The sequence below is a fragment of the Chelonia mydas genome, chromosome 27 (assembly GCF_015237465.2).
Source record: "Chelonia mydas isolate rCheMyd1 chromosome 27, rCheMyd1.pri.v2, whole genome shotgun sequence".
In the NCBI taxonomy this organism is placed as follows: Eukaryota; Metazoa; Chordata; order Testudines; family Cheloniidae; genus Chelonia; species Chelonia mydas.
In genome coordinates, this window is record NC_057860.1 from 33851 (window position 1) to 155746 (window position 121896).

The window sequence follows — 121896 nt, forward strand, 5'->3', positions numbered from 1 at the left end:
TAAAAATGCCTGGCTTCCACTTCCAGACATTGGCTTATGTTAAAGCTTTCTCTGCTAGATCAAAGAACCCATTATCAAGTATTTGTTCCCCATGTAGGTACTTACAAACTCTGATCAAGTCACCCCTTAACCGTCTCTTTGTTAAGCTACATAGATTATGCTCCTTGAGTCTATTGCTACAAGGCAGGTTTTCTAAACCTTTAGTCGTTCTTGTGCTTTTTCCTTTGAACCCTCTCCAATTTTCAACATCCTTCTGGAATTGTTGACACAGGATTTCAGCAGTGGTCGCAGCAGTGCCAAATCCAGAGGCAAAATAACTCTTCAACACTTAATCAGGATTCTCTTGTTTATACATCCAAAAATTGCCTTAGCCCTCTTGGCCACAGCATCGCTCTCGAAACGCATGTTAAGGTGATGATCTACCATGACTCCCAAATGTTTTTCTGAGTCCCTGCTTCCCAGGATAGAGGCCCCCATGCTGTAAGTATGGCTGATGTTCTTTGTCTCCAGAGGAACACATTAACATTTAGCTATATTAAAACACATATTGTTTGCTTGTGCCCAGTTTACCAAGTGATCCAGATCGCTCTATGTCAGTGACCTCTCCTCTTCATAATTTACCCCTCCCCCACATTTTGTGTGGTCTGCAAACTTCATATCAGTGATGATTTGCTGTTTTCTTCCTGGTCATTGACAAAGATGTTGAATAGCGTAGGGCCAAGAACTAATCCCTGCAGGACCCCCCTAGAACCTCACTCAATCAATGATGATTCCCCATTTTCAATAACATTTTGAGATCTATTAGTTTGCTAGTTTTTAATCAATTTAATGTGTGCCATGTTCATGTTATACCATTCTAGCTCTGGAATCAAAATGTCTTGCCGATAAGGGGCTGGCTGCCCGGGTCCCACAGCTACAGGCACACAGCATGTTCTGGTGTCAGATGTGTTGGGATCCTTTGGGCTCCAGCAATTCCTGATGGGTTGGCACCTGGAGATTCATGCCCACCATGGCAGTACCCAGCAATGGCAGCATTGTGCTTGGCTATGTGGATGTTCCAGCCTGGGTGCCAAAGGTGGGGATTATTGTCGTCTAAGGGCTAATCATAGAAGATTTGGGCTGGAAGAGACCTCAGGAGGTCATCTAGTCCAACCCCCTGCTCAAAGCAGGACCAACCCCAACTAAATCAGTGCAGCCAGGGCTTTATCAAGCTGGGCCTTAAAAACCTCTAAGGATGGAGATTCCACTACCTCCCTAGGTAACCCATTCCAGTGCTTCACCACCCACACAGGGAAAGAGGTTTTTTCCTGTGTTTGTCTGTGTGATGCTTTTGCCAGGGACAGAACAGGAAAGGAGTTTTAGAACTTAGTAAGTAATCTAGCTAGATATGCATTAGATTATGATTTCTTTAAATGGCCGAGAAATTAAGTTGTGCTGACTAGAATGGATATTCCTCCAATCACCATGAGTTTTCAAATCCAAGCGCATCAGCCCTTTTTCCCAACCTGCCCCCTCCCCCAGCTCTCTGGGGAGACGCCTCCAGTTGTTTCTTCCCCAACAGATCTCCGCTCTGCTCCCTTTGACACTCAGCATCCCCAGTCCCTTTAACTGCTCCACAGCTGGGGGCTCCCAACCATCCTGCCAGCCATCCCTTTGCTCCCCACCCCCTGCGTCACTTCTGGGAGCTCCCACCCATCCCGCCAGCTGGGGTGGGGTTTGTCTGTGGCTGGAGGGGAGAGATGGCCACCTCTGCAGGAGCTGTGCCAAGGGCAGGCTTGGGCGGGGAAGGGCGTCCTTATCCGCGGCCGGCAGGACATCAGCTCCCACTGTCTCCATGGTGCTGGGTGGTGGGGGAGGAGGGACCACTTTGCTGTGGAAACAAAGCGAGGGCAGGGAGTTAGCAGCGATGCGGGTGGGAGGGCTCTCCCCATCCCCCAAAACAAGCCAAACCACCGCGGCCTGCAGGGGCTAGTGGAGGGAACAGATTCGGGAGTCCTGGTGGCAGAGAGCCCAGGCAGAGAAGACCCTCAGGCTCACACAGTAGGAAGGCCCTGTCTGGCACTCCCACCTGCTCCTAAATCTCTCCCCCCACCCACGGCATAGCCCATCTCCCAGTGATGCTTCACCTGTCGCCCAGGGTGCTAGTTAGTGCAGTAGCACCCACAGGCCCCAGCTAGGCGAGGAGCCCTGTTGTGCCCGGAGCTGCACATGTGCAGACAAACACACTGTTGTGGCAGGTTCTGCACACGCACACAAACACACATGCACACACACTCTTGTACCAGGTGCTGCGCACACACACACACACACACACACACACAGTTGTGCCAGGTGCTGCACACACATGTGCACACACATGTGCACACACACAGAGTGATAGCCACTCCCCATCCCAAAGAGCTCACAGTGTGAACAGAGAAGGCAAAGGGCAGGAGAGAGGTATGTTCCATCCCTATGTTACAGCTGGGGAACTGAGGCACAGAGATGGCATGACTACCCCAGCGTTATCCAGGGAGTCTGTCAGGATCAGGGATTGAACCTGGATCTCCTGTGTCCCAGCCCAGTGCCTAGCCACAAGGACATAAATGTTGAAGGAGCAAGTCTGATAAGTTACATCTTATAAAATTAGCTGCCCCCTGAAGTCCCAGGTACCACTTGTGACAGGTTCGGTCACAGAGACCCCCCTTGGGACTGTCACCTGACGTGCTGAAGTTATTCTGAGCCCATTTTCCCTGCCAGCTTGGGACTTCCAGAACCCTGCCTTGTTGAGCCAGACACACTAGCCTGCTGCAACACAGACCGAGGTCTGGTCTACGCCCCCATAGCTGCAGACTTTAACCAAAAACTGCTCAGCAGGTCACCTATCTCAAACACCCAGACACCCAGTTCCCAATGGGATCCAAATCCTAAATAAATTCATTTTACTCTGTATAAAGCTTATACAGGGTAAACTCATAAGTTGTCTGCCCTCTCTAACACTGATAGAGAGATATCTACAGTTGTTTGCTCCCTCAGGTATTAATCATTTACTCTGGGTTAATTAACAAACAAAAGTGGTTTTATTAAGTATAAAAAGTAGGATTTAAGTGGTTTCAAGTAGTAACAGACAGAACAAAGTAGTTACCAAGCAAAATAAAGCAAAAACATGCAAGACTAAGCCTAATACATTGTCCTAGTCAATGGGAACCATCAGGACTCTAAACCACCATTAATGCCCCACACTTTGCATAATTACAATAGGACCTCAGAGTAATACTTCATAGTTCTGGCTTCAGATACAAGAGTGATACATGCATACAACCAGGATGAACACACTCAGTAGATTACAAGCTTTGTAATGATACCTTACAAGACACCTTCTGTATAAAGACAGGTTTCAGAGTAGCAGCCGTGTTAGTCTGTATTCGCAAAAAGAAAAGGAGGACTTGTGGCACCTTAGAGACTAACCAATTTATTTGAGCATGAGCTTTCGTGAGCTACAGCTCACTTAATCAGAAGTGAGCTGTAGCTCATGAAAGTTTATGCTCAAATAAATTGGTTAGTCTCTAAGGTGCCACAAATACTCCTTTTCTTCTGTATAAAGCATATTCCAGTTATACTATATCCACATTCAAAGCATATTTTTATAAAGCATATGGAGTGCAACGTCACACCACTATTTGGATTCCGCGGCTGCTCTTCGTCAACCCTGGTGACGACGGCTGGGTGAAAACTGTATGTGTAAACAGGATGCCAGAAAACTGGGTTTCTTCCCCAATGACTGTGTTCACAGCGCTCCCTGGAAAACTTCACATTTTTGTTAAAAAAACCAAAAGTCCCCAAACCAAACATTTCTCTTTGTCTGTCCTGCTGCAATGCCTCATGGGAGCTGCAGTTCAGTTTCCACATGCCCCCATTCCCTTCTATGGGCCTGGCTACATCTCCCATGATGCAAGGGGGCCCTCGTGCACCCCTCTCTACAGACAGACCCCTTGCTAGCACCCATGCAAGGAACTGGCCCGGGGTTTGAGTGGGAGAAGGCAGGGCCCAGGAGCCGGAGGAGCTGGTGAGTGCAGTACATCGGATTCTAACCAGGTAGGAGGGGATGTGCCTCCTCCCATTCTGATCTCCCACTCTGATGCGGCTGGGACCAGGGCGTTTCCCACCTTCCCTTATCCTTTGATAAACCCATCATCCCCCTTCTCTGCCCATGACATCAGTATCTCCTCCCTCTGCTGGCCTGGGCCCACCTCCCCAGCACTCAGCATCTGGCTCCCTAAGCCTCCTGTGGCTGGCTCCCCAGCGACGGTGCATTCTCATTACTCACTCATCCCGAGTCCTGCCTGCTGAGGCTGGGTGCGGGTCCAGACCAACGTAGGGGGCTCCTGTGCCCATGTTGGTCTGTGCCAGGGGCTGCCATGGGGGCTGGGAGTAGCAGTGGAGTATGGTGTGTAGTGGTGGTGGAATACCAGATCTGCTTCTTCATCTTCAGTGTGCAGAGGGACCAGGTTCACCTGCCAGGAAAGAATAAAAGGCACCTTGCCCTTGGCCATGACAGCTATCCCTGGAGCTTTACCTGACTCTCGGTAACTGGCTCTGCAGGTCACAGCTGGGTTTGCCGGCCACTCAGGGTCTCTTATGGTGGGTGACCCTGATCTCATGCCGTAGCATAAGACTGTCGTGGGGTCAGTGTAATGCTGACAGATGCCGGTCATCAGCAGGCAGGATCGAACCTGGGACCTCTGGAGCTTAGTGCATGAGCCTCTACCGCATGAGCTAAAAGACACTTGGCCCTTAGCTAAGCTGTAGAGCAGACCCAATCTCTCTCTAAGTGGTCTTGGTGCCACTAGATGGGACAGAATGCCATACCCAGGAGGTGTGTGGGTTACACCAGCAGTACCTTCCAGGAGGCCAGGCCAAGTCTTAGGGACACCCTGTGCGGTGACACTGGGAGCCAGAGGGAACTGTAGGGTCTGTCTGAATCCAGCAGCCTCAGTAAAAAAATCCCCTTTGTGTTTCAGAGAATGTAAGGCCAGCAGGTACCCCGTGATCACCCAGCCTGACCTGTACACCACGGGCCCTAGGGACGAATTCATCCCTGCTTGAACTAGAGCAGTGCTTTCAGAAAAACATCCCATCTTGATTTTTAAAATGGTCAGGGATGGAGAATCCACCCCAGTTGTTGGTAAATCGTTCCGATGGCGTTCAGCACAGCTGAGTCCATCCCTGCTCTGCCATGAGGGTCCCACCTCAGGAGCTGCGCTGAGAGCCCGCTAGGCCCTGGGAGTCCCCTTGGCTCCCCGGGAGAGGGGCTGAGCTCCGCAGGCCTTTGGAGATGGAGGGTCTGAGCCGGCCGGGGAGCTCTGCCATACAGCAGGGGCCCACGACTGGCTGGCAGGGGCGGCTGTATCCCATACAAAGCGCTACGGTGTGTGAACGCTCACGCTGCAGAGGGAAGCCCTTAAACGTTGTGAAATGCCACATGCTGGTGGCCCACCTTGTGTGTTACGTGGTTCCGGAGGCAGGGTGTGTGTGGAGGGGATGAGACTGGGCTTCACTCACCGCACAGCTCGGGCAGCGGAAGAGGCAGCTGCCTTGACTTGGGCATTTCCTGACTTTTGAGAGCTCTGCTCTGCAGCCAGGCCGTTGGTTTCACAGCGTTCGGGGTGTGCCAGGGGAGCAGGTGCCTTCAGCCAAGCAGTGGGCCTGGGGGGATAGCTCCTGTGTGGAGAGCAGCTTTTCTTACAGCCCCCTGGGCTAGGACCTGGGGCTGGGGTTTGCCTCTTCCCAGCCGTGCAGGGATGGGAGGGAGTGGAGAATCTGTCATACTTTCCCAGCTGAGTTCTGTGTTGCTGGGGGGAGGGGAGGAGATTGAGATTTGATTGATTGATTTTAAATTGAGCAATTCAGTGTTTATAAACTGGGCATCCTGCCAGCTGGCACATCCTGAGTGTCACAGGGCAGGCCTGCCTTCTAGCACCGTCTGCTGGCCAAGCATGGCACTGCAAGTGCTCCCTGCCTCAATTTCCCTCACCAGGGCTTTGTCTCTCCTGGGCATTCCCATAGGTTAGCCAGCTGGCTGAGTCACCCCATTGGTCAATCCCCTTCTGGGGTAACAGAAGTTCAAACAAAAGGTCCTCCCTGCCCCACCTGGGCTCTTCTTCAGCCCACCCTTGGGACTCCCTTTCCATCTTCCCTGCTCTGGGATACAGCCCTGGCCCCCTGGCTGCTTCCCTGGAGTCCTTCCCAACCCTTCTTCAGGGCCTCACCCAGGAGCCTGGCTTGCTCCTCACAAGCCCCCCTCCAAACAGAGCTCTGTCTCGCAGTCCTGTTGTGAGGCCCAGATGTGTCCAGCTGTCACCTGACCTCAAGTAATCCTGCCCTCTGAGGCTGGGAAGCAACTAGTTATGGCACAGGTAGGGGCTAACCAAATAGGGTTAGCCACAGGGAGTCCACCTTAGACTAGGGCTATGCCTGGCATCACTAAGTCCAGGGGTCCCTGGGCTAGGGTTAAGGTTCGTAAGGGGAGGCTTTGCTGGGTTAGATTTAGGCCTGGGTCCACTAGGACTTTCTGGCCTAGAGTTATAGTTCCTATGGTTCTCCAAGTCAGGGCTACACCAGTGGTAGGCAGGGTTCCTGGGGCCGGGCTCAGGGTTACCAAGACCACCCTGTTACAGTGAGCCTCCTGTTGTGGGTCTGCCCATGCTCCAGTCATGCCACGCAGTATCTTAGCCTGTGGTTCCCCTTACCAGGCCCAGGCAGGTCCATTTCAGAGGTAGCATTGTGGTGGGGGCCTGTGGAACTACTTCTCTCCTCACATCCCTCAGCGTAACTGAGTCTTGCCCCAAAATGAAATGCCGGTGAAATCTGCAGATGACATCAGCCTTGGTGGGGAGGTAAACAGCCATCAGGACAGGGCGATTTTCCAGAGCAGGCTGCATCGCCTGGTGAGCTGGGCTCACTTGAACAATGTGTGTTTTAATGCAGCCAAGTGCCAGGTCAAACATCTAGGGACAAGGAATGTGGGTCCCACTTACTGGGTAGGGGGGTATATTGGACAGCAGTGACTCTGAACTGGACTTCAGGACCAGGGTGGAACACAGCTGAATCTGAGCTCTCGGTGTGATGCTACAGCTTAAATCTAATGCAGTCCTGGGCTGTGTAAGCAGGAGAATGCAGAGTGGAAGCAGGGAGGTGGCATTATTTCTGTAAAAAGGATTGCGGAGACCATTTATGAAATATGAACTGGGGGTGGGAAGTAGCTCCCTTTGATGGACACCGAGCCAGCCAGTTAGCTGTAAAATCCCTCTTGGTCTGTTTTCTGCTTGCTTTACCTGTAAAGAGTTAACAAGCCCACAGGTAAAGGAAAAGGTATGAAAATTCATCTTTCATACCTAGAATAAATTATTTGGATAGGGAATGTTTAGTTAGACACAATCAGGTTTATTTTTTATTTTGGCTTGTGGATCTCCTCTGTGCTAACCCCTGATGCATTTGTTTGCTTGTAACGTTTAAGCTGAACCCCCCAAGAAAGCTAGTTTGGGTGCTTAATTTTTGTAATTGTTTCTTTTAAGATCTAGCAAAAAGCCTCAGTTCCAGATGTAATTTTTTCCTTTTTTTTTTTAAAATACAGTTTACCTTTTTAAAGAACAGGATTGGATTTTTGGTGTCCTAAGAGGTTTGTGAATGTTGTTGATTAGCTGGTAGCCACACCTAATTTCCTTTGTTTTCTTTCTCAGCTCTTCCCCGGAGGGGACATGAAAGGGCTTGAGGATACCCCACAGGGAGGAATTCCCAGGTGCTCCTTCCTGGGTTCAAAAGGGGTTGGGTTTTTTTGCATTTGGGTGGTGGCAGCGTTTACCAAGCCAAGGTGAGAGAAAAGCTGTAACCTTGGGAGTGTAATACAAGCCTGAAGTGTCCAGTATTAATTTTTTAAATCCTTGCAGGCCCCCACTTCTCCACTCGGAGTGACAGAGTGGGGATTCAGCCTTGACACCATTAGTGGCTCCTGGGCCAAGTTCTGGCATCCACATTTTAAAAAGCATGTTGACAAATTGGGAAAGAGGCACAAGAAGGATTCGGGCTCTGGCAAACCTGTCTCATGCTGAGAGCTACAGAAGCTTAGTCTAGGGTATCCAAGCGAAGGTTAACAGACCACTTGAACAGTCTATAAATACCGTCCTGGAGACCAGACAGCTGTATTATGTTCTTCTGGTTTTAGGCATGTCCGCGGAACCTCATTGTTTTTTTTCTACCAATGCCGTTGGATGTACCCAGTCAGACCCCTGGCTTTTCTATACTGTAACTTTTAAATTCAGCTCAGTCTGGTTTCTCAGGTCACCTGGAATTTTCCTGGGTGGAGCAATCAGTGGGGTTACCTCAAGTTTTAATCAAGAGCAAGTCTTTAATGCAGGTGCGTTCACCAAAGACATCCTGGCATTCTTCGCAAGTATGGGCCTTTCGAACTCAGCTGCTCCTGTAGTGCAGAGTCAGATCTGCCTGCTACAGGGACAAAATCCAGGTCTTCACTCCCATCTGCCCACAGAGGCTAAGGGAGAGGGAGCTGGAGCCTGCTTCTTCTGGTGCATCATTCACAGAAATGGTAGCTAAGTTCCAGCCTCTTCCACCAGAGCAAGATCCACTGAAGACAACAGGTGCCCTGGAGGGCCTGATTTGGCGTTAAAACTGGTGATGGAAAGCAAGGAAAGGACCCAGCTTGATTCTGGGAGCCCAGGGGAGTTTGCAGGCTGGAATCCTGCATCTTGCAGTCCCTCCTAGCCCTATGGGTCTAGGAGTCTATAAGCTAGTGAAACATCTGTTTGTTTGATCATGTTTGATCTACTCGCTTACATCTGATCTGGAATCATAGAAACTACCCTCTTGGAGCCATTTAGTCACTTTTCAGAACACAGCAGCCCTCTAATCCAGCCCCCTGGCACGTACGCCTCCCGAGTCAGCCTTCAACTCAGGGATCACGCACTCACACTGGACCCCTGTTTTGTCCAGGCCACAGAGGGATGGGAAGGAATCAGGGATATGACAGTTATTTAGTAACAAACACTGGCCGCAGCTGCTGCGTCTGCCAAAAGGGAAACAACATTTGTTGTCCCTGTGGGAATGAAATATTTAATCAATGTGTTTTGAATCAACTATTAAATTAAATCCTTTGCCGGGCTGTTATGTTTAATAAATTGCTTCCATCCTCGTTGTTCAGTGAACACACAGCCCTACTACATTCACCCTGCATAGCCAGCCTACACCCACGTCGACTGGCATTATGGAGCTGGTTCAGTCCAAAGCTCCAGTCTGCAGGGAGTCTGCTTGTGTGTCTTGGCCGCTGCCTTGGCTGACACAGCAGGTGTTGAATCCAAGACCTTCAGAGCTAAAACATGAGTTGACAGGGGCTAAGGAGCAAGGCTGGGTCAGTGGGTCCGTAGCAGACTCACGCACTCTGTGAATCAGGGGCAGATGGAGACACAGCCCCTGCTGATCAATGGGTGTACAGAGCCCTACTCACGTGACTGCAGCTCTGCGTGGGCCAGTCACAGGAACGGGGATTACACTGTTATAACCAGGACCAGAATGCGGCCCAGAATGACACAGAGATGGAAACTCAGGAGCCCTGCCTCATCCCCTGCATGCCCATCCAGCCAGGGGGCCTGCCGGAGGGACGGGGCCTGGGATCATAGACTGCTCCACAGTGCAGTGAGACAGACACACTGAGGGAGGGGTTCAGGTGACCCCCACCCCTGCAGCACATGCTCTGGGCCCCCTCAGTCTGAGGGCAGACAGCCTGTTTCCGAAAGGCCAAGGGGCCCCAATCCAAACATACGGACAGAGTCCTTGTGCTGTCCTGATCCCAATGCAACGGAAACCACCTGCTAGCAGCACGGCTCCAGCAGAGCTGGGTCTGATGCTGCATGCACCACGGTCTCGGCACGGGGCGGCCGGAGCACACAGTGCCCCCAGCTGGGCACCACACTCACCACCCGCCAGGGCTGGGGCAGAGAACCAGGAGCCGTGACTTGTTGTTGGGGTTCAGCTTCTTCCCCTTTCCCCTCTCCTGGTCTGCTCTGCAGGGCTGTGTGGGGAGGGAGCCGCCCTATGCTAGGCACCCCCCCAAGCAGTCAAAGTCTCGGCCAGAGGCAGAGCTGCTCCCTACCATGCATGGATGGGCAGCGGGGAAGCTGCTCAGCAGAAGGTCGCAGCACTCCTGGCTCAACCCGCGCTGTCCCTGGGGCTTTAGGGGAGGCCGTGGGGAAGGCTCAGGGAGACACATTTTCAAACACACCATCGCCCTCAAGGGCCACAATCTAGAACTATGAGGATCCCAAGCCAAGGTGGGCTCCCCTGGTTGATGGCGTCCCACTGCCTGCAGATCGGAGGGGATAAGCCCTGGAGAGCGCCCTCCGGCCTTGTTCATGACAACTAGCGCTGGCCCATAGCCACAGCTTCTTGGCTTGACAAGGAGGATGTTCAGCAGGCCTCTGGAAAGGAAGCTGCTGCTGCCTGCCCTGGACTACCTGGCAACATCACTGGCAACATAATGACCAAGGCCTGGAGAGAGCAGGGATTGCCCAATCCACTCGGATTTGTGGGAACAATCATCTCCCCAGTGCAGAGACCGTAAGACATCATTTCCTACCCAGTGTCCCACAGTCCAAGCGGGAGGCTGCAGTCACTTTTGCGTTCCCCTGGACTTGGTCAGGCTGGAATGAGGGCACAGAAGGCACTGGGGGAGCTGCTGCCGCAGTGCACAGCAGTGGAAGTTGCCAGGCAGTGGAAGGCTGTCATGGAGCAGAGTGGGAACACGGTGCACTGAGCAATGTGGTCCTGGCCTGTCAATGGAACACGAAACAGCTGCCACACAACAGTCAGAGAAAGGACCTGAGGGTTAAAGGGACAGCTCCACACTAAAGATTGTGGGCCACATCCTGTCTGAGGGTATGACTGCACTTCACATAGACACACCCAGCTATCTTTGATCTAGCTAGCTCAGGTACGATGGCAGCATGGGCGTCAGTGCAGCCTGTAAAAACCCACCAGGGATCCTGGATAATTACCTGCGCAGCTGCCCTGGTTTCGCTGCTCCAGTTCCTGGAGTGAGCTCCATTAGAGCAAGCTCAGGAATGTCTACACAAGCTGCCATCAGACCCCGTGACTGCAGTGTAGACATAACCCTTCGGGCTTGTCTGCTTGTGTGCTTGCCACACCAGAGGGATGTCAATTCTAGTCTGCACTAGTGTGTTGCGCACTGTCTGGCCTGTGCAGAGCCTGCTAGCGTGCACTAAAAGGTCCCTAGTGTGTGCTAATGGCCTGTTTCAAATGGTATTGCACTAGGGAACTTTCAGTGTGCACCAGCAGCATTCACAAGGGCCAATTAGTGTGTAACACACTAGTGTGCACTAGACTTCACCCTCTCTAGTGTGGCCTAACCCACCATGGAGACAAGCCCTTCATGACACAGCACACAGCTCCACTGGCTTCAGGGCTGTTGCAGGGGGTGTAACATGAGATTAGAATTTGACTCCACAGGGCCTGATTCTCCATATCCCTGCGCCATGCACCACCATTAATACCAGGGCAAAGAGGGTATGAAATGCTCCTGTCTCAGAATGGCAGCATCTGGTACCCACTTTGCACTCAATAAATGACCACACAGAGTGCAGAAAAACAGAGAACCAGGCCTTGTCTACACTAGAACTCCTTTAACTAAACTGGCAGAGTTGAAGGGACACAATCCCTTTTCTAAGTGCAGATGCAGTTATACCTGTATACAGGGGATTATCTGGGACCAGGTCTGCAAGACAAATGTGCATTGGTATAACTGCATTGCTCAGAGTGTGAAACATCCACACCTGTGAGCAACGTAGTGACACTGACCAAACCCTGGTGTACACAGTGCTGTGTTGGCGGGAGAGCTTCTCCTGTCGACGTAGCTACCGCCTCTCAAGCAGGTCAATTAACTGCGCTGATGGGAGAGGGTCACAGTAGCGTCTTCACTAAAGCACTACAGCTGCACCACTGCAGCTTTTTAAGTGTAGCCTGGCCCTCAGGATAGCTGTAGCTGGATCCGTGCTATGGTGGGAGGGGATTGCATAGCTTTAACTCCACTGGTACAACTAGAACAGTACAACCTCTGCGTGTAGACAAGGCTTAGATTATTCCAGGGAAAGAATTTTAAAATCTTACTTATTTTCCCCTGCTAGGACAGGGGTTTACTTACTTTCTGCACCTAGCTCAGTGGCTCAAGCAGTGAACTCAGGCTTCTCTTTTACTTAGGGCTTGGCTACACTTACATTTTATAGCGCTCTAACTTGCTGACTCAGGGGTGTGAAAAATCACCCCCCCTGAGTGCAGCAAGTCAGAGTGCTTTAAAGTGCTAGTGTAAACAGGCTCCGAGCTCTGGGAGCCGCGCTCCCAGCACTCGGAGCTAATCCCCTCGTGGAGGTGGATAACCAGGAGCACTGGGAGAGCTCTCTCCCAGCGCTCGTGGGCAACCACACTCACACTTCAAAGCGCTGCCACGGGAGTGCTCCCACGACAGCGCTTTGAAGTTTCCTGTGTAGCCATGCCCTTAGTTAAGTTCTAGTCAATGTTTTTGTGATGCTGACAGAGTAGGGGTCAGCTCTTGCCAAAGACCCAGGCCTCACTGAATGCTTACAAATGCATGGCCGGAAGCCAGGCCAATTCACTTGTATATTAGTATAGATCAAAGTCATTGTTAAATGTATGAGTGTTTAAACTTCATGACAAGTAATGGGAAGTTACATCCATGGTTTTTACTTCTCTGTAGCCCGTTACATACCCCTGTAACTAAATAATCCACTAGATGAGAAAGAAGCCTTGTGGCATGCAAATGACGAACTTTAACAGTAAAGTGTTAATTTCAAAGCAAGTGGTCATTGTGTGTGTGATGATTGGAGGTCAAAGACTCTAAATGCATTCCTCACTCTCTGTCCTCAAAGGAAGAGCCCACATGGGTAGTGACCCTGGCAGCTTGTTTTCTGTGAGAAGACGCTATAAGTGTGGATTCAGGGGGAAGCCTTCATCTCTGGAATGTTTGGATCTTAACAGGGTGGAATAACTGAATGAGAAGACAGAGATCCCCAGAGTTATTCTGGGTAGCCCTGAGAGACTTTTGGAAAAGTGGCAGACTGCTACATCTCTGCTACCATTTGGAATTACAGACTGTGACTCACCTGTACATATATTGTACCTGCTTTAACCTCTCAGTAACTCTAATTTCTTTTTCTTAGCTAATAAACTGTTTATTACTTTACTATAGAATTGGCTACAGGTGTTGTCTTTGGCGTAAGATCTAGGGTACTAGTTGACCTGGGGTAAGTGACTGGGCTCTCAGGACTGGAAGCAACCTGAACGTGGTGTGATTTTTGGAGTGACCATTTATCTCAAAGTCCAGTTTGTCAGGGTGGCAAGATAGATTGGAGAGTCCAAGGGGACTGTCTGATTCCATGGTCAGACTGGGATAGTGATCCAGGAGTTCACATTTGTTACTGGCTTGGTGAAATCTAATTAGAAACCACATCACTGGCTTGGGGTGTCTGCCCTGGTTTCTGACAGTCTGCCCTGAGGCAGGTGCTCATGGTGGTGGACTATTCCAGACAGTGTGACAGTCTCGTCCCCAGGCAGACACACATACCTGGGCTCTGGCATCTGGGCTGAATCCAAAGGATGTCAGTGCAGCCATTGTCATGTTGTTCATGATCACCTGATGCATCTGGGCATTTTGTATCATCATGAACTCTATCAGATCTGCCAGGGGAAAAGAACAACCCCTCACTATAGAGCTGGGTGAGAATGAGCGAGAAAAGCCATTCGCTCAGAGCAACAGAAGGGGTTTGACTGACTAATGCCAAACTATTTGCTGACTGTTGTGCACGCCCGGAGCTCCTAGAAGATCGATAAGAGGCTGTTAATCATATCTTAGGAGACATGGCCATTCCTTTGCTGTGTCACGAATTCCTGTTGCTGGTTTCAGGAATTGCAGCAGTCAGCTGTGATCTCGTAAGAGCATGAAACAAAATGTTCGGAAACAGCGGCCAGTATGAAAATAGCCTAAGAGCAACTGGAATCTTTGGGAGCAGTTGAGTCAGCAACATTAAACCAGCTGTGTGATGCTTCCCGGGGATGACCAGGGTTGGGAGGCACATCGCTACCATCTGCTCCTAACATGAGGCTTGTCTGTGCCTGCCAGGGGTCAGCTCCCCACCTCCACCGGCAACGGGCAACACAAGCCCTTGTCTCTCAGCCTGTCCACTCTGCTGGTTAGCAACAGGGACATGCCCAGCCCCGAGCATCCCCCCCACGGCTCAATGGATAGTGATCAATGGTTCCATGTCTAGTTGGCAGCCGGTATCAAGTGGAGTGCCCAAGGGGTCCGTCCTGGGGCTGGTTTTGTTCAATATCTTCATTAATGATCTGGAGGATGGTGTGGATTGCACCCTCAGCAAGTTTGCAGATGACACTAAACTGGGAGGAGTGGTAGATACGCTGGAGGGTAGGGATAGGATACAGAGGGACCTAGACAAATTAGAGGATTGGGCCAAAAGAAATCTGATGAGGTTCAACAAGGACAAGTGCAGAGTCTTGCACTTAGGATGGAAGAATCCCATGCAGTGCTACAGACTAGGGACTGAGCATCTAGGCAGCAGTTCTGCAGAAAAGAACCGAGGGGTTACAGTGGACAAGAAGCTGAACATGACTCAACAGTGTGCCCTTGTTGCCAAGAAGGTTAATGGCATTTTGGGCTGTATAAGTAGAAGCACCTCCAGCAGATCGAGGGATGTGATCATCCCCCTCTATTTGACATTGGTGAGGCCTCACCTGGAGTACTGTGTCCAGTTTTGGGCCCCACACTACAAGAAGGATGTGGAAAAATTGGAAAGAGTCCAGCGGAGGACAAACAAAATGATTAGGGGGCTGGAGCACATGACTTATGAGGAGAGGCTGAGGGAACTGGGATTGTCTAGTCTGCAGAAGAGAAGAATGACGGGGGATTTGATAGCTTCTTTCAACTACCTGGAAGGGGGTTCCAAAGAGGATGGAGGTAGACTGTTCTCAGTGGTACCAGATGACAGAACACGGAGTTATGGTCTCAAGTTGTGGTCTCAAGTTGGGGGAGGTTTAGGTTGGATATTAGGAACAACTTTTTCACTAGGAGGGTGGTGAAGCACCTGAATGGGTTACCTAGGGAGGTGGTGGAATCTCCTTCCTTTGAGGTTTTTAAGGTCAGGCTTGACAAAGCCCTGGCTGGGATGATTTATTTGGGGATTGGTCCTGCTTTGAGCAGGGGGTTGGCCTACATGACCTCCTGAGGTCCCTTCCAACCCTTATATTCTATGATTCTATGAATGGGTAAATACCCTCCCTGTGAAAAATGTACACTTTATTTCTATTCTGAAATTGTCTAGCTTCATCTTCCAGCCACTGAATCTCATTCTGCTTTTCTTTCCTACTAGATTAAATGTTCTCTCCATGTTTCTAATTTCTCCAGGCCCTTCTGGATTATTTCTCTGCCCTCGCTGGCTTCTATTATAACTCCCAACTGAGTATTATTTGCGTATTTAATTACCATGCTGATCACCCCCTGTATCCGGCAGAGCCCAGCCTGCCTGCTATGAACTGAGCCTGCTATATAAATCTTGGTGGTTAATATGCTTTACTCTGTAGTAAAAATTTGCCTGCAAAAAGGTCTGCTTCAATTTGCCTGGTAATGAAACATTCTGGCAGAGGCATTGGAGGCAGTTGAGAGAGAACTAATAAGGGTCACCTATGATGACATGGTGGCCGCGACTCTTAGGAGAAAAGTACTTGCTGGAAGTTTTATGAGATGCCTACCAGGAATGGGCAGGGAACCGGCTGTGTGAATGAAAGCTAACCTCCTCAAAGCGGCTATGGGAATAAGCTGTGACACTGGGTATTGGCTCAAGAGCAAAGATCATAGAATCATAGAATCATAGAATATCAGGGTTGGAAGGGACCCAAGAAGGTCATCTAGTCCAACCCCCTGCTCGAAGCAGGACCAATTCCCAGTTAAATCATCCCAGCCAGGGCTTTGTCAAGCCTGACCTTAAAAACCTCTAAGGAAGGAGATTCTACCACCTCCCTAGGTAACTCATTCCAGTGTTTCACCACCCTCTTAGTGAAAAAGTTTTTCCTAATATCCAATCTAAACCTCCCTCATTGCAACTTGAGACCATTACTCCTCGTTCTGTCATCTTCTACCATTGAGAACAGTCTAGAGCCATCCTCTTTGGAACCCCCTTTCAGGTAGTTGAAAGCAGCTATCAAATCCCCCCTCATTCTTCTCTTCTGCAGACTAAACAATCCCAGCTCCCTCAGCCTCTCCTCATAAGTCATGTGCTCTAGACCCCTAATCATTTTTGTTGCCCTTCGCTGGACTCTCTCCAATTTATCCACATTCTTCTTGTAGTGTGGGGCCCAAAACTGGACACAGTACTCCAGATGAGGCCTCACCAGTGTCGAATAGAGGGGAACGATCACGTCCCTCGATCTGCTCGCTATGCCCCTACTTATACATCCCAAAATGCCATTGGCCTTCTTGGCAACAAGGGCACACTGCTGACTCATATCCAGCTTCTCGTCCACTGTCACCCCTAGGTCCTTTTCCGCAGAACTGCTGCCTAGCCATTCGGTCCCTAGTCTGTAGTGGTGCATTGGATTCTTCCATCCTAAGTGCAGGACCCTGCACTTATCCTTATTGAACCTCATCAGATTTCTTTTGGCCCAATCCTCCAATTTGTCTAGGTCCTTCTGTATCCTATCCCTCCCCTCCAGCGTATCTACCACTCCTCCCAGTTTAGTATCATCCGCAAATTTGCTGAGAGTGCAATCCACACCATCCTCCAGATCATTTATGAAGATATTGAACAAAACCGGCCCCAGGACCGACCCCTGGGGCACTCCACTTGACACCGGCTGCCAACTAGACATGGAGCCATTGATCACTACCCGTTGAGCCCGACAATCTAGCCAGCTTTCTACCCACCTTATAGTGCATTCATCCAGCCCATACTTCCTTAACTTGCTGACAAGAATACTGTGGGAGACCGTGTCAAAAGCTTTGCTAAAGTCAAGAAACAATACATCCACTGCTTTCCCTTCATCCACAGAACCAGTAATCTCATCATAAAAGGCGATTAGATTAGTCAGGCATGACCTTCCCTTGGTGAATCCATGCTGACTGTTCCTGATCACTTTCCTCTCATGTAAGTGCTTCAGGATTGATTCTTTGAGGACCTGCTCCATGATTTTTCCAGGGACTGAGGTGAGGCTGACTGGCCTGTAGTTCCCAGGATCCTCCTTCTTCCCTTTTTTAAAGATTGGCACTACATTAGCCTTTTTCCAGTCATCTGGGACTTCCCCCGTTCGCCACGAGTTTTCAAAGATAATGGCCAAGGGCTCTGCAATCACAGCCGCCAATTCCTTCAGCACTCTCGGATGCAACTCGTCCGGCCCCATGGACTTGTGCACGTCCAGCTTTTCTAAATAGTCCCTAACCACCTCTATCTCCACAGAGGGCTGGCCATCTCTTCCCCATTTTGTGATGCCCAGCGCAGCAGTCTGGGAGCTGACTTTGTTAGTGAAAACAGAGGCAAAAAAAGCATTGAGTACATTAGCTTTTTCCACATCCTCTGTCACTAGGTTGCCTCCCAAAGATGTTTGCAGTGATGTTGTAGCTAGGTTGTGTGATGGGCTGGATCACAGAAACTCCCTGGGAGCTGCCACCTGATGTGCCAAGACTACTTCTGCCTCTGCTTTCCTGCACAGTCAGCTTCATCGCCCTGCCTGGTTTGAGCCAGACCCGCTAGCCTGCTGCAAACCCCAACCCAGGTCTGAACCACATTCCCTAACAGCTGTAGACTTAACTGAAAGCAATTTAAGAAGTGTTCCTGCCTTTAACACTCAGATGCCCAACTTCCAATGGGGTCCAAACCCTAAATAAATCCGTTTTAAATAAATCCCTAAATAAACTCATAAATTGTTCGCCCTCTATAACACTGATAGAGAGATATGCACAGCTGTTTGCCTCCCCAAGTATTAATACATACTCTGGCTTAATTAATAAGTAAAAAGTGATTTTATTAAATACAGAAAGTAGGATTTAAGTGGTTCCAAGTAGTAACAGACAGAACAAAGTGAATTACCAAGCAAAATAAAATAAAATACGCAAGTCTATGTCTAATCAAACTGAATACAGACAAAAACCTCACCAATTCCAGTAAGCTCTCTTTTACAGACTAGCCTCCTTCTAGTCTGGGTCCAGCAAGCACTCACACCCCCTGTAGTTATTGTCCTTTGTTCCAGTTTCTTTCATTTATCCTTGGGGATGGAGAGGCTATCTCCTTAGCAGGGCCGGCTCTAGGATTTTTGCCACCCCAAGCTCCAAGAGCGCAACTGCTCAAGAAAAAAAAAAAGGATGGCTGGAATGCCACCCCTGGAATTGTGCCGCCCCAAGCATGTGCTTGCTTTGCTGGTGCCTAGAGCTGGTCCTGCTCCTTAGCCAGCTGAAGACAAAATGGAGGGGTCTCCCCAGGACTTAAATAGACTTTCTTTTGTGGGTGGTGACCCCCTCCTCTCTCCTCTGCAAAGTCCAGCTCCAAGATGGAGTTCTGGAGTCACCTGGGCAAGTCACATGTCCATGTATGACTCAGTTTTTACGGCGGAAGCCATTGCCCACATGGTATCTTGAATGTCTCCAGAAAGACTTCCTATGTGGATTGGAGCATTCCAAGATGCATTGTTCCTTAAGTGCTTCTTGATTGGGCACTTAACTTTGTGAATTCCTTTCTCCAGGAACAGACCAAATGCTCTACTCAGGTTATTTAGAAATCAAGCCAGTACACAGCCAATATTCATAATTCAAATACAAAAATTATACATGCACACAAATAGGATTAATAGATTCAGTAGATCGTAACCTTTACATAGATATGTTACATGGCATATGTAGCATTGAACATATTCCAGTTATGTCATATATATTCATAAGCATATTTCCATAAAGCCTTATGGGGGGCAACGTCACAGGTCGGTCCCAGGATATTAGAGACACAAGGTGGGGGAGGGAATGTCTTTTATTGGACCAACTTCTGTGGGTGGAAGGGACAAGTTGTCTAGATTCACAGAGCTCTTCCTCAGGTCTTCTCGTCAGCCCCTCATAAGTGCCTCAGCTCCCCCTTGATGTCCTGTTTTGTGACAGCTCCTGCCTCTTCCTCATGCACTGGAGGATGACTCCAGAGTGTGCTTTTTGCTCAGCCTGTGGCTACCTCCAGGAGTGGCAGAACTAAGGGCTCTAATGGGGGTGGGGCAACAGTGCCCGAACCGTGGCCCTGCCCCCCACACCCCCCATTTCCCCGAGGCCCTGCCCCCACCCCGCCCCTTCCTTCTGAGGCCCTGCCCCGATGCTCCCCCTTCTCCCTGAGCCTCTGCTGTCAGGCTGCCCATTCCCCCTGAGGCCCTGCTCCCGTGCCACCTCTTCCCCCCAAGACCCTGCCCCCGACTTGCTCCTCTCCACCCCTCCTCCGTGTCTCTTGCCCTTATAGCTGGTAAAATGGGGGGGGCATGGCCCCTGGACTCCCCTGTTCTTGTGCCCCTGGCTACGTCTCTTGCTGATCACTCAGGAAGGTGAAGGGGGCAGTGTAGGGGAATCGTTATTTTGAACATTCAAACACTTTGCACCCCTGGACGCCCTCTCTGAGATGGAACCTCTTGTCCCTCCCTGGGCAGGGGCTGGACATTGCAAGCCTGCAATGCTTCCCTGTTCTCTAACTGACTAAAGAACCCAGTGCACAGAGAGCAGTATTTGCAGAGACGGGATTTGCTGGGCTAAAGGTGGATGGGGCCAGATTCCACCACTGTCAGACACAGAGGAAGGGAGCAGGGGTGGGATGCAGGGATTCAGGGGAGGGCGCAGAGGGAAAGGCCTTGAGGAGGATTTAGTCAGCATTCCCTGGCTCACCCACCATTCCCACACTGGAGTAGGGTTTGGGTGGCCTTAAGGAAGGGGAAGGCAAAGTTCAAGGAAGACCAGCCCCTTTCCACCCATGACATCACAGCAGCTCCACCTGGCAGGCTCTGGACTAGGAACAAAGAGGACACCCCAAGTGATAAAGAACTGCGCAAAGTCTAAACCAAGAGAGCGAACTGTGTCCAGAAGGAAAATGACAGCAGCCAGTACATGAGATTCATGCTGCTGCTGAAGAGCCTCATTAACCTGGTGGAAGAGTTCAATTATCTTTAATGTTATCAGCAATTCAGTATGAGCCTGGGGATATTGATGTAATGCACCAAAGACTGGATCGCTGCCACATGCAATCTCTGTAACCCGAGGTGTCCTACCCTTATAAGGTGGGGTGTGGGGCCAAAGGAGACACCGAATCTGCCATTACAACATTGGGGGGGTTCTGGGGGCTAACATTAGCTACTACCGGTCCTGTTGGAGTCAAATTACAGCTCTGTAGAATGTCTGTTCTATCTCTTAAAGCCATAAACGCTTGTGCATACAGATGTTCATTCTATTTACCCGTTCGCTGACAAAACAAAACTAATTGGAGGATCATATTGTAATTGATTGACCCTCCCGGTGGCCACCGTTCCTGGTACTCTAGCCGATATTGAGGCCAGTCTACTGTACAAAACCTTTTCAATTTGCTTTTAGTCATTGGATCTGATCCAAATGCTTTCCAGTTTGCTAGAATGCATTCTAGGGGCGTGCACTGTGCCCTGCCTGTAGTACTTCTGTCCCTGTCCCATATTCCTGGACGACACTGGGCGTCCCCAGGTCTTAACAGAGAAAGTCCAGCCCACTGGACTGTTCCTACCTTTTCCACAGGACCGGTTCCTCACCGTCGCCTGCAGTTGCTTCTCCTCTATAGGGGCGCATTGCACCGTTGTGCCCTCCGGGATCGAGCAAATCGCGTCTCCTCCGAGGCCTCCCGATGAACTCACCGATGCACGCTGGGCGTCGGTTGTCGCCGCAATCTGTCGACCACCAGGAGGGGTCCGGGCAAGGCTAAATAGCAGCCTCTCGCCCACCCAGGGACGCCAAGAACTGTTGCAGGCACAGAGTGCCCGAGGCAAGCACCAGCTGGGTTCATTGCCCCGTGTGCATCGCGCCAATGACCACAATGGGGTGGAGAAGCAGAGAGATTTATTTGGAGCTCCAAACAGGGCGCAGGGAGACTAACCTGTCTCAAATCCTGCAGCAGCGCATGCAGATTCCAGTATACATTTTATACCTTTGCCTATTTCACTACACAAGCTTATGCAACCAATTACCTGTTGCCCCATACAATACCGTAGCCAATCAGCTAAAGCAGCCAGTTGTGTTTTTCCTCAGTAGCATTGCCCGAGCCTTGCCTTATTTGGTCCTATTTGTTACTGGTTTTTGCTAAACTTTTCTGCCTTATCTATCTGTTTCCCAGGCAGAAGCTGGCCTTGGCTGGCGAGCCGTGTGCAAACCTGTCTGTTTGTGTGCTAGCTTCCTCAGTGTTATGCAGGATCACAGAGGATTCAAGGAGCAAAGGGGCCTTGGTTTATCCGGGCCTAGAGCAGGAGGGCTTCCTTGACACTCGTGGTCTTCCACCCTCCCAAGTTACCTCGTGTAGAGCCCAGTGTCCCCAACACCCATATTCCCCCTGAGCCTCTGAATGATTGTGGTTTGATCTGAACAAATATCCATGGCAGATGGCAGGCGGTTCATAAACCATTCCTGTCTGATGCTAGCACTAGTGCAGACACACAGCCGTGCCCAAGGCAGGCTGCAGCTCTCCAGCCTAGGGAGCTGCGGAAGCACAAAAGTCTTCACGTCATCTACCGCCCCGCAGCTCCAGCCCGCCAGCAGAGCAAAGGGGGGGAAAAAAGGGTCCAGCCAAGCAGCAGAGCAAAAACAGCTAACTAAGCAGAGCAGAGCAAATGCCCCGTGGCACAGTGGTATGATGCCCCCTGGAAGTTGGCACTCAGGGCAACCACCTGGCTTGCCCACCCCTAGAACTCTCCCTGCCCCCCTTTTCCCAATAACCATCTCCACACAGACATTTCCTGATCTACTTACATATCTGGGGTTTCAAATGAGTAGTTTCTAGGTATGATACTGATAGTTTTTCATACCTGGCCCAAGCTTCTTACAGCATAGCTCTGCCCTGTCCTTCTCTCCCTGGGAAAACAACAACAGACAGACAAAAGGGGAGTCCTTTCAATTTTAAAAAGTTCTAGCCTTCCCATTGGCTCTTTTGGCCAGGTGCCCACTCACTTCCTTTTAACTATGCATAGCAGTGAGACTTTTTAACCCTTTACAGGTAGAGCAATTAGAGAACAGTTACTGTCATAAATATAAAGGGAAGGGTAACAACCTTTATGTATGCAGTAATATAAAATCTCTCTTTGCCAGAGGTACAGAATCTCCTTACCTTTAAGGGGTTAATCAGTTCAATTAACCTTGCTGGAACCTGACCAGAAGGACCAATGGGAAAAGAAGATACTTTCAAATCTGGGGGGAGGGGGAAAGGCTTTTTTTTTGTGCTCTGTGTGTGTTCTCTCGGGAGACAAAGAGAGAGACCAAGCAAGTAATCCAGCTCCTACTGAATGATACATCTAAAATTACAGGAATAGTAAGTAATAGCAAGGGAATGCATTAGAGTATCTTTTGTTTTAGCTTGTGAATTTTCCCTATGCTTAGATGGAAGGTTTATCCCTGTATTTTGTAACTTTAAAGTTTTGCTGAGGGGAGAATCCTCAGTGTTTTGAATCTGATTACCCTGTAAAATTACCTTCCATCCTGATTTACAGAGGTGCTTCTTTTACTTTTTTTCTTTATAATAAAGTTCTGTTTTTTTAAGAATCTGATTGGTTTTAGTGTCCTAAAAACCCAGGGATTTGGTCTGTGATCACCTGTACCAACTGGTGAGGATATTATTCTCAAACCTCCCCAGGAAAGGGGGCGAAGGGGCTTGGGGGAAATATTTTGGGGAACAGGAACTCCAAGTGGTTCTTTTCCTTGAATCTTTGTCTAACTCACTTGGTGGTGGCAGCGAATACCGTCCAAGGACAAGAAGGGATTTGTGCCTTGGGGATGTTTCAACCTAAGCTGGTAGAAATAAGCTTAGGGGGTCTTTCATGTGGGTCCCCACATCTGTACCCCAGAGTTCAGAGTGGGGAGGGAACCCTGACAGCTACTAAGGGGGATTTTATAGCTACTGACTGTCTGGGTGTCCATAAAAGGGAGCTACTCCCTCCCCCCTTCATTTATCACATGCCCCCCAAATCACAGACAGTGTTGACCAGCCTGGTTCAAGTCAGGTCCACACTGGCTGGGATTTCTTCCTGAAGGTTTAAGAAAACAGAGTTAATAAGATACATGCACCTCTAATTTTACTAATAATTACATGAAGAACTAAACAGTATTTTCCACATTTTAAGGACTACAATGACTTACAATACAGGGGCATTTTTACCCAGCTGATTCTGGGAAACCTTCCCCGGAGAGTGCATCAGCCACTTTGTTAGAGAATCCTGAAATGTGTTGTATTTCAAAATCGAAGTCTTGAAGAGCTAAACTCCACTGAAGAAGTTTTTTGTTGGTCTCTTTGACTGTGTGAATCCACTTCAGTGCAGCATGGTCAATCTGCAGGTGGAAACGCCGTCCCCAAATGTCTGGGCGTAGCTTCTCCAGAGCATACACAATGGCGTAACATTCTTTTTATGAGACTGACCAGTGGCTTTCCCTCTCAGAAAGTTTTTTGCTGAGGAATTTGACATGATGCAATTGTCAGTCTGGTCCTTCCTGCATTAAAACTGCTCCTACACCACGCTCGGACACATCTGTGGTTACAATGAAAGGTTGGTCGAAGTCCGGGGCCCTTAGTACAGGGTCAGATGTAAGGGCCGCCTTAAGTTAGTTAAAGGCTTTTTGACACTTCTGTGATGAAGTGGGGCATTCTCTTGTTTTTTCCTTGTTTTCCAATGGTTTGCATGCAGAGAGGGTGGGACTCAGTTTCCCTGGGTGTTACTGGTTTAACAAGGTGATGGGAGAGGGAGTCTGTTGTTACAGAGGACCAGCGACGGAACTTGGGACCCCAGCCCATGGTCTGGAGAATGGATATCCCAGAAACTGGAGACCTGGTGACCGGGGGGCCCAGCTTGGGAGTCACAGCCGGTTCTGGCCAGTGGGAGGACAATGGGCTGTGAAGAGAGGACCCTGGTGACCTAACCAGCCGGTTCCAGCCAGAGGGGGCCAGAGGACAGAAGAGGGGAGAGGAGGCCCAGGGGACCCTGTTTACCTGGAGAGAAGACAATGGACAAGACGGGACTTGGGGCCAGTGATATCAGATGCCCATCTGGGAAGCAGGGGGGCTCTGGGCTGGGGAGAGAGAGCAGGCAGAGCCCACCTGGATGCAGGGGAGACTTGGATGTGCTGTGCTGAGGGAGGCCAGGCCTGAGGGCCCTGAGAGTTTCCTATGCTGTGTTCAAACGCTCAATAAACCCTCCTGTTTTACACTGGCTGAGTGTCACTCCAGTCTAGAGAACAGGGTTGCATTATTCTCTTTGGGAGTGGAGGCCCCTGGGGTCCAGAGCGAGTGGACTCCCTGAGGGGGCTCACGGCGAGGAACAGGTGTGCTAAGGCTCGGAGAGGTGTGGCTCCAGGAGGTGGAGGGGCTTAATCCCCGAGAGTTGTCTCACTGAAGGGGGTTCCTCCCACGGGCCACACAGGGCCAAGAGTGGGCACGACCTGAGAGTCCGTATGAACTTCTCAAACCACTGAACTGCATTTGGCAGTTTTTTCCTGGTTAGGTCGGTCAAGGGGGTGGCAATTTGGCTGTAGTGTGGTACAAATCATCAGTAATACCTGGCCAAGCCCAGAAGGATTCGACCTGCTTCTTTGACTTAGGAACAGGTCAATTTTGGATAGCATTTACTTTAGCCTGTAGGGGGCTGATAGTTCCTTGACCCACCTGGTGTCCAAGGTACGTTACCCTGTTTAGGCCTATTGACATTTCTTGTCCTTAATGGTTAATCCTGCCTCCCTTAAGCGCTGGAAGACAGCTTGGATGTATTCCAGGTGTTCTGCCCCTGAATCTGAGAATATGGCCACATCATCAAGGTAGGCGACTGCAAATTCCCCAAATCCAGCCAGAAGGTTATCTACCAGTCTCTGGAAGGTGGCAGGTGCATTTCGTAGTCCGAAAGGGAGCACATTAAATTCATACAGCCCTACATGGGTGATGAAGGCTGACCTTTCCTTTGCTGCTGTCATAACCATATAGCTAAGGGTAGCCTAGAATTCCTCCTTACCTGTAAGGGGTTAAGAAGCTCAAATAAACTGGTTGGCACCTGACCAAAAGGACCAATGGGGAAAGAAGATACTTTCAAATCTGGGGGGTGGGGGTGGGAAGGCTCTGTTGGTGTGTTTCCTGGGCAAGCAGAGAAGCATCAGGTCAGAAAACTCCTTCTCCTAAAATCATCCTAAAATGAGTCTCAATATTGCAAAAAGAGTAAGTAAATAAGGCAAGGCGCGTTAGATTATCTTTCATTTTTAGCTTGTGAATTTTCCCTGTGCTAAGAGGGAGGTTTATCCCTGTTTTTTTGTAACTTTAAAGTTTTGCCTAGAGGGGAATCCTCTGTGTTTTAAATCGGATTACCCTGTAAAGTTACCTTCTATCCTGATTTTACAGAGGTGCTTCTTTTACTTTTTTTTTATAATAAAGTTCTGTTTTTTAAGAATCTGGTTTACCTATCTGGTTGGTAGATTATTCTCAAGCCTCCCCAGGAAAGGGGGTGAAGGGGCTTGGGGGGATATTTTAGGGAAACAGGAACTCCAAGTGGTTCTTTTCCTGAATCTTTGTCTAACTCACTTGGTGGTGGCAGCAGTACCCATCCAAGGACAAGGAAGGATTTGTGCCTTGGGGAAGTTTTTAACCTAAGCTGGTAGAAATAATCTTTGGGGGTCTTTCATGCAGGTCCCCACATCTGTACCCTCGAGTTCAGAGTCGGAAGGGAAACCTGAAAGCTGCGTGGTATTTCAGGCTCTGGTTGAGCTTCTTGCGCCGGTTTAGCTGCTACTGCAGGGGCAGGCTCTGTGGAGCCCTTTGGTGCTGGCTCCCCTGACTCTGGAGGGGTTGCAAGCATGGGCTTTGGTGCTGACGGCTCCACCAGTTCTGATCCTTGTGCTGGTTTTGGCTGGGTCCCAGGAACTGGATCTACAACCGCTGTCATAGCTGCCATGGTCTGGGGTCTGGTTCCACCTCCTCTGGCTGGGTCCCCAGGCCTGTGATATCAGGGGACACAAACGGTGTCCTTGTAGGAGGCTCAGGAATGGAGTGATGTGTGGAGGCCTGTATAGCCTGTCTGTGAGTGACCATCCCCACCCTTTTTGTTCCCCCTCACAGGGTTGGCTAAGTCTTCTCCCAGCAGCATGGGCATGGGATAATCGTCATAGACCGCAAAAGTCCATATTCCTGACCAGCCGTTGTACTGGACAGACAACTTGACTGTAGGCAAGTTAAAAGAGTTGGCCTTAAAGGGTTGCACTGTCACTTGGGCCTCCTGGTTGATGAATTTGGGATCCACCAGGGATTGGTGGATAGCTCACACCTGTACTCCAGTGTCTCTCCAAGCAGTAATCTTCCTCCCGCCCACACTCACAGTTTCCCTTCACTCTGGGGGTATTTGTGAGGCATCTGGGCCTGAAGGCTCTCGGTGGGATCCCAGGGTGATGAGTTGCAGTCAGCTGGTGCTCTTGAGGCAGTTGGCCTTCACATGCCCCAGCTCATTACATTTAAAGCATCACCCAGCTGACTGTGGGCTGGGGTGAGATGGGTGGTTAGAGAGTGGGGTGATGGGACGAGAGAGCATCTGGGATCTCCCTGGCTGTGTGGAGGGCTCCTCCTGGCGAGGTGGGGCCTTGGGCTGACTCCGATGGTGGGGTGTAGTCTCGGGTTGCCCCTTCTGGTATCCCCACCAACTGCTACTAGCTTTCTTCTTCTCCACCACCTCCACCCATTTGGCTCCAATCTCCCCCACCTCAATTACAGTTCTGGGCTTCCTATCTAGGATGTACCTTTCTATTTCCTCATGAACACCCTCTAGGATCTCCTCCATTTGCATTAGGGGAGACAGATCTTCCAGAGCCTTAACACTGTCTCCTGATATCTAGGCATCCCAATTTTTTACAATGTGCTAGTCGTGTCAGGAAAATGCCACATCTGGTTTCCACTTTAGGGCTCTGAACCACCGATGGGCCTGCTCGGGTGTTAGCCCCATCCTGATTCTGGCCTTTTGTTTAAAAAAAGTTCATACTCATTCATGTGCTCTTTTAGCATTTCACCTGCCACCTCTGCTAAGGGTCCACTGAGTTGTGGGCTCAGCTCCACCATATACTGCTCTGGAGGGATGTTGTATCCGAGGCAGACCCTTTCAAAATTTTCTAAGAAGACCTCTGTATCATCACCTATCTTGTATGTGGGGAATTTCTTGGAATGGGGAGCGGTACCTGGAGGAGGACTGTTAGGGCGACCCGGTTGACCCAGCTTAGTCCTTTCCAGCTGTAAAGATGCTAGCTCTGGAGGGACAAAACTGAGCGTATCAATTCAGGACAAATTGCTTAAAGCATGGCAGTTACAGCACAAGGCTGGGTTTCCTCTACTATTAAGGCACACCAAACCAGCCAAACAGAGAGGACTTTGGTCTCAACCCACTGGCTAAACATAAGTCATACAAGCAATTCCCTTAGACACTCCAGTTTCCAGGAACCACCACTAGTGCCACTCGTTATGGGGATGAATGGTTATGAAAACCATTACCCCAGTAAAAGAAAAAAGATTCTCCCGATCCCAAATGACCAAGGCCCAGACCTAGGTCAATACACAAGTTAAATCTTACCCACAAATCATGCTGTTGCCAATCCTTTAGAATCTAAAATCTAAAGGTTTATTCATAAAAAGAAAGACATATAGATGAGAGCTAAAATTGGTTAAATGGAATCAATTACATACTGTAATGACAAAGTTTTTGGTTCAGGCTTGTAGCAGTGATGGAATAAACTGCAGGCTTAAATTAAGTCTCTGGAGTACATCCACGGCTTGGATGAGTCATTCAGTCCTTTCTTCAGAGCTTCAGTGTAGCAAAGTTCCTCCAGAGGTAAGAAGTAGGATTGAAGACAAAATGGAGGGGTTTCCAGGGCCTTTCATATTCTTTCTCTTGTGGGCGGAAACCCCTTTGTTCTCCTGTGCAAAATCACAGCAACAAGATGGAGTTTGTAGCCACATGGGCAAGTCACATTTCCATGCATGACCCAGTTTGCAGACGGCAGCCATTGCTCACATGCAACCTTGAATGCCCCTGGAAAGCGCAGGTGTGGATTGGCATCTCCCAAAGTCCATTGTCAGTTAAGTGTTTCTTGACTGGGCACGTAATCTAAAAATTCCTTTCTTAAGAAGCTGACCAAATGCTTCACTAATGCTACTTAGAATCAAACACATTGAGATAGTACATAGCCAATATTCATAACTTCAAATACAAAAATGATACATGCATACAGATAGCATAATCATAACCAGCAAATCATAACCTTTTCTTAGATACATCACACAACAAACTTTGTACAATATTTGCTGCAAATGTATAACAGTGGTTGCAACAATGATCTATACAGTCACAGTTTATGTCAAAAATATCACACCAGATCTAAGTGCTTCAGCTCTGTCTCCGCTTCTAAGTGCTTCGCCTCCATTTCCACCTCCAAGCACTTTATCTCTCTCCTCTCCTCTGCCTCCAAGCGCTTCATCTCTAGGAAGAAATTCCTGTCTTCCGCAGTTAGAACTTGGTCTGGGTTAAGAGCATCCCTCCACCTTGGTATCTGGATCTCGGGTTGGGGAGGGGTGACCATTCTCTCCAGGAAAATCTCCAGTCCCCCATCCCCTCCCTGCATTTCTATCATGGTGCTGGATGTCTGGGCTTGATCTGGGTCTGTCTTCTCCTTGGCGTGCCGCTTTGGGAAGACTGGTTGGTCTAGGGTTTCAGTGCACAGGGCTGCCCTACTCTAGCCTAGCTATTTTGTTGCCACAAAGCTACAAAAAAAAATGAACTGCTTGTTGGACTCCCTGGCTTTGCAGGCTGAACCCTTTGCGTCCCAGTTCCCCCTCAGGCAGCAAAGAAAAGATAAGAAAAGAAAAGAAAAATCCCTGGCTTTGCAGGCTGCCAAAAGGAAAAATGTGTCCTTTTAAAATCCTGAGGCCTGTACCTCTGGTTCAAAATGATCCCACATCTCTGCCACCATGTCAAGGCTGATTCCTCACTCTGACACTTTGAGTGCAGAAGGTGGGGGCCCGCAAGGACTCTAAAAATTAATACTTGCCATTCCAGGCTTGTATTAAACTCCCAAGGTTACAGCTTTTCTCTGACCTTGGATTGGTAGATGCTGCCAGCACCCAAGTGCAAAAACCCCTTTGGGCTCACTTGGGAATTCCTTCCTGTGGGGTACCCTTAAGCCCTTTCACCCCCGCTCTGGGGAAGATCCGAGAAAGAAAAAAAAAGAAATCAGCTGTTGCCACCAGCTAGTTTAAAAAAAAAAGTGCACAGACCTCTTAAGACACAAAACTCCAATTCTGTTCTTAAAAAAGGTAAATTTTATTTTTTTTAAAAAAAGGAAGAAAATACATCTGGGAACTCAGGCTATTGCTAAATTTAAAAAGAGAAAATACATGGATTAAGAACCAAGAATAGCGTTCTTAAAGTCCAGCTTAAAGGTTACAAGCAAAACAAAAGCATCTGGGGTTAGCAGAGAGGAATCCACAAGCCATAAAGAAATAAAAGAGATAAACCTAATCACGTCGTCTTATACATTTCCTGATCTACTTACATATCTGGGGTTTCAAATGGGTAGTTTCTAGGTATGATACTGATGGTTTTTCATATTTGGCCCAAGATTCTTAAAGCATAGCTCTGCCCTGTCCACCTCTCCCCAGGAGAACAACAACAAACAGACAGAAGGGGAGTCCTTTCAATTTTAAAAAGTTCTAGCCTTCCCACTGGCTCTTTTGGCCAGGTGCCCACTCACTTCCTTTTACCTGTGCATAGCAGTGAGACTTTTTAACCCTTTACAGGTAGAGCAATTAGAGAATAGCTACTAAGAGGGATTTTATAGCTATTGGCTGGATGGGTATCCATAAAAGGGAACTACCCCTCCCTGCCTTCATTTATCACACCCATGTATCATCGTTTTCCGGGAGAGGGTGAAATGGTTGGATTTGATGGCTGGCTCTCTGTGGGGCAGGTCAGTGGGGAAGCAGGCAAAGTGACTTGCTGACATCATCTCCTGGGGAGTGTGGGGCACAGCCAGGAGCTGAAGCCAGATCTGCTGTGTCCCAGGACAAGGACTTGGCCGCAAGGCCAGCTCCTACTTCCTGTCCCTGCCTTACTGCCCTACCGGCCAGCCTTACACCATGCAGTACACACAGTCAGCGGGCTCCGGATGGAGGAAGATACCATTCAGAGGAAAGGTGTCAAAATCTGGCCCTAAACACCTATTCCCCATTTTATACCCCGCTGACTGTCCTGTCTGCTTGCTAGCACTGGCATATCTGCCCACCCCCCTCCTTTGTACCCACCCAGCTGTCACTAAATTCGCCACCCTAATCTGAACTTCTGATCTCTCCTCTCTACTGGTTGGCAGCTCTGTGAGTTTGGGCTCCTCTGTGCTATTAATCCATGTGGCATTTATACTGCTTTCCAGATCATTAATTGAGACATACAGGTCCCAGCGTGATCCCTGTGGGCCCCCATTTACTGCCTCCCCCACATTTCAGAGCTGCACCATTAATAATTACTCACAGTTTGCTGTGTGACAGCCCATTTCCTCCTCCCACTCCCCTCAGCACTCACTCGGGTATTTCTATTCAAACAGGTGACTCCTACCGCCTCAGAGCTTTGCATGAAGCCTGGCTTAGTGCCCTGGATCCATTGTGCTCTGCCTTTTGTTCACCAGGCCTGTAGGTCTGCCAGGGCATCCTGCACTGTGTGACACACTCACCATTGTAAGGGTCCCACATGTTACTCAGAACTCATGGTTCTTCCCTCTGGTGTTTGCCTCAATTCCTGTATTGTCCATTCTGAGATCTCATCTGGGCTTGGAGTCAGCCAGGCTGATTATCTGCTTAATAACATTCCCTTCAGAACCAGGAAAAGCACCTGAATGAGAAGTCGTGGCTAAAGGTATTTTAATAGAAATAAAAGGAGAGGACTTCATGTTTCTAAAATTAAACTGGCCACAGAGAGAACAGACAGAATTGCCCCTGCCTGCTCCCTGACCCTAGGATGCTGCATCCCACGAGCCTGTGGCTGCTCCTTGACCCCAGGACACCACATCCCACAGGTCTCTGGCCGCTCCCTGACCACCAGGACGCTGTGTCCCATCGGCCCCTGGCCGCTCCCTGACCTGGAACGCCACTTCCCACAGGCTGCTGGCCGCTGCCTGACCCTGGACGCTGTGTCCCATGGGCCCCAAATCTCTCCCCCGCACAGGGACTAGGCACAGAGTTGGGGGGGCCCTGCTAGGGAGCCCAGAAGTTTCCCTGTGAAGATCCTGCTCTTTCAGCTCAGCCCTGATGAGTCTCACTTGCTAAATTTCTGGCTCCCTCCCCCAGCTGTTAAAGACTGCTCCCAGCTGGGCACCATGTGTCTGCATGACGGGCCATTGCAAATGAGGGAGGGGTGTGGCAGGTGCCCTGAGCACAGAGCTCATCTACCAGGCAGCAGCCCCAGTGAGCCACTTACTTTAAACCTGGAATCTGGGGGCAGGGTGCAATGGAACAGCCAGGGCTGACAGTCCATGGGTAGATGGGTGGTAGGCAGGCAGTGGGGATGGGGAGGGCAGAGCCAGTGAATGATCAAAGGCTTTCTTACCTGGAAAGTGTTTCCATGGATCTGCCTCCCAGCCACCCTGGGCAGGCAAACAGCAGCTAAAAAGTCTCTGGAGTGACTAATATCTAGAGGGGAGAGGAAGGGGGGCAGGGGAGGCATTTGGGTGCTGTTGCAGCATTATGAGGGCTCATGATTTTATTGTGAGTCTCACCGTTTTGGGTATTTTTCTGAAAGCCTCAGCTCCCAGAGTCCTGTGATCATGTGAGACTCTGGGCTTCATTTCAATTAGTTTGTAGCCATTGTGCTCATGGAGAAAAGCTTGGAGAGGCAGCCCCTCAGGGATCCAAACCCCCATGACAAATCACAAGACCCTGACAAGAGGGGCAGAACAGTGTCTCTGGAGCCAGGAGAGGACAGGTGCTGGAGGCCCATGTGGGGAGTGACATAAGAATGTAAGAGCGACCATACTGGGTCAGACCAAAGGTCCATCAAGCCCAGTATCCTGTCCTCTGACAGTGTCCAGTGGCAGGTGCCCCAAAAGGAACGAACAGACAGGTTATCATCAAGTGATCCATGCCCTGTCACCCAGTCCCAGCTTCTGGCAAACAGAGGCTAGGGACACCATTCCTGCCCATCCTGGCTAAAAGCCATTGATGGACCTATCTTCCATGAACCTATCTAGCTCCCTTTTGAACCCCGTTATAATATCGGCCTTCACAACACTCTCTAGCAGGAATTCCAGAGGTTAACAGTGCGTTGCATGAAAAAATACTTTCTTGTGTTTGTTTTAAACCTGCTACCTATTAATCTCATTTTGTGGCCCCTTGTTCTTGTATTATGAGGAGTAAATAACACTTCCTTATTTACTTTCTCTATGCCACTCATGATTTTATAGGCTTCTATCATATTCCCCCTTAGTCGCCTCTTTTCCAAGCTGAAAAGTCCCAGTCTTATTAATCTCGCCTCATACGGAAGCCATTCTATACCCCTAATCATTTTTGTTGCCCTTCTCTGAACCTTTTCCAATTCTAGTCTATCTTTCTTGAGATGGGGCAACCACATCTGCACACAGTATTCAAGGTGTGGGCGTACCATGGATTTATAAAGAGGCAATATGATATTTTCTGTCTTATTATTTATCCCTTTCTTGATTATTCCCAACATTCTGTTCAATTTTTTGACTGCTGCTGCACATTGAGTGGATGATTTCAGAGAACTATCCACAATGACTCCAAGATCTCTTTCTTGAGTGGTAACATAGAATCATAGAATATCAGGGTTGGAAGGGACCTCAGGAGGTCATCATAACAGCTAATTTAGACCCCATCATTGTATATGTATAATTAGGATTATGTTTTCCAATGTGCATTACTTTGCATTTATCAACATTAAATTTCATCTGCCATTTTGTTGCCCAGTCACACAGTTTTGTGAGATACTTTTGTAGCTCTTCACAGTCTGCCTGGGACTTAACTATCTTGAGTAGTTTTGTATCATCTGCAAATTTTGCCACCTCACTGTTTATCCCTTTTTCCAAATTGTTTATGAATATGTTAAATAGGTCTGGGCCCGGTTCAGATCCCTGGGGGACACCATTATTTACCTGGTTTCAGAGTAACAGCCGTGTTAGTCTGTATTCGCAAAAAGAAAAGGAGTACTTGTGGCACCTTAGAGACTAACCAATTTATTTGAGCATAAGCTTTTGTGAGCTACAGCTCACTTCATCGGATGCATACTGTGGAAACTGCAGAAGACATTATATACACAGAGACCATGAAACAATACCTCCTCCCACCCCACTCTCCTGCTGGTAATAGCTTATCTAAAGTGATCACTCTCCTTACAATGTGTATGATAATCAAGCTGGGCCATTTCCAGCACAAATCCAGGTTTTCTCACCCTCCGCCGCCCCCCCCCCCCCCACAAACTCACTCTCCTGCTGGTAATAGCCCATCCAAAGTGACCACTCTCTTTACAATGTGCCCATACACATTGTAAAGAGAGTGGTCACTTTGGATGGGCTATTACCAGCAGGAGAGTGAGTTTGTGTGTGGGGGAGCGGAGGGTGAGAAAACCTGGATTTGTGCTGGAAATGGCCCAGCTTGATTATCATACACATTGTAAGGAGAGTGATCACTTTAGGTAAGCTATTACCAGCAGGAGAGTGGGGTGGGAGGAGGTATTGTTTCATGGTCTCTGTGTATATAATGTCTTCTGCAGTTTCCACAGTATGCATCCGATGAAGTGAGCTGTAGCTCACGAAAGCTCATGCTCAAATAAATTGGTTAGTCTCTAAGGTGCCACAAGTACTCCTTTTCTTTTTGCATTATTTACCTGTGAAGGCTTGAGGAAGAAGAAGGAAGCAGAAGCAAGTGCGGGGTGGGGGGGGGATCTTTCTGCTCCCAGCAGTACAGACACACCAGCTCTCATCCTGCATTACAGAACATTATCTCAATGCTATGGCAATTCGATGCACAGCTGCTCAGGTGGTGACAGAGCTCAGGCCTTCGCTGGTGAGAGCTGCTAATGAGCCATGTGAAGTCAGTGGAGAGCTGAGGGGAAGAAGGTACAAAATGAAGACAATGGATTGCCTCCATTGCAGTGCAAGGCCTGCACAGTCCTGGCAGACAGCTTCCCAGGGCAAAGCACAGACCATGGGGCGGAGGGGAGAGGCAGGCTTGGGAACAGTGCAAGTGACAAAGAAACACAGGGGCAATGCCACATAAGAACCCTGCACTGCAGTAATGACAGCTGGCTTTTCTAGTCTTGTAGAGTATGCCAGGGGTGCAGACCCTCCCCAAGCCATTACTGCATTATTAGTGATAATTCTCCCTTTTTCATCTAGTAATGGCCCAGTACCATTGTTAGTGTTCTTTTTGTTCCTAGTATACTTTAAAAGCTCCTTATTGTCCTTAACTCTGCTGTCTATAGATTTCTCTTTGTGCCCCTTTGCTTCACTTATCAATTTTCTACCAGTCCTAGCTTCAGATTTATATTCATTACTATTAACTTCCCCTTTCTTCCATTTGTTATTATATTATATTTTCATAGATTCATAGATATCAAGGTCAGAAGGGACCATTATGATCATCTAGTTTGACCTCCTGCACAATGCAGGCCACAGAATCTCACCCATCCACTCCTGCAATAAACCACTCACCTATGTCTGAGCTCTTGAAGTCCTCAAATCATGGTTTAAAGACGTCAAGGTGCAGAGAATCCTCCAGCAAGTGACCCGTGCCCCATGCTACAGAGGAAGGCAAAAAAACCCCAGGGCCTCTTCCAATCTGCCCTGGAGGAAAATTTCTTCCCGACCCCAAATATGGCGATCAGCTGAACCCTGAGCATGTGGGCAAGATTCACCAGCCAGATATCCAGGAAAGAATTCTCAGTAGTAACTCAGATCCCACTCCATCTAACATCCCATCACAGACCATTGGGACTATTTACCATGAATAGTTAAAGATCAATTAATTGCCAAAATCACGTTACCCCATCATACCATCTCCTCGATAAACTTATCGAGTTTAATCTTGAAGCCAGATAGGTCTTTTGCCCCCACTGCTTCCCTTGGAAGGCTATTCCAGAACTTCACTCCTCTGATGGTTAGAAACCTTTGTCTAATTTCAAGTCTAAACTTCCCGATGGTCAGTTTATATCCATTTGTTCTTGTGTCCACATTGGTACTGAGCTTAAATAATTCCTCTCCCTCTCTGGTATTTATCCCTCTGATATATTTACAGAGAGCAATCATATCTCCCCTCAACCTTCTTTTAGTTAGGCTAAACAAGCCAAGCTCCTTGAGTCTCTTTTCATAAGACAGGTTTTCCATTCGTCGGATCATCCTAGTAGCCCTTCTCTGTCTTTTCTTCCCCTCTAAGCTAGGTCAGTTTTTTTAACCAATATGGACTTCTTCAGTTATGGGATTGTGGCTTTTTGAGCATCTAGCAAAGTATTCTTCAACAATTCCCAATTATCATTCATATTTTTCTAATTAAATTCTTCCTCCCAGCTGATTTGGCTAATATGTATATATATATATAACAGGTCTGGACTTTATTCTGTTTGCACATTATAAATGTGATCAAGTTATGATCATTTGTACCTAAACTACCATTAATTTTTAGTTCTTTGATTAATTCGCCTTTATCTCTTGAGATTAGGTTTAATATAGAATGCCTCCATGTTGGATGCAATGCTTTCTGAGTTAGGAAATTGTCATCTATATTATTTCCAAGGATGTTTTAGTGCTGGAAGCATGAGACCTGCAGCATGTGTCACTCAAATTGCAGTCCCCCAGGATCATGCAGTTGTTTTCCCTACATATTATAGAAAGGGCCAGTCATGCTGTTCCTGGTGTGATTTGATGGTCTGTAGCAGACACCAGCTAATACCCCATCTGGTGGGATTCCTTTTCAAATTAGGTTCAAGTCTGTAGCTGGCCTCAATCTTTTGACTCTGGGAAGCTCATATCTGAATATAGCCATTTTCTTCCCATCTGAGAAACACACAAGGGAGTTTTGGGGCCACAGTCAATTCCACGTATAGAAAATAAACAACCCAAGCAATGACCCAGCTGCTGGACACCCAGGTCCCTGGGCACACGCTAGATTAAAGCTAGCTCAGGTACGCCTATGTACTCTGCAACCTTCATTTGCAGTGTAGATGTAGCCTAATACACTTGGATCTGAATACGGGCTTTGCACCAACCTTCAGCAGAAGAACTGACCTGTCGATCAGTCACCATCAGCTGTCAAGAGAGGCAGCTGAGCAGGGAAATGAGCTATGAAGCTGGCTAGCATGTTACCATTCCTGGAGTTGCATTTGTGGGGGAAGGTGCGGTTTTGAAGGGCAGATACTAACACAGAGAAAATGGTACTGTTTGTTTCTTAGCCTTGGGGCTAAGATCAGATGGGGTGTCTTATCAGCTGCTTAATGCAGAGGCTTTGACTCTTTTCCCTGGAGGGACAGGGGACGTGACTCTCTTTTTGAATGTGCCTCATTGAGCCTGATTATTGCACATATACCCGGAGCAGCAAGCGCTGTTGTGGAGGCATTTTCCTTCCCTGATTCCCATAATGAGACTCTGGGCCTTCCTTGACATGTGTCTTAGCTAGGTTCTCCACACTCTGAGAGCAGTTTTATGGTTGTCAAGTGCTAGGTCTCCCCTCCTTCCTCTTACTTCACCTGCAAGTAGCTATTTTTGGGGGGATCAGTACAGAGGAGCTGAGTGGCTATATGGGAGCTTGAATCCACACTTACAGTCAGCTTCACTCAGGGAATCATGGCAATGTGGTGCTGGAAGGGATGTCGAGAGGTCAGCTAGTCCAGCCCCCTTTGCTGAGGCAGGACCACGTAAACCTAGACCATCCCTGACAGAGGTTTGCCCAACCTGTTCTTAAACACCTCCAGTGAAGGGGATTCCAAACCACTCTAGGTAACCTGGTCCGGAGCTTAACTGTCCTTAGAGTGAGAAAGTGTTTCTTAATATCTAACCTAAGGCTCCCAGACTGCAAATTAAACTAATTGCTTCTTCCCCTACCCTCGGTGGACAGAGAACAATTGATCACCAGCCCCCTGCAGCCTTCTCTTGTCTAGACTAAACATGCCCATTTCTTTGCACCTTTTCTCATAGGTCATGTTTTCTAAACCTCTGTAACAAATGGGTGGAGGCAGTGGTGTTTGTATCTGTCTGTACCACTTTGGAGCTGGGGATGATTTTATTATATTATACCATGAAATCACAGTTTCCTGGAATGCCTCTAGGTGTGGGGATCCCCCATGAGTTAGCAGGTTTGTGTCACGTCTCTGCCAGGCCAGAGACAATCTGGGAACAGCAGGTTTGCTCCATCTGGGAGAAGACACTTCCTCCTCTTCTCTGAGGGAAGTAATGGAAAATTACCAACAGGTGTGGCAAAGGAGCTGGTGACCCCAGCAGGCCTCTGTACAGGAGCTCACAGGAGGGGACTGGGAGAAAGAGCCAGATGAAGGTGAGGGAGGCTGCTGCAGGGGCAGGGTAAGCAATGGGGTGGAGGACCCCCCTGCCTCCCTGAGAAAACACAGAGGATCCCCTAAGGACTCCCAAGGGAAGGGTGAGCTAACAAGGGACATGGTGTTTAGGGTGTTCTGTGTGACCTGTACGCTCCTGGGCTTTACATGGAAAGTTCAAAGTATATGTGTGGGCTGACGGCTTCACAGCTGGAGCTCTGGCAGAGGGGTGTGTTAAAGTACCAGGGAGTCTGAAGGGTCAGCACTGCGCCCAGAGGGGCTAGGTGGCTGGACAGTGGGTTCCAACATTCAGGCCTGGTCTACACTGGCGGGGGCAATCTAAGATACGCAACTTCAGCTTCGTGAATAACGTAGCTGAAGTCGACGCTCTCTCGTCAACTCCACCTGCGCCTCTCGCCAAGGTGGAGTACTGGAGTCGACAGGAGAGCGCTCGGGGCTCAATTTATCGCATCTAGACTAGACATGATAAATCAACCCCCGCTGGATCAATCGCTGCCTGCTGATCAGGTGAGTAGTATAGACATACCCTCAGTGGGGGAAGCCGGATGGAAGGTCTGAGAGTGTACAAAGGGACCCCGAGAGTGGGGCAGTGGTTGGACTCCAGTCAGGCTCCACGAGCATGAACACCATGGGGATCCAGAGCACAGGGGCTTGGATTCCCCTCACAGCAGTCCTAGACAGTGGCCAGGAAGAGGGGTTTGCTAGGATCTGTGACAGCTGGCGGTAGCCATGGGATACCAAATGCCTGGAGTAACTGGCAGCAAGTGACCTGGAGCAGTAAAAACAAGGTTAGCTGAAGGAAACAGCAAGAAAATGGTGCATATCCACTTCCCTAAGAAGAGCATCATAGAGCAGGGAAGAGGGGAAAAGCCAAGCACTGGGAAGTTAAACAAAATCCAGCTGTTGCATGAAGGATGTTTAAGCCAAGAACCAGGCTCTAGAGCCAGGGAGGCCCAGAGAGAGTCCAAGGTCAGTGGAGATAATAGCAGCTCTTGCCTGGAGCAGAGAGGGAACCAGAGGCTAAATGGATTCTACAGCAGCTTGGCTGGGTAGATCCATGATGTTGGTGTGACAGTCTGTACTCCTATGTTCATCCTTTTTTCAAGACTATCATACATTTTGTACAAAGTATGCCTTGTGAGGTATCATTTGAAAACTCATAATCCACTGAACATTATTGTCCTGGTAAAATATGTGTGGCAATATTGTATGCAAAGTTATAAGATTCTACTGCATGACTTTACTAGGACACGCTCTAAGTTTACAAAAACAGGCACAAACAAATCCCTCAGAGACAAAAGGCAAACTGACACCTCAGACAGGTTTCAACATAATCAAATGGACTGTCACTTCGTTAAGCGACCATTCTTTGGAAGGAAAAAGGGTGTGAGAAATTTACATGCTGGCAAAGAAACAGCTTGAAATTCCCACCCCACAGACTTTCTGTCTCCTGGACCCCAGCTGGAGATGATTCTCAAAGAGGAGGAAAAGATATATAAAAATGGGTATAAACTCTCCAGATGATCTGTCCATTCATTTCTACTCATGCCATAAACAACATTTGAACAAGAAAGGAAACAACTTTGGGCTGGGGAGAGATCTGGCTGAAAGATTCAGCCAGCAAGACTGCTAGAACACGTGGTGAGAGAGACTTTCGCTTGGAATTCACTTAGCTTGTTAAGTTAGGTATTAGCAGTAGCAGATTTACAATGGTGCTAATGGCACCATGGGCCCAGGCCCACACTCAGAAGGGGCCCCGGTGCCAAGACAGTGCCCGCCCCCCATCCGCCTGATCTCCACCCCCAAGCCCTGCCCCTACTTGGCTTCTTCCCCCCAAGACCCCATGCCCTTCTCGCTCCTCTCCACCCCCACCATCCCTCTCCCCCAGCTCATTCCTCTCCACCCACTCCCCCCCTCGTGTAAGCAGCAGGCAGGGCCTCGGGGGGAAGAGGCCGAGCGGGGATAGGACCAAGGTCCAGGCACTGGGGCCCACAAAATATTAATCTAGCCAGGGGTATTAGTTTGCTTTTTACCTTTTATTTCTTTGTAAGCAATTCTGACTTTTATGACTCATTACTTGTAATCACTTAAAATCTCTCTTTCTGCATTGTTTTATTGTTTTATCTAAGCCAGTGTGTTTGGATTGAAGTGTTTGGGAGCTTCCATTTGAGATAACAGGATTTGTGCATATCATTTTCTATTAATGAAATCACAGGCTTTCTATGAGCTCTCATTGTCAAGGAGGGTGCTGGGCAGTACAAGATGCACATTTCTGGGGGGAAGTCTGGGACTGGGGTTTACATGCTGGACCTTGTTTGTTAGCAGACCAGGAGTGGTAGCTTTCACAGCGAAGCAGTGTGAAGAGCAGCTGTGCCTCCTCAATTCTCCAATCTGGGGTGCTTATCTATCCAGATTATACTGTGGGGAATGTCACAGTTGGCCTGTCTGAACTCAGTCTTCTTACCTTTGCTCCTCTCTGCTAACCCAAGGACCTCCCAAGGCTGCGCTCCAGCTGGCTAATAAACCCTAGTGTGTTTGAAAAGGCGGCCTGGCATCACTGCAAATATTGGCTAAGGTGTACTGATCCCCGAAGGGGGCCCAAAGCCTCTAACCAGGGCTCTGTCTCAGCTGGACTTGTTGGGCAGAGCTCATGGTGAGAAACGGGAGGGCTGGAGCCTAGGGGCTCAGTCTCGGAGGCGCTGAGGCTGCGTGGCCCTCCCATCAGGAAGAGTGGCACTCCCAGGGGTTCTGGCACTCTGAAGGCAGTGGCAGATTAACACACGGGCCTACTGGGCCTGTGACCAGGGGCCCTGGCCAATTTGGGAGCCTCCAGGAACACCGGAACTGTGACCCCACCCCCCGCTCCTCCTCCACAGATCCTATGGCGCTGTGACAGCTGCTCATGTATATTGGAGACTCTCCCATGTGTTCACATCTTTCTTGAAGTGTGGTGAATAACTGGGTAGAATCACGTCTCAGTAGTTATATGGGGCCAGATTTTCCAAAGAGCTCAGCTCCCATTCAGGCACCTAAAGAAGGGCTAGCTGGAGTGTCCAAGGTGCCCAGCCCCCAGCAGCTCCCATGTGACACTAATGGGCCATTTTCAAAAGGGCTCATCAGAACCACATGCACACCCAGCCTGTTGAGCCCTCTTGAAACCGTGGCTACTTGTGCTGGTATCGAAATGGGAGTTAAGCTCAGAGATTCATAGAGTTTAAGGCCAGCAGGGACCATTAGATCATCTAGTCTGACCTTTTGCCTAGCACAGACCGATCATTTTCACCCAGTTATCCCTGTATTAAATCCTGTCACTTATGCTTGCGTCAAGCTAAAGCATCTTCCAGAAAGGCCTCCAATCTGTTTGTTCCAGTAGTTACTCATCCACACTGGTAAATGTTTGTGCCTGATTGCTCATTGTAACTTGTCTTGCTTCTGCTTCTAGCCATTGGCTCTTTGCAGCAATCTCTGAACTCACCAGCAGTTTGCAGGGCAGGGATTCTACTGGAAATCACATAGCATACAAATTATCGGGAGAAAGGAATGCTGGGATTTTCTGTGAAGTGTAACAGACTGTTCTAAAAACCTTGTGTTGATTATAGTTTTTATCATACTGAATCTCTTCATCACTTGGGCTCTCAGAAGTGTTTTGCACCAGACTTAAAAGAAAGAGCTGTTCACAAGGTCGGTCCCCATAACCTATTGAAAGAGGCAGCTTAAGGGGTGGGGGAATGAGCTATTGATTGCTGTGTGGTAATGAAGATTGTGGGGGTTGAGGTTTGTTAGTTAAGTGCAGTAAAAGCTGTGTCTGTGTGGTTTTTTTTTTTGTTACTGTTTAGTTATTATTGCATCATGTTTTGCTTCCTTATGTCATCCAAAGGAAAAGATATAATAATCTTCTCTTGGTTTCCTCAGGACTAGACTGAGCTGCAAATGATATTCCTAGGTTCAAGCATCTAGTGTTCTCAGCGCCAGGGTCTGTGGGAAGGGATCTAGCAATCCTGCTGCACAAACAGACTTTAGAGAGGGGCTGTAGGTTGCTACAGGTCCTGCAGCTGAGAGCTGCAAGTAGGACAGGGAGCCAGGATGGGAGACTGGGCTGGCACAAAAGAAATTCTCTGTCAAGTTCGCTGGCATAAATATTGCCCCTGGTGGCCTCTCTTCATAAATTGAGGGAATCTTGCCAGACCATGGGAGACAGCTGGAGAAACTGCCCCCAGCCAAGGATTCAAGTGGCCGCCAGAGCCCACACAAGCATCTTATCTGCCCTCTGGGCCCTGCCGCCCCACAGAACAAGGGGCGGTAAACCCTCTGGGAAGGTGGCAGGGCTGCAGGGGATGTTGCTGGAGGATTGTGGCTATGGAAGCACCTTGCTTTCACATCTTGTCCCAGACTCTTACATCCTGGCTGTAGGTCTGGTAAAATGCATTCAGGGGAATAAACTGCTGCTTTAAATGCATTGCTCGGTGCAGTAATTATGAAGTCATGGCCAGCAACTCCTTAATATAGGTGTCTTCCCTACATCCGATGAAGTGAGCTGTAGCTCACGAAAGCTTATGCTCAAATAAATTGGTTAGTCTCTAAGGTGCCACTAGTACTCCTTTTCTTTTTCCCTACCTCTGGAAACTCTAGGGCCAGTCAGCCTGGGAAATCACCACTAAGGGGCACTAAATGCCCTGAAACTTGCAGAAAGCTGGTAGAGGCAGTTCTAAAGACAGTGTATTGCATATTTACTCCAGGGGGAATTCTGCACCAAAAAATTAAACATTCTGTGAATGATATTTTAAAATTCTGCATATTGTATTTGTCACAATAACACAACATAATCACACCACTTTCAATTAGTTTGGTAATTTATTTCAAAATACCTGTCAGCAAATATGTCTATAACAATACAGACAACAAAAAAGATTCAGGAAATATTTTTTGACAAAGTTTCTTACTAGGCACATTGATACAGAATTCTGAGTAGTAATTCATTTAAACCACAGTACAGAAATGTATTTCCCGCACCCCTCAGAAGCAGTACAAAGGCTTGGAGGAGTCGTGGGTAATGGAGGAGCTGAGGGAGAGAGAACTGATTGCTGGGAAGCAGCCTTGGTGTGAACTTGGAGGGTTGTTGGGTGTGAGTGGGAAAAGTATAGAACAGGGGTTTTTTTGGGGGGTGGGAGGGATTGTTAGGGAGCCTTCCCCATACAGACCCTGGCTGATCCCTAGCCTCTCTCATTCAGTCAGGCACATCTGCCCCTGTCCCCATGTGTCCCTGCATCCCCTATTCAGCCACCCCTCATCCCCCTGTCCCTATGTGTCCCTGCATCGCCACTCAGCCACTCCCTCCCCTGTCCCCATATGGCTCAGCACCCCCATTCCCATTCAGACCCCACCCTAGTTTGTCCACAAGCTTTTCTGAACCCCAGTCTGTGACCCCTCAGCAGCTCCATGTGCCCCACACTGTCTGTCCCCCTAAACCCCACGTCTCCAAGAGATGGTCGAGTTCAGGATCCTGACACAAGGAAGAAAGGAGAGCAGCAGAATACAGACCCTTGACTTCAGAAAAGCAGACTTTGACTCCTTCAGGGAACTGATGATCACGATCTCTTGGGAGACTAACATGAGGGGGAAAGGAGTCCAGGAGAGCTGGCTGTATTTTAAAGAATCCTTATTGAGATTACAGGAACAAACCATCCCGATGTGGAGAAAGAATAGTAAATATGGCAGGCGACCAGCTTGGCTTAAAAGTGAAATCCTTGCTGATCTTAAACACAAAAAAGAAGCTTACAAGAAGTGGAAGATTGGACAAATGACCAGGGAGGAGTATAAAAATATTGCTCAGGAATGCAGGAGTGAAATCAGGAAGGCCAAATCACACTTGGAGTTGCAGCTAGCAAGAGATGTTAAGAGTAACAAGAAGGGTTTCTTCAGGTATTTTAGCAACAAGAAGGTTTCAGAGTAGCAGCCGTATTAGACTGTATTTGCAAAAAGAAAAGGAGTACTTGTGGCACCTTAGAGACTAACCAATTTATTTCAGCATAATGCATCCGATGAAGTGAGCTGTAGCTCACGAAAGCTTATGCTCAAATAAATTGGTTAGTCTCTAAGGTGCCACAAGTACTCCTTTTCTTTTAGCAACAAGAAGAAAGTCAAGGAAAGTGTGGGCCCCTTACTGAATGAGGGAGGCAACCTAGTGACAGAGGATGTGGAAAAAGCTAATGTACTCAGTGCTTTTTTTGCCTCTGTCTTCATGAACAAGGTCAGTTCCCAGACTGCTGCACTGGGCAGCACAGCATGGGGAGGAGGTGACCAGCCCTCTGTGGAGAAAGAAGTGGTTCAGGACTATTTAGAAAATCTGGAGGAGCACAAGTCCATGGGGCCAGATGTGCTGCATCCGAGAGTGCCAAAGGAGTTGGCAGATGTGATTGCAGAGCCATTGGCCATTATCTTTGAAAACTCATGGCGACTGGGGGAGGTCCTGGATGATTGGAAAAAGGCTAATGTAGTGCCCAGTGATGAGCTGCCAAAATCTTAACAACCGGTTCCCTCCTCACCTCGTGGCCCACCCCTGCCCCTGGGACTCCTGCCCTATCCAACCCCCCGCGTTTCTTGATGCCCCCCCGGGACCCCTGCCCCATCCACCCCCTCCCCTGTCTCCTGACTGCCCCCAGAACCGGGCAGGAGGGTTTCATGGACCACTGTAGTGGGTACCCACCCTGCCCCTAAGAGCCAGAGGGACCTGCTGGGGGGCGAGGGGGGGAGTCCCAGCTGTGCTTACCTGGGGCAGCTCCCAGGAAGCATCCGGCAGGTCCCTCTGGCTCCCAGGGGCGGGGTAGCGTAGCTAGGGGGGGAGCAGCTGCTCCCCCCACTGATCACATCAAAAGTCATGCCTTAGGCACCAACTCCATGGGTGCTCCAGGGCTGGAGCACCCACAGGGAAAATTTGGTGTGTGCAGAGCACCCACCGACAGATCCCCACCCCGCCCCACACCTGGCCCCAGCTCACCTCTGCTCCGCCTCCGCCTCCTCTCCTGAACGTGCCGCCCCGCTCTGCTTCTCCCCCCCCCGCCCCGCTTCCCGCGAATCAGCTGTTCGCACGGGAAGCTGGGGAGGGCTGAGAAGCAGGCGGCGGCTTCGCGTTTAGGCCCAGGGAGGCGGAGGTGAGCTGGGGCGGGGAGCGGTTCCCCTGCACCCCCCCCCGTTACCTGCTGCAGCGCGTGCGGCCCTCCTCATGCCCCCCCGCCCCCACCCCAGCTCACCTCCGCTCCGCCTCCGACTCCTTGGGCCTGAGCGCAAAGCTACTGCTTGCTTCTCAGCCCTCCCAGGCTTCCTGCGCGAACAGCTGATTTGCGGGAAACCAGGGGGCAGAGAAGCAGAGCGGGGTGGCGCGTTCAGGGGAGAAGGCGGAGGCGGAGCGGAGGTGAGCTGGGGCTGGGTACGGGGCGGGGAGCTGCCAGTGGGTGCTCTGCACCCACCAAATTTTCCCCATGGGTGCTCCAGCCCCAGAGCACCCACGGAGTCGGTGCCTAAGGCGGCACTTTTGGCCAGTTGTTAAATTTAGAAGCCCTTTTAGTTCTAAATTTAACAACCGGCTCCAGCTCACCATTGGTAGTGCCCATCTTTAATAAAGGGAAAAAGGAGGATCTGGGGAACTACAAGCCAGTCAACCTCACCTCAGTCCCTGGAAAAATCACGGAGCAGGTCCTCAAGGAATCAATTCTGAAGCACTTAGAGGAGAGGAAAGTGATCAGGAACAGTCAGCATGGATTGATCAAGAAGAAGTCATGCCTGACTAATCTAATTGCCTTCTATGACGAGATAACTGGCTCTGTGGATGTGTTATTCCTTGACTTTAGCAAAGCTTTTGATACGGTCTCCCACAGTATTCTTGCCAGCAAGTTAAAGAAGTATGGGCTGGATGAATGGACTATAAGGTGGATAAAAAGCTGGCTAGATCGTCGGGCTCAATGGGTAGTGATCAATGGCTCCATGTCTAGTTGGCAGCCAGTATCAAGCGGAGTGCCCCAAGGGTCGGTCCTGGGGCTGGTTTTGTTCAATATCTTCATTAATGATCTGGAGGATGGCGTGGACTGCACCCTCAGAAAGTTTGCAGATGACACTAAACTGGGAGGAATGGTAGATACGCTAGAGGGTAGGGATAGGATACAGAGGGACCTAGACAAATTAGAGGGCCAAAAGAAATCTGATGAGGTTCATCAATGACAAGTGCAGAGTCCTGCACTTAAGACGGAAGAATCCCATGCACCACTACAGACTAGGGACAGAATGGCTAGGCAGCAGTTCTGCAGAAAAGGACCTAGGGGTTACAGTGGATGAGAAGCTGGATATGAGTCAACAGTGTGCCCTTGTTGCCAAGAAGGCTAATGGCATTTTGGGCTGTATAAGTAGGGGCATTGCCAACAGATCGAGGGACGTGATCGTTCCCCTCTATTCGACCTTGGTGAGGCCTCATCTGGAATACTGTGTCCAGTTTTGGGCCCACTACAAGAAGGATGTGGAAAAATTGGATAACGTCCAGCGGAGGGCAACAAAAATGATTAGGGGAGTGGAACACATGACTTATGAGGAGAGGCTGAGGGAAATGGGATTGTTTAGTCTGCGGAAGAGAAGAATGAGGCGCGATTTGATAGCTGCTTTCAACTACCTGAAAGGGGGGGTCCAAAGAATGGATTTAGACTGTTCTCAGTGGTAGCAGATGACAGAACAAGGAGTAATGGTCTCAAGTTGCAGTGGGGGAGGTTTAGGTTGGATATTAGGAAAAACTTTTTCACTAGAAGGGTGGTGAAGCACTAGAATGCGTTACCTAGGGAGGTGGTGGAATCTCCTTCCTTTGAGGTTTTTAAGGTCAGGCTTGACGAAGCCCTGGCTGGGATGATTTAGTTGGGGATTGGTCCTGCTTTGAGCAGGGGGTTGGACAAGATGACCTCCTGAGGTCCCTTCTAACCCTGATATTCTATGATTCTATGATTCTCCTGACCTGACCCCATGGGCAGGGTGCTGTCCACAGCTTCTCTGTTCTGGCACCACAGCGGCCCTTGGTGGGAGAAAGGCATAACTGAAGCACTTCTTTGCACCACACATGAATTCTGCACAAGTGCAGTGGTACAGAATTTCCCAGGAGTACATATTGCTTTGAACATGTTACTATGGTTACATTCCCAATATGGGGGGCTCTAGATTTTTTTCTGCACCACCTCGGGATGGGGAGGGGTGGGAAGAGGGAGAACTGAACTACAAGTCAGTCACCATAATTGTGGTCATAGGCGCTTTAAGGGATCACTGAGCTACTTAGAGTCTAATTTAATCCAGGTGTGTTGTAATGTAGGTAGGTCTGAAGTGGTTGTTGTTTAACAAGGCTAAGGTCTATATTCTGCTGGTTATAGTAACGCTACTCAATGGTGACACAAAAGTATGAGTGCCAACCTTAGGGCAGACTGCTAAAAACCAAGGTACAAACCCCTCACTGGTTGTGAGTTTTAACTTCGATTTCACCAACCAACTGCCCCAAGTGCCAACTCCTCAGGCACTATAACCGCCTTAAAACGGAGTCACAGACAGTCCCCTTGGGCACTTGGGACTCTCTGGCCACCCAGATGAGTGTAACTCTGCGATAGATGGGTGCTTACAACAAGAGTCACAGCAATATTCAGGTTACTCCTGATCCTAAAGGACCAGTCACTTACCCCAGGTCAACTGTGCTTTAGGTCTCACAGCAGACACAACACTTTTAGCCAATCCTATAATAAATTATATGAAGATTTATTAAATAGGAAAAGAAAATTAGAGAGTTATTTACAAGGTTAAAGCAAACATAGACCCATGAATGAGTTACAGTCTCAGGTTTCAAAAGGTAATACAGGTTCTATAATCAGCAAACTCTATTTGACCTTTAGGGCTAAGCAGTGGGGAATCTCTTGCTTATACCTAGAAACAACTCCTCACCACTGCCCTCTCCTCCCCCCAGATCCCAAGCAGCATAGAGATACCCAGTTCCTTTGGTTTGGAGGTTTTATCCTGTCAGGTTCTTTGAACTGCAAACTCAGCTGATGGACAGAGTCCATTGGCATGGCTCCTCTTCATGGGGAGGAGAGCAGAACAATAAGAGACTTTAGTCTTTTCGTTGGTAGTTTCTCAATCCAGATGTGGGGAGTTTCCAGTTATAAGATCCACCCAGCACCCGTCTGGTATGAACAGGTCTCCTTTTTCGGGAGGGGCATAACAATTTCTGTAAAAGAGCAGCTCCTCACACTAGTTAATGTCCCTCTCCTGTATGGCGATTCCTTTCGTCCCAGAGGCTCACAATATAACCAGTCAAATATTACAGCACAACATGGAACCCAGGTATTAGAAGTGAGATTAACTCCTGGGAGTTGCAGGTAGCAACTCCCAGGCACAATAAAGGCTAAACACTAAACCTTTCTAATACCTGGTTTGTCAATATTAACCCACAAGTGAGCCAGACTGATTCCAGCTACATACCTGGTAGTGTTGAGTTGGGAAATGGGGACCTTGGTGTGAGCCGGCCCCTGGTCTGCCAGCGTAACAGGTATTATTAACAGAGTATCGTAGAATCATAGAAATGTCGGGCTGGAAGTGACTTCAAGAAGTCATCAAGTCCAGCCCCCCGGCCGCGTTGAGGCAGGCCTATGTAAACCTATCCATCTCTGGCAGATATTTGGGTATCAATTGGTTTTTTGATGTGTCCGATACTATACACTACCGATCAGTATTTTTGGGAAATGAAAAGATTGAAGACCCTGATGCTGTACTTGCATTTGTGTAGGAAGACTCTGAAAGTCAGTGGGTTTCTGCCTGGGCCAAAGAACTCCCGGGTGTAAATATAAGTGCAGGATCAGTATTTTGAATATTTAGGCATATTAAAAGGATGTCAGAGATTTGTAATAATGTCATATGAAATGCTAGGAAACCATTTTGTATTTGAGTAATTGATTTACATAGTAATTTGTACTGAAGTAGCTGAATTACAAAGTAAAAGTAATTTTAAGGGATTCATTGGCTTACTATTTAATCACCAGCATTAAATTTAATCACTGTTCCGAAGAAACGGACAACATCATTTGCTACTTTATTAAGAAATTGTAATTAGTCAGATTAATGGCTTGGAGACATTATTTATTTTTAAGCCATGTCTGTACGTACAGCGTTGCAGTGCGTGGGGTGAAGACACTCTATGTGATGGGAGAGAGCTCTCCCAGCATAAAAAAACCCACCTCTATGAGCGACAGAGGCTATGTTGGCGGGAGAAGCTCTCCTGCCGACATAGCGCTGTGCACACGAACGCTTATGTCGGTGTAACTTATGTCACTCAGGGGTGCATGTGGAATATTTATACCCTGGGGTGACATACGTTTTGCCAACATCATAGAAGATAAGGGTTGAAAGAGACCTCAAGAGGTCATCTAGTCCAACCCCCTGCTCAAAGCAGGACCAACCCCAACTAAATCATCCCGGACAGGGCTTTCTCAAGCTGGGCCTTAAAAACCTCTAAGAATGGAGATTCCACCACCTCCCTAGTTAACCCATTCCAGTGCTTCACCACCCTCCCAGTGAAATAGTTTTTCCTAATATCCAACCTAGACCTTCCCCACTGTCATCTGCCACCACTGAGAACAGCCTAGCTCCATCCTCTTTGGAACCCCCCTTCAGGTAGTTGAAGGCTGCTATCAAATGCCTCCCTCACTCTTCTCTTCTGCAGACTAAATAAGCCCAGTTCCCTCAGCCTCTCCTCATAAGTCATGTGCCCCAGCCGCCTGATCATTTTCGTTGCCCTCTGCTGGACTCTCTCCAATTTGTCCATATCCTTTCTGTAGTTTGGGGGCCCAAAACTGGACACAGTACTCCAGATATTGTCACGGGTCCCCTGGGAGAGGGAGATCAGCATTGTATATTGCTAATGCTGTTGCAAGCTTTGCAAGGCATTTTGGGAAGGGTCAAAGGTGTGAGTGTGGAGTGAAAGATTCCTTTGCAGGCTGTGAGAGGCTAAAGGGGGAAGGAGGAAGAGAGCAGAGAACGGGTTAACTCAACACTGCAGCTAGCAGGCTCAGTCCAAAGATAAGATGCTGGCCCCAGTTCTAGGTCATGGAGCCCAACGAAAAGTCTGCCTCTGTATTCATATCTTAGCCAATCCCAGCCAGCCGTAAGAAAAGGAGAACTAAGATGAGCAGGACTGCAAAAATTACAAAAATGAACAAGATGGTGAAGGCCAGTAGAAGGGGTTAGGGGGAAACAAAGTTTCACTTTCCTGGAGCCAATGTGTTTTGGGAAAGCTGAGGAGGCCACAGAGACCCAGTTTGGACTGGTACAAAGAGCACAGGGAACAGAGGTTCCTGAACAAAACACCCCCAAAAGAATCCAGGACTTAAAAACTCTTCTAAGAGCCAAGGCAAATCGGAGATCAACAGCAGACCCTGGACGACCTGTGCGCACAGAACAGAACTCCCATCCACTCCTCCCCCTCTTCTTCTTACATTACACCCAAGCCTGGCCAGCCTCGTGTAGTGCGGGTGTGAGTATGAAAGTGGGTTAGGCCTTGAGGCACTCACGCTTTTTCCTTGCTCTGAGTGATGTGGGGAATGCCCCCACCAGCACTCTCCACTGTTATTTTATTATTTTATTAATAAAGCTTTAAAACTTAGACACTTGGTGTGTTCTGTCATCTCCTCCACCAACGATCCTGTGCCTCAGCCTGATCACCTGACGCCTCAGGCAGATTCGTAACAGAAATCTGTCACAATATGTCCTCACCAGTGCCAAATAGAGGGAAATAATCACTTCTCTTGAACTTCTGGCAGTGGTCCTACTAATGCAGCCCAATATGCCATTAGCCTTCTCCCTCAGCACCCTCGGATGCATGGACTTGTGCATGTCCAGTTTTTCTAAATAGTCCTTAACCTGTTCTTTCACCACTATGGGCTGCTCACCTCCTCCCCATACTGTGCTGCCCAGTGCAGCAGTCTGGAAGCTGACCTTGTCTGTGAAGACCGAGGGAAAAAAAGCATTGAGTACTTCAACTTCTTCCACATCATCTGTCACTAGGTTGCCTCCCCCATTCAGAAAGAGTCCCACACTTTCCCTGACCTTCTTCTTTTTGCTAACATACCTGTAAAAATCCTTCTTGTTACCCTTCACATCCCGTGCTAGCTGCAACTCCAGTTGTGCTTTGGCCTTCCTGATTATACCCCTCCATGCTCGAGCAATATATTTATACTCCTCCCTAGTCATCTGTCCAAGTTTCCACTTCTTGTAAGCTTCCTTTTTGTGTTTAAGCTCACCGAAGATTTCACTGTTAAGCCAAGCTGGTCGCCTGCCACATTTGCTATTCTTTCTGCACATCGGGATGGTTTGCACACTCTGACATAGACTGTAGTGTAGACAAGGCCTTAGATAGATCTATAGAACCAGCTACCAAAGACAGCTTTACAATATGCTCTCATTTAGTAGCCAGCCTATATACTGTTAGGAGAACAGAAGTGGTTCTTCTGCTAATCCTGGTGCAAAACCCTTCTAGAATCCAACCCCCTTGATCTAACAATGATAATAAAATGTTATTGCAATCTCAAGCAAAGGAAGAGAGAGCTTTTCTGTCAGTGTGTAGTTATCTACCTGCCCGAGAGGCAGTAACTCTGTTGGTGGAAGAAGCCCTCCCACTGACATAGGGCTGTTTACATTGGCGCTTAGGTCGGTAGAACTGCGTTGCTTGTGGGTGTGGATTTCCCTGAGTGACATATTTATACTGAAATAATTCTGTAGTGTAGACCAGGGCCAAGTGTTCTTTGCTAACCTCTCAAAAGACACCCATAATCTATCTGATTGGCTTAGCATTGATAGATTTTTTTTTAGTCTCACTTTTATAGTAAATGTAAGGGAGTTGTGAAAATCTAAGACTTCTAGTAAGGGGTCGCCCCCTTGACAAGGCTGAAAACCACTGGGCGAGAAGCACAGTTCAAACATGGTGTCTGAAGACCTGATCCATACAGGGATTTCTAAGAAGTGAGTCCAGACTGCGAGTAGTAGTAGAAGAGAGATCCACATTTCCACCTGCTTATCTAAGCATTGCCCTGTCACCCATTATGTGAGACAGGCTTCAGGCTGAAGAGCCACTGCCATTTGATGCCAGCTGGTTCCCATGAATAGTTCTGCCAGTTACAGGCCGATCTGTGCTACACAGTTAGGTTGGCTTAAGAACATGGTGCAGGGATGTGAAACATTTCAAGTCCTGTGCAATGTAGTTAAACCAACCTAAGCCCTAGTGTAGATGCAGCTAGTGTTGGTAGAAGAAATCTGTCATCCTAGCTATCCCCTCTCAGAGAGGTGGATTTACTCTGCCGATGGAAGAACCACTTCCGTCACGGTAGTGTCTACACTAGTGCTGCAGCTGTGCTGCTGTAGCATTTCTAGTGTAGACACAGGCCAGGTCTGCACTTTGATATAACTACGCCGCTCAGGGGTGTGAAAAATCCACCCTGCTGAGTGACCTAGCTATACCGAGCTTACCCCCCTGAGTAGACAGCGCCATGTTGGAGGGAGAGTTTCTCCCACCAATATAGCCACAGCCTCTCACGGAGGTGGAGTAACTAAGCTGATGGGAGAGCTCTCTCCCGTCAGCTTAGAGCATCTTCATCAAAGCGCACAGCTGTATCAGCTGCCCATAGCCTCAGGCTCACTCAGCCTTGGTCATTTCACGGAATCAGAGACTTAAAGATCTGTTAGCTCATCTCACTCCCCACTGGGCCTGGGCAGAACTGGCCCTGGAGGACATTTGCTGGTGCTGCTCTTGGAGGATTGGATCATTTCATTCCAAGTGCATTAGCTCATCTTTCTCCAGATTTGATATCGCCTCTCCAGAGCCCTGTGCATTATTTCTCTGGACTCGCTGGCATTCTCAACACCTCCCAATTTAGTATTGTCTATGAATTTCATTAATGTGCTATTTGTTTTCTTTTCCACATCATTTATGTAGATGCTAAATAAGACTGAACAGAACACCGGTCCCTACAAAGCCCTCCCACTACATCTAGACATGGACATACATCAGAACCCTTTGTTTGCGCTCCTTCAAATGGTTTTTCAATCCATATCCTCTTTGCCAAGCCAAACTGAATTATTTTTGTGAGTAAGATTTCATGTGAAACTGTTTCCCATGCTTTGCGGTAATCCAAATAGATTACCTCTCCAGCATTTCCTCCATTGAATTTTCAGCTCTGTGCAATCAAATCCATTTGGCAGAATGTGTTCTTTATTGCTCCACATTTGGATAAGGTTGCCTGACACTTTGCATAATAGGGCCCTGTTTTCAGTCACTTATAACTACCAAATTGTAACCATTTGGGCTGAAATTGTCCATACCAGGTGTCAGTCTTCAGCTGAATGTTTCTGGAAAGTTTCAGCTCAAGTGGTTTAGCCATTTCCAAACATGAGGTTAGGGAAAGAACACATTATTTTGCCCATGGTAAAAAAAATACTCACAACTGTTTTATCGAGAAGCTCTAGTGCCTCCATGTTTTGGAGTAAGAACTTGAAATTTGGCAGGAGGGGTCTGCATGGGCAACCTTAATTCTGGCATTTCCTAACTGTTGGGTGCTGGACTTTGCAGACTTAAGGTTCTTTTCACACATGTTTTGTGGGTGTAAGAGATCCTTACGCTGTGTATTGTGGGGCACTGCAGAGACACAGCTCTGGTCAAAGAGCTGGCTGTCTAATGTCCATGGTTCCATCATCTTGGAGAGTTTTAGTGATTTGATTTTTACTGTTTGTCCCACTATTTTACTAGGGATAGAAATTTGCCTTAAGTGATTGCTAGGATCACCATATGTTCTCTTCTTGAGGAGCAGCTCCCTTTCTGCTTCTTTCCACGCTTCTAACACATCCCCACTTCTACAAGACTTTTCAGAAACCAGTCAGAAAGTCAGTAATCAATTGTTTAATCCCTTTAATAGGCTCCAATACACTGAGGGGATCCAGTGGCTAATGACCTGGTCTAGGATTCAGGTTCTAGTCCTGGCTGTGGGCAAGTCACTTTGCCTCTGGGTGTTTGTTTTCCCTTTGACTTGCGTCTGTTTAGACTGGAAGCTCTGTGGGGCAGGGACTGAACCTCTGCAGTATTCAGCACAATGGGCCTTGATCTGCGTCAGGCTCTCTTGGTGCCAGCTAATAATGGTATGTGTGTCAATTAGCCTGCGGCTGATTCACCTATGCACAGAGGTTCCCTGCCCTTCATTAACAGCTGTTCTGACAAGGTCTACCTCCGAATCCTCCAGCTCCTTTTTCAGCTGGCTCAGTGAGCTCGGGTAGATAGACTCGCTCTAGTTCCGCTCAGGCTAGTGTGCTACATGTAGCAGGGTGGATGTTAGGGCACAGAGAGCAGCTCAGGCTAGTCATGCAAGTCCGAGCCCACCTGACACTCTGGTCAGACCTTGACTGGCTAGCCCAAGCCACCATCCCTGCTGCACCATCCACACTGTTATTTTTAGCAGGCTGGCTTGAGCGAAGCAAGTGTGTGTCCACGGGCAGCAGGTATAATAGGCCAGGGGAGGCTAAGCCTCCCCAAACAGCCAGGCCATGGCCCTGCCCAGGCTCCGCTCCGAGGCCCTGCTCCCGCATCCTGCTCTTCCCCCATGGCCCCGCCCACACTGCTTCTCTTCCCACCCTTGCTCCGCCTCTCCCCTGAAGCCAGCAGGGGCTCGGGGCTTGGGCTAGCCAGCAGGGTGGTGGCAGCCGGCAGACTGGGATTTGGAGATGCTGGGGCGGGTGGGCAGGCCGATGCTCAGGCCAACTGGTGGGCTGGGGCTTGGGCCGGCTGGCAGGCCAGGACTTGGGGCGTCTCAGGGGTGTGTGTGTGTGTGACCCAGGACTCGGAGGAGCCCTGGCCATGCTGCCCTAACTGCAGTGGGGGGCTTGGGGCTCCTCTGGCTCCAGGAGGTGAGGATGTGTGTGGAAGGGGTGGGGTAGAGGCAGGGCAGGGGGCTAGGTGGTTTCGGTGCCGCCCATGTGTGTATCTTTCTACCCAGGCTGGGAGGCATGCTCCCAGCTGCAGTGTAGACATAAAAGAGGCAAAGAGTCCTTTGGCACCTTATAGACTAACAGACGTATTGGAGCATAAGCTTTCGTGGGTGAACACCCACTTCATCAGATGCATGTAGTGGAAATTTCCAGAGGCAGGTATAAATATGCAAGCAAGAATCAGGCTAGGGCAAACAGGAGGTTAGCTCAATCAGGGAGGATGAGGCCCTGTTCTAGCAGTTGAGGTGTGAACATCAAGGGAGGAGAAACTGCTTTTGTAGTGGGCTAGCCATTCACAGTCTTTGTTTAATCCTGATGTAAGTGGGGGAACAGTCCCGCTATTGTGTGGAACTTTCCTGGCTTCTGCACTACCCCGGAGAAGTGGGCTAGCAAAAGGATCTGAGTCCTCGCTCCCACTTCCTTTACCCAGTGGCCTCCCTGTCCTTGAGGACTCCCCTTCCACTCTCCTGTCTGGCAGAATTCTCGTAACCCCAACAAGGCTGGGCCCAGGATTCCTGGGGGGCTTGACCTCCAACCGTGCTGTGGTCACTTAGGACAGGGGCTCGGGTGTCCCCACTACGGGGTACTCTCTCTGCCCTGGGCACTTCTCTGACCCCATGACCATTACATACAACTTAAAGCAAATGCAAGTTATTTAATCAACAATTAATTTTAAAAAGAATAAGGGGAAATGGGAAAGGTTAAAGGAAACACATCAACCCACTCTGTGGCAGGGAACATCACAAACAGAGTCTCTGGAATGTCAGAGCAGTTCACAGTCTGTTCCTTGTAAGTCCCAGGCCCCTTCTCAGGCCCTGGCTGTGCTGCAGGGATGCTGTGGGTTGGACACTTGCTCTGCTGGTGGCCACAAGCTCTCAGGCTGTAAGTGGTAGGACCCTTCTTCCCAGTGTCGCCCCAGCCCTGTCGGGGTTATGATCCAAGCCTGGCCTGCAGAGCCTCTTGGCTGAGGCATCTCCCTGTGCTGGGCCCGCTGCCCAGGGTCCCCCTCGCTCTCCCCAGCTGCTCACCCCACCAGCTCCGGACTGCTCCGGCTCCACCACTCTGTCTCAGCGCTGCTGCTGCTCTGCCTCCAGCTCCCTGGGCTGCTTCTTTGGCCCCTCTGCCTCTGGTTGCTGCAGCTCTGCTCCCAGGACAGGTCTGCTCTGCAGGCTGCTTCTGTGACTCTGCTCCCAGCACTGACCTGCTCCCTGGGCTGCTTCTCTGGCCCCTCTGGCTCTGGTTGCTGCAGCTCTGCTCCCAGGACAGGTCTGCTCTGCAGGCTGCTTCTGTGACTCTGCTCCCAGCACTGACCTGCTTCCTGGGCTGCTTTTCTGGCCCCTCTGGCTCTGGTTGCTGCAGCTCTGCTTCCAGGACAAGTCTGCTCTCTCTGGGCTGTGCCTCTGGCTTTGGGGCTGCAGCTCTGCTCCCAGGACAGGGTCTGCTCTCTCTGGGCTGCTTTTCTGGTCCCTCGGGATCTGGCGCAGCTCTGCTCCCCAGCTCAGCTCGGGCCCCTGCTTTCTCCTTAGCTCGGCCCCACTCTGTCTGACCCAGGCAAAACCAGCTCACATGGAGGACAGGACCTCCCTGGCCTCCTGACTCCCTGATTAGCCTGTCCGCCCTGTCATTCAGGCTGACCTGGAGCATTGGCCTCTCCCCATTGTTCCTGGGGACTGTCAGTCTCAGGGTCCTGATTCCCCATCGACCCTTCCCCATTTTAGTACTGGGAGCTAGCAACTAAAACACCTCCCCGAATGTTAGTAAGGGGGCAACAGTCCCCTTACACTGAGCTGATGGGGTCAAATTTGCAAATGAACTGAAGCTCAACAGTTTCTCTTTGAAGTCTGGCCCTGAAGTTTTTTTGCAGCAGGATGGCTACCTTTAAATCTGCTATTGTGTGTCCAGCGAGGTTGAAGTGTTCTCCTATAGGTTTTTGTATATTTCCATTCCTAATATCTGATTTGTGTCTATTTATCCTTTTACGTAGGGTCTGTCCAGTTTGGCCGATGTACATAGCAGAGGGGCATTGCTGGCACATGATGGCATATATTACATTGGTGGACGTGCAGGCGAATGAACCGGTGATGGTGTGGCTGATCTGGTTAGGTCCTGGGATGGTGTCGCTGGTGTAGATATGTGGGCAGAGTTGGCATCGTGGTTTGTTGCATGGATTGATTCCTGAGTTAGAGTTACTATGGTGCAGTGTGTCGTTGCTGGTGAGAATATGTTTCAGGTTGGCGAATTGTCTGTGGGTGAGGACTGGCCTGCCTCCCAAGGCCTGTGAAAGTGAGGAATCATTGTCCAGGATGGGTTGTAGATCACTGATGATGTAAACATACTCAGAGTGCCCCAGTGTTCTGCCTCATCACCCACCCACAAACATACACACCTTCCAGACCTTTGGGGGAGGCAGAGTGGCTGGAGTCTCTGCATCTCTGGTAGCTGGGCTGGAAGACTCTTGTGGTGGGCGACTGGGAAGTTGAAAAATTCTCTTTTGAGTCCCCTGCAATGGGAACTTCTCTTGAATCCCTTTCCATAAAACATGTGGCACTTCTGAAATTTCATCCTGGATTTGGATCTCAAAAATTTTTTAAAAAAAGAAGAAAAAGTTTTGCAGAAAAAGATTTTCGTTTTCCAGCCAGGTCTAGTGCTATCGAAGCCATTAGCCCTTGGATTCTGGCTGGGAAACTGCACCTCTCAGTAGCTCTGCAGGTCCCCATCTCTCTCTGACTCCTTCTGCCTCTAGGCCTTGGGGTGGTGAAAAACCCCAGCACTGACCACCCCCCACCACCCCAGCCTGGGAGAGGGGAAGATTTACTGTGAAACATACCGTGTCCTGGCATGGGGCCCCCCAACGACAGGGGGCCCCAAGGCCGGGCACTCGGGCAGCCCGCTCTGCAAGGGGGGATTGGGGGGCAGAAGCTGTGGGGGGGCAGGAGAGCAGGGAGGGAGGCTCACCTGCAGCCTCAGGGGAGTTGGCGGGAGGTATGGGTGGCAGCGAGTGCCATGAATGCGGGCCAGAAGATGCAGGAGGCATACAGGGTGGCTGCACAGCCGGCTGGAGAGAAGCAGTGCTTTGAAGGGGAAACCTTTGTGCGGTGGCTGGGCACAGCCCATGGTAGGGCCAGCAGGCAGAGGGGGCCAGCTGGGGGATGGGACTGGCCTCAGGAGCCTGCGCAAAGTCCGCAGGCGGAGGGGCTAGCCAGGGGAGGTGAGCAGAGATGAGCACACAGAGGCAGCAGGGCGCTAAGAACCGTGCCCGCCTCTCACCTTCAGGTGGGTGTTCAGGACTGTTCTCATCCACCCCCGCTAGCGCAGCCCAAGAGAGCAGAGTGCAATTCTTCATGCAGTCAAATGTCTGAACGGAAGAAAATACCTACTGTGGAAAGGACACAACAAAAGTAATTGATTCCATGCTTAGCAGTGCAGAACAGGGGCTGCTGGCCCCACAGCCTGACCTACGTGGAGTTTCTCCAGAGAACAGAGAGCATCCTTCCTGTGAGTAAACTGATTCTCTTAGTGCTTGTCTACACGGGCACTTTACAGCGCTGCAACTTTCTCGCTCAGGGTGTGAAACCCCCCCTCCCCCGAGCACAGCAAGTTGCAGCGCTGTAAAGCGCCAGTATAGAGAGCGCACCAGCACTGGTAGCTACGCCCCTCGTGAAGGTGGTTTTTTTAGTGCACTGGGAGCTCTCCCAGCGCTCTGCCAGGACTACACAAGCTGTGGATTCGCTAGGTACAATTGAAAGTGCCTCTTTTCAAAATATTACTTATGATGACTTAACTGATGATTTTTGTAAGAAAAAGTATAGATATAATTTTTTTTTCAAATTGAATAAGTTTCTTCAGAGGAAGTTAACTTATATTTTTCCATTCATGCATCATCTATACTTTTTATTTTTACACATTTTTCATGTTAGCATAATGCAAATACAAGCTTTAATCTAGACCTGAAGTTCTTAAACTGTGGTCTGAGAACTCCATTCAGGTGGACCGTGGAAAAGTCATGATGTTTTTTTTATAAAGCGCTCTTATCTTTACAATAGATAGCTAACGGTACAAACAATATTTGGAAAGATCATTAAGTGGTCTGCCAAGATCCTCAGCACTTTTCAAGTGGTCTGTGAAAAAAAAGTTAGACTACAAAAACAATCAAGGTACCTCACTTTATTTTCATTACTTATAAAATAGGAGGAGGATGAAGAAAAAAAGAATGAAAAACAGGGGGTGGGGGAGATAAGAGAGAATGTTCTTTTTCTTGGCTGGGTCCCGGGGTGGGGGTGGAGGGGGAATGAAGCTGAGCACAGGGCCCCACTAACTCTAAATCTGCTGCTGCCTGGGAAGGGGGTGAAGAGGTTCCCCTGGAGCTGCCCCCTGATGTAGGAGAGGCAGTTGAAAAAGGACAGGCAGAGCAGCAGCAGCAGGAGCAGAACTGGTCCTCTTGCATGGGGAAGATGATGGCTGTTGCAGGTGAAATACCAAAAGGACACCACCATAGCTAAGAGATTCCGTCAGCCACGTCTTTTGGGCATAGTCAGGATTTGAGAAAAACAGGCTGTTACCCCAGATCTGACATGTGATACACAGGGCACTGGGGTGCGAGGCAGTGTTAAGGTTGTTGAAGGGATCTGCACTTTACATGTCCAGCTTGTCTTTTCTCCTGGCTTCCAGGCATAGTGGGATCAGATGGGAACTCCTTGGGGGCAGGGATGGTCTTTTCACTACATATAACCAGGAAACTGCCCCTGTCCCAAAGCACTTACAATGCAACCCCTGCCCCCTTGAAAGCCTGGGGATGGATAAGCATTAACGGACCTGGAAGTGGTATGTCCTGGTCTGCCAAACAGCTGGTGTGGGCAGGTGTTGGTTTGTGGGTGGGGCTTGGAAGAGTCCGCCTGCTCCCCCTACAGGTCAACTCCTGCATGTGTGTACAGCACCTGGCATAATGGGGTGGGGGGTCGATCTTGAGGGGAGCTATTGCAATACAATTAATAATGATCACACCCCAGTGTTCCTCCCCTGTGTTGTTCCAGTTCTGGGCCAGTGTCAGTCCAGGGAAACAGGTGAGGTTCTCCAAGGGTAACGCAGTGGAATCTGGCCCTGCATTTGCCCCTGGTGTTATTGAGATGCACTCTGAAGCATGAATTCCTTAACGGACTAAGGGTGTATCTCTCCTGCCCTCAGGGGTGCGACTGCAGCTCAGAGAGACACACATGCACCAGAGCGGTGAGGCTGCAGATGCAGTGCTCTTAGGGTGACCACGGCTGTTAGATGGAAACAAGGGAAAAGCACACAAAACAGAAGAGACAAAGCTTTTATTTGAAGGGAAACTCCCTTTCCCATAGCATTTGACTCTCTAGCCTGGGGTTCTCCTGCCCTCTGCCATACAATGCAATTACCATGAGCTTCAATGTAATCTTTAAACGGGCACTTAGGATCAGTTGTAATCCATTTCAATGCACCTTGACATAAGGGACGGGTGGTCACCCTAAGTGCCCTTCTCCTCCCCCTCCCATCAGCAATCCACCCCATCCTTACAGGAGGGGAGGAGGAGCAGAAAGAGCCTGGTACCTCAGGGCAACCCGGCCCCCTCCTCCCCCCCTGTGTGCTGAGGATGACTCCTTTGCTTCCCCCCGCCCCCCCCCCCCCGCCCTGCAACAGCTTGGCTGGAGGGGAGGGTGAAGAGCCTGTGTAGCTGGCCCCCCTTGCCTGGAGGGGGCAAAGGGGACCCCGCTGCATCCCTTCAGGTCTGGGAGTCGGGGGTGAAGAGCCCCTGGAGGAGCAGAGTTGGGGCTGGGGGCAGTGAGCTGATTGGGTGGGGGCTGGGTGGAGGCAGGGTTAATTGCTGGGCAGGGGCCAGGCAGATGTGTGTGGGGGGGGTGAGAGCTCCTGCAGCATGGGCCATAATCCCCCCACCCAGTATGTTTGGGAACAAGGGCAGCACTGATTGTCGGGCCAGGGTCTTCAGTGAGCAAAAGACACACAAAACCCCATGAGACAGTCTTACCCCTCCGCCCCTCAGTCTCATGATGTTTTTTGCCAGTCTCCTGATTCTTTTGCTCTGATTCATGATTTTTGCTCATTTGAGGCTGGCAATGCCGTATGTTCCTTGGTGCCCCAGGCAGCCCCCTCACCAGAGCTGTACGGCTTCCAAGCTGCACTAGCGGCCGGCTGGGGTCCCCCTCCCTATGGCTTTTGACCAATGAGGCGCACAAGAAAGCCCCACGCCTGGTGATGTAGAGGGGCTCCCCGTCCCTGTGTGGGCCTGGGGTAGCTCAGCTTGGAACCCCTAGATCACCAGGGAAAGCTTAGAGTGCCGGGGAAGGACTCACCCCTTGTGGGGGGGCAGCAGTGGGGGCAGGCCCTGGATTGCACTGGGTAGCGCCCAGCTTGGGAATCCCCCAATCCCTGCACTTTCCATCTAGTCTCCTGCGTGGGGAGGAGGGAGAGGAGGGTGGAGCCTGTCATTCTACCAGATACAGGAGCTGTCACATGCAGTTTCTGGGAGAGACGGAGACCGGCTGGAGCTGGGCAGGGAAGGGGAGCCGGGGCCAGGGCCCAGGGAAGGAGCAAAGGGGCAGGTGGGAGCTGGGTGAACAGCCGGAGCTAGGTGTGTGGGGCAGGCACGTGGGCTCAGCTGGAGCAGAGTACAGAGGAAGGAACTGGCAGAAGACTGTGGGGCAAGAAGGGAGGAAGTGGGAGACAGTACCAGGGCTCAGCAGGACCTGAGGGACTAGGCTGATCTGGTGCACAGGGAGGGCGCAGGGGGAGCTGGGCGCGCAGGGGGAGCTGGGCGCGCAGGGGGAGCTGGGCGCGCAGGGGGAGCTGGGCGCGCAGGGGGAGCTGGGCGCGCAGGGGGAGCTGGGCGTGCAGGGAGCGCTGGGCGCGCAGGGGGAGCTGGGCGTGCAGGGAGCTGGGTGTGCAGGGGGAGCTGAGTGCGCAGGGAGCTGGGCATGTAGGGAGAGCTGGGAGCGCAGAGGGAGCTGAGCGTGCAGAGGGATCTGTGTGCCAGGGCCATCACTGAGGCCAGGTGCCCTGATTACACTTGGTGGATCCCATCAGAGAAGGAGCAGGGGACAGCACTGCCCCTGCAGAGGCAGGGACATGAAAGAGGAGCTGGACTGATCCCCTGTCCTCGGTGCTGACCCCCAGAAGCAGGGGGAGAAGCAGCTCCCTGCTCCAGAGATGCGGAGAACATGGCAGCCCTTTGGGGTCTGGCGGCTGCTGCTCCTGCTGGTAGCGATCCCACTCACACCGGTAAGTGCAGTGCCAAGGCCGCAAAATCTCCCCCCTGCTCCCACCCCGGGCCAGTGCTCCGGGCCGAGGATCCTGGCCGCAGGGGGCAGGGGAGGGCCTGTGATGGGTGGGAGGGGCAGCACCTACGCTGGCAGACGGAGTTGCGTTAGCCACCCACTCTCAGCACTGAGTGGTGTGGTGCCACAGGGCAGCCAGTGCCAGATTGGCTTCCATTTCTGTGCCTACCAGTCCCCAGGGCTTAATTTGTGCCAGGGCCTGGCAGTTCATAGCACCAGCACCTCTGGGCCTGGCAGTTCATAGCCTTGGCACTTCTGGGTTTGGCAGTTCAGATCCCCAGCACCTCTGGGCCTGGCAGTTCAAAGCCCTGGCACCGCTTTCAGTCCCTCTGCCACAGGGGTTCTTCAGGCTGTTTCCTCCCCAGAGCAGCACTTAAAAGTGGATGAGCAAGGAGAGCAGGGCTCGCCCTGGGGCTCCCCAGTGGGATGGGAGAGGTCTGCATGCCCTGGGGCAGCTCCCCAAGAGCCCTCTGCCAGGCGGGGCCTGCCCTGCTCTCTGATTCAGTTGCCCACCGTCCCCTCCCTGGGCATTCTGGAGCAGGTTGCAGTGATGGGCTAGCTGGGAAGTCTCTGAAATACCAGCTCAGCAGCAGGGTTGGAGCTGGACAGGCAAAGAGACACTTTCAGTTTCGCCCTGCAGTGCGCAGAGAGTCTTCTCTTTCAAGGAACAAAAGACTCCCCCCACCCCCGCCCCACCCCACTAGAGAGGTGATGAGCCCGGAGCTGGGCTTGCCAGGGCTAGGTGCGCGCCGGGGGCTCTGAGCCAAGGCTGCCCCTTTGTGCGCTGGCTAATGTGATGATGGTGAAGTGAGGCGGAATTCACTGGATGGAAACGAACCTGCCGCTAAGGTCTCAGGCAGGGGCTGCCAGCAACGTCCCAGTGAGCTCGGGAGCCACTAGCCCCTGGGCCCAAGGGAGGGGGTGGAAGGAGTGGGGCAGTGGGTAGCAGCTGGCACTGCCAGGCTCCTACAGAAAGCCTGTACTGGCAGCTGCTTCTGCCCTCTCTGGAGGCAAGCCCTCTGCTCCTGCCTGAATTACTCCTGACCCTCCCCAGGGACTTCGGGAGTCATAACTTGAGACTCCTTTGACCTCATCTCTCATCTGATCCCCATCTTGGAAGTACCTGGGCATCTCGCAGACTGTAATGTATTTAGCCTCACCCTCCCACCCCCCACCCCGGGGGCCAGCAAGGTTGTTCTCCCCATTGCATAGATGGGAGCTGAGGCCTAGAGACACCAAAGCAGGTAGGCTCTGAACTCCCGCCTAATTAGGCACCTAATTACCTTCGGCTCTGGGCCAGAGTGACTTGGCCAAGGTCATGCAGGGAGTCTGTTGCAGAGTGGGAAACTGAACACGGGTCTCCTGAGCCCTAGGCTAGCAGCGAAATCCCAGCTTCTTCTGTCCTGTCTGTCCCTGCCTCCCTCCCAGGCAGAGGTACTTGAGTTCACCTGAGCAAAGGACAGCCTCACCCCCCCACCCCATCAACCTCCATAGCCCTGCCTGGAGGGGGAGCAAACTGGGAGGGGAAGGTTCAGCACAGGCATCCTGCACACCAGAGGGGTGCTGGATGACCAGCTCCACATCAGCCCAGCTCTGCCTGCCAACCCTCCCCACTTCGCCCTTTGGGATGGCCCCCAGGCAGCACCTGCCACCCCCCCCATAGGGGCACAGGATGGGGAAGCACCATGGACCCCCATCCTGCTGGCAGCATCCGCCCAGGTCCAGCGCAAAGGACACTACGATTCCAGGGCTGGCCAGGGGAGGGGGATGCTGCAGCCATGGGCATGACCAGCTCTCTATTCTCAGCTTGGTTTGGGCTCCTCAGGCCTTGGGCAGACTCCCCTGGGAGCCAGGACCTGCTTTACTTTTCACACGGTCCCCCTGCTCCTGGGGCCAAGTCCCCCTTGGCCTAAAGCCCCTGCAAGCTGCTGTGGTGGTGGAGAGAGGAACGCCCCTGGGTGAGGGGGCTCCCCCACCTTCCTGTCCCCACCTACTCTCAGGCCCCAGTGCAGGGGGCTGTCAGAGTGGATGGAGCAGGGTAGGAAGAGGGCGTGGGGGGACACACTGCGATCCGGAGAGTCTCTGCTCCTCAGTGTCCATTGGGGCCCTGGGAAGCAGCACATCAGCGAGAGCTGCCCTGACATGCTCTAATGGCACCGGAGCCCACGTTAGACCCCAAAGGGGCGGCATGAAGGTGCCCCCTTAGCCTCCTCCCCAGAGCCCTGTGAACTGGGGCCCCTGCGTGTGTCAGCGCCACAGCTGCCTGCTTTAGGAACAGCCTCACGTTAACCCTGCTGAGCCGAACCGTGCTGTAGCCCAGCCCAGCCAGTGCTAATGGGCAGGGTTGTTACCTGCAGGGCCAGGTCTGGAGACCATGGGCCACCTGGAATCTCTGTTACAGGGGCCAACGTGTGGAGCAGGAAGGGCCTTTCTCGGCTCCTGGCTCTGCCTGGCTATTGCTGCTGCTCCATTCCTCAGCGCTGACCCCGACTCTCACGGTGTCCCCATCCCGGAGCCCATAAGGGAGGGCAGGGTCCCAGGCTGGGAACACAGTCAGGTGGTGTGTTGAACGTCTGAACCCTAACCCTGAACCCAGTGCCCCTGGCAACCAGGGACTTCCCTGCCCCCAATTCCCTGGTGTTTCGCCTGCACATTCATCTCCCCAGGGAGCAGACCCTGCCCACCACACTGTAGTGAAGCTGTCTGTGGGGTGCAGATGGGCTCCAGGGGCAGACTGCACCCCCGCCCCTTGCCTAGAGATACAGGCACTGCCAAGGGGGGGCCTGGAGTGGAATGGAAGAGGGGGAGAGGAGAGCACTGAATGGAGCCTGCTGTCTCCAAATGGGGCAGATTCTGCAGTGGGGTCAGTGTCTGAATGTGGAGCTCAGGTGTCCCATCTGGGTGCCTGGCGCAGCAGCTAGGAGATCAAACAGCCTGATGGGGCTGTCCCGTGTGCCGCTGCAGAGGTGCTCCGCGGCAACCCCGTGTGCCTGCTGTGCCCCTTTAGAGCAGGTGGGGAGGGGTGGGGGGGCGGAATCGTGGCTCCCCCCCAGCTATGCCAGTCAGCACAGCTGTGGTGTTCTGCTTCGCTGCAACTCTATGTCCCCAGCACCCAGCTAACGCCAGGAGGAAGGCACAGGGAGGGAGCCATGCCAAGGAGGCCTGTCTCTGAGGCGCAGTGTCTTACCCATCATGCTTTGCTCAGGGCTGTGACTAAAGGCCCAAGCTAGCTCTTGGGTACCCAAGGCCACTAGACCTGAAAGCAGCCTCTGAGTTCACGGAAGTCCAATGTGAAGTGCTGTCAGGTCCCCTTAACCCTAACCCTGAAACCTAAGGTCTCTTTGACTCCAACATTAATCCAGCTGGAGTTACTTTAAAATGACCCGAACCCGAACTTTCACAGTAACCTTAACTTTGTCTCCAGCCAATAACTCTGCTGCCATCCTCACCCTGACCTTTAAGTTTTAGTAACAGAGCTGCAGAGGTGACTCACAGTTATGCATGGCTGATGCTGAGAGCTGGTATCACCTTTCTTAGGGTGATTCCCCTACTGTCCTTTGGCGAGAGAGAATTCAGCCCCTATTCCAAACTATCGCTGTTGGGAGGAGGAACCCCAGGAGCAACCACAACAGCGGTTGCTGCCAGCCCTGAGAAATGTGTGCTTGCAACAGCCGCACATCTAGACTGCGCAGCAGAACACGGAGAGCACTAACACATTCCTGGAGGGAGGGCAGTTGTATTGCATTTGCAAATTCCAGGTTGGTTCCTGCACTCGACAATCCCAGCATTAGAGACAGAGAATGGAATTAGTTAGCGACTCCTCCCCCTCCCCCCGCAAAGGGACACTTGCTGAATTACCCCAGGGCAAACTCAGCAGCAGCTCCTTCCTAGAAAGAGAGAACAAGCTTCCGAAGCAAGGCCACTGGGTGCTTGCTGCCTCCAAGACTTGGAGCAGTCGCAGCAGGACGTATGCACGTAGGGTCAAGCAGATGCCATGGTGCTGTACAATGTGGGGAATCCTTCTAGGGCTGGATTCCACGGGGTGCTCAACAGCCCCTGGCGGTGCTGAGAAGTCTCAGCTCCCATTGGTTTAGGTGCAAACTGCGGAAGCTCAGCACTGTGCAGGATCAGGCCCACGATAAGGAAGACCCCCACCTGACTTTCCCCCTCTCTGGAAAAAGAAAAGGAGTACTTGTGGCACCTTAGAGACTAACCAATTTATCTGAGCATAAGCTTTGGTGAGCTACAGCTCACTTCATCGGATGAAGTGAGCTGTAGCTCACGAAAGCTTATGCTCAAACAAATTGGTTAGTCTCTAAGGTGGCACAAGTACTCCTTTTCTTTTTGCGAATACAGACTAACACGGCTGTTACTCTGAAACCCCTCTCTGGAGTCTCTGTACAGCTGGGTTGAGATGAGATCAGAGTGACAGCTCAGCCCTAGCCCCATAGGTCACGTTGTGAGAGCCTGTCGGCTGTCTGCTCAACGTGCTGACATAGGGTTCTGAGCAGGCTCTGAAGCTCTGGAGACAACTTCCATCCCCATGAACAGAGATGGAAAATGCTGAGCTGATGAAGGATCCAGCCACATATTTTGAACACACCCATCACCATGATGTCTGGGAGCAAACAATTTCACCTGTGCAAACCTCCCAGAAGTCTCTGGTCACGCGATTACAGACATGAAAGTTGCTATATTACAACAAAAAAACTTCAAATCCAGACTCCAGCAAGAAACTGTTGAATTGGAATTCATTTGCAAATTGGATACAATTAACTTAGGCTTGAATAGAGACTGGGAGTGGCTAAGTCATTATGCAAAGTAATCTATTTCCCCTTGTTTTTTCCTCCCCCCCCCCCCCCCCCAGACGTTCTTGTTAAACCCTGGATTTATGGGAACTGGCCCATCTTGATTATCATACACATTGTAAGGAGAGTAGTCACTTTAGATAAGCTATTACCAGCAGGAGAGTGGGTTTGTGTGTGTGTGTGTGTGTGGGGGGGGTTAGAAAACCTGGATTTGTGCTGGAAATGGCCCAACCTGATTATCATACACATTGTAAGGAGAGTGATCACTTTAGATAAGCTATTACCAGCAGGAGAGTGGGGTGGGAGGAGGTATTTTTTCATGCTTTGTGTGTATATAAAAAGATCTTCTACACTTTCCACAGTATGCATCCGATGAAGTGACCTGTAGCTCACGAAAGCTTATGCTCAAATAAATTGGTTAGTCTCTAAGGTGCCACAAGTACTCCTTTTCTTTTTGCGAATACAGACTAACATGGCTGTTACTCTGAAACCTGACACTAGCTATAGAAACAGAACAGGAGAGGGTCAAATGGTGACACTGCAGAACCAATTAGCAGATGCCCATATGGCCTTAGACCATCTTCCTTTCAGTTTCTGCTGAGTGCAAGGGCTAATTCACTACCTAGCTATCTATCCCCATGCACATCTATCTATCTATCTATCTATCTATCTATCTATCTATCTATCTATCTATCTATCTATCTATCTATCTATCTCAAGTACTTCTATTATTACTGTTACCATAGTATCTGAGTGCCTCATGCTCTGTACCATATTGACCCTCAATTTGAGGCATGGCAGGGCTAATCTGGGCACTCAGTTTCAGACACCTAAGGACTGATTTCCGAAGCATTGAACCCTGGCCTCTCCGACATCATGGGAGCTGTGGATGCTTTAGTGCCTCTGAAACACCGGGCCTGAGGTGTCTTGGTTGGGGGGGCAGAATTCTTGGACATTTTTCAAACATTGGCCTTACTCTTTTTGAACCTCAGTTCTCCCACTGTAAAAATAGATGGGGGAAAAATCAGGGCAATCATATTAATAAAGATGGTGTCGTGATGCAAGCACCCAAGGAGGTTGAATGGGCATTTCCTATCTTCTGCGTGCTTGACTTCGCAACCTGCCTACTGTTCTCTCCTTTGGCGCAGAGCAGAGTTTGTGAATTGCTTTGGGAGGCTTAGGGATGTGGGAGGCTATGTAACTGTCCAAGCTCATTAAAGGTTTATAACCTTCCTGTCCTTTAAAAAAATGTGCCAGCAATGGACTTTCCTGGAATGATCCTGAAATCCAAATGTGTCTGAGAGTTCTGTCCCAGATGTCTTGCTATCCTGTACATTCAGCACTTGTCCAGATGACAGAGCCTGAAACTTTAATGAACCCCCTGTGCCTGCACTGCAGAGACACTTTCCCACTGGTTTGTCTTGGAATAAGAGAAAGGTTTTGCCTTCCTACAACCACGCAGGTGTCTCCTCTTCAAACCTGTTAAAATGGACAGGACCAAGAACTAGGAAATCTATTGCAGGAGTGCCTGGCTGACAGAGGAGTGCAAGAGACATGTCCTAATAGTTTTTTCTGTCTCTAATATATTTTGTTCTCTTGTTCTGTTTCAAATACTTTGCTGTCTGTCCATCTCCCCCACCCCCGTCCCCCCGGTAAGGGGCTCAAATGGCTCCATATTGAAAACACAGTTCTTCTGTATGGCTCTCAGAGGAGACCTCCTAAACACAGTGCTGGTAATAGCTCACCTTAATTGATCACTCTCGTTATAGTGTGCATGGCAACACCCATTTTTTCATGTTCTCTGTGTACATATATATCTTCCTACTGTATTTTCCACTGCATGCATCCAATGAAGTGGGTTTTAGCCCACGAAAGCTTATGCTCAAATAAATTTGTTAGTCTTAAGGTGCCACAAGGACTCCTCGTTCTTTTTGCTGATACAGACTAACACGGCTACCACTCTGAAACCTGTCAGAGAGGATTGTAAATGATGATTGCCATGTTTGTTAACAGTGTTCACCAGGCAAAAACCGTAAAGCAAAGGAAATATGACAAAATCAGGGCTAACGGGTGCACCGCGAGGACTGCCTGGGGCTGGGGCTAGCGGAAATATGACACACAGGAATATTTTGTCCTTGAACAGAAGGCACAGGTGTGTTAAGAGTGAAAGCCCTTTAACACCCTGTGTTCTGGTGTCTGTCCGTTTCCTCTTGAAGGTGCAGATGACCCACCCGGAGTGCTCCATCATTCTGCATTTACAGGAACGAGAGGCTGAGTGTCTGGAAACAATCAGGAGTGAAAACCAAAGCAACGAGTCTCCAGAGCCTTCCAGCTGGAAAGGTGAGTGAGTTCCAGCATCACTGGGCATTCCTGAAGCCTCTCTGACAGGGGCGAGGTCTCTAGTTGAGAAGGGAGGGACTTGACTCCAATGCTTAACAAATGCTTGGGGAAAAGAAAGCCTCAGTGAAAGTTTCACCAACACTGGCCCCTGGGTGAAGATTTGCAGTATACGTTGGAAACTCCAACAAGGCCTCCAGAAAAGCAGGGTGAATCAGACTTGACATTCCAGATATTTTAAAGTAAAAGAACCAAGGATCTTATAGTGCTGATTTTTAACTCCTTAAACTTCAACAAGGACAAGTGCAGAGTCCTGCACTTAGGACGGAAGAATCCAATGCACTGCTACAGACTAGGGACCGAATGGCTCGGCAGCAGTTCTGCAGAAAAGGACCTAGGGGTTACAGTGGATGAGAAGCTGGATATGAGTCAACAGTGTGCCTTTGTTGCCAAGAAGGCCAATGGCATTTTGGGATGTATAAGTAGGGGCATTGCCAGCAGATCGAGGGACGTGATCGTTTTCCTCTATTCCCCACATTGGTGAGGCCTCATCTGGAGTCCTGTGTCCAGTTTTGGGCCGCACACTACAAGAAGGATGTGGAAAAATTGGAAAGAGTCCAGCGGAGGGCAACAAAAATGATTAGGGGACTGGAACACGAGTTATGAGGAGAGGCTGAGGGAACTGGGGATGTTTAATCTGCAAAAGAGAAGAGTGAGGAGGGATTTGATAGCTGCTTTCAACGACCTGAAAGGGGGTTCCAAAGAGGATGGCTCTAGACTGTTCTCAGTGGTAGCAGATGACAGAACAAGGACAAAAGGATATTCTATGATTCTAATGGTCTCAAGTTGCAGTGGGGGAGATTTAGGTTGGATATTAGGAAAAACTTTTTCACTAGGAGGGTGGTGAAACACTGGAATGCGTTACCTAGGGAGGTGGTGGAATCTCCTTCCTTTGAAGTTTTTAAGGTCTTGACAAAGCCCTGGCTGGGATGATTTAATTGGCGATCAGTCCTGCTTTGAGCAGGGGGTTGGACTAGATGACCTCCTGAGGTCCCTTCCAACCCTGATATTCTATGATTCTATGATTCTTAGGAGAAAGAAAGCATTTATTTGCTCTTGGATTTGGGTTCAAGGGTTCATGTTATGCTTTTTAAACAAACACTGCAAACCAGGGGGTAGGAGGCAGTAAAAGCATCTGTCTGTCTGCTGCAGAGAGGGCAGGGTGCATAGACAGGTGCCCTTTAACCTCCAGACCATGGGCGGCTGGTGAAGCTTCCACTCCGGGAAGCTAGCTTCCCATCCCACCTCTTCCACCCATGGCCCCGCCCCACCCCAGGCTCCACCCCTTTAGAATCATAGAATCATAGAATATCAGGGTTGGAAGGGACCTCAGGAGGTCATCTAGTCCAACCCCCTGCTCAAAGCAGGACCAATCCCCAATTAAATCATCCCAGCCAGGCCTTTCCCCACTTGGCCCCCTCCCCGCTCACTGTGTGCGTCCCTCCTCTCCTCCCAGGGCTGATTGTTCCAGCATTTGTTTGCTAGCAAGGATTAAAACATGAACAGCTGTACTAGTATATTGGGCTGGTTACATTATTTATAGTTTTCAGAGTAGCAGCCGTGTTAGTCTGTATCCTCAAAAAGAAAAGGAGTACTTATGGCACCTTAGAGACTAACAAATTTATTTGAGCATAAGCTTTCGTGAGCTACAGCTCACTTCATCGGATGCATGCCGTGGAAAATACAGGGGGGAGATTTTATATACACAGAGAACATGAAACAATGGGTGTTACCATATACACTGTAACGAGAGTGATCAGGTAAGGTGAAAAGAAAAGGAATACTTGTGGCACCTTAGAGACTAACCAATTTATTTGAGCATAAGCTTTCGTGAGCTACAGTTTCATCGGATGAAGTGAGCTGAAGCTCACGAAAGCTTATGCTCATATAAATTTGTTAGTCTCTAAGATGCCACTAGTACTCCTTTTCTTTTTGCGAATACAGACTAACACGGCTGCTACTCTGAAACAGGTAAGGTGAGCTATTACCAGCAGGAGAGAAAAAAACCAACACCTTTTGGAGTGATAATCAAGGTGGGCCATTTCCAGCAGTTGACAAGAATGTGTGAGGAACAGTAGGAGGGGGGGAATAAACATGGGGAAATAGTTTTACTTGTGTAATGACCCATCCACTCCCAGTCTCTATTCAAGCCTAAGTTAATGGTGTCCAGTTTGCAAATTAATGGTAATGCGTGCATTGCAAACCTGCCTGGTGTGTGCTACTACATTCACCTTCATCCCCAATGGGCAGCCAGGCCAGTGAACCTCAGGGCAGCAGGGCCCCCACTCCCTCCCCACCCCGCTCACCCAGGCAACCCAAACACAACAGTCCCAACCTGCGCTCTGGCTGGATGCCTGCACGCATGCACTACCTGCCCCTTCAGTGCTCACACTCGCCGTTGCCTCGGGCGAGCCCTTCCCGGAAGGGAGCTGCTGCCTTGGGGCAGATGGGAGGTGAGTGGGGCCCAGGGCAGGGGCATGCATTGACCCTGGGGCAGGGGTGTCCAGAGCCATTATGGGGGGTTAGGGATAGTACCACGCAGGGATCTGTCCACTCCATGAGTGTGAGAGTGGGGGGCTGTGTCTCCTCCTGCTGGGTGTTTGGGGGAGCTTTGGTTCTGGTCTGTGGGGTGTGCTCTGCTCCTAACCTGTCACTCTAGCTGCCCCCCCACTCTTTTTGTGTAGGGGGCTCTGTCCCTGGCCATCCCCCCATCAGTGTGTCTGTTCAGAGAGGGCTCTATCCCAGCCCCTCAGTGGATGTGTAGATTGGAGGAAGGATTTTCTCTGTGACTGCTCCCTCCAATGTGGTTTTTATGGGGGTGGAGTGCTGGAGAGGAGCAGCCAGGCAGTGGCGGGCTGAGAACGCTGAGCTTTTATATACGCTATACAGGTTCCAGGGCGGCTGAGGAGGTGGTGTCTGCTACTCAGCTTCCCAGGATCATCAGCAATCTCTCTGGGGAATCCAAGGGACCTGGGAAGCTGAGTAGCAGATACCGCCTCTTCAGCAGCCCGGGAACCTGCATGGCGCATGATAAATAAGCAAAATCGTCTGGCGGAAGCCCACTCCCAGGAGGGAGGGGAAGAGGCGGGGCCACCATGGCCCAGGGGTCTGGCGGCAGGGTCAGTGGTGACTGCGCCAGGGGAGGCTTAGCCCCTCCTGGCCTATTATACCCACCGCCCATGCCCCGGACCCCAGCTCTGTTCCTTGCTCTGGGGACAAGATCTGGCATGTCTGCAGTCCCTTCTCACCAATCCTTCCTCGCACTGGAGCAGGGATGCTCACACTTTCTTGGCCTGGGGCTCTAGTCACGGTGACAGTGTCTCAGGGTGGTGCTAACCCAGAGGGGATTTTACTCACGTCAAGGCATATTCTCATCCCACCCCATCCCTGTGGTATCCGAGCGCCTTCCAGTTGTGCACTACGTGACATGACTAACCTCTGTCCCATGTAGTTCGTCCCCTCCCCATGTGGATAGCAGGGGGGAGGTGGAGTGGGTCGTTCTGGTAGGCCTTTGTTTCAATGTGTCCATGCTGCTGTACGTGTGTCAGAGAAGGCCAGTCAGAGAGGCGTGGCTGGTGTTCAGACCAGGAGGTGGGGAGGTTTCTCTCCTCTGGGAGTTCATTCCAGAGTCTTGGGCTGGCCCCCGAGAGCATTCAAGCTTCCCCCTTGGGGCAGAAAGTTCTGTGGGACCAAAGTAGCAGAGCCATCCTGCGCTGTCTTCATCCCAGAGCTCTCAGCTCTTGTCGATACGCTGGTCCCAGGCCCTGTAGCGCCTTGAAGGTAGGGACTGAGACCTTGAACTTGACTTGCTGTTCTGTGGGAAGCTGATGTAAGAAGCTCAGGATTGAGATAGCCCATGTGGCTGAGGAGACGCACTGCAGGACTCTGTGCTAGCTGGAGGATGGCATGGGGACCAAGGGGGAGAAAATACATTCGGGAGGAGGACAATCAAGAGGAACACTGGACTGTGAACAAGCCGATATGGGCAAGAGCCTCACAATCTGCTCTGTTACTAGTATTACAACAGCTGCAGCTGAGCCCAGGGCCCTATTGTGCCAGGCGCTGCATGGGATGAGACGCAGGCTCTGCTTCGGCGAGCTCACGGTCTGAACCAACAAAGGACGGGAGGAGAGCCAGAGACAAAGCAACTTGCACCAGGTCACCCAGCAGCAAAGCCAGGCTGAGAACGCGGGTCTCTGCAGTACTGCCCCATGCACCAGATCACGCGGCCTCTAGCGAGCAGTGTGAACTCAACCGGCAGAAGCCCCAGCCCTGCAAACTAACCCAGGCCAAAGGCTGCAGAACATTTTAGGCTCAGAAATGGGGAGGGGGGGTCTGTCCTGGGGTTGCACAGAGAATCAGGGTGAGATCTGAAAGAGAAATTCCTAAAATGACCTCATTGGCTTCTCCAGAAAGGGCCCTGAAGTTCCTCCATTATGAGCTGGATAAAAATGAGATACATTCCTCAGTGTCAGCAAGAGCTCTGGCCTTTTTCCTCTGGGTTTCCACATGGCGGATTCTCTACCCCCAGACAGAGCCTCGTCTGGCTCCAACCTCCCCTGCCTTCCTTTGCCATCAGTGGGGTGGTTGAGCTCCTCCAGTTCCTGCCCCTCAGGGAGGGAGAGTCACGTGGATGACGGCCTTGTACAATGGGTGTACAGAAGAGGAAAATCATGGTCTGGTGTGAATGTCAGAAAGCTGCCTGCTGAGCCAGAAACGGCCAGGCTGCTTGGGGCCTCTCTGAGTGAGCCCAGCCTATGCCTAGAGCGAAGAAGGTGAAAGGCCAAAAGGAAATGCAGCCTCCTGAATCCATCTGGAGCTGACAAGAATCCAAAATATGATCCACTGTTTAGGCAGATTTATTCCTAACCTGTCAGCAGCGCTGCGGCCTGTGAATGACCTCCTGGGGCCGTGTACTCCAGCATAGCTCATTGCAGGGAGACAGCTGAGGACACAGATTCCCAGCTCAGACCACAAGCGCTTCCCTGTGGGTCATATTAAAACCATGTCCTGCAGCCTGGCACAGCCCTACACCACATCCCGCAGCCTGACATCGATCGACGCCACGTCCGGCTGGCTGACTGAACCTTACGCCACATCCTGCAGGTCAACACAGCCTCATGCCATGTCCCAAAGCCTGACACAGCCCTAAACCACGTCCCGCAGCCTGACACAGCCCTACGCCACGCTATGCAGTCTGACACCGACCAATGCCAAGTCCTGCAGTCCGACTCAGCCTTATGCCGTGTCCCAGAGGCCTACTCAGCCTTACGCCACGTCCCAAAGCCTGACACAGCCCTACGCCATGTCCCGCAGGCTGACACTAACTGACCGACGCCACATCCCGCAGGTCACCACAGCCCTACGTCCCGTCCCGCAGGCTGACACAACCCTGCACCACGTCCCGCAGCCTGACACCGATCGACACCATGTGCTGCTGACTGACTGAGCCTTATGCCACATCCCGCAGGCCGACACAGCCCTACGCCATGTCCCACGGGCTGACACAACCCTGTACCATGTCCGGCAGCCTGACATAGCCCTACGCCACATCCTGCAGTCCGACTCAGGCCTACGCCACGTCCTGCAGCCTGACACAGCCTTACGCCATGTCCCACGGGCCGACACAGCCCTACGACACGTCCTGCAGCCTGACACAGCCCTACGCCATGTCCTGCGGGCCGACACAGCCCTACGCCACGTCCTGCAGGCCAACTCAGCCCTACGCCACGTCCTGCAGGCCGACACAGCCCCATGCCGGTTTTGTTCAATGTCTTCATAAATGATCTGGAGGATGGTGTGGATTGCACTCTCAGCAAATTTGCGGATGATACTAAACTGGGAGGAGTGGTAGATACGCTGGAGGGGAGGGATAGGATACAGAAGGACCTAGACAAATTGGAGGATTGGGCCAAAAGAAATCTGATGAGGTTCAATAAGGATAAGTGCAGGGTCCTGCACTTAGGACGGAAGAATCCAATGCACCGCTACAGACTAGGGACCGAATGGCTAGGCAGCAGTTCTGCGGAAAAGGACCTAGGGGTGACAGTGGACGAGAAGCTGGATATGAGTCAGCAGTGTGCCCTTGTTGCCAAGAAGGCCAATGGCATTTTGGGATGTATAAGTAGGGGCATAGCGAGCAGATCGAGGGACGTGATCGTTCCCCTCTATTCGACACTGGTGAGGCCTCATCTGGAGTACTGTGTCCAGTTTTGGGCCCCACACTACAAGAAGGATGTGGAAAAATTGGAGAGAGTCCAGCGAAGGGCAACAAAAATGATTAGGGGTCTAGAGCACAGGACTTATGAGGAGCTGGGATTGTTTAGTCTGCAGAAGAGAAGAATGAGGGGGGATTTGATAGCTGCTTTCAACTACCTGAAAGGGGGTTCCAAAGAGGATGGATCTAGACTGTTCTCAATGGTAGCAGATGACAGAACGAGGAGTAATGGTCTCAAGTTGCAATGGGGGAGGTTTAGATTGGATATTAGGAAAAACTTTTTCACTAAGAGGGTGGTGAAACACTGGAATGCGTTACCTAGGGAGGTGGTAGAATCTCCTTCCTTAGAGGTTTTTAAGGTCAGGCTTGACAAAGCCCTGGCTGGGATGATTTAACTGGGACTTGGTCCTGCTTTGAGCAGGGGGTTGGACTAGATGACCTTCTGGGGTCCCTTCCAACCCTGATATTCTATGATTCTATGATTCTATGCCACATCCCACAAGCTGACCAAAGAGGGAATGTTGCCTCCAAAGGGCACTTCCCTGAAAGCAGTGAGACCAGGGCACTGTCCTGAGCTGCATACTGGTGAGAGATGGTGGATGATGCTTCCCCTCATACAGAGCTATCTAAGGTTGCCAGGGTCCGGTTTTCGACCAGAATGCCTGGTTGAAAAGGGACCCTCGCAGCTCTGGTCAGCACTGCTGACCAGGCCATTAAAAGTCCGGTCAGTGGCGCAGCAGGGCTAAGGCAGGTTCCCTGCCTGCCGTGACTCCACACAGCTCCTAGAAGCAGCGGCATGTTCCCTTGCACTCTGAAGGGGCAGCCAGGGGGCTCTGCACCATGGCTAATGGGAGCTGCAGGGGTGGTGCCTATGGACAGGGCAGTGTGCAGAACCACCTGGCTGCGCCTCGCATAGGAGCCAGAGGAGGGACATGCTTCTGCTTCCAGGAGCTGCTTGAGGTAAGCGCCACCCGGAGCCTGCACCCCTCACCCCCTCCCGTGCCCCAGCCCCCTGCCCAAGCCCTGATCCCCCTCCCACCCTCTGAATCCCTCAATCCCACCCTTCAGCACCCCAAAACCCTCATCCCCAGCCCCACCCCAGAGCCCACACCCCCAGCCAGCGTCCTCACCCCCTCCCCTACCCAAACCCCCTGAGCCAGCCCAGTGAAAATGAGCAAGTGAGTGAGGATGGAGAGAGCGAGTGACAGAGAGGTGGGGAGAGGAATAAGCAGGGGGTGGGGCCTCAGATAAGGGGCAGGGCAGGGGCCGGGCCTTGGATGAGGGGTGTGGCAAGGGTGTTCAGTTTTGTGCGAGTAGAAAGTTGGCAACTCTAGAGCTAATTCCAGATGTCAGAGATGAGAACCATTGAGACCGAGCCGCAGGAACATTCAGGAAAGAGAGGAGACACCTGCCCTTCATCCTGGGCTCAGGAGATGGTGCTGGGCAGCTCTCTGTTCCTGGTTCAACATCACCCAGAGGCTTGAATGGTTCACAGGGGCTAATGGCGCCCAGCTCAGCCTGTCCATGTACCCTGCTAGGCCTGCTGCAGGGGCTTAGGGGGGTTGCCTCCTTGGTTCTAGCTTTGACCCCCCCAGCACAGACCAGTGTAGCCTCAGGCCTGTGACCCAGATGCCATGGTCTCTGGGCCTTGCTGCAGCCAGGAAATAGCTGAGGTGCAGAGTTGCCCCAGCCATGCCTCCTCCTGCCTCCAAGCTGCCCCTGCCCTCCTCTGGCCAAGCTGCCATCTGCCCCAGGATGCCCCCTTTGTGTGTGGGGTTTCTGCAGGGCCTGCACAGAGCGGGAGGGGCATTTACTGGGGGGCTGAGTGGCTGCTTTGTGTCCCCTTGGCCCTGGCAGAAGGGGGCTGCAGGGCAGCCGTGGGTGGAGAGCAGCAGCAGCTGTGCAGGCAGCGTGTGGGGAGACAGGGTGCCTTTGTTTGTCACTAGTGAGTGAAGCCGGGTTAACTCCACTCAGATAAGCCTGCTGTAATCGATGCTCCGGGGCCTGTTTTTGTGTCGAGGGAGAGGGGGCTCCCAGAGTCTGCTCTGCAAATGGCAAAGAGGGGGAATCTAGAAACACAAAGAGTGCCTAGTATAAATAGCTCATGCTAGTCCCCTCCCCCACTGCACCCCCGAGGGCTCACCCTGGGATCACCCTGGATGGAAAGGGGAGAATAGCCCAGCTGGGGGTGGCTTCCTTGGGGGCTCCGCTCCCTAACAAAGCTCCAGGGGTGTTGTGTCCTGGGTTCGTTCCTCTGTCATGGATGCTTGGCACTGCCGCGGCCAATCCCGTTTGGCTCAGTGAGGGGTCCATCCCCTGATCGCCTCACCAGGCTGACAGACGAGGGCAGTGCCTTGGGGGAGTATTGCCAGGCTCTGCTCAGCAGTGTCTGGGTGCCTGCCATGGCTGGCCTATGCAGCTCACCCACAAGCTCCGTGCTCAGCATTGTGCCTTGCCTCGCGGACACAATCTATCTATGTAATGGGGCTGGCTGGGTTGGAGCGTGTGGTGCTGACGCAGGCACTGGGATCTTAGTGATTTCTGACCCCTGCTAATGGAGTGGGCATTAGTGAGGGGCCCCCAGAGTGGAGAGGGCTAACTGGGCAAAGGGCCCACCCTCCCCCGAGTCTAGTATCACTGAATGACACATGCTCACACATGCATGCATGTATGCTTACACACAAGTGCACACGCATGCACATACAGAAACACGTGAACATAAGTGCATGCACACATGACACACAGACACAGACTCACAGTGTTTGTCTGAGTTCATTGTCTCCTCTCCTTCCTTAACCATCCTCCCACCACTCACAGAACAAAGACCAGGCTTATTACAGCAACAAACCTGTCAGCCTTCGCTTACTTGCCCACTGCCCTCATTGCTCCCTGGTGCTCTCCCCTCCCAGCTGTGCAGGCTCTTGGTGGCCGAAGGAAGTGCCGCAGCCGCTTGAAGGGCAGTGATGTCATGGAGAAGGGTCCTAAACAGATGGAGGGGAATTCCTGGGCTCTGTCAGAGCTGCCCCCGCTCCTCACCGGATCCTGCTGAACCCTCCCTGCCCAGATTGCCAGTTGCAGGGCTTATGACCCTTCTGAGAAGCAGTGTGTCTGCCTTTGGCACAGGCCGGATTGCATCCAATGGCAGGAGCTCAGAAATCGCCTTCCCTGGCCAGAGCCAAGGCCCAGCCACTCAGACTCCTGTGCCCAACAGCGCCGACAGCTGGATGTGACAGGATCCCCAGGGTGCAGCCTAGGATGGTGGGACTGTTGTGCCCCCTAAACTCCCCAGCCTGGGCTGTCTCTCACAGTGCCTTGCTAGTGACCAGCAGCAAACCCCTCCAGGCACTGTGATCAGTCAGCACATCTGCATGTGGAGCCCCACACCCAGCTACATTGCATGAATGCTCCCAGAGCCACTCATGAATCACACAGAGAAAGGCACCAGCCAAATCCCCGCAGCTCCCAGCACTGTACCTCAGGAATACACCATCTTGCACTGCTCAAGACAAGCAGATTTATTAATTGGTTCATCACTTCATCAAAGGAAAGTGGATATACACCAGCCTTTGCAAACCTGAGCAGATTTACCGCACACTTCAGGCAAACTCACTGGTAAAGATAAAAAGTTAAACAAATTTATTGACTACAAAAGATAGATTTTAAGTGATTATAAGTGATAGGCAAAAAGTCAGACTGGTTACCAAAATAAAATAAAGTAAAATATATACCTTTATTCCATGTGCTTGGAGAACACAAATCTAGGCATGTCTGGTGGGCATTGCTGAGTCCCCAGGCAAGGTTGAGCAATTCCCTGGGAGTGACCCTATGCAGGTGAGTCATTGAATTGTAGCTCCCTTGCTGGACAATGGCTGTTAATGGTTGTTTGACACCTGCCTGGATGTTGGTTATTCCCCTGGCTATTGTCTTTGGGGAGCTAGTATCTGGGTGCTTCCCAAACCCACAGCATATTTTAGTGACAACCATATAACACAATCTCATAACTTCATATGCATGAATGATACACATATTTAGATGGAACAGTGGGTTTCAGCAGATCATAACCTGTTCCGTGATACCTTACAAGGCATGCTTTGTATGCAATATCACAATCATATACAAATGATGAAGATGGGGGTCAAAGGGTTCTTCCCTGGGATGTAGAGTGTCACACTGGGTACAACAGACGAGGGTGCAGAGACCAAATGGCCCTGGATGAGCAGACTCTTTCCCCCTCTCCAAATGCCATGGGGCACCCATGATGCTCTGCTCTCCACACACAGCTCAAACCGTAGCCACTGCCAGCTGGGGAGTCTCTTTGCCAAGCTGTGCTGCCTCCTTCTGGGGTTATGCAGACACTGGTTGGAATAGGGAAAGGAATGCACAGATTGCCCTGTTCCTCCCCATTCCCTGCTGCTGCACGGCAAGTCACCCCCCACCATCACAGGCCGAGGAAGGATTTTAGTGGGAGGGTAACCCTTGTAGCAAATTTCTGGTGCAAACCCTCTGCCTGCCATTAACAAGCTGCTGATCCATGCTGCAGAGCTCAGTGTACAACACATGTCCAGCCCTTCGTTTTCACTTTTTATTTTCTTTAAAATTTCCTGGGAATTTATCAGTGTTTACTACAAAAATTAAAATGCAGGCGAAAATTGGCACAAACAATTAACTGAGCAGTTTTCTGGGTAAATAGCATTCGCTTTTTCCCAAACTTAAAAAAACTCACTTATATTCTGAAATATTGTCAGATCCACATTTTCGTTTTTGACCCATGTTAGCATGAAAATCAGTTCACTGACTTTTATTTGCTTAACTGCGGATAACCATCTGTGCTCTCTAGAGCCAGTATGTGGTGGGAATGGATTGACAACTGTACATACACCAGCCTCGAGTCATTCCAGTATGTCTGACTTGAATCTCTGCTCTGGAAGGAGAGGTTCCTGAGCTGCCATCTCTCCTTCCAGAGCTGGGAGCTGGGTCCGGGGAGTTCTGGCACATCGAACATTTGGGTGAAAATTGAATGAATAATGGCTTTTGTAAAACCTGGGACTTTTTCGGTAAAAATCGGTAAAAACCGAAAATGAAGCACCTTAAAGAGATGTTACCAACCTCCTCCTGCTTGCCAGGGACCCAGTGTGTTAGGAATAGCTCTGTGCAAAGGGGGCCTTTGTTGAGGCTGCTGGACGCAGAGAGACACCGTGGCTCTCTCTAGCCCCTAGGTGGACGGACAGCCTGCACTTCCCAGTCTCACAACACTGGGTCTCCCTAAATCCTGGCAGGAGGGGGTGGGCTGCTGACAATACAGCAGCAGGTCACCTCTGGATGCCCCTTTAGGTTGATTTAACTGTGCCTGTCTCTCCACTCCCAAATCCCAGAGATTTCATGGCATGTGCTGAACCATGAACTCACTGGAGGAGTCAGACGGGGGGCGGATCTGACTGATTAAGAAGGGAAAAGCATCCCAACAAAACAGCTCAGGCTGGCCTTGTGGGGAAGGGGGTCAGGAACACAGCCAGTTTAGCCCTGAGCCAGGTGAGCAAGGGGCTAGGAATGGCCCTTGCCAGCTGCCTGGAACAGGTGTGATGGGAGAGTGCAGGCAGGGCAGAGCTGGTGGGAAGCACTCCAGTGAGGGTAGGAGGTGAAAGCATGTCTGTGGCAGGGACTCTCATAATCAAGGCCATGTCATAGTTGAGAGATAGTATCGTGCACACTGTCCATTCAAAATCATGCAGGTCTCCTCGCCCCACTTGCTTACTGTCATGTGGCCCCATCCCCTTTCCCATAACATGCTGCCATGAACCAACAGTCTCAAGTTAGGATGCCACGTACTTGCACTGTTTTGCAGCTGGAAACAAGGAGAAGCCAGCACCAGGTGGCCAGCCACATAACACTAACACTGATAGAGAGAGTTGCACAGCTGTTTGCTCCCCAGGTATTAATCACTTACTTTGGGATAATTGATAAACAAAAGTGATTTTTATTAAGTATAAAAAGTAGGATTTAAGTAGTTCGAAGTAATAACAGACAGAACAAAGTAAGTCACCAAGCAAAATGAAACAAAACACACAAATCTAAGCCTAATACATTAAGAAACTGAATACAGGTAAATATCACCCTCAGAAATGTTCCAATAAGCTTCTTTCACAGACTAGACTCCTTGCTAGTCTGGGCCCAATCCTTTCCCCTGGTACAATCCTTGTTAGTTCCAGCAGGCATCTTAGTTGAAAAGCAAGGGATTCCACATGACTGGGCCTTCTTTGTTTTGTTCCATCACCTTTTATAGCTTTGGCACAAGGCAGGAACCCTTTGTGTCTCTCTCTGGGTCCCCCCCCCCCCCAAATGAAAAAACACCAGATTTAAGATGGATTCCAGTATCAGGTGACATGGTCACATGTCACTGTAAGACCTCATTCAGGTAAACAGCCATTTACAGTCAATTGTCCTAGTCAATGGGAGTCATCAAGATTCTACACCACCGTTAATGGTCCACACTTTGCATAATTACAATAGGACTTCAGAGTTATACTTTATATTTCTAGTTTCAGATACAAGAATGATACATTCATACAAATAGGATGAATATATTCAGTAGATTATAAGCTTTGTAATGATACCTTACAAGAGACCTTACAAGGCCTACATGGCCTACCAAAGCATTTCATAAGGCTCACAGCCTGCTTCAACACAATATACTAACAGCTGATTCATTAGCATTTTTTCATCATGTTTACATTTTAGTTTACACAAGTGTGTAAATAGGTTGTTTCTCTGTACAGTATTGTCTATCTAAATACAGATGAAATAAGCTGAACTTAAAATATATATCAATACAGGTGACTTTAAATATTAAAGTATGTAGAATCTGTTTGCTACATGTATGCATAACACAAGGTTATGCTTAGATTTATGAGGCTTTCCTGTGTAATAAGGTTGGGCACCACACGTGTATAGGAATAGGGTAATATCACTTTAAATAGGTTGTGAGCCCTCTTGTGGTGCTCACAGTGTTCTGTGGATTTTAGAAGCCTCCGGAAACCAGTTGCATCCTGCTGCTCTAGGCAGCTAGGCCTGCCATGTTTGCGTAGGGTTAGTAAACACGAGAGTTGGCTTAGGATAATGATACCTCCTTTATGAAGCACTTTGAGGGCTACTAATGAAACGTGCTAGATAAGTGCTAGGTATTATTATTATTGTTATGATTAGACCTGGTCAGAAATTTTCCATCAAAATGATTTTTTGATGGAAAATACAGTTTTCACTAAATCAAAATTTTCTGCAGAAAAATTTCAGTTTTGCTGAACTTTTTTGATTTTCCTTTGGCAAAATCCAAATATACCATTTTGTTTTAGGTTGGCCCAAATTGAAACATTTCAATTTGTTGAACTAAATCAAACCATTTAGTTTCGAGCCAGTTTGATATTAATCTGTCTGCATGAGCTGTCACTGTACCTCATGGGAGTTGTAGTTTGGGCTTCCTGTCTGGACTACATCTCCCATGATGCACCAAAGTCTCCCCTCTGATAAAGTGACAGAAGTGCATCATGGGAGTCCCATAACTTTGGTGCATCATGGAGGATGTAGTCTGGCCAGGGAGCGGGGCCCATATGACTAACTGCAATATATCAAACAGATGCAGTTTAATGTTGAACTGACTTGTAACAAAAAATTTTAGACAGACAAGGTGGGTGAGGTAGTATCTTGTATTGGACCAACCAGTTGGTGAGAGAGACAAACTTTTGAGCCACACAGAGTCCTTCTTCAGGTCTGGGAAAGGTACTCAGAGTGTTACAGCTAAATGCAAGGTGGAACAGATTGTTTAGCATAAGTAGTTAGCAGACATTGTAAGGGCCTATTCAAGGTAGAGTGGTCCATTAACACCTCTGCAGACCTAGGACAAAAAGAGGGGGTTAGTGGGTTACAGATTGTTGTAATAAGCCATAAACTGTAATGCTGGGATGCTGTAATGCTTTTCCAGTCCCAAACCCCAAGAAGAGCTCTGCGTGGCTGAAAGCTTGTCCCTCTCACCAACAGAAGTTGGTCCAATAAAAGATGTGACCTCATCCACCTTATATCTCCCTAATATCTGGGGACTGACACAACTACAACTATACTGCGTACAACAATTTTTTTGTCATTTATGAATTTAAATTTTTCTGAGCAATTTGTTCCATGGAAAGTTTTACTGTTTCATTTTTGCCCTGATCTGGAACCAAAAAACTGTTTAAATATCAGAATTTCTCCCAGGACAGAGATTTTGCTTTTCACAGAGCTCTGGTACATATGGTTATGTGGAACCCAGCTGCACACTGTGGTTTCTTCGCATTATTTATCTGGTGTAAAGAGCATGAGACACAACACATTTTCAGTGGGAACCATGGTATCAAACAAGTAGGACAGAATTATTCTTAGTGCCAATCAAATGGGACCAAACCCAACCAACACAGAGGACCTATAGGAAAGTGAATGTGATCTTGGAGGAATCTTGTAGCTTAGCTGTTGGGAGGGAACCCTATTTGACTGTATGACTTGCCTTCCCTTTGCAAACAGGAAGCTGTTTTCCACTCCAGAGCTATGGTCTAGCAGAATACACGTAACACTGGCAGGTACAAACTCCTCAGTTCTAGTCCTGGCTCTGCCACTGAGTTGTTGTGTGGTGTTGGGACAGTCACTTAACTGCTGGGTCTCAGTGCCTCCATCGGTATGATGGGGGATAACAATACTTGCCTATTGCACTGGGTGGGCTATTGGGTGATTGTCAAGGGCTGCATGACCCTGACTTAGCCGATCCAGCTGTTGTCAGACTTCAAGAAAAGAAATGACTGATCCTTTGAGCAGAATGTATTCACATTGGCTTTAGGGGATCTGTATTTTGTCTGGCTTCCTATGGAGCTAGTAATCCTTATTGCATAGGTGAACGACCCAGTCTGCTGCACACCCCCTGCGCTGCGTGCATCCTAATTCCCACAGGGGGTTGCACAGATGAGGAAGGAGCCAGGGGGATCAAATCTTTAAAGACTAGCTTGCTTCAGTGCAGCTGCTCTCTTCTTATAGAGCAACTGCACCCCCGCTCGCAGAGATGGGCAGGCACCATCCAGATTCTGAGGCTGCTGCAGCCTCACCTGCCTTTTGCTTTCACTTTGAACGACAGCATGTTGACGCAGTAATGTTTTTATTTCTAACACCTAACTGAGGATCTGGTGTGAAATTTCTCCTTTACTGACTGCAGTGAGTCGACCCAGGACTGGGGAGAAGGGAGGTGTGGTTGGGTAACCTCTCTGCAGGTGGGGGTGCTGAGTTCTGATGAGGAAGGCCATGGGGTGTCAGCTGATGAGGAGACCCCTTTCTCTTTTGGGGGTGACTTGCCCTGGTGCCCACCAAATGATGGCTACACTCTCCAGATGCCACATGGCGACTTGCTCATTTCCACCTCCAATGCTAACGTTGTTCTTGATTCTCCCAGGCTGCCTGAGGGAGTGGGATGGCGTCAGCTGCTGGCCGGCGGTGTCAGTTGGCCAGTCCCAAGCAGTGACCTGTCAAGAGATCCTTCAAGTATTCAAGAAATCTCAAGGTGCAGTGCTGGCACCCCACAGCCCTCTAGTAAAGGGGCCGGTATCCCTCAAAGCCACCGTGCTGGGGGCTCTGTGCTCGGGTAGCTGGTTCCTCACTCCCATCTCTTGCTGGGAATGGAGACTAGAGCTGGGGGGTGAATTGTTTTCAGCAAATAGTAAATTTGCACAAAAATGCATTTCACGGGACTCTGAAACTTTTCCCAAATTCGGGAGGAATTCAGTGAATAGAAAAAAAAAGGAAGAATATTTTTGAAAAGCTTCGCTTTGGCTGTTTCAGTTTCTGATTGAATGAAACATTTCAATCAGTGATTTGCTCAGTTCTAGCGGAGGCTGCTGCTATGGCCCTTGGGGAGGGCAGGGACTCAGGAATCACCCCACCCTTATTCAGCAGAGACACAGCCTGAGTGCCCCTTCAGCATCTGTCACCCATCCAACTGTCAGGTGCCTCCTCCCCTTTAGGCTCTGGCTGATTCTGGCTTGTGGCGCCATGTAGAGCAGGCCCACAGGCTGCTTCTTGCACCAGTCCCCCAACCCTGAGCCTCTGCAGCTGCACATGCACATGTCTTTCTCCCCGGCACCCCTCTTCTCTGGGGCTGGAAGAAGAAGTAGGACCTCTAATCCTGCCAGCCCCCTAACTAGCCAGGCCTTTCCCACTGCTGATACCTGGAAAGGGGTTGTCTAGCCACCCAGCAGCCCACTCACAGGGGCTGCCCTAGAGAAGGAGAGGGCTTCTCCCATGGGTAGTCCCTCTGTCTGCCTGCAGGTGGAGTGACCCTTCTGGACAGAGTCAGAGAGAGAGAGAGGGCACCAGGCTTATAACAGGGTCAGAAGAGGCTGTCATGGGATTGAGTCACCCCTTGGAGTAAATTCGTGCACACTCTAGCCCTGAACACTCTAGGGTGCTGTGCACCGTTAGTAGCCAGACACTTGCAGTGGACAATGGAGAGGCTGCCAGTTGCGCTGGGCCCTGGCAGTGCCAGCCTAGTTCCCCGCACCTTTCTGGGCAGCCCTCTCAAATTCCAGCCTGCCTTAAAGGGGCAGGGGCCAGGGCAGAAGGAGGTCATTCCAAATACCATTATCACAGTGAGTTGGGGGCAGGAAGGTCTGATGTAAAGGCCACCAGAGAGCAGTGCAATGCTCTCAGCCTGGTGCAATGCAGATATCTCCTGACATGTGCAGTGGCTTTCTGGCTCTGGGCAGCTGCACTGATGGGCAGTAGTGCCCTGGGCCTTAAAATAGTTACCTGTAGGCAGCAGTGGGGCCTAGTGGAGGGAATGTTGGCCTGGGACACAGCAAGCTTGAGTTCTATTCCTGGCTCTGCTGCTAGGTGAATCACTTCCCTGCTCCGTGCCTCAGTTTCCCCATCTGTAAAATGAGGATAATGATGGTGACCTCCTTGGCAAAGTGCTGTGAGATCTACTGCTGACAAGTGCTAGATATGAACCGGATATTATTATTATTTCGAAGCTGTTCTTTCCTGGTAGCAAAGCAGGAGTCCCTTATTGGGCTTTGGCTGCAGCCAAGCTAGGTTCTTAGTGCACCCATTTCAGCACTGTCAGAGCACAAAGAAAACTGACTGGCCACAGGGGCAAATAAGTATAATTTACTAATGCTCTGGGGCTTTGATAAACATTTGCCTTGGGTCATAGCGTAGGCCTGGGACAGGTCAGCTGAGACGAAGACTTGCTGAGAATCTTACCAGCAACTGAGGCTGTGATGAAATGATCTTTGGGATGTATATATGTGATATGATGTATGTTGGGGCTAATCCATAGACATTACACGGAGGGCTGTGTGATGACCTCCAATCTAGTTCTTCTGTGCTGGTTGGGATTCCCAAAAGCTCTCGGCACTGGCTTTACTGCTCCCAGTGCCACCAGCTGGAGCAGGGTTAGGCCAGTGCTGAGAGGTCTGGGACATGGCATGAGTGGCGTCGAGTCCCCTCCAAATCCCTCTTCTCCAGTTACAGCAGGGTTGTCAGCGCCAGGGATCCAGGATGGGGCCCCCAGCTTCAAGCCTCAGGGCATGGCTGAGAACCAGAAACTGACATCAGAGCCCCTTAGAACAGAAACACTACAGTGCAGCCTGGGAGCTGGGGCAGAGGGTTGGGGGCTGGGGCAGGATCTGGGGTGCTGGCAAGGAGGTTGGGGGTTGAGGTCCTTGTAAGAGCTTCACTTTGTCGATGCAGTGTTGATACGCAAGAACTGCACAGAGTCTGGCTGGAGCAGCCCCAGCCCTCCGTACTACGCCTGTGAGCTGGATGGCAGCAATAAGGACACAGAAGCCAAGGCAAGTGCAGCAAGACTGTGCCAGGGAATGGGGCAGGGGCTGGTATCCCCATTGCAAGGCTCTGCTGGGGAGTGGGGCGGGAGCTGGTATCCCCATTGCAAGGCTCTGCTGGGGAGTGGAACGGGGGCTGGTATCCCCATTGCAAGGCACTGCTTGACAGTGGGACGGGGGCTGGTATCCCCATTTCAAGGCATTGCTGGGGAGTCGGGTGGGGACTGGTATCCCCTTTGCAAGGCTGCGCAGGGGACTCTGGGGTTTGCCACTTAATGGAAGAGTTGTTTAAAAATGAACCAGCCTAGATTTAATTAAACACTGATGAGGGCCCAGATCTGCACCAAACTGAACTCCACTAACTGGGGCAGGCTGGGTCCCCTGGGGCTGGTGGGCAGGTTGTCGGGGGCTCTAGGGAGCAGGCTGGGTCCCCTGGGGCTGGTGGGCAGGTTGTCGGGGGCTCTAGGGAGCAGGCTGGGTCCCCTGGGGCTCATGGGCGGTTTCTGGGGGCTCTAGGGGGCAGGCCTGGTCCCCTAGGGCTGGTGGGCAGTATGCTGAGGTGTCTAGGGGGCAGGTCAGTCCCTTGGGGCCCTCATGGATGGTGGCATGAACACCGCAGGACCCAAAGTCTGTCAGCAGCCTGCAGTCTGTCCTCCCCCACCCCACATTTCCACCCCACTGCGCATCAGGGAGCAGCATGTCCAGAGGGTCAGTGGTGCTCCCAGCTGCGCAGCCATGCTCTAGTGCCCGCACAGCTGCCCGGCACTGCCACGCTGACCTGCTAACTCAGCTGTGCCTTTCTCTTCCAGGGGGCCTACTTTGCTACTGTGAAGGTGCTTTATACCTGCGGCTACTCTGCCTCCCTGGCTGCTCTGCTCCTGGCCATCGGCATCTTCTCCTGCTTCAGGTAGGGCTGTGGCCCCGACAGCTCCGTGCACTGCGGGAGGGCAGGAGGTAGCTGAGCCCCTTGCCTGCTGCCAGGCCAGATCTAGGTCCCAATTGCTCACAGCCACTGGGGTCCAGGGGTTTGCCATGAAGTGACAGAAGCCAACTAGAGCGGGGCTACAGCAGGCGGATTTGAGCCAGTGGGAGCGTGGGGAGAATGTGGGAGGTGGGAGGAAACAGGAGTGCTTACAGGCAAAGTGGAATCTGCCCCCCCATTCGACCCACCAACACACAGATACAGAGTGGGGACATTGAGTCTGCAGGCTGCTGATTCCAGGTGTCAGTGGCTTGGTTGCAGTCATAGGTTGCTCCCAGTAGCAGGGGAAGCTTCCCAAAAGTGTGGGGGGCTACTGTTGCCCGAACTGTGGCCCCATCCCTGCACTGCCCCTTCCTCCCTGCTCACTCCTCTCTGCCCCCTTATGGCCGGTAAAAAAAGGTTTTAAAAGTGGTGGGGCCGTGGCCTCCTGCCCCCGCCCTGTTCCGACGCCCTGGTTGCTCCCGTCTGCTGCAGGCTCAGGGTCCATCTACACTGGAGCTGTGGGGATAATCTCCACCTTGGGGAGACATACACATGCTAGCTTTGACTGAGTTAGTGTGCTACAAATAGCAGCATGGCCACGGCGGTGCAAACAATGCCCTGGGCTAACTGCTCCAGTCCATGCTCCTCCAAGACCCTAGGTATGATCAGCCCTTCGTCTCTATACAAAGTCCAAGATGCATTTGCTACAAAGGGCCCCATTCTCCACTGACCTGCCCTTGGAGCTGTCAATCACCCCAGTGCGAAGTGAAGGTGAACTCCAGTGTTCTGATCTGGCAGCGTTTCTCACTTGTCTCCATGATGGCAGGAGGTACAGGTAGGGTGGACAGGGACACATTTCACTTAAATGCTATTTGAACAATAATAAATCCCCAAATAACACTGCCCAGCTTAGACGGGCCAGTCTACAGAAGTGGAATCTGGAACATTTGTTTCTTCTTCAGAGTCATGTGAGTAGCTCCTGTTGCCACCTCCTGCAAACCCAGCTGATGTTACCCTGACACTGCCAAGCGTCAGTCACTCACATCACGTCAGAGATGAAAGAAATTCATGTTTTTCTTCTCAGTTTTAGCTGAAGAAGTGAACCCCCTCTGCAAAATGGCCTCCAGGGGAACAGGTGTGACCTGAACTCTGCAATCTTTATGGGCAATGTTTCATAGAATCATAGACTATCGGGGTTGGAAGGGACCTCAGGAGGTCATCTAGTCCAACCCACTGCTCAAAGCAGGACCAGTCCCCAATTTTTGCCCCAGATCCCTAAATGGCCCCCTCAAGGATTGAACTCACAAACCTGGGTTTAGCAGGCCAATGCTCAAACCACTGAGCTATCCCTCCCCCCACCAATGTTTGAATAATTCTGTCCTCATAGTGCTCTGTCTGTTGTAGTTGTGGGCTAACAGACATGATTCTTGTAGCTAATTAGCAACCAGAGCTATTCAGTGTTGGGGCCTTGTGCGGATACAGCTGCCCTCTTGCTATAAAGGCTGAGAGTTCAAGCCCCCTGGGTATAGATCTAAAAATTAACTTAGCAATTTTCCCCCTCCCAACTTGCTTATACGGTGGAATCATTAATGGCATCTAGCACTTATGCCCCAAGTATTCCCCAGGTGAAAAAGCTAAGGGAGGAGAAGGCTGGGTGATTTCTGACAAACAACCTTGACAGACAAGCGCAAGCCAGGGAAACAGGATACAGTCTGAGGGACTGCTTAGGAATCTGGGGTGTGGCAGGTTGAATCAGACCAGTGTCCATCTAGGCCAAGGTCCTGTCTTCAACAGGGCTAGAAGCGGCTGCTTGAGAGGAAGGTGCAAGGTGGGATAACCTGCCCCTAGGAAAAGTCTCCTCCTCACCCCTTGTAAGGAGCAGCAGGTCAAGAAAATGGGATTGCAGAGTCCTTGGCAGCAGCCATCTCCACGCCAGCACCTAACAGCTGTGGCAGTGGACGCACTTGGCAGGGCATGAGCCTCAGGGCCCTGAGGCTCATGAGCCCCCACACCATAGGCAGTACCAGCCACAGTGGGCTGACTAACATGACATTCCTGGTTGCTGATTGGCCTGGATATACTATTTAAGCCTGTGGAGTGTACAGGAAGTTTGTCTGTGCAACTAGGTGGATCCCCAGCTAGTTGCTGCTACAGACCTAGCTTCCTCACTCTGGTTCCTGGCCCTGGCTTTTCCCTCCTGGCTCTGATACCTGGTTTCTGATTCGGCTTTGTCTCCTGCTTCTGACTTCTGGTTTGTGACCTCGCCTTTACCTCCTGGCCCTGACTCTTGGCTCCTGACTTGGCCTCAACTCCAGATTCTGTTCCTGATCCCACAGAGACCCACAACTCTGATTCCTGATGTCTGACTCTGGCTCTCGCTGTGAGGCCGGCAGCCCATGACCTGGCTCTGACAGCTTGCACAGACCATCTAAACGCAGCCCATGCAATGCCCTGGTGAGGGAAGAAGGCGTTTCGGTGCCCAGACGAGCCAAAGGGCCTCTGGATATGCCGGAGTGGTTTGTTGAAATATAGGCAGAAAATCAGGCTCCACGTGCTCGAGTGACGCAGATGTTGTCAGAAAATCAAATCTGGTGTGACCAGGTAACCTATGTGCAGGTGGGAAATGCTTCATTCCAAACTTGGGGCACGAGCCTGTTCCCGGAACAAGGCCCCACCATGCCTTTGCCTGAACGGTTTGACAGGGACCAGCGGAAGTTCAGAGGTGTCATGAACCAGTGCCGCTTCCTCTTCATCTTTTGCCCTCAGGCCTTCCCCGCTGAACAGGCCAAGGTGGGAATGGTGATAAGGCTGCTGTTGGGATAGGCCTTAGACTGGGCCTCTCCCTTACTGGAGCAGGGCAGCAAAGCAAATGTCTTCCTAATAGCCTTCTCTACCATCTTTAACAACGTCCATCTCACCCACTCTGCTGCAGCTGCCATTCAGAAACTCCAGCAAGGGTCAGGGCCGGCTGCCACATATGCCATTTGGTTCCCTCAGCTTACTGAATGTACAGAGTCGTATGAGGCAGCCCAGCTGTGCCAGTTCAGGGCAGGGCTGAGCGAAGAGATCAAACACGTGTTGGCTCAGGTGGAGGCTGCCACGGACTTAACTGCGTTCATGGACTTGACTCTTCACATTGATAACTGTCTGCATGAGTGAAGAGAGAAGAGCGGTCCCACTCCAACACCTCCAGACCAGAATCCTGAGGCTACGCAAGTGGACCTGACCCAAAGGTGGCTGACTGTCACATCGGAACCGTTCTCAACAATCTATTCTGTTACTATGGTAAGGTGCGCTGCACACTTGCTTCAAGTCCCTTAAGAACCCTTACTCAGCAGGGGTCAGGAACAAATGTCAGGGAGAAGGGGTGGTTGGATGGGGCAAGGGTCCCAGGGGGGCAGTCAGGAGTGAGAGGAGGGGTTGGATGGGGTTGCGGTGGGCAGAAAGGGGTGGGGGGTCTAGGGGCTGTCTGGGGACAGGGAGGGATGGAGAGGGCAGGGGTCCCGGGGGGGCTGTCAGGGGGCAAGAAGCAGGGGGGGTCGGATAGGGGGCGGGGGCCGGGCCATGCCTTGTTATTTGGGGAGGCACAGACTCCCCTACCTGGCCCTCAACAATTTTGGAAACCCGATTTGGTCCTCAGGCCAAAAAGTTTGCCCACCCCTGTTCTAGACCAAGAGCCTAGCGGTAGCCTACCTGGATGATACCCTCATCTTCTCAGAGGACTAAAACAGACTGACCAGCACATCTGTGGCTTTGTGGATATGGGGAAAGTAGTGGATGTTCAGAAAGCACAAACAGCACGGTCCTTCTCTTGAATAAATCCAAATGTGTCTGTCCAAGAAGGCTGAAATGAACGGACATCTAACTTTGCTTTCTTAGGAACTGAGATTTTGTCAATTGTTTCCCTCAACTCTCAGTGGGGAAAAAAAGGGCAACAGAGGGCAAGCACAAGGTCAAAAGCAGTGCGCTGTTCCACGTGGCCTGATATAAGCATCAAATCAGGATTTAAAAATATCCTAGTGGCGCTGGGACAATTTTTAAGGGGGGGTGTTGCTGAGCTGCACCCCCTCTTGCCCCTGTCTGCACCCCTCACTGCCTCAGACCGGGGCCAGTGGGCCACAGCTGGGGGCAGCTGCAGAGTGCCAGGCCGAGGCCAGGAGCAGAGCCCCGAGCCAGCGACTGGGACCCTAGGCTGGCAGTGGAGCCCCCGGGACCAGTGGCTGGGACCGGCAGCGGGCTAATCGGGGTCGGCAGATGGAACCCCGGCTGGCAGGGGGCTGATGGCCAGTGCCCCAGGCCAGCAGCAGAGCCCTGAGGCTGGCGGCCAGGACCAGAGCAGTGTGAGTGCCACGGAAAATCAGCTCACATGCCACCTTTGGCATGCGTGCCATAGGTTGCTGACCCCTGGACTATAAGGTAGATAGAAAGCTGGCTAGATTGTCAGACTTAATGGGTAGTGATCAATGGCTTAATGTCTAGTTGGCAGCCAGTATCAAGCAGAGTGCCCCAGGGGTTGGTCCTGGGGACGGTTTGGTCAACTTCTTTATCAATGATCTGGATGATGGGATGAATTCCACCCTCAGCAAGTTCGCAGTTGACACTAGGTTGGTGGGAGAGGTAGATATGATGGAGGGTAGGGATAGGGTCCAGAGTGACCTAGACAAATTGGAGGATTGGGCCAAAAGAAATCTGACGAGGTTCAACAAGGACAAGTGCAGAGTCCTGCACTTAGGATGGAAGAATCCCATGCACCGCTACAGGCTGGGGACTGACTGGCTAAGCAGCAGTTCACAGAAAAGGACCTGGTGGTTACAGTGGATGAGAAGCTGGATATGAGTCAGGAGTGTGCCCTTCTTGCCAAGAAGGCTAACGGCATATTGGGCTGTATTAGTAGGAGCATTGTCAGCAGATCGAGGGAAGTGATTATTCCCCTCTCTTTGGCACTGGTGAGGCCACACCTGGAGTATTGCGTCCAGTTTTGGTCCCCCCACTACAGAAGGGATGTGGACAAATTGGAGAGAGTCCAGCGGAAGGCAACAAAAATGATCAGGGGGCTGGGGAACATGACTTAAGAGGAGAGGCTGAGGGACCTGGGGTTATTTAGGCTGCAGAAGAGAAGAGTGAGGGGGGATTTGATAGCAGCCTTCAACTACCTAAAGGGGCGGTTCCAAAGAGGATGGAGCTCGGCTGTTCTCAGTGGTGGCAGATGACAGAACAAGAATAAGAATGGTCTTAAGTTACAGTGGGGGAAGTCTCGGTTGGATATTAGGAAACTATTTCACTAGGAGGGTGGTGAAGCACTGGAATGGGCTACCTAGGGAGGTTGTGGAATCTCCATCCTTAGAGGTTTTTAAGGCCTGGCTTGATAAAGCCTGGCTGGGATGATTTTGTTGGTGCTGGTCCTGCTTTGAGCAGGGGATTGGACTAGATGACCTCCTGAGGCCCCTTCTAACCCTAATATTCTATTATTCTAGGATTCTATGATCTGGGCCATACCAGAGAGGCTCCAGCAACATGTCCTGTACACCAAAGCTGAGACGTACTCAAAAATCGTGGAGCAGGTCCTCAAGGAATCAATTCTGAAGCACTTAGAGGAGAGGAAAGTGATCAGAAACAGTCAGCATGGATTCACCAAGGGCAAGTCATGCCTGACTAATCTAATTGCCTTCTATGACGAGATAACTGGCTCTGTGGATGAGGGGAAATCAGTGGGCATGTTGTTCCTTGACTTTAGCAAAGCTTTTGACACTGTCTCCCAAAGTATTCTTGCCAGTAAGTTAAAGAAGTATGGATCGGATGAATGGACGATAAGGTGGACAGAAAGTTGGCTAGATTGTCGGGCTCAGCGGGTAGTGATCAATGGCTCCATGTCTAGTTGGCAGCCGGTATCAAGTGGAGTGCCCCAAGGGTCGGTCCTCAGGCCGGTTTTGTTCAATAACTTCATTAATCATCTGGAGGATGGTGTGGATTGCACTCTCAGCAAGTTTGCAGAGGACACTAAACTGGGAGGAGAGGTAGATACACTGGAGGGTAGGGATAGGATACATAGGGCCCTAGACAAATTAGAGGATTGGCCAAAAGAAATCATCTGATGAGGTTCAACAAGGACAAGTGCAGAGTCCTGCATTTAAGACGGAAGAATCCCATGCACCGCTACAGACTAGGGACCGAATGGCTAGGCAGCAGTTCTGCAGAAAAGGACCTAGGGGTTACAGTGGACGAGAAGCTGGATATGAGTCAACAGTGTGCCCTTGTTGCCAAGAAGGCCAATGGCATTTTGGGATGTATAAGTAGGGGCATTGCCAGCAGATTAAGGGACGTGATCGTTCCCCTCTATTCGACATTGGTGAGGCCTCATCTGGAGTCCTGTGTCCAGTTTTGGGCCCCACACTACAAGAAGGATGTGGAAAAATTGGAAAGAGTCCGGCGGAGAGCAACAAAAATGATGAGGGGACTGGAACACATGAGTTATGAGGAGAGGCTGAGGGAACTGGGGATGTTTAGTCTGCGGAAGAGAAGAATGAGGGGGGATTTGATAGCTGCTTTCAACTACCTGAAAGGGGGTTCCAAAGAGAATGGATTTAGACTGTTCTCAGTGGTAGCAGATGACAGAATGAGGAGTAATGGTCTCAAGTTGCAGTGGGGAAGGTTTGGGTTGGATATTAAGAAAAACTTTTTCACTAGGGGGGTGGTGAAACACTGGAATGGGTTACCTAGGGAGGTTGTGGAATCTCCTTCCTTTGAGGTTTTTAAGATCAGGCTTGACAAAGCCCTGGCTGGGGTGATTTAGTTGGGGATTGGTCCTGCTTTGAGCAGGGGGTTGGACTAGAGGACCTTCTGAGGTCCCTTCTAACCCTGATATTCTATGATTCTATGATTTGACTAGACCTCCCTGGTGTTCCTAGGTACATCCTCTCCACAGAGGGTATCCAATAGATCCCCAAAAGAGAGAGATTATCCATGACTGGGTGCCCCCATGGAGTGTCAGAGGTATGATGATTCACAGGCTTCACAACCTTCTATCGGTGCTTTCTCAGACTTCTTGAGGCACATACCACCCCTTATAGCTCTCTTCTAAATGCCCACCAAGTTCACCTGGACATCTGAGGCTCAGCTCTCTTTCTAGTGATTCAAAGCTCCTTTCATTGAGGGTCCCACAGTGGTAAACCTAGAACCACCCTGCTCATTTGTAGTAGAAGCTGATGCATCCAATGTGGCTTTTGAGGCAGCACTCTCCCAGAGCCACAGGCCTCAACACCTACTGCATCCATTTGCCTACTATTCTCTGAATCATAGAATCATAGAATATCAGGGTTGGAAGGGACCACAGGAGGTCATCTAGTCCAACCCCCTGCTCAAAGCAGGACCGATCCCCAATTAAATCATCCCAGCCAGGGCTTTGTCAAGCCTGACCTTAAAAACTTCAAAGGAAGGAGATTCCACCAGCTCCCTAGGTAACGCATTCCAGTGTTTCACCACCCTCCTAGTGAAAAAGTTTTTCTTAATATCCAACCCAAACCTTCCCCACTGCAACTTGAGATCATTACTCCTCATTCTGTCATCTGCTACCACTGAGAACAGTCTAAATCCATTCTCTTTGGAACCCCCTTTCAGGTAGTTGAAAGCAGCTATCAAATCCCCCCTCATTCTTCTCTTCTGCAGACTAAACAATCCCAGTTCTCTCAGCCTCTCCTCATAAATCATGTGTTCCAGTCCCCTAATCATTTTTGTTGCCCTCCGCTGGACTTTCCAATTTTTCCACATCCTTCTTGTAGTGTGGGGCCCAAAACTGGACACAGGACTCCAGATGAGGCCTCACCAATGTCGAATAGAGGGGAACGATCACGTCCCTCGATCTGCTGGCAATGCCCCTACTTATACATCCCAAAATGCCATTGGCCTTCTTGGCAACGAGGGCACACTGTTGACTCATATCCAGCTTCTCGTCCACTGTAACCCCTAGGTCCTTTTCTGCAGAACTACTGCCGAGCCATTCGGTCCCTAGTCTGTAGCGGTGCATTGGATTCTTCCGTCCTAAATGCAGGACTCTGCACTTGTCCTTGTTGAACCTCATCAGATTTCTTTTGGCCCAATCCTCCAATTTGTCTAGGGCCCTCTGTATCCTATCCCTACCCTCCAGCGTACCTACCTCTCCTCCCAGTTTAGTGTCATCTGCAAACTTGCTGAGGGTGCAATCAACACCAGCATCCAGATCATTTATGAAGATATAGAACAAAACCGGCCCCAGGACCGACCCTTGGGGCACTCCACTTGATACTGGCTGCCAGCTAGACATGGAGCCATTGATCACTACCCGTTGAGCCCGACAATCTAGCCAGCTTTCTATCCACCTTATAGTCCATTCATCCAGCCCATACTTCTTTAACTTGCTGGCAAGAATACTGTGGGAGACAGTGTCAAAAGCTTTGCTAAAGTCAAGGAACAACACGTCCACTGCTTTCCCCTCATCCACAGAACCAGTTATCTCGTCATAGAAGGCAATTAGATTAGTCAGGCATGACTTGCCCTTGGTGAATCCATGCTGACTGTTCCTGATCACTTTCCTCTCCTCTAAGTGCTTCAGAATTGATTCCTTGAGGACCTGCTCCATGATTTTTCCAGGGACTGAGGTGAGGCTGAGTGGCCTGTAGTTCCCAGGATCCTCCTTCTTCCCTTTTTTAAAGATGGGCACTACATTAGCCTTTTTCCAGTCGTCTGGGACTTCCCCCGATCGCCATGAGTTTTCAAAGATAATGAAGCTGTCCTCCCGGAAAAAAATACAAGATTCTCAACAAAGAACTACTCACAATCAAGTTCAGGTTTGAGGAGTGGTGCCACTACCTTGAGGGGGATGGGAGCGGGGGGCAGTATCCAATACAGGTATACACAGACTACAAGAACCTTGAATATTTATACAAGACCAAAGCCCTGAACCAAAGACAGCTCTGTTGGGCACTATTCTTTTCCCATTTTGATTTCACCACCACGTATCAATTAGAAACCAAGAATGGCAAAGTGGTCGTCCTATTGCGCAAGGGGGAGTACTGCAAGGAGGAAGAAACCCCTACCTGGGGAAAAGTCCCTCCTCCTGAAACCCCGTAACTTCTTCAGTGCTGCAATGCAACAGCATCTCCTTACTCTGATCTGGCTGGCTTCTCAAAGTGACCTGCTGGCTCAGAAGGTTGCAGCATCCCCAGAGCAACCCGGAAGTAATACCAAGAGACTGCATATCATGATAGATGGAATAAGATATGTTAGCGGCTGCATCTACATCCTGTAAAGGTGCCCCTGGTTAGAAGAGTTCCAGATATGCCATGATGCCCCCAGTGTGCCATTCCAGTCTCTCTAAAACCTTATGTCTAACTTCTCACCTGTTTTGCTGGCCCAGGAGGTAGACGAATATTTGGACCAATGTCAACTCCTGCGATATACATGTTCATGCCAAAGTTCTGTGCATAAAACCTTTCAGCACCCTTATGCTCCTAGAAACCCCCCTTTCAACCCTAGAGAACAACCACCATGGACTTTATCAAAGAACTCCCTGAATTGAATGGATATATCACTATGCTCATGGTAGTAGACCTGTTCATCCCTTGCACCCAACTGCCCAGAGCCACAGCTCAACTTTTGTTTGCACATGTCTTTCATCCCTGACCACATAACATCTGACAGAGGTTCCCAGTTCATCTCCAGGTTTTGGTGTGAGATTCTCCAACTATTAAACATCCGTATCTGCATGTCATCTGTGTACCACACCCAGCCAAACAGAGTAAACCGAGTGCTGGAGTGTTGTTTCAATCCACTATCTTCCCGTATGCCAAGTTCGCATATAACAATACTGACCATGTTTCCACAAGTCAAAGCCCCTTTTTCACCAGTTAGGGATTTCATCCCATACTCCCAACTGCCTCCCACACCTCAGCAGCCTGTGATATGGTTCAGCAAATCCACCATCTCCAGGAAGAACTCAAGGAATACCTGGCAGAGGCAAAGGAAGCCTACAAGTGATAGGAAGATCACCAGAGACAGGCAGACACAGAACTCAAGGTAGGCCAGGAGATTTGATTATCCACCAAACATCTTCGCACCAACCATTTCATAAAGGAGATCACTGATATCTCAGACTGTTTCAGATTTGCCAACTAATTTACTCCATCACTGTTAAACTCTGCTTGCTGAGTCTGCTCAAAATATACCCTGTTTTCCATATCTCCCTTTTGAAACCATTCAACAGAAACCTGCTTCCCGGCCAAACACATCCCCCTTCTCCCTGGGCCATAAGGAATACCTAGCCTGGGTCATTCAGCGCTCCAAGATGAAGTGGAGTAAATCATGGTATCTTGTGGACTGGGATGGGTACAGTCCTGAGGAGCAGTCCTGGGAACTGGCCCAACATGTACATGTCATAGAAGCATTTCACAAAAGTCCAGCAATTCCCCAGGGTGGCCATGATGTAAGGAGCAGCAGGTCTAGAACCTGGGTCTGCAGATTCTCCAGGGAACAACCACTTCCATGCTAGCATCAACAGCTGTGGTAGTGGAAGCACTTGGCAGGTCATGAGCCTTAGTGGCCCACACCCTAGGACATGCCACCCACGGTGGGCCTAACTGACAGGCCATTTCTGATTGGCCCATACATACTACTTAAACCTGGGGTGGCTACAGGAAATTTGTCTGTGCAAATAGCTGTGGAAACATGGTTCCCCAACTAGCTGCTGGTACAGACCCTGCTTCCTTGCACTGCTTCTGGTTCCTGACCTTGCCTTTTCCCTCCTGGCTCTGCCGCCTGCTTTCTGACCCAGCTTTGTCTCCTGCTTCTGACTGTGACCTCAGCCTTTTCTCCGAGCCCCGACTCTCGACTCCTGACTTGGCCTTGGTTCCTGAGACTGGCCACTGGTTCCTAACCTCAGATTGACCACTACTCCGATTCCTGAAGTCTGGCCCTGGCTCTAGCTACTAGGCTGGCCACCTATGACCCAGCTCTGACGTCCCTTCAGTCAGAGGCTGGACAGTGCTCTGGAGAAGGAAGGTTTACATCCCTCCCCAAGCTTCTAGCTGTTCCGTCCTCGCTGACAGAGCGGTGGGAGTTCTCCCTATCTCTGACTGTCCAGTGCTCTTGGAACCCTACTAAAGCTCTTGTCCTCAGAAGACGCATTTGTGCTCTGTCCCCCCGCCATCCCCAAACTATGCGCTCCACATGCACAGGACACCAAGAGCAGCGCTGCAGGGGAAGTGAGTGGAGATAGGGTATGGCCATCAGAGCACAGGACCAAGATGGAGTATCACGCGAAACAGCCCCAGGCAGCATCATGGTGCCAAGAACCAGGGGCCGGCATGCAGTCGATGCTCCAATGGTGACATTCCTATGGACCATCACTTGGTTCCACTGTATTGGCTGGGTACTCCGCCACCAGCCACTTGAGCCTGGTTGTAGCCCAGCACTGCTCGGCCTGGGAAGAGCATGGCACAGAGCTCTATTGTGTGCACTGAGGAGCTGATTGCGTCTAATTTGCCTCAGGGAGTGGAAAAGAGATTGTTCACTGTGCCCCGGGCTCAGCAATAACAACCATCTCCTTTGCTCTCGCTGGATCCAATTCCACCCTGCGGTAAGTGGGGCAACACCTTTTGCAGTCAGTAGAGATGCACTTGCTTAGACAAGGTCTGCAGGCTTCAGCTGGGCACCTGCAGGGATCAGGAAGGATTCCTCCCTCCCCATCCCATGCACAATGGGCCAGATACGTTTGGGTTCTTTTGGCCTTCCTCTGAAGAATTGGGGATTGGCCACAGCTGGCGACAGGACACCAGACGGGATGGGCCAGTAATCCAATGCACCGCTACAGACTAGGGACCGAATGGCTAGGCAGCAGTTCTGCGGAAAAGGACCTAGGGGTGACAGTGGACGAGAAGCTGGATATGAGTCAGCAGTGTGCCCTTGTTGCCAAGAAGGCCAATGGCATTTTGGGATGTATAAGTAGGGGCATAGCGAGCAGATCGAGGGACGTGATCGTTCCCCTCTATTCGACACTGGTGAGGCCTCATCTGGAGTACTGTGTCCAGTTTTGGGCCCCACACTACAAGAAGGATGTGGATAAATTGGAGAGTCCAGCGAAGGGCAACAAAAATGATTAGGGGTCTAGAGCACATGACTTATGAGGAGAGGCTGAGGGAGCTGGGATTGTTTAGTCTGCAGAAGAGAAGAATGAGGGGGGATTTGATAGCTGCTTTCAACTACCTGAAAGGGGGTTCCAAAGAGGATGGCTCTAGACTGTTCTCAATGGTAGCAGATGACAGAACGAGGAGTAATGGTCTCAAGTTGCAATGGGGGAGGTTTAGATTGGATATTAGGAAAAACTTTTTCACTAAGAGGGTGGTGAAACACTGGAATGCGTTACCTAGGGAGGTGGTAGAATCTCCTTCCTTAGAGGTTTTTAAGGTCAGGCTTGACAAAGCCCTGGCTGGGATGATTTAACTGGGAATTGGTCCTGCTTCGAGCAGGGGGTTGGACTAGATGACCTTCTGGGGTCCCTTCCAACCCTGATATTCTATGATTCTATGATTCTATGATTCTGAGATGGTTCAGAAAATCCTTTGCCTAGATGCCTGGCTGGGTCGTGCTCACATGATCAGGGGCAAACTGAGCTGCTAGATCTGAGGTCAGGAGGAATTTTCCCCAGAGCAGAATGGAGGGATATTCGGGGAGAGAGGGGGAAGGGTACCTTCCTCTGGAGCCTGGGGCATGGATTGACTGCAGGGATCATCAGATATATCTCACCTAGTCCATTCCCAGGTCTCTGCTGGTGCTGCACAACTGCTCACTGTTGTGAGGACTGAAATGCTTTAATCTAGCTAACGTCATTGAGCTCAGAACATGGGGAACAAAGTGAAATGTAATGGCCTGTGCTATGCAGGGGGTCACACTGGATGATCTAATGGTCCCCTCTGGCCTTAAACTCTATGAAGTAATGGCCCTCGGTGTTGTATCCATCTCAATCACATTTCATGTCAAATTCATCCCTGGGGCAGCTCCACAAGCTCCTGTGGGCTGTGCTGAATTGGGCCCTTAGGACTGAAGGCCGTGGCAAGCCTGCCACCTGTTTGCCACAAAGAATGCAGAGCCTGCCCCAAATCACTGGGATCCTCTTCTTTCTGTAGGAAGCTTCACTGCACCAGGAATTCCATCCACATCCACTTCTTCACCTCCTTCATAATGCGGGGAGCTGCCGTGTTCATCAAAGACTCCGTGCTCTTCGCGGATGAGTCCATCAATCACTGCACCATGTCAACGGTAAGAGGGTGCTCAGCAGATGGGGCTGGCTACTTCCAGGGCCAGCGCTGGCATGGTGCTCCCACATCAACCTGCTGGTGAACAGGCTCAGAGAAGAGCCCATGTGAACCTTTTCCTCTCTCCCTCGCTAGGTGAACTGCAAAGCGGCCATTGCCTTCTTCCAGTACTCAGTGCTGGCCAACTTCTACTGGCTCCTCGTGGAGGGGATGTACCTGCAAACACTGCTGCTGTTCACCTTCACCTCTGACAAGAGGTATTTCTGGTGGTACACCCTCATCGGCTGGGGTGAGTAAAGCGAATGCTCATGAAATGCACTAAACCTGGGATGTCCATAGCGAGGACCATTAAAGAAGGACCAAAGGTTCTAGAAATCTTCCCAGAGCAGCTCATTAGCTGACAATTGTACACCAAAGCAGAGCTGAAACTTTTTTGTACAAAACTTTTCTTCAGTGGGGAGAAAAAAATGCAGATTTGGCAATGCCGAAACGTCTTGTGAATTTGAGTCATTTTTGGTTCAGCCTGAAATTTTTTCCCTGACTTTTTTTTTTAATTTCCCATGAGCCAAAAAAAATCTGTTGTTTGCCTGTTTCTCTACCAAAGGTGGCCCCCGCCACTGAATCTTTGTCACATGCCTTGTTAGACTGGTTCCACTGAAGGAAGCAGAGCAAGGGATGAGCCAGTGACTAGGGGGCTAGTCTGAGACTCCAGAGAGCTGGGTTCAACTCCTTGCTCTGTCTCTGCATTGTGTGGTCTCTTTGGGTCTTAGTTCCCCACCTGTGTATAAGGATAATAGCCTTGCCTCATAGGGAACTTGTGAGGTGTATGTATAAAAACTCTGTTAATTAGGGGGGCGTGTAATGATCTAAATAGAACAAATGGTATTATGTCATTGGTTTCCATCGAGCCAGGGTTTCGCCCTGCATCTCTGGAGCAAAGATGTTTGTAAACCGTCTAGCAACTGGGACCCCTGGATGCTGCCATAATGTATGAGTTCTCTTCTGGAGACAGCCCACCTTTCTTTAGGCTGACTGTTTTTTCACAGGGTGGGCTAGGTGTGGGCCAACCCCACTGGCTGGAGCTGGTGGGGAAAAATGATGGGGGGAAACAGTTTCACAAAAATATTTGAAATGCTGAAGTTGGTTTTGCTGCAGGGAGTCTAAAATGGGCCCACTTTTTGTTTTTCATGACATTTTTGTATTGACATTTTGATAGAAATTGTTATTGAAATATTTCGTTTGTTAAAGAATTGATAAATGAAAAATGTCCATGATGATTTTGAAAAAAGCTTAGTCAAAGAAGTCACTAAAATTGTCATGCAAACCAGACAGCATTGCTAATGGAGACAATCTATCACAAAGAATTTGGTAAAAGGTTGTTTTTTCAATGAAAAAAACCTTTTGTTCTAAAAACTTCAAGCCCCACTCCTGACCCAGCACAACAAAGGACCCAGGTGCTGCTGGAGGGGATGTAGTACATCAAGGGCCTGTGTATAGGGCAGGGTCACAGTGGGGGTCAGAACAGATGAAATACTGCAGATTTTCAGCCACCAACCATCTGAAGATCTCAACATGCTTCACAAAGGAAGATCAGAGTAGATGGATGGGAGTGTATGGGGATGGATGGGGCAGGCGAGCGTGTGGGGATAGGTAGATGGATCCCATGTTCAGCATCGTGGACAGAGGAGCATGCAACTGCTAACAGGAGAAGATGCAGCTGCTGGGATCAGAGCCAGGAACTGTGTGCAGGGCCAGGGTTAGGTGCCTCATATTGGATCAGGTGGAAGGACAAGCACAGAATGGTTCAGCAATGAGTCACAGGACAAGTCAGTGGGACAACCCCTCCCCTCCTAAGTCCCAGCTTCTTGCTCTAACCACTGGACCATGCTGTCATGTCTGAGTCCTTTCATGTATCGCTGCCTTTTTTGATTGGGTGGTGGCTGCCTGGCATCGTGAACCTCTTCTGCCAGCTCCCCAGCGGTCGGCACAGCCATCAGCAGGAAGAGTGTACCTCCACGTCATCCTGCCCACGCATGCCCCACCGTGTCCCATGCCTCCACACCAAGAGGCTCAAGCTTTGAGCAGAGTGGGAAGCATCCCCTGAGCAACAAGTTCCCTGACACCAGGTCTGCGGTGGGCATAGGGGGGCGGGAGAGCCTCTCTCCCAATGGAGATGGAAGTGCTGTGGATTTGTCAGGATCTGTTATCCGTGCTGGGTTGGGGGGCGTGTGGCATGGCAGCTCCCTGCTCAGTCATGGTAGGACTCCGCCACCTGTGGGAGAACAACTGGCCTCTTTCCTTGCAGGCGCACCTCTGCTCATTGTGAGCTTGTGGATCTTCGCCCGGCTACAATACGACAACCATGGGTAAGAACCGCCCAGCGCCCAGCCCCTTTATGTAGGGGCATCATTGAAACCTGTGCATCCCAAATGAGCTCAGGTCCCATGGGGCATGACTGGAGCCAGATGAGCCACATGGAGCCTCCAGGTCTAGAGAGCAGCCATTACACACCCCAGGGGTGGGGGTGTGCTGCTCCAACAGCTAATCCAGGGAGGTTTCCTGCTCCGACAGCTAAAAACTGATTTCCGTTGTCAAGGGGAATGTCCCACAAGACCCCCCCCCCAGCCTGATCCAGCATTTCAGAGACCATGCCAAGGCTTCTAAGTCCTATGCATGGGATCCTGGTCTCGCTGGGCAACCTCCCAGCCTAGATCCAAGATCTGGGGCTAGTCCAAGTGCTCTAATGTAGGCATTGCTTGGGCATAGCTCAGGCTAGAGCTTGGGCTCCGACACCTCCCCGCACCTCCAAGGCTTTGGAGCCTGAGCCACAGCAGCTAGACAACTGTTTTTAGAGCACTAATGTGAACCTGTGGGCCCGGGCTGGGAGGCTTGCTGCTAGGTGCATTGTAGACCACTGAAGCCAATGAGGGCTTTGTTAACAGACTTCAATGGGGCCAGCATTTCCCCCTGGGCTCCTGCCACCCCAGCGTGACCATGGATTCTGGGGGCTGCCCAAACTGACCAGCAGAATGAAGGAAGGGAGGAGAGAGGGACAACGCTTTATTATTCTCTATTTTCTGTTCTGGTGGTGCCCACAGGCCCCAGTCAAGATCAGGCCCCATCATGATGCGCACTGTACACACACACATACTAGGGACAGCGTCCCAGCCTCGAAGAGTTGCAAAGCTTTGTGGTTAGAACATGGGCACTCATTTAAACTTGCTGGGCTGGTTTTTCATGTAATCTCAGCCCCTTTATGCCGTGCTGGCCATGTGAGAATGAATTAAAGTACCAGCGCAGTGTCAAGGGGCTTCCCTGAAAAGAAGACCCTGGCCTGTACAGAAGGGATAACTCTGGCCTACCTCACGGGGTGGTTGTGGGGATCCACTAATGACTTTTGAGAAGAAGGGAGCTTGAGATGGACTAATAGCTATTCCGCTATAGCAGTGCCCGTCAGTTTCCCTGTGTAGACAAGCCCTAAGTAGTACTGCTAATGGACTGGCCCCATGTTGCTTTCTCAGTGGGCTGGGCTGCCTTTTCACACCTGAACCTTTGGTTTTGTGGTGAAAAAATTGGCAACGTGAAAATGACGTGACTCTCCCGGCAGTTTAGCTAGATGGTCATGCCCACCCCTCAGCCCATTGCCAGTGGTGGCCACGCCTACCTCCCTGACCCTTCCCCCACTCATTTCAGACCCCGCCCCTCCCTTTCTACCACTTTGTGACAGCTCATCTCGCCGTGTTTCATTTTTCTTGCCTCTCTAACATTCCTAGTTGTCCTGGGTCGGGTTCGGAGGGACTTTCCCAAGTGTTGACAGTGTCATCATGAGTGGAGCCCTCTCTTCCTCCTCCCACCTCCGCCAAATCATGAAATTGGCTAAAAAATAGTGAGGTTTTTAAAAAAGATTCACTTGTGTGTTTTGTTCTGTCTGAGTTTTGAACTCCCCCCCCTCCCGTGTGTGTGACAATTACTCCACCACCAACTCACAAATGGATAGCGTGCAAGGCAATTGTGGCTCCCACTGCAGGAGGTCTCACTGTAGGACCCAACACAGATCTCATTGTGCAGGCACTACATGCAGGCACATGCGCAGACACAGACACAGACAGTCCCTGCCCTGAAGAGCTTACAGACTTGTGAAAAACATGGTGGCGACTTTGCAGCATGATGGATAAGGCTGAGAGTTGTCAGACTCATACAGGGGCCACCAAACAGCCATTAGCTGGGAACGGCTGCTAACCGTTACTGAGCTGGACTGGATTCGGGCTGGTGACTGACAGCTGAAAGGCTCTGTAGCTCGTTAGCAGCACCCCGAGGCATCCAGAACAGCGTGAGTGTCAATATTAGCTCCAAAATCACACGGAGGCTGGAGCTGTTCGCGGGAACTCCTGCCGCAGGGAGCAAAAGCACAATGAGTTGGTAATGCTTCTGTGCTTTCCCTGCTCTCTCCTAGGTGTTGGGATGACTATGCCAGTCTGTACTGGTGGGTGATCAAGGCCCCCATTCTCTTTGCCATCTTTGTGAGTATGCTGCAGGGTGTTTCGCTTTGTAAACACGCGGGTTGCCAGGCGAGTGGCGTGAGAAGGGATGGGCAGCCTGCCTGGGAGGCTGGGATACCTGCAGGGAGATGGAGGAGTCCAGCCTGCGGGTTTTGGGAATGTTGTCGGGTGGTCAGTTCTATTTCGAGGCTGAGACAAACCTTCTCTTCCTTTTGCAAGATGAACTTCCTCATATTCCTGAATGTGATCCGAATGTTAGTGCAGAAGATTCGATCCCCTGACGTTGGCAAAAACTACAAGCAGCAGTATATGTAAGCAAAGCGTTAACACTCTCTGCTCCAGTACTCTGGGCCCCTTTCCCAGGCCAGATAAACCACTTGGCTCAGTGACCATGTCAATGGTCTGGTCCCAGGAAATTTGATCCCTTCTCCTGCATAGCGCTTAGGCCTGGCTTGGCCAGCCAGGGTCCTTCCCAAGGATTCACATTTCACCAGGCCAGTGGCTGTTATGCTTGGGTGCCATACAGGGTGTGATTGATATGGGGTTGGGGTGTCATATGGGGTGTGATTGTATGACACCCCAACCCCATATCAGAGCTTTCCAAAGCTTGCAGAGTAGAGCCAGATCCCTAGCTTGTATCAGTATTGACTGCAATGGAGATGCACCAATTTATATATCTGTCCCCAGTCATTTACTGTGATGGATTCAGGACCAGAATAGAAAATGCCAAGTGAGAGTAACTCCAGTGTGGTGCTATCCAAAGAGGGAGGCTTTGTGATGGGGTCTGTCATCAGCTCATAAAACCAGGTGCTTTGTCAGGACTCCCATAGATCCCCAGTGCTACATGGAAACTTTGGGCCACAAGGTCTTAAAAAACCTGCCCTAATGCCACATGAAGGTTAGATAGTTAAATCACCAACTCTCATAGACTCATAGGACTGGAAGTGACCTCGAGAGGTCAACTAGTCCAGTCCCCTGCACTCATGGCAGGACTAAGGATTATCTAGACCATCCCTGACAGGTGTTTGTCTAACTCTTAAAAATCTCCAATGATGGAGATTCCACAACCTCCCTTGGCAATTTATTCCAGTGCTTAACCACCCTGACAGTCAGGAAGTTTTTCCTAATGTCGAACCTAAACCTCCCTTGCTGCAATTTAAGCCCATTCCTTCTTGTCCTATCCTCAGAGGTTAAGAAGAACAATTCTTCTTCCTCCTCCTTGTAACAACCTTTTATGTACTTGAAAATGGTTATCATGTCCCCTCTCCACCTTCTCTTTTCCAGAATAAACAAACCCAATTTTTCCAATCTTCCTGCATAGGTCATGTTTTCTAGACCTTTAATCATTTTAGTCACTCTTCTCTGGACTCTCTCCAGTTTGTCCACATCCTTCCTGAAATGTGGTGCCCAGAACTAGACACAACACTCCAGTTGAGGCCTAATCAGCCTGAAAGGGCCCGATCCTGCATCCTTTACTCATGCAAGTAAAACGTGAAATGAGACTGCTCACATGAGAGAGTTGTAGGCCCCAAGTGGCACCTGTAGCTGTAACATTTTCTACACTGTATTCAATACAGAATTTCCCAGCAGTTGTAAGCTATAATTTTGCTAAATCAAACCCAAACAAGGAAAGGCCCCATGGAGGACTGCAAATAGCTTATGTCCATGCCAGGTGTCATGCTCGAGCTCTCTGCTGGAGCTGTGTCAAGAAGCTGTAGTTAGAATATTGGTACGGTACATTTTCCCCTCACTGTCTTTCTCCAAGTGTCTCCTTAAAACACCTCCCTTGGGAACCCATTTGACCCTCCTCATCCCTTGACATAAATGGTGTCAAACCCATTTAGAAAATGCAGAACCACCATGAGCTGAGTTAAGCAAGTGCACACCCTGATGGCAGTTACTATCGCCCTTCCTTCAGCCTCAGACCCTACTGTCCGTATGGGTCCATTTACACAGAGTTTTGGAGTAAGCCTCCTGATCCAGGTCTACAGACTTGGGCTAGTGGGGCTCATACTAGCACTCTGAAAACAGCTGTAGAGACATGCTTTGAAGTTGTGGCTGGGGCTGGAGCTTGGGCGCTGAAGCTTAGGGAGAGGGGGTGGGTAAGTTGTTCCAATGTTTAATTATCCTCCTGTTAAGAAAATTGCACCATATGTCTGGTCTGAAATTGTCTAGCTTCAGCTTCCAGCCCCTGGAGCTTGCTCTGCCTTTGTCTCCTAGATTCAAGGACTTTTGACTTTCAGAAACTCACTATAGACCATCATCAAGTCACCTCTTAAGCTTCTCTTGGGTAAATGAAACAGACTGGGTGCTTCAGTCTTTTCCAGACCTAGAATCATCCTTGAAACTTTTGTTTGAACCTTTTCCCATTTACTAACAACCCCAGGCATGGGCATGGGCTTAAGTGCCTTGCTGAATTGGGGCCCAAAAGCTAATCAGATCTGCAAAAGAATTGTGGGTTTTTGATAAAAGCGTGAAATTTGCCATAACCTTAGGGCATGACCTAATAAAGATCATAGAATATCAGGGTTGGAAGAGACCTCAGGAGGTCATTTAGTCCAACCCCTGCTCAAAGCAGGATCAATCCCCAACTTTTGCCTCATATCCCTAAATGGCACCCTCAAGGATTGAACTCACAAGCCTGGGTTTAGCAGGCCAAAGCTCAAACCACTGAGCTATCCCTCCCAGATAGCAACTTGTCAGCAACTCATGCCATGCCATGTTGGCTGTGGCAGCCATTTTAAATTCAGAATTCATTTTTTTCCCTACTGCTGTTTTTTTCTGATAGTGATCATTTATGGAATTAAACCATTCCAGTGGGGTTTTATTTTTGGACATTTATACTCCTATTGTCTTAGGTGTCCTGAAAATGAAAGCAATGAATTGCAATGGCTTGAGAGTATTAGTTCTTGATATTTTAGTACATGCCCTGTAGCACGTCACCAGGGAATATTTACTAAAATATTAATCATATAGAAAAATAACCAGAACATTTACGAGTTTCTGTTCACAAACTGAAAGTTACATTTCTCCTTGCCAATAACAATATTCTCTATTGATCTCGGTATATCAGGATATTGCTGTGTCTCAAAGGTTGAAAAGGCAGTGTACGTAAACAGGCAGCCTAAAACAAAATAAGAAACAAGAAAGTCTCTTTCACAGTCTTCCGTATGTTCAAACATCGCATTCCCCACCACAAGGGCACAGGGCAGCCAGCTCAGTGCTGCCTTGCCATGCTTGCACCTTGCCTGGCACCCCATTTTGCAGCCCCATTTTAGGAGTTCATGACAAGAATCATGTGCTTCTGGGAGGGTTGTCCACAGTGGGCTCCATCCCTCCGTGCCCCCAGGCCATCTCCATTCCCTGGGGGAGGGGAGCTCAGGATCTGACCCCAGCAGCATCCTGCTTGGTATGCAGCTGGCTCACTGGGCTGAACCAGAGCAGGTTTGGTCAGTGGAGGTGACCATAGCTCTGCCCTTGTCTCAGCAGCGTTTGTGCCACTTGTCCTGTTATGCAGAGGCACCACAGGGCACTGCAGCAGAGACATCGTTCCGTCCGCTGTGGATTGTTGTGCAGCAGACAAACCCATGAAAGCAGGGGACAGATGCCTGCCAGGGTTCCTATGGAGATTTCTTTCCTCTTCCAGCAAAAGCAGATGCTGTGTCACAACCGGTATCATCATGAAACACTGGGAATGCCTTTGACTTGCTTAGGCCGAGTGAAGAAGCTGTCTCATGGGCAGGTACAAGTCCAATCCACAGTGCAGGGATCTGAGGTCTTTGCACATATGTGACAGCAAGGACTATGCCATCGGTGTCAACTGTGCATATGAGAACTGGAGTACCTCTTTGACTGAATACAGGAGCAGCATTCTGCTTTTTGCTCCCTCGTGGTTGCCTGGGGAAAGGCTGGTCTTGTCACAGGCAGGGCTGCAGTGTACATCTTGACCATCCGTGGCGATTAGCTCTTTACCTTCTACTGCTAACTGTGTAATAGACTATGCAAGGAAGCAGCGGATTCATTTTTATTTTCATCGATGCACAGAAACTCTTGCCAGTTTTAGCAGTAGATGGATGCAAGGCTTGGTGCTCCTCTTGACTCCCTTCTGATCTTGCTTCTGATCTGGGCCTTGAGTCTATGTGGAATGCAAACATCCCACCCTCCTGCAACACTGCAGCTGTGTCTTGAAGTAGGGAATAAAAATGTTCATAGCATCGTCATCAAATGTGTTGCTAGCAATGGGCTTCAACATCTTCACAAGAGCTGCCCCATCAAAAACTATGGCATCTACTGCCGGAGGCGTACCTTGCAGTTGAACTTAGCCCTTCCAGAATAGCCATCAGGTCAGATTGCTTGCCAATGTGTAGTTTGCCCATCTGAGACAATGCAAGGGAGCATGCCTGATTCTCACACTGAGAAATATCCCAGTGACCATCATGTGTTTGGCAAGGTATGTACAGGTCAGAAAAGGGGAGCAGTCATTTGTCAAGGAGGAAAACTGCAATTTGGTCTTGAGGTCTCCCTTGCTGGGGGCTGCCGAACAAGGGCAGTTTGTTTCGCTTCCTAGCCTCTGATGACGGCTTTGTTTTGTCTTGCGATCTCTGTTACAAACATGGTGTTCCGCTGCGGCCTGATTTTCCAACCTCCATAACACAATCACAACAGGGTCTGCAATATCTTTGGTGGCCAGTTTAACTAAGTCTACACTCTCTTCTGAGAAAGGGTTGCCCATGTCCTCTGTGACCTCAACAAGTGCCTTGACATGTCATGCAAGAGAAACCGAGGCACCTTTCACCTGCTCATGCTGCTTTGTGTTAGACTTTTTCAGGGGGCTCCTTTCTCCGCTGTGGCTTCAAATTCTCCTCTCAACCTGGCCACCTCTGGTCCTGCTATTGTCCAGCACCAAAGGGCTTCTGGACTTTGTGTTAGACCAACAGCTCCATCAACCTCTTTGATTGTGGCATTATTTGCTCATGAGCCTGGTCAAGTGCGATTGCAGAGAAAACATGCTGTGTCTTGGGAACCTGACAGGCTCCCTCTTAGCTGTGTCAGGATATGTGAAGGGTCCCTATCTTGGAGGTGAACAGGTGCCCAACGAGCATAATTAGTACGATCTAATGCAAAGACCCAAGGTGAGAGCTTTCCCAGCATTCAGTCTATAGAGCAAAGTTCGCCTGTTGGATTGACTGCACATAGATACCAGAAGCTCCAGATGAAGTGTGGTATGCCAGAAGCAGAACTCTGGGTTTTCTCGTTTTCACTTGTCACACCATTTATCATTTCCCAGGGGGACTCCTCTTCCCCAAGACCTTGTGTACTGTGTGCATGCATTCTGGAGCAACAAGTACAGATTGCTGGTAGCTACTTGGTGGGCACACTTGGTAACGTGTGACATGAGACAATTTTCAGGAAGAAGTTGACCATTCCCAGAGAGGCCACTGGGGCCTGAACAAGGACTTGTGTGCATCTGCTGTCTTCTAGCCAGTCTCCAGTCAGCTTTAGACTTGCCATTTCCAGGTGAAGACAACTCAGCCTAATAACAAAATTATCCTCTCTATACCCAGCAGACCAGGCTTAGTATCTTTTTGGTTATGGTGAAAAGGGGCTGATCCACAGTGAACACTGGCATGTGGTGTGGGTTAGGTGGTGTATAGCATTCCTTATCACATCCATGGCAAGACGGATCATTGCCACAGACTTGGAGTCAGCTGGAAGGGGGCAAAGAAGAATCTGTTGGCAGTCAGTCTTGACCTCACCATTTGCAGCAGAGGTGGGGGGGCTGGTTTTTTTCACAATCAATGTAGGGACAAGTGTGAGAGATTCAAGATTCTTCACTGATGCTGCAGTCTCACAGTCTGGTTTGGGAATTCCCCAGACAGCTCTCTGCAGCTGAGCACTGGGATGCTGAAAAAGTGATATCCCAGTTCTGTGGAAGGAGTCGATTGCTGTGGTGGAGCTGGGATTGTCATCTAATTGTCATTGCCGCAGTAGTGAACAGATCACCAAAAGCTTTAGAGGACTGACTACATTCTCTTCTTCAAAGTGCTGGCATGCACGGTTTGCCATGCTGGTAGAGATAGCCAGTGCTCTGTCCTAGGAGATGGGCAATCCAAGTTTAAAAAGGTATCTACTAGCTCACTTATTTTTTGTGTCTGTGCATGAAGTGTCAAACCAGTGTCGATTGGGAAAGGTGTTTCTTGAGCTTTGTTGTGGTACAAACTTTCTGTTCTTCATGGCAACGGATGTTGTTGTTGCACTGCACCAGCTGTGCTGAAGTAGGGGGAGCTGGATGAATGGAAACTTGTTCGGACTGAATTTTAATGTTTGGACCATCCAATATCACGAACATCGCAGCCAGTAGTGACCAGGCACAGACTTTCCCTGGCATCCTGGATCAAATGATCCAGTAAACGGTGTTTTTCATTTCAAACATGTCCCTTTGAATGTTTGTTGTGGTTTGGGACAGGTGAAGTGCTTCTTTGGCACAGTTTTCCTCAGATGCTTTTTGTTGGGCATGTCCAGTAATCCTAGTTGAAGGCAAGGAGTGCATCACATCCTTTGTATGCTTGGAGATCTGGAATATGTGATGGGATGTGGGATTTTGGTTTAGCGCTGGGAATGCACCCAGCCAGTGTTCTAGTCTAGCTTTATAGCACCTAGGGAGGTCTAATTGTTTAAACACTGGAGACACATCTTCATTCAAGTCTTGCCTCTTCAATGTGTGTTGTCAGTTCAGCAAAGGCAAAGCTCTGTGACATCTTCGCTGTGTTGCTTTGCTCAGTTTTCTTCTCCCCAACTTTATTATAGAGAGACATCAAACATTTTGCACAGAACTTTGCCTCTTGGGGCTCTAAGTCCCCTGCACTTAGTTTTGCACGCAAGCGCTGGTTTTGCAGCTGAAGTACACACTTGCAGACTACCCGTGCCAAAGGTATAAGCTTCATGGTGGTTTTCTGATGGTATGTTTATTTGACAAACGAAGCATGCTTCTTTTTCTGGAGGTCCTTTGTGTTGGTCACTTGAACATGCATATTTCTTCTGCAGTTCGTCAGGGTGATTCACAGCTTTCTCAGTTCTTTTTTTGTTTTTTAACTCAGCCCTCGTGGTTTGGTCCTGTTAAACTTGATGTAGCAGGTTTTCTGCCAATGTCCATTGTTCTTGTTCAATGTCACTTCAATACCACCATCATCTAATCTACATACATCTGTGGATTGGGGAAGTGCATTCAGTTTATGGAAACAGCTGCTATTTTCTGCTAAAGTTAGATAGCCAAATCCAAGATGCTCTCTTTGTGGTTCTGCTGACTTAATCAATGCTGCACCTGTGTCTTCCTGACAACGCACACACTTGCTAGAGGAATGGGACGTCCCTGTTGATGGACCTGGCTCTCCAACAAGCTTGTATCTTTCTGACACATTTTGAAGCACTAGTAATAGCCAATAATAATTTAATACTTTTTGCTACTGTGTACACTTAATATTAGCCAATCACCAAGCAGCTTTCACACTACCAATGTGGCATCTGAAAGAAAAAAGAGAAATGTGATTAAATTCTGTCAAGAGTATGTTGATGATCAAAATTAGTACAAAATGTGTCCTTACACCAATTGTAAAGTTACACTGAGGCAACACCAAGAAGCCATCCCTTAAATTTCCAACTGTAGACCAATGTTATTTGATGACTATGACAGTGTTGTTTAAAATGGTTGCCACAGTCAGCATGGCATGAGCTGGTGGTGGTCCCATATCTGAAAATCTTTATTAGGTCATGCCCTAAGACTGTGCCAATCTTTTATCATAAAACCCACACTTCCTTTCCCCACCCCCGCCCTCCTACCCTGCCTCACAAATCTGATTGGCTGCAAGTTAGGTGTTTTAATATAAGGCCTAGATCTGCCAACTTCCCTCATGGCACAATTAGGCCATTAGATTGCAAGCTTTCCTGGGCAGGGATACTGTCACATTGGATTTGCCTGTTCCGCAACATGTGCCTTTAGGGTGTTGTATAAATGAAACAATAATGATGAGTTACTGGGCCTGGTAACATGGTGGTGGCAGGCACTAGCACTGCTAGTGTTCCCCACAGACCAAGACACACCAATTCAAAGCAGCACCAGACCCAGCCAGAACAATGGATGCAAAACCTGTGGCCGTATCTCCACTGCTACAACCATAGGCCACGAGATATATGGGCCTGTGGTGCCCATTCTCCATCAACATTCATGAAGGTGGGCCCAGCTCTACCAATGTTTGGGCCCCAGGCCCCGTGTTTTGGGGGGCCCCGTGGCATGGATCAGCAACGTGGGGCACTCTTCTTCGGGGAAGCTCCACCACCACCCCACAAGCCAGGGCAGCAGGAGTCTGTCACTGTCAGACAGAGACACACAGACACAGCTGGGGAGTTGTGAGGACAGACAGATGAAGCTGGGGGTGGGGGAAAGGAGCAGCGATGGGCATCCCAGGGCTGGCATAAAATACACGGTACAGAGGGGGTTTTCTGGGGGGCCTATAGTAACACCCCCACCCCCCGCAGAGTAGACCCAGGCTGCAGCTGGCTCTGTCCATCATTCCCCCCCAGCCCCACACAAGCCTCTGCCCTCCTGAAAAATCCCCACCGACTCCTGTGCCTCTGTCACCCCTCTTCAGAGAGTCCCCGCTTTGTGCCTCCAGAGACAGCTCCCCTCCCCCTACCTCCCCTGCTCCCTACAATCTCCTTCTCTGCCTTCCTCCTCCCCCCCAGCCCATTGATCGGGAGGGTCCCAGCCTGTTGGCCAACACGGCCAATGGGAGCCGCACTTGAGGCAGGGGGCCTGCTTGCAGATGCAGATCTGCCTGGTGGTGCCTCCACAGCACCGGGAGGGGGAGCCACAGGTGAGCAATCGTAGGTCGTCATCATCACAGGCCCAGCAATTCTCTGGGCATTTAATTTCACTGAGCAAGTAATTCAATCTACTCTTCCGTTCCAGACAGTTTGTGGCTTTTCCTGTAAGAAAACTTACAATTTCTTTATAAAGAAGTCCATTTATAATTTTTCCCAAAGCTCATTTTCATTTCTCATATAATAATCTCATATACACACATTTTTCATTAATTATATGAATTGAATTTATTATTATTATTATTATTATTATTATTGTTATTATTAGCCAGGTTACTGGGGGGGGAGGTTTCAGTGTGAAAAATTGTGTGCTATTTTATGGGTTGAATGACTGAATAACATAGTACCCTCCCCCACCCCACACCAATGTCCATCACTAAGTCCGGTAATTTTGTTAAGTGTCTGTCACGCAACATGGTGGTTGTTGGGGGCTTATTCCTTCACCCACTTACTTCCCTGGTCCTTCTCGCATGAACAGAGAGCAACAATACCCGAAGTCCAAAGGTGCAAACAATTCAATGTTTATTGGGGTGAACTTCCAGCAAGCATGATTCCAGTTTCCTTCCTTAGTGTCCCCCTTCCCAGCTCTGACACCACAGAGCCTTACACCTGTGTCCCTGTTCCCATTTCTAGCCTTAGCCAAACATGATTCCAATTTCCCCACCCCCATTCCCTGTTCCCATTTCCCCTCCCCACACCCACCCACTCCCTTCCTGATTGACTGCAGACTCTATAGTAAAACTTGAGTTCTGCTTAGCTATACCTTAACCAATCATTTTCCTGACATTTAACTAACCAATCCTAACATATTGTAACATGATTATGTAACCAATTATATCCCAACACCTTAATTAGTTTACACCCAGCAAAATTAATTATACAGCAGACAGGAACAATCACAGAACCAGACAGAGATTATACAGACAAACAATAGCAAAGTGGGAACTATAATGACAAAACAGTACAGAAGTGAGGTTTTCACATCCCAGCTATTGATAAGTGAGTTCTTGCCAGACAGGATGCTATCAAACTAAGTTTCCTTTTACATTTCCTAGGCACTTCCCTTTCTCTGGAGGCGATAGACATTATCAGGACAGGAGTGTATTCCTAACAGCCCAGTAGCACCTTATTTCAATGTGACTAGTTTGGAATGTGAGGAGGTGACCGGTCGCTTCCCAGCTTATGGCTGCCTCTGTTGCTTAGCCAAAGGCCTTAGCCTAAGAACAGGGCCTCAGACTGTCACAATGAGAAAAGGCCCTTACACCGGCAGACAGTGATTTTGATTCTTTCTTTTAGACCTCTATAACTAGCCAAGTGATAAGAATAGACCTAAATTCTTTGAGTACAGGCCTTTACCAACAGGCCTGAATATCTATATCCTAACAGTGGTGCCCTGTTCTTCACGGGGATATGGGGTCCAGGACGGCCTGGGGGGTTAGCGGGGGGCCTGGCACTGGCAGCAGTGAGTGACCCAGCCCCAGCCCACTCCGCTCCACCCTGCCGGCTCCCGGCATTGCTCAGGGGCTGGGGCTTGGAGGATGAGATGGAGTGGGGGTGGGGTGGGAAGAGATGGGGCATGGTGTGGCCGGATTGCTTGCTGCTGCCAGCACCAGGCCCCCCGCTAGCACACCAGGCCACCCTGGACCCTCTGTTCCCCTGAAGCGCGGGGCTGCCCAAAACGCAGGGCCTGGGGTAGTGCCCCAATCCGTCCTATGGATGGGACGGCTCTGCTTGGGCATCACCAGAAATTATACAAACCGGCCGCCTATGGCTACGACGATGATCAAAGTCCTCCCCCAAACACACCTTCCAAGATCCATGGGTCCTACACATGCCTATCACATGTGGTGTACCTCATCCAGTGCACTAAATGTCCCAGCAACAACACTGTGGTGAAACCAGACAATCACTACGCTCTCAAACAAACTCACACGGGAAAATGATAGACAAAAACATCCTTTCACATGTGGGTGAGCACTTCACAGAAAGCAATCACTTTGTGTTTGACCTCTCAGGCCTCATCTTCAAAGGAGACCTGCACAACCTTCAGAAGACAAGTGTGGGAGCTTAAATTCATAACTGTGCTAGACACTAAAAATCATGGACTAAACAGAGACACTGGATTTATGGCTTATTACAACACTAACCCACTAACATGACCTCCCCTCAACATTTCATTTTTTCTCTCTCCTTTTCCCCCTATGACTGGAGGTGTGTTAACAGGCCTCTTCACCTTGAATGGGCCCTTGAAATGTGTTAACTATTTATGCTAAACAATCTGTTCCACCTTGTATTTAACTGTGACACTCGGAGGGTCTTTTCCAGACCTGAAGAAGAGCTCTGTTTGGCTTGAAAGCTTGTCTCTCTCGCCAACTGAAGTTGGTGGAATAAAAGATATCACCTCCCCCACCTTGTCTCTCTAATATCCTGGGACCAACATGGCTCCAACTAGTGGGTCACTTTTCCTGACCCCTCCCCAAGTGACACTTGTTCTGCAACAGACCTAGTGCGGTGTCATTTAAACGGATGTAGAAAGGCCAGATACACTATTCAGTTTTAATACTTTCCCAGTAGCTCTATTTCCTGGGAGGGAAGAGCATTTTTAATTCACTAACAGTGCGAACCCAGTGATTCTTGTATAACCAGAACCTGTCACTTTGATTCTTCCCAGGAGACTGGCAAAATCCACACTGCTTCTCATCCCCCTCTTTGGGGTTCACTACGTGGTGTTCGCCCTCTTCCCGGAGCATATTGGCGTTGAAGCAAGACTCTATTTCGAACTGGTTCTTGGCTCCTATCAGGTATGAGAGTGAGGGAGCAGCTGGCGCAGAGAGGAGTAATAACAGAAGCCCCAGCTGTGAACCTGGGCCCAGATTCTCTCTCCCTGTACCACCCACGTGCAGCCCTTGCACCCTGTGCCCTGCCCACACATCAAAACAGGGCACGGAGGGGGTTGCCGCAGGCTGACAGAGGCAGAAAATGGGCTCTTATTTCTTTATTTTAAAAAAGAGAACTACAAAATAAGGGGGGGAAATACAGTCGAAGGAGACGTCTGACTGGCCATGAACGCAAACGGAGCGTCACCCTTTCGCTGCATGTCAAACTAACAGCCAGGGTGTGATTGTAACCAGCTCAGTACTACCCTGATTCCCTCCCCCGATGCAATTACCCAGAATCCCCAGGCGCAGTCCCTATCTTACCAAGGAACAGAATGTATCATTGCTGTGAGGGCTGCAAACCAGCCAGATAACTCCATGTGGCTCCTATGAATAGCTAGGCCCCAACAGCAGCAACCACCTTCTGTAGATAAACATCCACAGAGTATTTGTAACAGCATAAATAAAATGGGAGGAGTCTAGCCCTTGGGCTTTCCAGGAGGGTGGAGAAATGCAGCAACATGTTTGTTCTGTGAAACTTCTTCCCCTGCTGTTGTATTTCAGGGGTTCCTGGTGGCTCTGCTGTACTGCTTCCTGAATGGGGAGGTGAGTGATTTCCTTTCAGCACACACGTGTGCACACATGCATGCAGAAACACATGCACGTGTGCACACAAATTCACTTGTGAACACATGCATGTGCACACAGATACATGCAGTGCACACATGTATACACATACACACAAGGATGTGCACACGCACTGCATTGGCTCAGGGTTTCTTTTCTAATTAACCTCCCCAGTGCGGTGTCTAGCACAGGGATTGTGTCCTTATTACCACATCCCTCCTCGGCTCCAGCCCAACCAGCTGGTGCCATCTGTATCTGTTAAAGGGGGCTCCCTGAGTGCTGAGGGAGGGGGTTTCTGACACTGGGAGGCTAAATCAGTTGAACTGATGACGTAAAAAGCCACCTTTCATTGGCCTGTAGATATGAGACCCTGCATCCCTGTGGACCCTTCCCTGTGAGGCTCTCAAAGCCCTTTGCCAAACCTGAATGAGTCCTCGGGGGAGGGGTCTGGGTGCTGGCCTCCATTTCCTATGGGTTGAAGTGAAGCTCAAAGTGGGGAAGGCCCAGCTTCTCCCAGCGCTGTTCCAAGGTGATTCTCTGATGGGCTGTTCCAGGTGCAGGCTGAGATCCGGAGGAACTGGGGTAAATGGCAGTCGTCCATGGAGAGCAACGTCTTCAACCTGGTGACCCAAGACTTTACAGCCTGAGAAGGGAAAGGGCTGGTGATAAACAGCTTCCCAAAGCCTGACCGCTATTCCGCGCCCCGCAGCAGCAGCCCCAGCGGGGAGAAGGGCAGCACCTTGCATTCCACTTTGCCACCCAGTTTGTTTCTGCTTCCTTGGCCAAACATACAGAGGTGGGGACTGAGGGAAAAGACCTTGTAGATCAACTCTAGCCCCTCCCCAGAGATTGTTGCAGGGTCGTACTCTGCATTCTATTCTTCAGGACTTGTCCAGCTTTGTGTTCAATGTCCCAAGAAACAGACCTTCCTTCCCTTCCCTTGGGGAAATGACCCCACAGGCAAAGATTTTGCACTTGGAAAAGTTTCCAGAGATTCAGGCTGTATTCTCCATTCATTGCCTTCCTCCTAGTTATAAGCCATGCACTGCTCTAACTCACTCCTCTCCCCCCCTGCCATGGGCACCCACCCTGCTCTCAGCTGTTGTGACTCACGTCCCCCCCCCACATCCAATCCACCAGTCTCCTTAGCAGGTGGGTTGCCCTTCTTGTAAATACTTAGGGGTTTTCTCCATCTTTCTGGTCCTGAGCTGCATGGGATACAGCGTCACCTGGCACAGCCTGCCCAGGGCCAGATGTTGGCATCGCCTGGCATGGCCTGCCCAGGCCATATAGAGAAGGCAATTGTATTCCTGCACCGTGATGTGCTACCTGCCCTGAAGGCCTCTCTTTTGCTGCCATCGTGTGTTTGTTCTTTACACTCGCTCCCAGGGCATTTCAGCCTGGTTACCTGGCAGGTTTTTCTCCTCCCCCCAAGACGCTTTTTCTCGCGTGGCTTTGCATGTTTCCAAGCTGAATCTTATTTTCTGTGATTCCTGTTCCTCTCCCTGGTGCTCACAGCTCCTCCTGGCCTAGTGCCATCTGCAGAGTTCGTCAGCATGTGGCTTTCTCCCACTGCCCAGCTCAGTAATGAAGATGTTGGATGAGGCCAGTCCTTGCACAACACACATTCCCAGCTCCGTGCCTTGCTGTTTACCCCTGGCCAACACTTCATTTGATACTTCCCCCTTTGGCTTTGGTTCTTTTAGCCCTGTCCCCGCGCACAGGACAGGATACCCACACCCAGCAGTTGGAATCAGAGTGGACAGGGTTCGCTCCTGTGTGAGAAGCCAGCATTAGGGCGAGGTCCTGCTTCAGTCCCACTTTTTTAGGCTTTTAATGATGTCTTGGCTTCATACAGGCCCTGTGCACGGGGTGAATTTCACATTATAGCAGGATTTGGTGAGATACTGACCTGGGCTCTCCCCACCTCAGAAAATCTGACCCTGTGTCAAGCCATCATCATCACCAGTCTTCCTACACCACTGGGGTGTAGGTAGCCTTTATTTTTATTTAAAGGTAACTTTAGAGCTGTTCTATTACACCATCGAGGGCTTGGCTCTGGCGGCTACAGTTCAACAGACTAACAAATTAGAGACTAATTTGGGCTACTAAGGGGCCTCTAAGGGGCCACAAGGACTCCTTGTTGTTTTTACAGTTCAGCAGAGCTCTTTCTGCCTGTTTTAGCTCTAGAGCTCATAGGAACACATGAAGCCATAAGCAAGTAACAGACAATCACAAGAAGAAGGTCTATTATCTTGTATCCATTTTATTAACGTTACCAACACAGTTATGACTATCACAGCATATACAATGCCTAGATCTATCCAGGCACCAGTTCTAACTGCAGCCAGACTCGCATCCTCCTAGACAGCATTAGGGTCAGGTGGGTCTCTCATGGATTGATCATCAGTACAGGGATGCTTCCTGCTGGAGTTTGCCCATAGGAAGCTCAATTTTCCTGCTCTGAGCACCCCCTTTTTATAATATGATTCTCCCTATACTTACATTCTGCACATGTACATGCAAGTGTCACCCCTCTTTTTCCTTATTGGTCTGATGTTCTCTAGAAACAGACGGGACCACAATTTCTATAGGTCATGTAGGTTCTCTTTATTCTCATTGGCATTGACGCACAACCTGTATCCCATGGTGCAGACACATGTGGGCCTCTACCACATTTTTATGATTTAAAATTAATCTTCCAGCTAATTTTTTGCAATGTTACCCCTTGGTGCCTCTTTTCCCATCATCTCAGTGCATCGGGTTATTCTTCAGTCACTTAATTTTGTCAGCATTTCTTAGCTCCAGGGCCTAAAATAGCTAAGCTAAAATCTTGCAGGCCTCAGCCTACAAGTCTTACATTTCAGCCTTTCTTCCTTAGCTATCTAATCCCTGATTCCCTCTAACTACTGTTCAAGCTTATACTTCTACCACCCTACAACTTAACTCAATTTACCATACAATGCTTATATGTAACATGACAATCATAACATCACCCAATAACTGGATTATAAACTAAAATCATTGGCTGCAAGGGGCATCAAGCAGGAGTTAAACTGTGCCAGTCGTTCCTATTCTGAGCTCGTTTTATATGCCAATGTAATAAAGCTGCTTCAGACATTACTGTGTTACGGTGTGTGCCTCTAGCATCAGCCGCTCTTGTGTCTTGCTCTAGGGGTGCCAAAGAAATGCCTGTTTAGGTAAGCTGGACTACTGGGCATTCTGAAAAGATGTCCCAGATATGTCATGTGTCAAGGGCTGCACTGAAATCCAGAGCCCT

The 121896-nt window shown here is 50.1% G+C and overlaps 1 protein-coding gene and 1 pseudogene across 1 annotated transcript; one reads left to right on the top strand and one right to left on the bottom strand.

Moving 5' to 3' along the window:
• Window positions 1–1747: 1747 nt before the first annotated feature.
• Window positions 1748–20908, bottom strand: LOC119564532 (annotated as a pseudogene).
• A 41079-nt stretch (window positions 20909–61987) lies between these two features.
• Window positions 61988–121385, top strand: LOC102938057 (vasoactive intestinal polypeptide receptor 1). The gene is made up of 13 exons (XM_007069041.3): window positions 61988–62169; window positions 69250–69373; window positions 85105–85212; window positions 87402–87502; window positions 88303–88400; window positions 101609–101741; window positions 101873–102026; window positions 104043–104103; window positions 106191–106257; window positions 106456–106547; window positions 117785–117914; window positions 118554–118595; window positions 119171–121385. The coding sequence occupies exons 1-13, from the start codon at window positions 62098–62100 to the stop codon at window positions 119261–119263; spliced, it is 1275 nt and encodes a 424-aa protein (XP_007069103.3). The 5' UTR covers window positions 61988–62097; the 3' UTR covers window positions 119264–121385.
• The last annotated feature ends 511 nt before the right edge of the window (window positions 121386–121896 follow it).

Excerpts from the sequence above, each read along its gene's own strand:
- LOC102938057 (XM_007069041.3), top strand. The coding sequence starts at position 62,098 with ATGCGGAGAACATGGCAGCCCTTTGGGGTCTGGCGGCTGCTGCTCCTG. Across the intron at positions 101,742-101,872 it reads ATCACTGCACCATGTCAACG|GTGAACTGCAAAGCGGCCAT; the intron begins GTAAGAGGGTGC and ends CTCCCTCGCTAG. Across the intron at positions 106,548-117,784 it reads AACTACAAGCAGCAGTATAT|GAGACTGGCAAAATCCACAC; the intron begins GTAAGCAAAGCG and ends GATTCTTCCCAG.